This window comes from Dromaius novaehollandiae, chromosome Z (assembly GCF_036370855.1).
Source record: "Dromaius novaehollandiae isolate bDroNov1 chromosome Z, bDroNov1.hap1, whole genome shotgun sequence".
Classification (NCBI taxonomy): domain Eukaryota; kingdom Metazoa; phylum Chordata; class Aves; order Casuariiformes; family Dromaiidae; genus Dromaius; species Dromaius novaehollandiae.
In genome coordinates, this window is record NC_088132.1 from 16,566,370 (window position 1) to 16,710,548 (window position 144,179).

General features: G+C 41.0%; 4 protein-coding genes and 2 long non-coding RNA genes across 10 annotated transcripts; 2 read left to right on the top strand and 4 right to left on the bottom strand.

Moving 5' to 3' along the window:
* Positions 1-4,726: 4,726 nt before the first annotated feature.
* On the bottom strand, positions 4,727-15,386 carry LOC112994870 (uncharacterized). The gene is made up of 3 exons (XR_003262046.2): positions 15,181-15,386; positions 6,755-6,869; positions 4,727-5,009 (listed from the first exon to the last, which is right to left on the bottom strand). It is a non-coding gene; the product is annotated as an uncharacterized LOC112994870 (long non-coding RNA).
* A 181-nt stretch (positions 15,387-15,567) lies between these two features.
* SLC1A1 (solute carrier family 1 member 1) lies at positions 15,568-68,527 on the top strand. Its single transcript, XM_026119488.2, has 12 exons — positions 15,568-15,750; positions 29,851-29,991; positions 46,778-46,870; positions 48,457-48,571; positions 51,020-51,062; positions 52,339-52,446; positions 53,839-54,023; positions 55,893-56,000; positions 60,703-60,825; positions 61,373-61,567; positions 62,171-62,305; positions 66,363-68,527. The coding sequence occupies exons 1-12, from the start codon at positions 15,660-15,662 to the stop codon at positions 66,604-66,606; spliced, it is 1,581 nt and encodes a 526-aa protein (XP_025975273.1). The 5' UTR covers positions 15,568-15,659; the 3' UTR covers positions 66,607-68,527.
* Positions 60,087-66,405, bottom strand: LOC135325066 (uncharacterized). The gene is made up of 2 exons (XR_010386285.1): positions 66,336-66,405; positions 60,087-65,733 (listed from the first exon to the last, which is right to left on the bottom strand). It is a non-coding gene; the product is annotated as an uncharacterized LOC135325066 (long non-coding RNA).
* Positions 68,528-88,061: 19,534 nt separating the features above from the next.
* On the bottom strand, positions 88,062-119,366 carry SPATA6L (spermatogenesis associated 6 like). 5 transcript variants are annotated; one of them, XM_064501534.1, is made up of 13 exons: positions 119,085-119,366; positions 117,459-117,596; positions 115,491-115,539; positions 114,497-114,538; positions 111,654-111,778; positions 107,049-107,126; positions 105,620-105,889; positions 101,941-102,049; positions 101,038-101,081; positions 98,222-98,415; positions 93,225-93,321; positions 90,662-90,778; positions 88,062-88,548 (listed from the first exon to the last, which is right to left on the bottom strand). In XM_064501534.1, the coding sequence occupies exons 2-12, from the start codon at positions 117,471-117,473 to the stop codon at positions 90,680-90,682; spliced, it is 1,122 nt and encodes a 373-aa protein (XP_064357604.1). In that variant the 5' UTR covers positions 117,474-117,596; positions 119,085-119,366; the 3' UTR covers positions 88,062-88,548; positions 90,662-90,679. The 5 variants fall into 5 exon arrangements, with proteins under 5 accessions (XP_064357604.1, XP_064357603.1, XP_064357602.1 ...); XM_064501533.1 differs by having other exon boundaries at positions 111,654-111,775; positions 118,861-119,366; XM_064501532.1 differs by having other exon boundaries at positions 93,225-93,318; positions 118,861-119,366.
* A 3-nt stretch (positions 119,367-119,369) lies between these two features.
* Positions 119,370-126,620, top strand: CDC37L1 (cell division cycle 37 like 1, HSP90 cochaperone). Its single transcript, XM_026097490.2, has 7 exons — positions 119,370-119,594; positions 120,818-121,099; positions 121,856-121,946; positions 124,020-124,135; positions 124,489-124,611; positions 125,492-125,647; positions 126,470-126,620. The coding sequence occupies exons 1-7, from the start codon at positions 119,490-119,492 to the stop codon at positions 126,569-126,571; spliced, it is 975 nt and encodes a 324-aa protein (XP_025953275.1). The 5' UTR covers positions 119,370-119,489; the 3' UTR covers positions 126,572-126,620.
* Positions 126,621-129,834: 3,214 nt separating this feature from the next.
* Positions 129,835-140,793, bottom strand: AK3 (adenylate kinase 3). The gene is made up of 5 exons (XM_064501536.1): positions 140,574-140,793; positions 137,224-137,343; positions 134,070-134,242; positions 131,568-131,686; positions 129,835-130,185 (listed from the first exon to the last, which is right to left on the bottom strand). The coding sequence occupies exons 1-5, from the start codon at positions 140,722-140,724 to the stop codon at positions 130,062-130,064; spliced, it is 687 nt and encodes a 228-aa protein (XP_064357606.1). The 5' UTR covers positions 140,725-140,793; the 3' UTR covers positions 129,835-130,061.
* Between the last annotated feature and the right edge of the window lie 3,386 nt (positions 140,794-144,179).

Below are 144,179 nucleotides of genomic sequence, written 5' to 3' on the forward strand. Positions count from 1 at the left end.
CCTCAGATTATCTAATTGATCACAGGATGAGCCTGTTATACTAAATCCTGTTTGTGAGGAATCCCATCTGTATAGCCAGCTATTTAACGGTGTCCTGTAAGAGGATTTGCACTCATCAGGTCCTGACTGCACCATCATTACTTGCTAAACATTGGCTGCAGTTACAGCTTGGTTTCCACAGCACAGTGATTGAGGCACCTCTGTGAAGTCAAATTCTCCACTGGACCACAGCGTTCTTAAAAACTTGAGGTTGCAATTTACTCACAGATAATCAAGAGTTTACATGTTTTGCTCCCTTCTGTTGCATCTGCCTAGCAATATGTTTTGGTGCCTTAGGATTCACAGTTATCATTTAATTACCAATTTACTGTGTCCTTCATGTGTTTTTCTTTTAAATGTCTTCATTCTTTCCCTTTATGCAGCTCTACTTTGCTACAATGACGGGGAAGAAAGAATGATTATTACTTTTCTGCAGCAAAAACAAAGCTATTTAGAGCACTGCTAATATCATTGCCAAGCAAACACTTCCTTCTCTCCACAACAAGCACTTGATGTATTCAGAAAACGTCTTGGATTACAGTTCATATATATTAGTAGACAGCATGAAGAAACTCTGCCACAAGTTTCTTTAATGGCTGTTCTCTTCTCTTTTCCTGCCCACTGGCCCAACATAGGCCAGTTGCTTTAACATCTGTCAGTGTATTTCTCCAGGCAATGCTGAAGTGAAAATAGAAAAGGCACTGAACAAAGACAACTTTTCTGATCATAACCTACCTTTCATTATAGCTCTTGCACATTTGTTTTGAGTGTGTCTGTTGACTTCTCCAAGCAATGAATAGCAAGTGTTTGGCTTTATTTGTTTTCATAAATACAAGTTAGTGAAAGTATACTCAGGAACCCATAATTTTTTTTATCTCTTGTGTACTTGGATCTCAACAAATAGTTATATCAAAAGGAAAAATACAGATGTGAAGTGTTCTGGCTAAGCCACAGGAGGGAGTTGTTGAGTAGGCTGACAAAAAAAGCACTTATCACTGCTTCTGCAAAGCTGTGTTTCTTTGTGCTGTTTGCACACAAAAATCATTCTTTTCCTTTTCAAGCAAATTGCCTAAAATTCCTGAGCAGGCCAAAAACCAGCGGTTGCATATCCACTCACAACATCTGGCCTGCCCTACTCTGAGGACATGCATCACTATCTCTGAATAGACCTTCGGGGGAAAAAGTAATTAGAGAGGACTGCAGAGTCAGAGTAAGATAACTAGCACTTCTTCTGAAAATAACCACCTTGGACTGAATCAGATGTCTCTCACCATGTGGAGTAATGTAGGAATGAAAACCTAGAGGAGACAAAGAGCATCCTTTTTCTTAATTGTCTGCTGTATATGTCCATGAGGAGTTTCTGAAATGAGGAAATAGGTTTCTAATAGATGGTATATAGAAGATGGTACAATGAGCACCCTTGAAACACATACAGCTATAAATATAGTAATGACTTTGCAGTCAATGTCAGCCTCATTGTCAAGGTCTTGGAAGAAACCTGACAGTTCGTATATCTGACAATAGTAGCCTGGCTGGCTCGTCAGTCACAGCAGTATTCCTTCCCATTCCTCCTCTTCCTTCATTGCTGGAGCATGTAAAAACATGCTGGACTTCCACCAAAATGCTATCCTCAAATACTTAGTAACTGAACCCCAGGATAATCTACAGTCAGATTCTCCTCTGTCTTTCCAAAGCAATGTGGACCAAGCATGAATAAGAAGAATAATTTCAGCAAGAAAGCATAATCTTGAGAAAATAAACTCCTATTCATGTATTGTATTTAAGTTTTTCGGTAAGGCCCTGCCCTGCCTCCTGTATGCTACCCCATCACCTTAGGCAAACTGATAGACAGCTCGTAATGCAGAGGCATACAGGAGGCACTGAAGACTTCTGGGACCTTAGAAATATGAACTTCTCTCCATCAGACACATAAAGAGATCACAACACCCGTAACATCAGAGCACAATCCACCTCGCTGAAGTCAGAGACGTCTAAGGGTGCATGGCAAAAATAACAGTAGCACAGTCTTCTCTCTAAGTCATTCAGAAAAAAATATCTCTTTCTCACTCTTTTTGTTTAAGTCAAATGCCTATGCAATTATTTGTTTGAACAGCTTTGGTATTGTGACTGCTTGCATTAGCTTTGTTGCACTGCAGTGAGGTGAAACAAGTGCTTCATGGTACAAAGACACCTTCACCGAGCACGAGGAGAGAGCGGGGCAGACAAAACCGTTATGGGCTGCCTCCAGATCTGACCACACAAAGCAGCGCATGCTGAAAACCTACCACACATACAAATACAAGCAACATAGGGAAGCACAATGAACATGCATGGTGGGATAAAGCAGGAGAATACAGCTTGAAAAGTTATCCTGACTGTTTCCAGGAGGAAACTGAGAAGTAAGGAAAAGGGTAACATTTTCAAACTAAGAAGGTATGTGGAGCAACCAGCTGGAGACAGCTGAAGCCCAGTTTTCAAAGTGCTGAAGATGGACAAGTCTAAGGACTTGCAGGCATAGCACCACACAAAATAAGCCAAAATATAGCTGAGAAAATAAAATTGAAGCAATTTTGGACACATTTCTAGTTGTGTCACTATTTTCCAACTACTTATAATTCCCAGGAATTGAATTATTATTAGAGTCAGCAATAAGGAACCTATTAAATAATACAGAATAACATAAGCAATCAGAAGCAGTCCCTTATTTCAACATGAAATCTCCCAAGGAAAATGACAACACAAATCCCACTCTTCCATAAAGGCACTGGATTTCTTGCAGTAGTTACTATTATTATTATTACTAGTAATATTATTATTATTATATGACAATTTCAGCAGAAAGAAACTATACAAGCAAAATAGTGCTATGTAAATAAAGAGAAATAAGCAGGGAAAAAATAACTACTTTAGAGCTTTTGTCGTTGCCTGTGTAGTCTTTTGTTATGCTGGCTTAAATCTGAACTATGAAAAACACTGGATCAACTCTACACTAAGCAGAAATTTCTCTAGTACAATTCCAGTAATTCCACTGAAAGCAATGAGATTACTCCTTTGATAGAAAGTAGGAAGTCAGACCTATAGGATTGGTCTCCAAGCACACACAAACAGAAACAAAGAAAATACAATAGAACTAAATAGATTCTAATATATATTCATGCACGCCTTGTAAAAACACATGATAACAATGCATAGGTAATCAATCTTATTGAATGTATGTATGTTCAGTGAGTCTGTCCTCTCACTGAAAAAACAATGAAGGAAAAAGCAACCGTAGTTTGCCTGCAGCCCAGGAAAAAATATTTTTTTCTCTTTTAGTCTTCCTGTTTAAGCTTGGTGTCCTTTTTAAACTTTCCTCTTCCTCAGCAGACTCCCTATTGGTCTTTATCACCACCTGTTTAAGGACCACCTTGCTTTTTTGAAGCCTAGTAGATGCACGAAAGGGGCAAATGTGCAAAAGGCACTAAGATCGTGCCACACATGATGGCAGGATGCCAGCTGAACGCAAAGCCTGGAAGCACAGAAGTGCTGCCAAACCCTCCCCGCGCTGTGCTGACAGCTGTTCACAGCTCCAGCTCTGAAATGGACTTGTCAGTCTGCAGCAGACCTGCAAAACTCAGAAAAAGTTTACTGATATGGTGCTCTACACACTGCCCAGCTAAGGATTTTTCATAATGCCTGCACTATTGCTGTCACCCATAACACAGCTTCAAACAAAAATTATAAATTCAATTATACGCAACAGCTTCACAAGAAAAACAGTGACACTGGCATGTTTTTAGATTTTCAGTCTGCTACATTAGGATATCCAAAATGGTTCCTCATTCCACTGGTAGATAACAGAAAATTTCAAATAGAGAAAAGTCATGCTTTACATATAAATACCAAAAACAGACAGTGTCATTTGTCAAGGCCTTTTTACACAGAAGAAATGAGCAGACCAGGTTGAAGGAGGCTGCAGTTTTTCTAAATAGCATTTTCGGGAATTTCTGCAGGGTTATAACCAGTCAGTCTAGAGAAGATCTCTTCAGAACAAGTCTTCTAGCCTATTCTATTAAGTCTACGCCACAGTGAATCCCTGGTCATCCAGATGTGATTTCCCAAGATTTGAGGAAATCAGCACCATGCATTCCAACTCCACTTCACTTCTCATTATAAGCGTCCCTTGCACATTTTCCCTATTTCCAGCTATACACTATGGCAAGCATTTGTAGGAACTTGCAATTTTCCTCTGGCTTCATCTCCCACCACAGAAGATCCTATTGCCCATCCTCTTTCTCCCTTGACATATTTCCCACCCAAAACATTTATCTTGCCTTCTGCATGTAGTGAAGGAATAGCCTAGCTCGATGTCACTCATTGGGCTGCCATGGACCAGTCTTCCTGTGTTTTGGATGATACATGCACACTGTGTGCTCCCAAGCCCCAGCTGCCACCATAGCTGTTTGATTCACAGGAATGCATCAGTTTGCCCCAATTCTCTCTGTTATATGGTTAGACCCTTTCTCTTCCAGAATTCCAAAAAACTGCAATAGCAAACTTCCAGAATCATACTCACAGCTAGTGCCACCTATAACAGCAGTCAGAAAAACTCTTCAGACACTGCATTTCAAACCTCCTTGCCAAACAATGGCATCTGCTGGATATTTACTGGTTGTATTTTTCAAAGCAAGAAAAACACAGGGAACTAAAAGAGAAAAAAATTGTGCTGTTTACTTCATTCAAGTTAATGTCAAAATTTCATTAAGAGAAGAGTTCTTCAAAACTGCCACGATAGGATTATTTCAGTAATAATAGCGGCATACAGGTCTTCAGAGCTTAACCAATTCTTTTAGATCAACATCTTCAACCATTTTCCCAGGATATGCATTCAGAAGCCCCATGTTCTGAGATCTTCTGCCTAGTTTTCTCATTTGAGTTCTTTGCTGTTTCTTGCAGCTTGTAATCTCTTGCAGTGCCTCCGGATCTGTAAACTAAGTGACCAGTGCACTGGTGAAAGACATTTTACCGAACAATCTCTTCCCACATCTATCCGAGTATCTTCATTACCTTCCTGTGAAATAATGAGGTGACATAACAAGCCAGTAGAAAAGAATTATCAGCCCCAGATTATGCACATATTCATTCACCACGAAAGAAGCTGTTAGATGATAATCCTCAACATACAGCCTCTTTCCTCCTCTTCCAAATAAAGCTGCACACATCCTTCATTGGCTTGTCATTGGGATGGTGTCACATCTCAGAGGTGATAAGCTCTATTTCAAGATCTTACTGGTGACCTTCACATTCACAAAATCCCATAGGCATTTCAGTGCTACAACAGTCACCATCCCCAACATTCAATTTTTATTTGCAGTGTAGAATATACTTTTAGTTAAAAGAAACCAGGTGGTCTCAATTTGAAAATGACAACCATGAAGGGTAACCAGGATTTCTTCAAATTTGTGCAACTGGACTATCCTTCAGACACATTAGATGAGAAAGATTTCTCCCACACCAGCTTACCTTTGGAAGCAATATACAACAATAACATTCCTGCAGTGTGACTCCTGCTTTGACAAAGGACGTGTTTTAGTCCTTCCTGGTACTGGATCACATGAGAATATGAGAGCCTGCTGCAGTGGTCACATCTTCATGTGGCTACCAGATCCAGGCAACCAAGGTCTGTGAGCTGGACACTCTCTCTTATCTCTATGTGCTCTGCAAAAACTCTAAATCAAACTTAAAACTGAATCTGTTGGCTCAGAATATAATAGTCTATTACACACTTGCTTCCAGGTCCTTCTCTGCTCTTTAGCAGCTGAAAAGAGGCCAAAAGTAGGGGGAAGCACTGGCACAGAGATGTCCTCACAAACCTGGTGGGGGGCACAGAGATGTCCTCACAAACCTGGTGGGGGGCAGAGTTCAATGTCCCCTGGAGCCTATACATTTATATAAATTTATATATATGTAAAGGCAAATTAGGAGACCGCTAGAAGCCTAGCAGGAGTGAGCTGGTTTGTGGGCAATTCCCAACATGCTGCTGCCCCAGGAAGAGGCTGCCTCAGCCCCTGCAAGCTTCTGAACTGGCCCCACTGACACTGAGCAGAGGTGTGGGGTCACTTTCACACAGTGCTTTTTCTGGCACAGGACAAAATCAACTGCTCACTTTTTAAAATGCTTTTGCATTTCAGTCAGTTGAAAACCTTACCATGCAAATTTGCTGTACTGCAGCAAGTCCTGATGCATGCAGGGACTTTATGTCCTCTTGGATGATAAAGAACCTCATGCTGCTACTTCTCAGAAGTGTTTTGTCTCTATAAAGGCTATTTTCAGAAAGATTTGTTTGCTCTGACAGGACAGTTCTGTCAGGACTGTGAAAATATGCTTAACCTGCAATGAATAAACTTAATTATAAACCTTGCCGAACACACAGGTTGAAGTCCTACTTGCTGCTGGTGAGCACAAGTTTCTGTTCATCTGCAAAAGTCAGTTGCTTCCAGCCCAGGAGTGTTTCCATGACAACATGGTGTTACAGAACTCATATTTTAACCCCTCAGCATATGAAAAGGTCATTTCTTATGTTTTCTTTCTTTCTGCTTCATATCTCATATTTTAATGATCTCTAGCTAAAGCATTTCCCAGAAGTTAATTACCAAGTGGACTAAGGCCCTGAGGCAAAGCCTGAAGACTTCTCCTTTGGCCATAAATACATAACTAATAAACTAGAAATCCTTACCTCCTGTATAGCACTGCTCCCTTGCTGGTGTTTGAGGGACCACCGGTGAGGAGTGAGCACCACCATCACCATTTCACAGGTCTAAGAACAGAAGCACTGGGAGGCACAGACAGAACTGCAATAGTCACGAGATAGAAAACAAGACACTAGCAATGACAGTAAGTCCCACGTGTCATGTGAAATAATAAAAACAACAACCTCTACATGATATACTGAAACAATGACCATATCACTGTGAAACTCCTTGCATAATTTGCACTAAAATATACTCTCCTGTATGCTAACAGCTGTGTGTAAGATTTACTTGCCACATTAACCAAGGACTCGCCTGGCTGCTCTGTGCTGCACTGCCTTTATTTCTGCTCCTTGCTCCTAGCAGACTTTTTCTGCAGCTACTGTGTGGTCACTAAAAGCAGTATGGGTCACATTTGTCTTCCATCAGAAATCCTTCATAGCTTTGGGAGAGTGGATGCACAAGACTCTATTATGCCTTAAAAGTAATCGGAGGAGGGCAGAAGTCTTTCTCTAAGACAGAGAAGTTGATCTGCTTCTGCTTTTCATCAGCCTCCCTTGTTTCTGCCACATGTGGTTCCCAATCACTTCCAGAGCCATAGCTTTGTTGTGGAGCCCCAGTGCCAGTGTAATGCTGGCTGAACAGCAATCATAAGAAAATAAATGGTCACAAGAATATCTTTCATCAGGAAACGTCAAAGCAAAAGAAATCTGCTTCAGATCCCTGACTGTGTTTTTCCCAGTAGCAAAAGAAGAGAAAACAAGTCTCTTCCTTTTGCACTCTTGCAGCTCTATTATGTAGGGAGGCTATTGTTAATTCCTCTCCGACCAGAACTGCCAGGGAACACTTTAAACTTTTGCACTGTTTTACTAATTCTTCTAGGCATACTGTATTTCCCAGTTTTTTTGAAAAAGGTAAATAAGTATGACTGAAAGGCACAATTCCTATGTAACATTTTGTAGTCTGCCTATGCTCATCCTCAGTTTCAAAGATCCATCTTATCTCTGGCATCAAGCACATCACTGAATGCACTGCAGAACCTACCTGTCAGAGTCAATTGCATGCCTATTCCCAAATCTCCTAATTTTCTATCAGTTGCAACTGGGCCATTTCAAGTGTGTGTTGTCCCAGACAACAGAAATAAATCTGTGCATTGAACTGCAACGTGATTTTGCAGTACAGTCTAAAATCCTGATAATCCCAGAGGAGTTCAGCATCATTTTTCTCCTGCTGCTCCACACATTTTCTCAAAATCCACCTTTATGTTCTGATTTCTTACCTCTGCCATTAGTCAATATTTGTTTGTCCCAACAGCAATGCAAGCTGCATATTTTCCTCCAGCATGGCAGCCCATACTCCCTGACAGAAAATCACGTTATCACCTCCTTCAGATACCCAACAGCCAGCCTTGGTCACAGAAAAAAATGAAAGTTTTGTCTTCACATCTGCTGCCCCTGAGAACCATTAGCAACAAATAAACCCTGCCAAATCATTTCAGGGTTTCTTATCCTCCCAATTTCATATGCTGGTAACTTCAAAAGGGTAGGGTAGTTGGGGCACAGAGGCCACTGCAGATTGCCTTCCCATTATTATTGCTTAGAGATTGATGTTATTTTTATTATGTAGGTGCTGAACGTGCCCCCAGGCTCAGCTGTGGAGCAGGACTCTGTTAGAATAAGCAGTACTTAAATACAGTACAAAGTGATGTCACTGTCCCAAAGACTTTACAGTCTACAAAATAAGACTGTCAGGAATGCATATAATTCCCCAGATGTGTATGCGACAGGACTGCCAACCAAAAGTATTAGAAAGTCATGAGTCAGTGCCTAGGAAACGATGAAGCTGGCGTAAACATCCAGAGATTTTAAACAATTATAATAGGTGAGTTCTACTTGCCTCCTGAACTTTCGGGGGTATTAGTGCTACATTTTAAAACTTTTTCTTCACACTCTTTTGGGCTAGAAACTTACTTTACAATCGGAAGCTAACATTCTAATGTGTTCAGGCACCTGAAAAAGCTGAGGCTTAGACGCAGCCAGCAGATCTTCAGAGTCTTGCGATAAAGCTCCTGGTAACAAATTGGCAATGCAGTGATTGCTTAGCCCTGGCTAGAAAGGATGGCAAGGGCACCAAGCATTTTCAAGTGCTCAAAGTAAACAAAAGGAGAGGTCGTGTGTCGGTAACTCATTTTGGAGTGCTATGCAACAGCAATTCTGAGCGCCTTCCTTCACTTCACCTTCCGGATCTTTGGGTGCGTAAGTTAACCCATTTCCTCAAACCCACTTAACATTCTCCAGATTAGTGTTCACCCACTCACCCATTTCAATGTGTTACCAAGAGACTTGAGCTTAAAAATCATTTTGTCATTTTCTATCATTATCTTCCACCAAAAAGGCATTCTGCTTCATTATATCTTCATTAAAATAAGTCTTCAAATAGCATGTGGGTGAATAGAACCCTCCAATTCCTTCTGTGCCATTTGTGAAGAGTTATAAAGAGCAACTGTCTGCCAGAATCAATAATTGTATAATTACATATGTATTAAAGTAGCTATACGTATGATGTATCACAAAATGAGTCATTCTACAGAGTTGCTGGAGCAGCACCAGAATATTATCCTGTACTTTGCCCTTTGTTCACTGTCACCATATATTAATGCATACTCATGTTGTGCACTGTAGAAATAAAACAACATTACTCCAACATGGCTAGGTAATATTATCATCTTAGTCTGGGGAACAATTTATTATTCTGCTAGCAAAATGATATTTGCTTAACAGACTTGTATTTCTCAGCTCTTCCAGACGATAAGAACTGAGTGCCAGTACAACAGGGGTCCAGCCTTCTCACATTGTCCTGGAGGTCAGGCACCAGCACAGCTGTGAAGCAACTCGTGCTCTGAGCTGAAGCTGCCTCGTAGGTAATGCTGTGCCAAAGAGCAATATTATATACCTTTATTCCCTTTTGGACAGCCTGTGGCAAGTCATGTCACGAAACAATAATGTGTGAACCATTGCCGAAACGTCCTGAAAACCACCACTAGGCTCAGTTCAAATCCTCTCAGTCACTTGCCCCAAGCAGCCTTCATTTCTGAGTCAGCAGATGGGAAGTTATGGCAGAAATCAAATGGTCAGTCTGCACTCCAGACTGCAGACGTATTTATCTCTGTGCCTATCTGGTCCTATCTTACTCACATCTAAACCTATCCAGCAGCCGAGGACAACACTTTACGAATTTCTATGAACATTTAAAAACTGATTACTGAATACAAGTTTGCCCATGAGGAGATCTCCATCACACACAAACCTCATCCCTACTAGTGCTGACTTTTTTAAAATCAAGGCCAGGGTTTTTAAATGCTTTGGAGAAACAGAAAAATGTTTAATCAACATGAAAATTAATTCCTCTTTTACTGCTGCCAGAACTCCTTCTCACACGAGGCTAAAGCAGGGTGCTGTGGGAAATATATATTGTTGACACCCACCCTTGACTTTCTGTGTAACTAGGAAGGGAAACTGCAGTTCTGTCAGTCTAGCTCTTCTCATGGGCACTTAATTGACAGAATAACTGAGAAAAGGAAAGACTTTTCAGAACCACGCTATTTAGAACCATTATTATGACAACATGTACCTGGATTTACACAGCTGCTGGCTCATGATCACTTCACAGCTCTTTCGTAATACTTTCCAGTCAAGTGAGAACTGCTGGACTTCATAAAACTTATCTGCACTTGATGACTTGCTGAGTACGGCTTTCCTTCAAACTTTTGTAAATAGTACATATCTATCACTTAAATCTGAATGTGAAATACATTTTTATGCCACATGCCCACTCTGCCTGCCTGCTTTCTTACAGTGTGAAAGGCCTGCAGCCAGGCAAACATGCAGGCACATATGAAGTGTTTACACTACTTAAAACAAGAAAGAAAAAATTCAGAACCTTTCCCACTGATGGGAAGTCTTTTCATTATTACACAGGGCAGGGTCTGCGCCAGCTTTCAGCAGAATCTGTGATACTATTCACACTAACCTTTGTGAGAACAGGAACACAACTAGTAAAAAATAGAAGTGATCTAGAACACATCTAACAGGTGTTTTAAGGTGTAACAGGTTCACCATCATCAAGCAATTTTAGCATGCATTCATCATTATTCTTGTCTGTCAGCCGGGCAGAGGTAAGTTCTTCTGTGACAGCTCACAGTGAAAAGTGGCTGATAAAGCAGTAACATTCAGTTGAGATGGAAGCAAACTTGGTTTTTGAAGAGAAAGCATTCAGCATTCAATGGCTATGTATGGGCAATTAAAAACCCCATCTTCAGTAGAGTCAAATTCTTCCCCTCTACAATCTCACTGGCTCCAACAAAGTTGAACAAGAAAGGATTTAGCTTTAGTTTTAGCTTAGTTTTTTTAACATTTTATTAGCATGCCACAAATTTGGCACATGCTTTTATTAAAAAAGCAAAGCAAATCCTCTTATTCTTGTTGATTTCAGGCCAAATCTGGACCATTTAACCTATACTGAACATATTTTGACCAATAACAATTCTGAACGAACTCAGCTGTGGAAAATACAGAGAGGAATGACCAAACTGATAAAGTTTAGAGTGTCTTTGGTAACACAGTAGAAAAGCCTATGCAAACAGAAGATAAAGTAGGTACTGGCAATCTTACTGGAAGTTTTAAGTATATAAAAGTATATAATAGTATATTATATGTGTGTGTGTGTGTGTGTGTGTGTGTATATACACATAAAAATAGTATATGATAGTATATAATAAGAATCCTCTGTGCATTCAGAAGCAGCTTCTTCCATGAACATGGATTTGCCTTTACAATTCAAAGAGTGGATTGGTTAAATATACTGAGAGGAAGCCTGGTACTGCAACCTGGCTTGTATTGGCTAAAACAGGAACTCTGGGCAGAGCTGTTACGGCCATGAAACCTGTATTCCCAACAACACCAACAACAGCAAAAAAGCAGTAATATCCATCAGCTCTGCCCCGAGGACAGTCAAAACATCCATCAAAAAGGTCTTGTTTCTTCATTTATTTTACAATAAATTCAGCCAGCTGAATCACAGGGCTTATAGGGCAGTTAAACCTTGAGACCAGGCATCGGGAGACAGCAGGTCCCAGGCCATAAGGAAAGGCAGGACCCCTGCAATTTTGGGTGCTGAGTTACAGGAGAGTATTTTTACATGTGTAAGAGAGCTTCATGCATTTCCTTAAGCCTCATTTGGCCTTTCCTGAACTGCATCCAGGATCAAACTTTTCATTTCCATCCCTCATTTCAGCATTTATGTATGGCTAGAAAGCTCAAGAGTGGAACAAAAGCAAGGCAACTTTGCTAATAGCCTAATTCTGTAACTTGGAGATAAAAATGTTGTGGTTATTAGCTCATGCTTAGTTAACTCCATAAAGATTATACTCTCCAGCTTATCGTATTCCAAAACCAAAAGAATTTCAGTTACTCTAATGATAAAAGTAGGCAGTGCAGCAAGCTGGTTCACTGCCAAAAGATGACACCTAGAAATGTTTACACTACTTACAAACACCATCATTTTTATTGGATTATTTTCTCCTGAAAATGAGATCTATTTGACAGGAGACAATTACTCTCTGTCTTCAAATTTCCTGTATGCTACCTGGCTTAATGGTATGAAAAAACAGTTGAACTCAAACTCAAACAAATAAAAGAAAGCAGATTCAGTTATTCTGCCTGCAGTCTAGGTAGAATATTAGAACCTAGTCTTTGAGATCTTTTCCAAATCCTTTTGTTGCATCAATGCATTTCAAGAAATTCAATACCCACAATGAAAGAATTCCCCTTGAATTCAGCATTTCCCTGGGACAAACTTCCATACCTATAGTCATCAGAAACTAGCAGGGAGAGGAATTTCACTAGCTTTCGATGAATCGAGTCAGTTGTTACCAAAGCTTATGTGGGTGATAATAACTGGATGACCTGTCAACGAAAGTTGAGGGACTGAGACTCAGTGGCTTCTTCTCTCTTAATTACAATCTCTGAAGGCATTTTTAAGGAGGAGGAGGAGGCAAGCTTCCACTGTGCAGCATCTGACAGCTCTGAACTAATGAGCTTACAGTGTTATTAAGACAGCTGTACAGATTGGGAACATGTTGAGACAAAGGGCTAAATACACTTTAAATCTCCATGCAATAATAACCTATCAGTATAACCGTTACTTATATATGATCCTAGGCCTACAACAAGGTAACCTGGATTAGTTTAGCCTTCAAGGGAAGAATCATACAGAGTGTGTATGACAGAGCTAAAAAATGAGTGTGTGTCACTTTTGCACGCAAGTGTTGCCAATTTCAGGAGTGACTCCTCTGCACCTTTAATATGCATTACAAATATTTTTCAGACCCCGTCACAAAAAAAAATTGTCATTTATACAATCTTGCCCATTATATATCTAAGAACTTTTTAACAGTGAGCAATATAGCTAGAGAATATGTCCCTATCATCTGCACCCATGAAGTGTACTGCCATTTCTTCACAGATGCATCCTATTTATTTCTTCATGATTCCAGGATGTCTTGAGATCACACAGTGCTAAAAAACATGCTGTTTAAATAAAATTCAGACTTTAGTTTGCTCAGCAAATGTGTTTGGTACCTATATCGGCTGCTAGCCTCCCAAAGTATTAGTTCTTTTGGTGTTTTTCCACAGCTGTGTTCATTTTTAAAATACCTTCAACATCTCAAGAGTGATCCATGGGCTTGGGGTATCTTTAATTCTTTTCCATTTTAATGGGACACTTTTATTATAGATTTTTTTTTTTTAGGTCCCCATACAGAAACTGCCAGCTTGAACCTACTTCCAGGAGCAAAGCCAATGTCTGTCATTCTATAATAGGGAGATCAGATTAAAAAGAGCTTGCTCATCAGAATGCTTAAAAGATCTCTATTTCACCTGCCTAAGTCTTTTTTTAAAATGCTTCTTTAATCTTCTAGGGATGTCGTAAGCTATCAACTTCACTTTTTCAGGTTCGTGTCCCTGGAATTACAGTTGATTAAGTGAAAAGATACATTATTAAGAAAAGAGCTTAGAATTTTGGCATCTTTTCTTTCTGAATGATGTTAGACAAAACTAACAGAAAAGAACAGAAAACAGTGTACTATGATGGTAAACAAAAAGCACATACACGTCTTCATCACGATTCAGTATGTATTGTTCTACTATCCCCAAATTTGGGAATAAGGTAGGTAGGGAGCATAACTTCACTTTTTTCCTAAGGTTTCACAACTCTAAGATGTTGCTACCCCAAAAAGGCAAATATCAGCCATAAGCACACACCCATGTACATGTAGCCAGGAGGCTTGTCATGCTTTTAGTACTGTATTTAACTCTAGCTCTTACAAAAAAACCTACTGTTAAATCCTCAACATGAAAAGAAAAGGACATTTAAAGCATTTAGAGAAACACGCAGACCACAGAAACTTCATGAGGAAGAAGTAAACTCTAAGTAAATTTATCTTGTTTTTCAGAGCCATTGGATTGCAGCTGTCCTCCAGCTCACCACGACAGTCCAAAAGCAAAGCAGAGTAGATTTTAAGAGGGGATACATGAGAAAGTAAGCAGAAAGAAAAAAGGAGGCAGGCCTGAGCTCTCCCTGTCTTGCAACTGATGCTGCTGCTACTGTGCAGAAAGGCAGCAACTCCCCCGACAAGTCAGACCTTTTATTCACACCAGGGTGGTGTCCGGGATGCCCGCTGCACAGGGAAAAAAGGTGTTACCCTCCGTGGCAGCTCCTCTGCTACGGGTAGGCCCCATCTTGCTCACCCTGAAACCCCAGGAGCATTTTCTCTTCCCACCCGCCAAGGCTGCTCGCACTTTACTGCATTTCCATGCCAAACTCTGGAAGGAGCCATGATGTTTCCTGGCTGCTTCTTGGCATCACTTATTTTTGTTTTGCTCTTTCCTTGGCTTCCTAACAGCATAATATGCCAGCTTTCCTTGTAAGTGGTCTACAACTCTTTATGATTTAATTAAACTAAAGTGATACTTACTCATCTGCTTCCTTTTTACCACTAGGCTTCCATTTATTTTTTAAATTAAATTTGCCTGATGGCAACAGAAGCAGGTACTCAACACATTTGAGACATAAGGCCACTTTTATTTAGGAGCCTCTCTATAGACACGTTTACACAGCGAACTGCGGGCCTGGGCACTGAGGAGAGCTGATGGCTCTGGCTCCTCACGCCGGTGGTCTCAGTGCTGGTGACCGTCTCTGCACGGCACGCTGGAGAGGACCCAAATGCAGTTAAACAAGATAGACCCGGCCTGCGGGACACGGCCCTGTCCACTCGCCTTCCCCTTGCCAGCCCGCCTAACACCCAGCGCGACACCACCAGCCCCGATTTAATTTTATTTTTTTGCCTCGCATTTACCAGATGACCTGAAAGTCTGAAAACCGGAGCCCGCACGCTTACACGCAGGTCCCGAAAACGCCGCCGCAGCGCGCAGGGAAGGGGCCACGACGCCATGTGCCGCCACCTCACGCTTCTGGCGTTTAACCCGAGCCGGAGGGGAAAAAAAGAAAAAAAAACACACAGGAAAAAAACAGCGGTGAAACCCGCAGGCCCCTCGCTGCCCCCCGCCCGCTCTCCGCCGGGGAACCGGCCGCGGCACCGGGTGGCGGCGGCGGCGGGGGCCGGGCCGGGGTGGCGCCGCCGTTGTCAGGGGCGCCGCCGCCGCCGCCCGCCCCCGGCCCGCCCTCTCCCCCGCCTCCGCCCCTAAGTGAGCGCGCTGCAGCGCGCAGCGCACACAGCCGGCGCGGAGCCGAGCCGAGCCGAGCCGAGCCGAGCCGAGCCGAGCCGAGCCGAGCCGAGCCGAGCCGAGCCGAGCGCTGGTCCCGCCGCCGCCCGCCATGGCGAAGGTGGGCAGGAAGGGATGGGTCTGCCCGGCCGGCGTGAAGAACAACTGCCTGCTGCTCAGCACGGTGACCGCCATGGTGCTGGGTGAGTGCGGCCGCGACCCCCCACCCCCGTCCCCGCCGCCCCCGCGGCCACCGCCGCCCCGCGCCGCCCCTCCCCCGCGCGCAGCCGCCCTGCGAGAGACGTTGAGGCGCCCTAACGGCCGGCGGGGCGGGGCGGGGGCAGCGGGGCTGCGGCAGCCCGGCCCGAAGCGGGGTGTCGGGGGTGATCGGCGATCCCCGCCGCCGCGCCGCACCCGCGGGCTGGCAGAGAGCGGCGGGGGCTGCGCGGCTGGTCCGGCCGCCGCCCCTGACTGATCGTCGGTGGCGTGGAAATGGCCAGCGGGGCGTTTCGGGCCGTGTGCGGGTCGGGGGCGCCGGGCGCCGCGGGTGGGAGCGTCTGGCGGTGCCGCCCCGCCGCCGCGGCGGTTTCCCGGGGTCCCGGTGCCGCGGCAGGTGGCTCCTGCTGCGGCTGCTGGAAGGGCCTGAGCACCGCCCGGTTACGAGCGGGTGGGCGAAGGGCCGGCGGGAGCTGCGAGCGACGTGACGGACGCGACGTGTCCCTCGAGTGCATCGCTGGTTTGGAGGCTGAGCAAGGAGAGCATCCTTCGCGTGGCCGCCCCTGCAGGGTGTCGCCCCTGCAGAGAGCTGCCACCATAACTGCTTCATCAGCAGCCTTTGCTGTTTAGTCCTTTTGTTTCCAACGACTTACCTGCTGCTTTGCGTTTTGGGTGGGTTGTATCCATTTCAGTGCATGTCTGTTCAGCAGAGAATTAGTCTTCTCTTGGGAGTCCCCTACAGCTGTTGATCAGTGGTGTCCACGGGTGCGCACATGTGTGTGCGTGTGCTGTCCTCCAAACGTTCGGTGTTCAAAGGAGCTCGGTTCCTTGCTCAGTAAGTGGAGAGATTTTTGAGAGTTCAGGATCCCAAGTGCTAAGGCCTTTCTTTGAACATCTGCCCAGAACAGCTGAAGGTGCTGAATGCCAGCCTCTCGTGAAAATCTGATCATCCAGGACACTACATGTGCATTTACATCTGCACAAGGACTTTTTCAAGTGTTGCCTTCAGGTACACTTTTATGAGCGGTATACTTACTTCCCAATGACAGAGGTGGACAAAAACTATCCGCTTCCCATGGGCTTCAGCGCGTGCAGGTAGAACTGCAGTGTGGGATGTGATCCTGCAAGCTTGTAATTCTGAAATGAGATTTCCCTCAGTCCCACAGAGCCTGGCAAAGTGGGAACTGCAGGCTGGATTTGCCAGTGTGCTAGGACCTAACTGCCATTGTCCTGCAGAGAGGGACGGGCACCCAAATACCTGCGGTGTCTTTGAGCTTCTCTGCCTGCTGCGCTGTCATCAACAGTCCAGCACTCAGGGAAGCTCTGTGAAAGGCAGAGGAAGTCTTTAGAAGGACTCCCTGCGTTTTGGACCAAATTCAGTTTTGCAAGAAGCTCTGGGTCTGTCACATTTTCGGTATTTCCAGGAGGTGAAAGAACTGAAGCCCTTGTAAAAATGGCTTAGTTGCGCTGCATGTCATCATAAAATGCCCTTTCCTTAATATAGCCTGAGGAACGTTTGCAACAGACCAGCAGTCCACAAACCCTCTGTCATTGGGCTTACACATTTATTCTTTCTTAACGACCCCTGGGAAATTACTTTTTGGCTTCTTAATTAACTTAGTTTGGAGGAGGAATATCACGTTCATGAATAAAGGAGAGTATCACCATTTTGAAGGCAGAAATACATTGGGACTTTTCAGAAGAGTGTGCGTGAGTGGAACTAATTAATGCAGAAAGTTATAGAGTTAAACAGCCTTCACAATACATTTCTACTGGAAAGGGCTGGAGTACCAAACCTGGTCATATGGAATCCTGATTATTGCTATTAGACATTTGCTCAGAAATGCAAAAGAGTGAAACGTTTATTTGCTTCCCCTGCTCCGTTTTCCCTGATCAAGATGCAAAGTAAATTCAGCTTTGGCCTAAAACACCTCAGAGCATTGCAAGTGCATCGCAATCAGAGCCGTGTTCAGCATTCTGAGATGGTATGTTTATCTTTACTTATAGCCTTACTATGCTGAAAAGTTTTAGTGGTTACTGGTTACACCTGTGTCTGCAAAGAAAGGAGACAGAAACTGAAACCCCTCCAAGTCTGGAACACTTCCTTCTTCCAAAGAAACTGCTTCTCCTGGTGTATTTGGAGCATTCCGTTATTTGTCTGTCATTCACATTTTCCAAAATATTGGCATTTCTTTTAAAAGAGTCTGAGGAAAAAAATCTGATTCAGAATCTGTACAGAAAATATCTTAGTAACATCTTTCTGCTGCAAACACCCATATCTGCATTAGTCAAAGGAAATAACACTTGGAAAAATGTTTTAGACGCAGAGTTATTTCTCTTGCCGTAATCAAGGTTCTGATTCAGACCACCAAACCGATTCGGAGAGATACTCAGATCCGGAGTGTGAGATTCACTGGATTTCAGATTTAGGGCTAATTCTGAGACTTGTTGTGGGTCTGATTTCAGGGCGAGATTTGCCTGAATCGTGGGCCTCAGGAGTAAGTTCCTTGTTCCCTAGTTCTCAGTGCATTGCTTAAGGCATTTGAAGAAATGGCAGGCCTCATACTTCATTCCGTAAATGGTGAGAACTGTCTGAAAAGCTTTCCTCTAACCCGTATTGCAAGTGCTCTTTGGACTGTAAACTATCAGAGGGAGGTGGAGGGGAGGGAATAATCAATGAACTGCCTGGAAAACATGTAGACAGGGTGGACTGCATCCACACAAGTCAGCGTGAATAGTGGCCTCGTGCCACTGTGTTATGCCGAGAGCACAACAGCGATGGTACTGTAGTGGAGGATCCAGCCTGGCTGTGTGTTTCCCTTGCACTGCAAGGAAGCAATGAGTGCCTTGGCTTTCCCAGATGACTTCTTCCCTGGACTTGCCTGGATCACCTGTAGGAGGCAGAGGTAAGGCAGGAGGAGAGTAGTTAGTCCCAGGTTGATAGCTTGACCTGCAAAAGAAGGGATGTCTTGCATCTCTGTCCCCTGCTGGCCTTACTGAGCCCAAAGCAGCTGAGCTACCCAAAGCAATTTACAAGTCAGCTTACTTCAGGTGGCTCTTCTGCCTTTAATAAAGAAGTCAAAAGAAACCCAAAATTTCTCTGAAATAGACTCATCCTGAAACAGCTGTCCAGCATAGCTGGTACAAAGCACCATTGCAAAGGGAGAGCTTAACTGACACTTTGTAAGATTCTTGGCTTCTCTTTTTTATCGTCACATTGTGTCTCAGGGGTCACTGCTGCAAAGCCACCAAAGCAGTGATGAAGATCGAAGGCTGAAGAGAGGTAAATACATATTCATTCATGAAGCTGTGGGTCCTAGCCTAATACCACATTTTCCTGGAGGACTTGTCATCAGAACAGCTCTTTTCTTATGGGGAAAATAAAAGTGTAAATCTTTGGAGTACCTAATAGTATCAGACATTGAGTTGCAGGACCACACTATTCTGGAGCAGAGTTGTTTTCATACTCGGCTCATATACAAGTAGATCACAGTTCCTTTAAATACCTGTAATTTTCACACCTATTAGACAAATATCCTTTTCAAATAGTTGTCTGGTTGGACAACATGCTTCTGAGGGATTCAGCCTGCATAAATTTTCACGTCACTGGTGCTTTCTGTCCCTTCATGGGGTGCATGTCAGTCAGTTCTGATACAACTTTGAACTTCAGGTGTCTCTGAGGCTTCCTGTGGCTCTGCAGTTTCATCTCAGCACTGCATGCATGGGACGCTGCTGTTGTTCAAATAGTTGCTTTCCTTTTTCAGCACATGATGTTAATAGAAGGGGTATAAAAGCTATTTCTGTGTGAGGCAGGGGAAGACATCCTTACATGCTGCCATGAACTCCCTCCTTCCTTCTCCTCTTCGTGGTTATCCATGGCTGCCAGCCCTCGTACTACGTGCTTTGGGTCCTAAAAGCGGGACTTTCTGGTGATGGATCGCCCCGTGGAGGGAGATACGCAGCGCTGCTCGGGAAGAAGCAGGAAGGGGAGCTGGGAGAAGCTGGGGAGGGAGCCGGGAGCTGTCCAAGGTGTCCAGCGCTGCAGGAGCCAGCGAGGCGCACAGCTGCTGGCGCCCTGGGAGAGGAAGGCGGTGAGTGAGCATCCCGCCTCTCCGGCTTCTGCAGCGTGCCCGAGCGCCTGCTTTTGCATCTTGGAAATCAAGACATTTGGTCAGCCTGTTGCAGGATCAGATACCCAACTTGTCCCATTCCCTTGTTGGAAGATAGTCACTAGCATCACAGCTCCTTTTCTGCCTACTTTCTTCAGAGAGTGATTATGTTACACATAGTTCCTATCTGTATCAGGAGCATTGCAGAAACTTTGAATCACGGAGTTGTAGCTTATTTTCAGGGTCCAATGAGTGCAGCAGCCACTGGGCCATCTCTTCTGCGTTTTATGGTGTCATTCCAGTAGTCCATATGCCAAAAGTTCACTCTTTTTGCTTTTAACAAAAATGATTATTTTATATGATCTTAGAATACTGAGTAGTAATATCTCTGCATAATAATATATTTTCTACACCTGCCTCTGATTTTAAAGAAAACAAATGGTTAGATGTATTCAAGAGCTGCTAAGTGTAGCTAGGAAGGCTAGGCTCCCTCTGTGATCAGAGAGGAGGAGATCGAACAGCTGCTTTTAAAAGCACAAGTGCCTGTAAAATTCATCCATGTCAGAGCAGTGTTCACACATGGCAGCATTGCTGGAAGCCCAACAGTGCCTTCCTGCAAGAATGGATTGGATGTTTCACAGGCAGAAGGCAGCAGCAGCAGAGGAGTTAATAACATGTCCTGCAATTGAGGGCTTCTTGCCACCTGGAAGACCACGCCCAAGCACACTGGGAAGGTTCACGTGCAAAGGTAGCCTGGAACCGCTGAACCATGTAGCCCTGTAAGATCTTTCAGTGTCTCACAGTAAGGTGTTTAGATTTCTGGTAGGCGTGAGTTAAAAATGAAAAGCTTACTGTGCCAACAGAGTAAGGCTTCATTGTTCTTCGTTTCCATTTCCTCATACCTTTACTAAGAGGTGGCCTATTAGCTTAGTTCAGGCTGTCTTCTTCTGGGCCAATTCTCTTTGCTTACACAATGCAGTGTGAAGGTGAAGGAGTGAAGAAAATTAATCACCCCAGGAAATACACTAGCAAAACCAGAGCTGTTCTCTTCCTATCAGGGAAAAAAAATAAAGGGAAAATAGTAAAGCAAGTGAATTCTTGCCCAGTAGGTTTCTGAGAAGCACAGTTGTACAGCAAGCATCTGATTCCGTTCTTGAGTTCTGAAACGTAACCTTTTCTTAACTTGGAAGATATACGAAATGCAGACCAGACATGCTGAATCGATTGTGATCACTTGGAAATGTAACAGAAGACTCTGGTGTCTTCCTGCTGTGATTTGGAGCAGCACAGATGATACCTGTGACTTTTTATGCCTTTCCAAGCCGTTGTGGTGCTTCTCTGCCTGTTCTTCTCCATCACACCCCGTACAACTGGATGCAGGTCAGAACCTGTCCAGAAAGCTATGAAACACAGCAATTGTGAAAGGGTCTCTGATTGTTTTTATAGACGAAAAGTACAGTGCAGATGGCCAGCATTTTCATTTGAGAGTCTCATATCTTGTTGAAGCTCAGAAGTGCCTTGAGATCAGAAAACTGGCTAATGAGCAAAAAGAGAGAAAATTGAAGTTAAGCACAGTGCCTCTTTGCTTCTCTGTCACATGAAGTATTTCCCTCTTCTCCATGAAATTTGTGTTCTGTTTTGACATAAACCTTGAATTTCACTTCATTTGTACCGATCACATCCATGTGACTAAAAGCTGAAAGAAGAGATCAAGACTACTTTACAAACTTTTTGTTTCTTTTTCTTTTTTTCTTTCTTTTAACAAAGGGGGCTTTGGAGGAATGACCCTCAGGTCTGTTTGCACTTTATAAAGCCCCAAAGCTAGAAAAGCTACTGAAGTCAGTGAAACATTCCTGTGCCTTGGAACTAATAAGCCCAGTGAAAACACAACAACAGTATTTCCTATTTCCCAGTTTTATTTAAGGGAAGAACATAAAATAGTCTTTGTTTTGTTTTTACAACTTATAAAAGCATAAAGACGATTTGCCTTTACAGACATCAGGATTCAGATAATGCTCAGGTGACGCTATTCAAAGGGACAGTTGCACTATTCGCAAATCTACCTATTTCTTTTACAAGAACACTGTGAGATTTGTGAGCATGTTTACCAACTTGTCTGTAATGTTTACACGTGTCTCGGAATATTCCATGTGACACATGGTGACAGTTTCCATGGATTATAAATGATCTAACCCTAAATATTTTCACAGAATCTTGCAAAACAGCCATTTCTCATTCCTTGAATGCTTTTGGAACCACAGACAACCTGGCCTTGCTTAATCTGACTGAGTTTTCTAGGTCATCGCTCTGATTTCTCAACACTTTGATGTCTTCATTAGTTTCAGAAGAATGGTCTTGCTGCAGGTCACTATCAGCCTGTCTTTGGTTTCCACTGAATTGCCTTTCCAGCTGCTTATCTCAATTTATTACGGTCAGAATCATTTCTGGTCCAGGAGGGGGATGGCTAGAACAGTCTGTGCTGCTTACTGTGCCTTCCTCTCATCTCCATTTAAGACCAAAGGTATGGCAGGGGTCACAGTCTGACAAATATAGCCAGTTGCTATCCTTTCACCTCTCTCATGTCCTTGCCAGCCATTTTGTTTCCTGTATGTTTCCAGGATCTGAAATGAAGACGTACATTTCCAGAAGTGCGCTATTGAGCTAGCGTTTCTTGGGCTAGACAAGATGCCAAAGGCACTCAGAGGGCTTTGGGAGAGCAGGCAATTGTTGTGGAAAGAGAGCAGAATATTGGTGGGTCTTTACAAGAAGGAGCAAGGAGCTTTAACTTCTTGGGCGGCACTGGAAGGGTGCCGTTGGGAGGACAATATGATAGGCCACATGAGCAAAGTGTTTAGGTTTTTAGCAAGTGTCCCAGCAGCCAGGAACACCAGAACTAGAGACATGGCAGTATCTCAGGTGGGTGACAGAAGGGGTCCAAGTGCAGTATGTAGCACTCTTAGTTAAAACAGGGTGGACTTGGAGATATGGAGGAAGAACCAAGATGTGTACGTGCCTAGGTGACTGCAGAGAAGAGAGGCTTCCAAATGGCCGACGGGTGGGGTGGAGAATGGTAGCGTTTTTAGAAGTGACAGATAAAAATGGCCCTGGGGAAAGTTTGCCAAAGAAGAAGAGCAAGTGAGCGTTGTCACCTTACATTTCAATTTTATGGTGAACACAGGAATGTGAGATGGAAAGGTACCTGCAGGGTTATCACATCTGTCGTATTGCTGCTTCAGACTACACCATTTTGTATCTGTTTCTATAATGTATCATGTTTCACCTTTAAAACCAAGGAGGGTTTCTGTGGTGCATGTCCTGCTAGAGAGCTCTATTCATCAGTCAGCTGTCTGATGGTTGAGAACCTTCTTACAATTTCCAGCCTAAATGGTTCAGGTCCAATACGCACCAATTTGTTCTCAAATCATATAATGTTACTCAATATGGTATTCAGCCATCTTCTGTATTTTTAGAGAACCCTCCTCTGCGCTGAGCTAGCCAAGGTCTTAATCTCCTTTCAGAAGGCAGACTCTTCATTGCCTTCATCCTGCTCTAGTCCTTCTTTGCATATGTTCCAGTTTGAGTTCACTCTTCATGAAGCCTCACTGAGTTTCACAGTTTTTCCCATCGGGACAGTTGCCTTCACTAGGATACATCCAAACTTATAAGGGAATGTTAGTTGTAGAACTGCTGGGAAGCAATTGTCCTTTTCCTAGATTATTCAGTTTATGATATCATCTTTATAATATGGTGTTTATTATTTTGAGGTTATAAATATTAACTTCATGGATCTAATGAGTCATCAGTTTTGTTGAAAAGCCATGAAGGAGCCAAATTGTATATTTGTATAACTTCATTTATCTTAACAGAGTTAAGGAGTAACCAATGAATTGATTTGGTTCTTCACAATAACTCTGAATTTTTCTGTATATTGATGGACTATTTCTATATGTAGATTCTATGGGACAGCTCTCAGCAGCGTACTGAAGTGAGTGTAATGGAAGATATAGATAAAGCACCGTCATAACTTTTTTTTTCCTTCAGTGTACAGTGACTGTCCAACTATATTCTTTTATCATGACATCCTCAGCCAGAAATTACATCTGTATTCTGAAAATATTTAGTAGTTGCATGGACATGAAATACACCTACAGCATATTCAGATAAATGGAATAAAGCTGAGACTAGGGCTAACATACTGCTTTGCTGTTTGGAAAGTGCAATTTTAGGAGAACAGTGGTTCTGCAGAATATTTGTTGCTCATAATTGCAGGAGACTACCTATTATTTTCCCTTTCCTGGGTGAACGACATATCCTCTTAAAATAAGCACTCTTGGTTTGACTCAGGATGGCGTGGCTCACATGCAGGGCTGTGTTGTGGAGAGTCTGCTCTGTGGAATCAGTGACTCTGCTACAGGCTCTGGCGGCACAGAAAGCTGCAGGAATTAGGCGGCTCTGCCAGTGACAGAGGCCTTCCTGCCTGCTGTGAGAAGCTGGTTTTTGCTCTCTGGCCAGTACTGCACCTTTCCCTCATTTCCAAAGGCACATTTTAGGGAGCCACTGTCCACTGAAGCTTTCCTCACACTACACAATCAGATGATGGCATCATTTGTGTGAAGGAATTTACAACTGCTGCACCCACAGCGGGCTTATCAGAGCGAGAACACAGGAGGTCTCACCACGACTAGGGAATAAACACACCTTCCTCCAATACATTCTTACAGAGTGTTTTCCAGAAGACTGAGATCTGACTTTGAGCTCTTTTTCTACAACATTTCTCAGAGGACTTTTCTTTGCAAATCTTTGTAAGCAAACTGGTAACCTGGAGAACACCAGCATCCAGAGAATTAAGATCTGTTGCCCTGTAATTAAATGCTAGTGAGTCTAAATCATAACTCTGCAGTTGCATGCAGTTTTCTAACAATCTTGGTTTTTAATTAGCATAGGTATGTTTATCAGAAAGAATGCTAGCTTACAAGTAACATATAAAACAGCAAAATGCATAAAATTATGAAAAGTTAAAAGTAATCTAAACAGAGCTGAATTACTTAGTTTAACAATTTCTTCTACGCCCTCCATTTTAGCATTGTGTAGTTGACACTCCTTTGTAGTTAAGAGGCAGCAAAAATATTATACAACCTCTAGACAGAGCAGAAACAAAATGGATTTTATACAGTATTGCTAAAGGACTCAGGCTATATCATAGAGTGTAAAAATATTGCCTGTCTGTGTTTGTTGCAGTCTGACATAGTGAATGTTTTATGCTTTATTTCAAATCAAGTCAGTGAACTTTGTCTTCCAGCTTTTTCAATCCCATTAATCGTCTGCTATAAAAATAATCCAAATAATACCCACCAGTATGACAGAAGTAATTGCATTTATTTGGTCTGTCATGTGCACTACATGGCATACAACAATATGAAAAAATTAATTACTTTGTTGATACCATAGTCCGTGTTACTACAGTACAATAAAGAATATCAGCCTTGAACCATGAGACTTGTCTACATTTTTTCTTCTTTCAGTGCCATATCAAAGAAAAATTCCTGGAATATCTCCATTTTCTATCAATATCAGCCAGAATCACTAATTCTGCTCTGTAAAAAGAGAGTTTTTACATTCTGGAATTACATTAAACCAAGAAAAATGAGTTCCTTTTTTTTTTGTTTTGTTTTTTTTTTGTTTCCCCTCCTAGGGATATGGTGTAATTTAGAACACATCATTTTACAAAACTGATGAATTGCCTCCAGAAATATACACTGGATTTCTTTTCTCATCTTTATAGTTCGCTGTAAGAGTCCTTCCCATAATGAAGTCAGTGGGTAGACTGGTTTTGCCACCTTCTTATAGACAGCACATGTCTCCCAGACCCTGCAAAGCCTCAGGCTTCACAGGTGTGATGGACTGAGTGCTACATGCAGTGCAGCCCTTTGCAGTCCTTCCCTTTCCCCGAGGAAGACAACAGAAGAAATGGGTCATCCCGTGAAAGGGAATCATGTATTCTCTCTAGCTTTTTGTGCTGGAACACCTGGGATTGCCTGGAAGATGGGTGCTGACAGATTTCACTTGATATGCTCATTCTCAGCATTTTTCTCTGGCTCTGTTTTTCCTCTCATGTTCCTCTTCCCCCACCCCTTCCTTCTCTTAGTCTGCATTTATGGCCTTCTTTGAAGGACTTGTAGAAAGACTACGTGCTACCCAGGGTAGTAATGCCAGGTAGTCAAGATGTATGTTGTTGCATATGGGATCAGATGGGAGAAATGTCCTTCTATGGCCTGCTTCATGACCTGCAGCCCCATGCATCCGATGGCACCTTTGGCTTTCTGTGTCAGGAGCTGCTGGGAGAGCCAGTGTTGAAGAGAACACCATAATGTACACCACGTTCTCATACGGTTGCAAGGAGATATGCACCTTAGAAAATTAAAGACATGGCTGTGCTGGATTTTCACCTTCATCTTTCCCTCCTGCCCAGTACTACAAAATAAGTCTGGACCCTATGTGGTACATGCCACCAAGAAATAAGTAGAGGATTGCTCTTACAGTAAAAATATTAGCTGACTTAGCCATGTGACAGAAAGGGGAAACAAGGAGAAAAGCTGGGAAAGAAGGAAAACAATTTAGAATGGGGAAAAAGGAGGAGTGAGTGAAACTGAGAAATGAGGAAGAGGGCAAGAGGGAAAAGGGATGCTATGCTGTCTTTTAAAAAGCAAAAATAAAGCATGCTATAAATGAAAGAAGAAATGAAGAGAAAGGAAAAACTCAAATAACAGAGGCCCTGCCTGCTGTAGAGAGCTTTGTGGCTGTTGGAAATAATTCCGTGTCAGAGTGAGCTCCACAGATGGTGGAGTATGGTTCATGTAGACAAATTAACATTTTATAACACTGTCTTCTACACTTGTTCAGAGCTAATTTAATCAAAGTAATGTTAAAAGCACTGGTGACCATGTGACATGTGTTCATGCTGGACCACACTTCTTTCTGTGTGTTAGAATTTCCAGGAACAAAATTCCAGTGATTTGGTTATTGAGACTAGGATGAAAAAGTTCTATATTTGTCCAGTTCCAGTATTAAAGTAAATACTTTCTGCATGCTAACCCTTTCCTGTTACTGTTGCAAAATCAATTTTCTTCTTATATTTCAGTGCTAAATTCTAGCACCAGATGGTAGATTTAGAAGGTAGCCAGCCGTATTTTACTAAATTTTGTCATACTGAACAAGTTAATACAAATGTAATTGCCACATTCTGGTAAAGGAATAACACAAATAAGGAAGTGAGAGCAACAATGTCATTTCAAAAGATTGTTGGAATGAGGAAGTATGTTCTATGTTAGTGCCTCTAGATAGATAACATCCTCTCCAAAAACTAAGCAAATACATATATTTAAGTGAAAAAGTGTAAGGGAAACCTTGTAAAAATGTTGAGAGAGCTTGGAAAATGCTCATAGTGAAATCCAAGGAAACAGAAAAGAGAATTCTGAGGAATAAAAATGAGGGTGAATCATCCTACCTGCTTGTGATCCTGCTGAATGTAAAAGGAGCAAGAGAAGAAAACTTGCCAGCTGTGCAAACATGAGAGTCATCACCTGGAATGAAAGGCACATGGTTAGAAAATGTCCTAGTCACACCTGCTGAACATAACACCCCTGACTGACAGAAGGAAACAAAGTATGTGTTGCCCTTTTCAACTTCTTTGCAAAGTGCAGCGGATCACAAGTCATCCTCTTCCTTCTTTCCTGTCCAGAAAACACCTGGGCTCTCGCCTGAGCACACGCTACAGTAGGAGTCATCTTAGTTGTCCCTACACATCTTCCATGCATGCACCTGCGCTGTGCTGGTCATGCTGCACTTGTAGCCTTCCTCTGTGGGTGCCAACGCTCCCTTCTAGGCCATGGTTTTTCTGAGTACTTTTGGGTAAGATTTGCCTTTTTCTGTCGGGGATAATGCATTTTGGATGTCCATCTTTATTAAGACTCTTGAGGAATTGGGGTTCAAGGGCTACTTGCACCGTTATCTTCACAGGATCAGAGCAGGAGTGGGTAGGACTTTGATGTGAAAAGGAGCTTACTACAGGTATATGTCTGTGATCTTGTAATGTGGGGATACTCTCCAGTTTGTGTCAAGGCATGTAAAAGAGGAAAATCTCTTCCACCATGTGATAAAATGGAGCAGAGAGCTGCACTAGGAAAAGGCACATACTTCCTCACCATTGTAAACATCTTGCATGCTTCAGAAACACAGGAGCAGCTGCATGGCAAGCTGACAGCTGTATCTAGTATGTGAAGTTTAATACCCTGTATTCTATCGTAAAATGGCATTGCACCACTTGAAGTAAACATACAGTCTAGTCTTGCAGCAGTTTAAGCATATGCCTACCCTTAGGCATGTGAATAGTCTGAAGACATGGAGAGTACTTGTATGCTTAAGTTCAACTATCTATACTGGCATTTGCAAGATCAAAGCCTTATCAATTTGCCTTGATATATGTAGCCATTTTACAAGTAGAGGTTTATCTTCCCCAGGCTTATCTCAAAGTGCAGCCTAATTCCTTTCAACACGTTTGGTTTAGCCACTAGATTAAAAGTAGAGGTCTTTGTGTCTCTCCTTCCACTGATTAAGGGCATTTACATAATATTGCAAATATTTTCAAGGCTATTAAGATTCAAGGTGTTGCAAGGAGGTTAAACTGTCTGTTCACTGGCACAGACGACAAACTAATCAGATATCTTCTTTGTTGCTTAGAACAGGCTATTTGCCTGAAAGGTTACCTTGTTCATTTTCCATCTTCTTGTTAACAGTAAAGACTAGGTAGGAGTTTATAATTTGCCTCTCTATGCCTTCCTCTTGTTTCTTCAATTGCAGGGAGAGTGCGGAAAAGATGATTCATTGTCTTTTTGTGCTGTCAGACCTGAGAAAGAGATTCTGTTAAAGTAGCTAGTCATTTACATTTCTGTATCAACTAACATCCAGATGGCATACTGACTAGTATACACTACAGCAGAGGTGAATGTTTTGGGAGGATTTTTGCAGAAAATCTTTACTTTCTAGAAGTAAAGATCAGTGAGTTTCTTCTCTAGGAAGAATTGGGTGCGGGATCCCCATCTATTCCCTCCAGTATCAAGAGTACAAACCTGTCGTGTGTGGCTTTGTCTAATCTCTTTTTGAACCTGCTGGTGCTGTCTGCCCCCACAACCTCAATCAATTAGAATAAGGGGCTATCCTGTAAGCCTATTTAATTAAACTATACAGCAGCTTCTTGGGCAACATTTCTATTGTAGGTGTTTTCACTGAGCATCCCTTTGCAGAGCTCAGTCTCTTATTATACAGCTAGTCTGGTAGTTTGTATATATAGTGGAATAATACGAGTGTGAAATATGCAAAAATGTGTTTTCCTTGATGATATTTAATGATTGCAATCACAGTCCTTTTTCTAATTTTGTAGAGTGGCAATTACTGAATGTGTTGCTGCTGGTATTATATATGTATATGTACCTATACCTATATACCAATATCTATATAGAGACATATATTTTAGCCAATATGGATCATCAAAAATGCTTCTAGCATATCACTTTGTTTCTTTAATGTGTGGTAGTGTTCATATAATATGTTCATTTCTTAATGGCTGTTATGAATCAGCTAGAGCTGGTAAAAGTGGGTTAGTAAAAAGATTCTGCCAGACTGGACTGATAATCAGAGGATTAAAACAGAATTTTCCCCTAAAGATACACCTAAAGAAGTCCTCCCAGTTCAGGATTATATGTATTGTTCATTATTTTTATTATCATCAATACACAGGAGAGAAAGCAAAGGAAACATCTCATTACTAATTTGCTTTGGAAGTCATGCCACAGCTGTAAAAATGTGTCTGTTGCTCACTATTTTTGTTTTATTGATCTTCTACTTTTCTTCCCTCTTCCCCATGTCTCTCCTATAAATTACTGCTGAGTCTCTAAACGCATCACATTTTTATGTGCTTTTCAGGTATTGGAGTTGGTGTGCTGGTACGGGAGTATGGCAAGCTCTCTAACCTGGATAAGTTCTACTTTGCTTTTCCCGGGGAGGTGCTGATGAGAATGCTCAAACTCATCATTCTGCCGTTAATCATATCAAGCATGATCACAGGTATGCCTGGAAATGCGCTGTTTGCTGATGGGAATAACACCATTTTGCCTTTCCTTCCTAGCAGAAAAAACCTTCAAAAACTTTTAGGGAACTCTTTAATAAAAGTATAGATTGCATACATTTATCTTTTCTGTGGAAAACAATGCTTCCAAAAAGCTGCAAGATAAAAAAAATTCCATGTTTGTAGATTCTTGTATCTCTTTCTCCTTGTTTTCAGGAGTAGATTAAACAGTTGCAAATTGCAAGCCCAAGGCTGCAACTGCATGTTCTTAGGTGCAGCATTAAGTATTATGAGCAGTCTCATACTGCCGTTTCACAAGACAGGGAGAGACTGTCTCATAGCTTCCTGTCACAAAAGGAGGAGATTCCTCACCTGCCTTTCCTTGGTATCAGCAAACTCCCATGAAGTACTTTGTATGAACTCTGGCATTTGCTGAATCCATCTGTAAGCCCATTCAACTCACTGACCTGGCAGAAAACTATAAATTAGCAAAAAAAAAAAAAGGAAAAAAAAAAAGGAAAAGAAAAAGAAAAAAAGATAATCTCTTTCTGTTTGATCTGTTTGATTCAAAGGAGGTTTTTGGAAGTGCATGCGAGTGGGGAGACTGCATAGCCAAGGACAGGGTTATGGAAAGGAGAGCAAAACTTCCCCCTTTTGGCAGAAGCAAGCAAGCCATCAGCTGGACTCCCAGCCTTGGCATGCTAGCATTTGCAACCAGTTCTCACAGTAGGAGAGATCTGAGAAGATTTGCAGGAGTAAGCCCAACATGAAGTGAAGGAACTGGCTGTCAAATAGGCTTTTCTCAAAGTAAAGAAAACCAAACAAGTCTTTATTCTTTAAGCTTTTGTTCAGGGAGCAAGAGTTTGTTTGCCTTCTACAGTAAGTCAGGGCACATTTGTCAGTGTGCTCTCCCTTTTCATCTCTACAAAGCCTCTATTTTGGGACTACATTCATGTCCACATATTTGTTAATGGTTGGGTGGTCATGAAAAAATATCAGACATTTGACTACAGAGAAGGAGAACACACTGTGGTCAGAAAATGAAAGGGGAATTGTGAGTGTGCTGTGAAAGTGCTTTGAAGGAGGAAAGAACACAGAAGATAAACTTCCAAACTCCTTGAAGTTCATGGCAAAGATATCACTAATGTCAGTAGTGCACCCCAAGGTTGGCCTTTAACAGGAAGAGCCTTAGTGAAGCTACCCAGTTCTTGGGAGCACAGAAATAATGGAGGAGTGGCAGGAAGCCGGCGATGGGATTAAAATGGAGAGTGGCCAGATGGACAGCCAGCCAGAGAGGAAAAGCTGCAAGAGGTAGGGTGAGTACTGGCAGCAGAAGACAGTCAAGACCTCTGCCCAGAGGACCAACGAGGGACGAAATGGTCTGCTAATCATTAGTATGTAAAGGAGAGAAGAGCAGAGAGAGGAATAAAAGGGCTTGATGTTTTACTTAATGGAGAGGACAGGGGCATTTTTAAATAGAGGAGGAGACGAGACAAAGAGCAAAGGAAAACAGCTCTATTTTTATCATATTGAACTTGAGTCTGTGACAGGAGACCCAGGAAAAGCTGTCAAGAGAAAATTAATCTATTTCTCTTTTCAAACAAGCTTTGATTTGTAGTTTGGGCCTATGTCTTTAGAAATAAGTGATATAATCAAGATAGTTATGCAGGCTTCTTAAAAGGCAAATGAATTATTTATGAAATATTTCCCTGTCTGGCACTTCAAAAAGGAAAAAAACAATAGCAATGTTAAAAACCTATTGTGCTGCTATTTAATAATTCACTTTCAAAGTTCGAGTAAACTGCATGTGTGTGTGGAGACACAAAAACATTTTCCTCAAAAAAATTGTATCAGGGACTTCAGAAAAAGAAAATAGCTGGAGAAGTGATGCTTTCCTCTCTTATTCAATTACCTTATCCTAATTGCCTAAACATGGGACACGTGAGGACAGCACCACCACCTGCATGCTGGATGTCCTTGGTGGGGCCAGATGTGTTCTCGGTACATCCACCTCTTCAGGACCCCCACATTATGCAGACAGGAGAGTGCCAGTTTTTGGACGCCTGGAGGGTTTATATCTGACAGTCTGGGCTGTCAGACCTATGTACATGTTGACATGCTCAGTGGCAGTCATCTAGAGTCCTAACATGTAATCATGTTACTGCAGCAAAATTAGTGACAACGCATCAGCTGAGCCTGAATGACCATCTTCTGTGCCTGCATTTTTGAGTTACACACTGTGGGATGCCATGTAGTTCCCTGTGAAAGAAGGTTAAACATTAAGTCATGTTGGTATGCTTTTGCTGCAGGCTAAGAGTGCACACAGAGACAATTGCAGTGACTTATTTGGTGCATATTTTTAACTAGATCATGGGTCTGGATCCAAAGACATCTAGAAAGTTTTGATGCCTACAAAACTAGGTGGGTATTTCCTGATTTGAAGTCATGTCAAAATTCTAGATTAGGTGACTGGTAACATTTTTGCACAGGAATCACCAAGATGTTTCTGAAAATATAATCAATAGTTTTCTTTTTTAAAATCGGAATGTCTTACTCAGGTAAAGTCACATCCTAGAAAGCATCAACATACACATATGCTTTTGAGACAAAGAGCTATGTACAAATGTATGTCCCATGACCAGATCGCTGTCCATGTAGATATAATGGCATAAATCAAGCCCACAGAAAAGCCTACAATAGTAGGAATCCCTCCTTCATGAAATTCCAGGAGTTTTTGCAAAATATAAACTAGTGGTAGTTTTGACTTGTTGTAGGATTCCTAGTAGAAAAACTCTCACTGCCTTTTTCAGTTGGAGCAAGAACACTCTCAGTCTATTTTCAAGTTAAAGAAGCAAAATTCTCCCTCTTGTGGTTAGGTGGAGGACTTTGCAGACTGTGCTTTTCCTTTGCAAACTCAGTTTCTCAGACTGTAAAAGAGGGTGGGCATTATTTGTTTACTTATTTTACATACCGTAAAGGTAAAAATTTGTGGAATTTTTCAACCCAATTTCTGGAAGCTGAATTGCAGCCTAATACAAAACTAATGTAAGCATTTATTTTTGTAGAAAAAATTGAGAAGAATGATTATTAGATTATTCAACAGAGTACTTTGGGGACAGAAGAAACTGAGTAGCGCTATGGTCTTTTAAATTATTCTTGGTCTACCTCAGAGACCAGCTTGCAATTGTAATTGTAATCTTCTTCTCATAATTATTTTAATGGATGTCAGATGTAAATTTAATTGACTTTGACCCATGAGCCCACTACTGATAATTTGGCCCAAAATATCTAGCTCTTTTGAAATTTCCATCTCTCAAACTAGCTAATAATCAAGTAATGCCTCATTCATGTGAAGAAATTATTTGTATTTTCTGTTTCCTGCTATAGTGGCATGGGAAAATTGAAAATGAAAATTGGAAACCTACAGTGTTATTCAAGAATTATTCAAGATGATTGTATGACCTATAGGACTATCCTGCACTGAATGTAATACTACACATCCTAAATCTCCTTCTTTGAAGTACTTCTCCAAAAGAAGAAATCATTTGGCAAATATAAAAAACAAATTATTTTCAGCTTCCCAGTAGGAGGGAAGAATTGGGGGAAAATGTCTTGTGTAGTTACTGGGAACTAGAGGGCTTAAATCTGATCATTCTGTAATATTTAAAAGCCTGTAAAACATCTTCAAAAAATCTAGGAAGCTCTCAGATTGAATTGCAATCAGAGAATGATAATTTTCTAGAATTGTGCAGGATATCTCATCACACGTCTGCTTACAGAACAGACTAGGCCCCTTCAATCACTTTTAGTCTTCATTCTCCATAGACTGAGATTCGCTGCATGGCTGTTCCCCTGTGTAACAGCAGTAAAAATATTTACAAATCTGTTTTTTTGCCTGGATCGCAGCTGGACTTAGGCTGGAGATAAATGTCCAGTTTCCTGGACTGTTCTGTGCCTGTGCTTGGGCTTCCCTCCCTTTCCTGCCCAGCCTGGAGCTATCTAGTCAATATAAGACTCCTGTTTTCTTGCACCTAAGTCCCATGCTGGTAGGCAGAGTTAGGAGATCAGGATCTTATTCAGCTGCCTCAGCCCTGCAGGTAGTCCTGAGAAACCACGGCCCTGCTTCCCACCTCTTTTCCACCAGTCTTTTTCATCCAGGGGTATTTCAGCCTGCCTTTCCCACTGATCTCCAAAGTATAAGCAGTGCACTGTGATGTGGAGGTCTTTCCGCAGGGCTGGCTTGTTTTCTGCCAACAGTGTCTCCTATGAGATGGAATCATATCCGATAAATGAAGTGTCTTCGGTGATATTTTCAGGGTCATCCATAAATGCCAGAAATCTCAGCTCTGTAGTGATTGTGTGTGTTCTGTTTTGGACTTCAGGCTTTGGTTTAAAAGATGCAACATATAAAACAGCAGGTGCATGTTTCAGATCTCCGTATTGATGAAATGCTTTTATCAGCTATCCAACATCTCTGTTTTAATTCCTGGCAATAACTTCTCCCTCATTTCTTATATTTTTTCCCCAGTGAAACTTTATCTTTCTTCTTTTACTCTCCTTGCCCTTCCAGTCTCCACAGTCAGCTCCAAAGAGGCTTGGACGGTGAATGGAAGTTTCCTGGCTCCCAGGCTTGTACAAGGTCACCTGTGGGGAAAGCTAAAATTCCTGGAGGCCTAAGGCAATTGATGTCATATTTATAGGTCACACAGAGCTGGCCTCAGAAATGGTGAAGAAAACAGTATCTCTTGCCTTTCTGAGGACAGCTGTGAGTGACCTGTAAATACAGTATCTGCCTTGCAATAGGTCTGCCTAGGCACACTCCAACCACAAGCTTTCCATGATTACAGAAATAAACTCTTCTCCAGGAGCTGCTTTGATTGTTGCTGCAGTACAGTAAGAAGCATCCTGTCTTCCACCTTTTCCAGTACCAAATGTCATGTTGTTGTCTCCGTGCTCCTAACTCGTAGTAGAAAGATGATTGTTCTACCTCAGATCTGGCTCAGTCTAGCTGGCAATGACCCATTACAACTGTCTGAATAAGGAAGGTGGCCTACTGAAGTACCCAGACATGTTCCCAAATGCAGAGACCGTAGCTTGTCCTGTGGGATTTGTTGAATTGTGGCTGATGGAAGGGGATCTTGAACAGGTTGTTTGTTCTTGTCCATTGCTCAAAACTGGAGAGTCAGTTTCTTACCTTGGATCCATATTTGTGAAATTGCCAGTTTGCTTTATCACAATGCCATTGAGTTTGGTAAAGGAAAACAGGAGAGAGAACTGGAATAAATGAGAAAAATCAAAGTAGAATATCAGTTAGACTGTTCTTAGTTCTCATGTTTTACTTTGAAAGTCAAAAGAGTTCAGATTTAAACAACTTTTTTGTCCACTATATTAGTAACTGACATTAAAACACATAGTTAAGCATGCTGGGGCCATAGACCTGCTTGTTCTGTTAATGATCAAAAGACAGTATCACTGTGTCTGCGGTTAAACCCTGACGGTAAAATATGCATTGACCAGCTGGGAGAACAACTGTATTTTGTTTCCCATAATGCAAGACTTCTAAATTATTTTTGCTTTGGTATCACCATCCCTGGGGTGCCAGCTGCCTCAGCAGTTCCCCTTCCTGCAAGTTGAAGAAGCGCAGCTCTTGAGAGATGCTCAATTTTTGAAGTATCATTTGCAGTCCCTGTTCAGCAGCAGCAGAATACAAGTTTCCAGCCTTGGAGAAGCAGTGATCTAGCCTGAGTGTCCCTAGAGTAACTCTTGAGATGTCTGTGTGGAGTCTAATGGCCTTTCTGGGTCTGCAGAAACAAGAACTTCTGAGAAAGCCATTGTACTGTATGACTAAACTAATTATCTGGGCTCAGGGAATTCACCTTGTTCCTTGGTATCACGTACATTGTGCAAAGGGCAAAGATATTACACTGCCGTTGTGAGTTTTGCTTACAGCAGTACTGAAGGATACTGGAGATCCTGTCCTCCCATCCATGTGTAGTTGCTGAGGCAGGGAGGACTGCAGAGTCATGGGCTATTGACAGGCAAGGTTTTGTGCCCATCCCCTTCAAATTACTCCTGTCATAATCATCTACTCCTTTCCCATCAAAGCAATTGACCTCATGCAACTGAGACAGCCTCTACATTATTTAACATTTTAAATTACAGTAATAAAACTTTGAAGTACACTTCTGGTTTCTGGTGCATGATCACCACCAGCTCTCAAGGATAGTGAGCCCCAGCGGAGTGGATGGATCTGTGGCATCAGCAGCCACTGCCTCTGTCCCAGCTGTATCCCCAAAGGCTGCTGGTGGCACCGCTGTGAATGAGTCTGAAGCAACTCAGTGTCTTCTGCTCTTCTGAGCTGGAGCTGAGGATGTAAAACTATAGTTTTGCTACATAAAACAAGCTGCAGTCACTTTTTTACTCTTTCCCTATATGTGATGACATGAACTTCATGACCAATGAAAAATTCACATGCTTTCAGTACTCAAACTTTGCTCTATTCACTCCATATTTCACCTGCAATCTGAATCTGATCTATGCCATGAATTCTGCTAGCCTGTCTAGCTTGGCAAAGGGATGTGTCATCCTCCCTTCTTCCAGGCTTTGATTATGTTCCACCCAAAGAAAATTTTATCTCCAGAGCTTGAATAGGCATTAACTTGAGGGTATGGGAAGAGCCTTCTAGAGGAAAATTAAAATTTTCCTACAAGTGATACTGGTTGCAAATAGAGATAAATGGAAAGAAGTATCAGTACCTTCCTTCCATGCGTGTAGTCCAATAAGCTCTCTAGGCAAAGATCATACCTAATACTGCAATAGTAATTGTGCCAGCTGCCCAGAGTGCAGCACAGCAGTCTGTTAGCAAACTGACATTTGGGGTCAGAAATTTTTGTGGATGTCTTACCCGAACTGTTCCTTTTTCTGGCCATTTCATCCCTTTAAGTGCCGTAGATTATTCATCTCCCATTCATTTCTCCATTTCTGTCTCATATTTAGAAAGAGATCATGATATGTCTACTTTTGCAACCCCTAAATCATCCAGGGCATCACCTTTCAGTATTAGGGTATTCTTTATAACTATTATTGCATTCTATGCTTTAGTCTGTTTCTCTGTTTTATCAGTGCCTTTTCAAAGTTAGAAGACCAAAATTTATCCTGCTAATCCAGTGGTACTTTCTTTAGATTATGTAAGTAGGGATTAAGACTTTTCTGATCTTACATGTTTCTGTGGTATGTACGTTGCACTAACAGATGCTTATTCATTACTGTGCCTTCCTATAGGAATTATATTTCCTCACCCCTTAGGTTCTTTCTTATAGCAAGGAACATTTCACCAACACACAAACACTTAATGTGCTAGCCTTTCTTCAGCTCATTTGTAAGACCTTCATCGGCTGCATTTACATGACACCACTAATAAAAGAACAATCATTTTCTCCAAAGTAAAGGAGAAAATTAATTAACTTTCTATCAGGCTGATTGAAAAGCTAATTGCTACAAGCTGTCATAGAAATCCTTTTCCTTTGAAGTAAGTACCAGAGAAATTTAAATAGACAAGAAAGCTTCAGTTGTAGAAGGACTGATAGAATAGGAATGGAAGGATTCTGTAACAAACGTTAAAAATAGAGCATGTGGACCACCAAAAATATCCTTTGAGAAATTGCATACCACAACATTTTTTGGGCTTCCATTTGCCATAGCTGCTTCATTATCTGATCTCCTCAGCCAACATCTGGATCAGAACTGCCCTGCTAATGGGACTCAGCTATATATGTCATTCAGTTAACTAATGGAAGGCTTGGTACAAAAGAGAATTCAGAGCCCCATGACACCGTAAACAGGAGAAAGAAATTAAATCATATCAGATGCATATCAAGTGAAAGATTGTTGAGAATGATGGACAAGGAATATCAGATACCAGCATCTGAGTCCTGTGTGTTGGTTGAATGCTGAAGCAGTGGATAGAATTGAAGACTGAAGTCCCTTATATGGGCAGTATTTGAGTAGATAGCTGTGAGCTATCTACTACTAGTCTGCACAGCCTCCATCAGCTGCAGAACATGTGGTACTGCATTTACTAGAGAATCCCACAGGACAGACACAAAGAACAAAAGACATACTGTGCAGTCCTGAGAAGACATCAGTAATTCCTATTTAACCTCATTTATAAACTTACAATTCAGGGAGAATGGGGAGAAGGTGATCTTTAGATTAAAGTGAGAGTAAACTTGTATTACAAAATCATTCCAGCTCAAAGGGCTGAATGGGAGCAAAAAGGCTCCTAGTCAGAGATGGGAAGATGGAAAAGTGCCAGGCAAGTCAGTGACAGCTTCAGTGAAATATGGGCTCTAATTCGCTGAGGTTATGGTGATTTCCCCTGCAGCTATTATTGTCTTACGTTTATGTCAGCCTGCCATTGCCTACAAAAGCTTAGTATGTGAAATACTGGGCCAAGGACAAAAGGACTGAGGACAGCTGGCTTTGACACCCCTTTCTTGGGTTTTGGAAGCCTGAGAGGGGCCACCTTTGCTCAGGAAGGGGATAGGTGGTACGCAGTACTGCCCTGCAGAAGCTGACCAACAAAGTGAATCTAGCCACATCACCAAGGGAACTGATGGACTGAAAAAAATCAGGTTAGCTTGCATATTTAGCATGTAGTCTATTCACACCCCTTCTCAGTCTTAGGGTGAGTGACTCCAACATGTTTCCTTGTTTAGGAAGAGTTACTATGGCCTGCTTAGTCACAGAGGAGATTGCATCATAGTGCCAGGCAAACTGGACACAGAAGTCTCTTCAGACCTGACTTCATCTTCGTGAATTTTCCCCAATTCACCGAACAATAGAGAAGACCCTTCTTTCCCTGTTGTGAGAAGGAACCTTTCTCCCCTGTATTCCTCACACAACTATCAAATAACAACAGAATTTACACTGAAATAGGATGGAATCTAATACTGCATATGTCAAATGCTTTCCTTTGCTAGAATGTGCAGTATTTGTTGCTGCTAATTAGAGCTAGCAGTAGCTCATGGAAGAGGAATGCAAATTTGGAATCTCTTAGCCATGTAGAGGAATAAGAAAATGTGCAATAAGCTTGCTACAGAAGTCAGTGCTGGAGCTAGAGTTTGGTATTCAGTTCTTCAAGCAAAAATCATTTGTCACTTCTGAAAATATAGGCCAAATATGGTTTATATTAGCAGTGTTTCCCACTGTAAGCAGAAGAAAAGGAAGACAACTAGTTGAAAATGGTCATTGGTCCATTGGTAAATGAACACCTCTAAAAAGGATTGCTGTTATGACTTGACCACAAGCTCTGTGATGATCACAGAATTAAATGAGAATAGTCAGCAGGAGGTAAGGGACAATGTAAAAAAAAAAAGTCAGAGCAGGGACATGCTGCCACACAGTCAGGACCAGTTGAAATTTTGATGCTATTCATGTCTTAAGTTAGAAACATTCCCAGCTCCATCTTTTAAAGCCAAGCAACGTTACACGTTTCAGACAGTTATCTGGCTATCCAGTTATCAAGAAGTGCACTGTTTCTGCACTTTTTTCTTCTTTTCTTATTCTTTTCCCTGTATTTTTCTAAGAGTAATTTTTATATTTTTGCAACAGCACATAACTTAGCGCAGTCCTAGCAATAAAACAATACTGCTGTTTTTATATAGAACTCTGTGGTTCCTTTAGAAGGATTGCTTAGTGAAGTGCTCAACATGCATTTTAAGATTCTCCTGTGTTTTTCTCCTTTCATATGTCTGTTGCAATGTTCTTTAAACAATTTTTAAATGGGCTTGATGATGCTGGATGCTTTAGTATCATTTCTGTGACCTAGTGCATGCGCCAAAATGCCAAAGTGCAGCCAAAATAGCCAAATCGGGGTGAGGGAGAGGGGAGGTGTTAAAAACTTCAAAACGTGAGAAGCTGGAAATTGGATTAATTGAAAATTAATTGAAAATTTAATGGTCCTCTAGCTGCTGCAGAAATTTCTCAGTTAAAGCAATAAGGCTGAACCAATTTGGCGCAGTTTTTGAACTGCGTTTTATTCCTTGGTCAGCTCCTTAATCATAGATGAATAGGTGTATCTACTCTTTAGGAACCTTTGTTGCTATATGATATTTGTTAGAATACTGGAATAGATATCAGAACTCCTAAGAGATTTGTGCACAGTGGATGTACGCCAGAGAATGTAAATATCAAGGAGGAAGCCATGATGTGGTTGGCAGTCGCTCAGACATGGAAGGCCCCTTAGCCAGATGCTTTCCTCTGGCATTGCCTGTGCTGGGAGCTGGCCCGGTAACAGTGATCTTTGTGCAGAGAGAATTCATGTCTTTATCATCAAATGTAGCACTGTTGGCAAAAGGAGTTAAACAGCTCAGTCTTTTGTTGATTATATTTAATGATCAATTTGCTGTGCAGATTAAGTGAGGTGGTGGAAGGAGTGGATCCTGTCAGCTTCCGCTGATGTTGATTTCTTCTGGCCTTCCTAGAAACTTTGAGAACAACTGAGAAATACTGCAGAGATGCACTAGTGATGACTTCCAGCATTTGTGGAGCAGCCATTAAATATGCTGAAGTGTGATTCTTGCTGCTGGACAAGGACAATCACAGCACCAGATTATAAATGTAGACTCTTAAAATCCATGGGAAAAAAAAAAAAACTTGGAAGCTTAAACCCTTGTGCTTGGTTAGGACAACTACTATGACAACTCCCAGCATGTAGGCATTATACCCTGGGGAGCTGATAGATAAGATGATAATCACTGGAAGTGAGAAGAGCCCTGTAGTTATTTCTAGTCCTTAATTCTAATATTTTCACTCCAGGATCTCTCAGGATCACAGGATTAACAAAGCCCAATGAACAATTCCAGAATGGCAGTATTATGCCTAATGCCAAAGCCATGTGGACATTTGTTCATTTCACATAGCCATCCAAAGTAAACACAACACAGTGTAACATCATTTTGTACAGAGAGCAGTTTTGTTTGGTTGACTTGTAAGCATGCTAGGCACTGTTTTGCTTGTTTTTGTTTAAAATAGTTGCCCCTACTCTACAGATCCCAGAGAAAAAAAAAATCTGTAATTCATGGATCCCACAGTTACAGTTTTTGACCCTTTTTGGTAGCTCTGGTACAGAGCAAATGCTCTGCCCCAGCCTGCGTAGATCTCTCAAACCTTCGTAATTTTTCTGTGGTAGCAACTGTAGTCAATAACTTGGCTGTCACATCTGCATATATCACCCCAACGCTCTACAAACATGTAGTTTAATGACAAATCTTACTGTGAATTTCCAAATGTTGATGCCAGCATAAAATTTCCATTCTATATGGGAAATGTAGGTCACTCCAACAAGCAGGAAGCAGGTAGGAGGAGGTATAGGAGGGTGGGATAACAACCTTTCAACATCTTTGAAGATTTCATTAATGCACCATATGTTGTTCCCTCTCCTGCACTCCATTTTTCTTCCAACTGAACAAATAAAATGAAAAGAGGAATATTAATGACTACTTGATGTGTTTGCCTGACTTTGTAGGTTGCTGCTCAGGAATTGTCATCAGCTCTTAAGTCTGTCATAATGACCAGGTTCAGAGGAGGATAAAAGTGCTTTATAATATCCAGATGCAACATAACTTCACCTCACAAGAGTTTCAGTTTGGCCCAATAGTCAGATATTGGTAAACTGAAACTACTGGCTTCTGTCTCTTTCATACTGTATTAACTACTGTGATTTTGGATGTTTTTATAACCTCTGTAGAGATATACAGGTTCAATACCTCTGGCTGTTCTTAGCTCTTGGCCTCAGCCATGCTCAAAGACAACACATGCCACATCTAATTACAGAAGCAGTGGAAGGTATGTGCTTTACCTAGTTTGTAATTGCCACATACAAGTTCTGTGGAACATTGCCCTGTTCTGGAGTCAGGAGGGAAAGAGAACAGGAATTCCCCATCTTCCCGTGGAAAGGATCTGAGTAAAAGAAGACATTATTAAGGTGATCAGTCTTGGTTGTTTTGCTCACACTTCATGTGAGAGGTTCTCCATGTCTCACCTCATCTTGGCCAACCCGCCCCAGAGTCTCTTTGTTCTGAAATACTTTCCTGGAGGTGTTTTATCTAGACTTCTCTACCTGTTTAAACAAATGAAACAAAAAAGTTACTGTAGTTTCAAGAAGTCTAGGAACACAGATACTCAGTCTCTGGGTTTGTCAAATTTCAGGGAGCATTTGGGAGTGACAGGTAAGACTGCTTTGTCCTTCAGCCATATGAATTTGTCTCAGTAATCTACCTGGTTCTGACACTTCCAGAGTTCTTGGTTGGTTTCTTTTACTTGAAACATTAAGCTTTATTTTTAAAACATTAAGCTTAATTTTTAAAAGCTTTAAGTAAAGCTGAGTAGCTTTTTTGAAAGGGAAGTGTAGAAGTCATTGAGAATCTTGTTATATTTACTAGCAAACATTAGCAAAGCTATAGACCGACCTAGGAGTAGCAAAAAGAGGTTGAGTCTGTTGATAGTTGGACAGAGGCACTCTGATATTTAGTGAGGGGCAAAGGTTTGTCGTCAGCTGCAGAAAAGAGAACAGAGCAAAATGAAAATCAAAAAAACAGTTTGCATTTAGAACATTCCAAACAGCCTTCTGAAATAGCATGGAGAAGAAAGACTTCTTTTTTTTTTATTGTTTATTTTTTTAATCACAGAAAGTCTAGAAAATCAATTTCCTGATTCTGAAAGAGTCTTTGAACACTGTCATCACTATTGAAACATACATTTCAGTGATATTTTAAGCCTTTGTTATAGCCTTTCCAGCAGCCTCTGAATTTTAGCTTCATTTACGAACATTCTCTGTTCTTCTATGATATCAAAAATAGTAAAAACAAATGACTGAGATTTTGTCAGAGACAAAATAGCCATGTAAATATTTGCCTTCCAGAAGCAGCAACCTTATGTTATACTAGCATGTCACTTTCCCTAAGTGTCTTAGGAACTGAAAGAATGATTTGCATGTAAGTCAATGTCTACTAATGAAAATTTCAGGAGAGCTTGTTTCATATTTATACCCAGTTTTGTTTAAATCAGAATATTCCTTTGCATAAAGGGTCCTTATACAATAGCATGTAGCAAAGCAGCTCTAAATATGTGCAATGAAACAAGATTGTGAAGGAAATTTAAGAGGGACTTTAGAGATTGCAGATGACTCACGTTGTTATCATCCAGTCTTACTACGACTCCTCCTCTGAGGCTTTTAACCAAGGAAACAGGGTTTCTAAAGTAAGAGTCAGGGAATCTATGTATCTTTTCTCTTACTTTAGCAACACAGTGTGTTCCAAATGTAAAAATCAGTAGCTGAATATAACACAGGAAGAAAACCATCATTTATAATCTTGTGTAATAATTCAGTTTTGCTGCTCTTGGTTTTTTTGAGCCTTTTACAGTATTCTGGTCTTTTTTGTTTGTTTTTAAAGAGGAAGGTCCTGGGAATCCTCTAGTAATAAGGCAAAAACGTCAGCTATAAAAATAAAGGAAAACTAAATTGGCAGAAACATTTAAAAGGTTGAAATAAAAAAAGACTGGATGCATGCAAAAAAAAGTTCTGGTAATGTGAGTAATGGCTGGCTGACTTCTCTTTTTCTTCCTAACATTTAAAATGGGAGGTCCACATATTTTACCCAAATCTACGTGCCTCTTCTGTTCTGTTGAGGTTCCTATACCATTCTCTTCCATGTTGTGTTTTGGTGCCTTTTATACTCATGATTAAGATGATTTGTTAAGTTAACATGATTTTGTCTGTTAACATCAGACATATATTGCTTATTCTCCCACACTTTCCTTAGGAAGAGGGGCATATGCAGTGCAGCATTTCACGTTAGTTGGGCCCTGAGGTCCTGGGACAAGAAAGAGAAGATGTGAGAGGTTTCATTTCACTGTTTGTTTCCTTGTTTTATTCTTTTACAAGTACATATGTTGCAAAGTAGAGAAAACAGGGCAGAAGGAGAAAAGCCGTACAAAGAACTTTGAGTTGGAAACTGTAACAAAAAAACGTGAAAGTCAAAGTGCAGAAAACTGGCAATTGATTCACAAATTTGGCTCCAGATGTTGAAGCCTTGACTCTGTTCTGGTAAAATAACAGGAATAAAGAGCTGGATAAATTTATAGATTTTAACACCAGTTGGTGGCCTTTATGGTCATCTCCCTGAAGCTAATGAACTGATATCACCTAGTGTTAGTTTTATGTTTTGTTTCACAAAGCTTCTGTGAATTCTTTCAGTTATTGCCACAGAAACTATAATACTATGGTGTTATTTCAAAGGAAATGGTATTTCTAGTTGGTCTGGGGAAGAAGCCCAGCAGCTCTCAGTATAACCTATTATCAGGTGCTTGCTAATGACAGTGGCTATATCTGGGAGGAAAACTATCTTTATGCATTGTTTTCTCATGAGTAACAAGCTAACATTAAAAAAAAAAGCAACTCAGCAGAATGAAGGACCCAGTGCATACCTGTGTAGCAGTTATGATGAATGTGACTTCATTCTTTAAATGGAAGTATAATTCTGAATCCAGTTTTGTTTCTGAGTACAGCTGCTTTCCAGAAAGAACATACCTGTGAGAGGTGTTCCTGTTGCTTACTCAGTCATGCCTGCCTGACTGGTTTACATTGCTTTTAAAGCTACTACAAAAGCATGAATAACATGGCAGCGATAGCACAAGCTAGATTCTAGCATGGCTTACTCTCTAACAGGATCGTTATCTAATTTTAAAATGCAGGGCCAAACATTGTCCTTAATTATCCCTCTGTAACTGCATGGAATATAGTAGTTTGCAAAGGGGCTTCATTTGGAGCCAGCAGAATTGCTATCACAGGAATTTGATGTATTGCTAATTGTGAAGTCTTTATAACTGACTACCGTGGGGAAATAACCTTGCATAATTACTAGGCTAGGTTGAGTCAGCAAGACTGTCAGGCAAAAAAATCTTAAAATGAGCTTTGTGAAGAACTCCATCCTGTGAGAAGATTATTGTCTTACCTCTGCTGGCTACCTAGCCACTATTGACAGCCCATGTAACAAGTTTTAGTATAAAATTCAGAGATTTCTAATCTTCATGGATTTTTCCTGTAGAGGAACAGAACTTGTACTGGTTTGCAGGTGCAAAAGGTACAACATTGACAGCCTTAGAAACCAACTCTTCTGTTATCCACAGAATAAGCATAAAGCCTGTTATTGGTTATTAGCTATTCTTAAGAGTTCTTACTGCCATAAATGCCACAGCTTAGCCTGCAGCAATGCAAGCATCTTCCGTCCACCTGGTTTTACCCAATTCCCAGGTGAGAAACAAGAATGATAGCCCAGCCTCTGTGTCCATTCTGTTTTTTTTCTCAGACAAGACTGGACAGTGCTGACAGCCTCCCGTAATGGCTGTGGTGCTGGGTTTTTTTTTCTGTGCACTGGTGTGTACTCCGTTGCCATATAAATAGATTTTTTGTTATTATTTACTTTGCATGTGGGATGGTCTTTATGTCATCGTTTCTCCTCATATATGTAGTTCATCTATACTCACCCTGATGATAGACTATCCCATGGAAGACCCCAAAGTAATCAGATAGATGATGAAATAAAGTAACCTTCATTCTTCCCTCTCACTGCTGTTTGCATTTTGAATAACAATTAACAGAACAAGTAAGGCATTATATGACTGCTCTAGGCACACGTCGTTGCTGCTAATACACATTCTGGAAAAGATGTCAACATGCGGTTATAGTTGCTAAGATCCCTTCTGAGCTCAAAGATCAATAAGCTACATTTATGTCAGAAGGATCTTTGATTTGTCTTACTTAGTTTGTGAAACATCACTGTCCTGACGAGTCGTGCTTCTGAGGTTAAATACCATCCTGGTATTTTTGCTGTCCTATGCAAGGAAATCTGTACAGCCTTGGAACATAGGACTCAATAAACATAAAAATGTAAACGGATCACAAATGTATAATAAATAGATATCTGTGAATAATTAACTAGTGTGGTTATAGACTGTTAAGTTTTATAATCACAATGCTCATTTTACCCTTGTTACCAAATTGTAAGCATGGAGATAAAATTGTAAATCTTTTAAACAGTTAAAAAATACTTCATGAGCAGCTTGATACAATACTGTTGTCAGAAGTTAAGTTGACTTCAGTGCAATCCCTGTATCAGCACTTCTCCACCGCCACTAACAAAAGCTGCCCTCAAGTGCTGGCAATGACAGATTCAGACAGAGAACTGGGAACAGCCCAGACTTGAGAAAAGGTAAAGCTTTAGTCAAAAAAAGAAAAAAAAGGAAATCTATTAACACAAGCAGCCTGCCATGAATGAAACAGTTCCTTACCAATCTTGTGTGTGCCTTCAAGCAGCCTGGGATAACAGCCCTGAGCAGCATAGATGCTCCCTTCCCCAGTCCGTACTTTTAAAGCCAAAATGTTATACGTTTGAAGAAAGGAAAAGGGTTAAGTGAGTATGGTAACAGCTGGGAACGTGCTTTCATTAGACCCAGGAAATCTAATTCATGGTCAACCTCAGGGTGTCAGAAATAATTAACTAACTTTTTCCTAGTTAAAATCCAGAGAAACCAGTGCAAAAAAAGTGTCAGCAACAAATGTGTTGTACTGCTACAGAACTTTTCCAGAGGTGCAATGGGCAATTAGGTATTCAGAAATATCTAGAGTAAGGAAATATTTCCTGTATAGATATAAGCCACTGCAAAAATAACAAGTTTCTTCTGTAAGACTGTTTCCTAGTGTTTTGTTTGTGGTTCTTTTTGCAGGTGTTGCTGCTTTGGATTCCAGCGTTTCTGGGAAGATTGGTTTGCGGGCAATTATATATTATTTCTGCACTACTGTCATTGCCGTAATTCTAGGTACTCTGTGATAGTGGTACTGTGATACTGTAATGGTTAACCTCCTCAGCACTGCCTAATTACAAGTGTACAGTACTGTGACAATGATTTCCCAAAACAGCATGGGGAGGGGAGGCAAGAATCATATAAAACATCATGGCATACTTGTAGCAGAGAGAAGGTGGTCTTGCTATTCACAGCTGGGCTGTGTTCATTTCCACTATAAAGCCACAGGAATTGTGACTTTTATCCCCTCTGGTTTTTATCCCCTCTGTCACTGCCAGGCTCCACTCTCACCTCTCTGAAGCCCACCCCTCCCCATGCAGGAAGTTCATTCCCTACAACTAACTTTGAAATCTTCCAGATTTGCTTGAACAGATGTCTTCAGGCTGTTTTCATAAACAGGAAGGAAAATTAACCCCTCCTCTGTCAAGTCTTTCATAGTTATAAGGCCCATCTTTGCATTTTGTTGCCTGAATGAATACTGTTCCCAGGTATCACCCACTAAAAAGAAACTGTTGTGTAATTATTTGAAGGACAAAATGCATACCATGTGTGGCCTACTTGTAAGACAAAGCGCTATTTAACAGAAGAAAAAGGATCACATGCAGACATACAAGGCCAGTTTCATTCCCAGCGGTTGCGTCATTAAGGTTGCACCGTTTAGGATAGTATCTCACCTGTCTGGGAATTTTCTGTGGATATGTAGTGAGGCAGACTTGGTAAAAAGTGACATTCTATATATGGACCTAACTTCGAAATTGGCCCTGCCCTGAGTGATGGTTTGAACCATCAACCTCCAAAGGACCCTGCCAAACTAAGTTGTTCTATGATACTGGTGTCCGTATGCAAAGTTACACAAATTCAGTTTTGCTGTTATTCACCAGTTGTCCTAAAAAAGCACTCTTCTTGGGGGATTGAAGGGTCATGCAGGTGCTCCTTTCTCTCCATAGAGAGATTTAGTTGTCTGATATGTTTTAGGTTAGCCTGGGTTTTGGAAAAAAAATGCGTACACTTGGAAAGGCTTAGTTTTTCAGATATTAGAAAGAATGCATATAATGAAGCCCACTAAATTCAATAGAAAATTTGTCACTGATTCAGCATTCACAAGGTAGTACTTAGTATATGTTGCACAAAAAATATTTATTTCACTCTGTTTCTGAAGCTCTTCTCTTATGTAACTTTGTTGATATAGACTAACTTTAACAAAACATACTGTGGTATAGTGGGGTCACAGGGCAATACAACTGTATTCAGACCTGAAAGCTAGTAATGAAATGGCAATTCAAAATATCACTGTGCAAAATTTGCAGAACACTTCAGCTGAAGCCCAGCTGAAGTAATTTGCCCTTCTCGGTGAGCAGTAGTGATTTGGTAGCACAGAAGCAAAAATAAGGCTAGAATGTCCAAGTCCAGTCTGCTGCAAGTTGCTCCTGTTTTGGAAGAAGCCACCCATTTAAGGATGCTAGCTGTGGACTTCTCTTTCTGAATTACGCTGTGAGTGCACCTGGGAACAGCATTTGGTGATGAGAGTTTAGTCACACAAAGTACACTAAGGTTTGCCTCAGTTTGCACTGCGAATTTTTTTCCTGGTTCTCCTTCTATAGGGATTGTATTAGTTGTGATCTTTAAACCTGGAGCGTCTCAAACGGCAGAAGAGATAGAGAGGGTGGGCAGTACCCCTGAAGTCACTACTGTTGATACCTTGCTGGATCTGATCAGGTGAGAGGTTTTATCATTTCAATACCTGTGTTGCAGAGGCCTAAATAATAAATGCATGTACAGTTGTAATGTGTAATACAATATAAATGCTCTCCAGTATTGTTTGGAGAATTAAGCGCAGAGTGTAAGTTGTATTCTAACAGGTTAGATGAAAGAGTGCTCATTTTAGAATGGATTCAAAGGAGTTTGTTAAAAAAAAAAGGCACTCTACTCGCACTATAACCTTTGATTAATGAGCCAGTCACCACAAAAAATCCCTCCTCCACAGAAATTGACATGTGTGCTTTACCTAGTATGAGGAAAACATTCAGAAAAGATTCAGTGGTGGACTGGTTACTACCTAGCGGCTTCTGTGTCATCCAGCATAGAAGACCACCTAGAATTGCTGTGTTGTGTGTCCCCTTCTCCAGGAAGAATGCAGAGTAACAGATGCAATGTATGGACATTTCTTACAGTTTCACAGTTAACAGGTTTGCTGCATCACCAGTTTTTAAGGCAGCCTTATTGTGAGTCTTTCCCTACCAGCATGATAGACAGACAGACAGACAGACAGATAAAAAAATGATAGATAATTATAGCAGTTAGAAAAAAAACAGCCCCTAGAAATATTTGCAAAAGACTTGAGCTATGTGCCTTGCTAGCACAGGTTTTTAGAACTGGTAGGAACTGAATAAATTTTAACGTGTAAGAAGTTATGCAAAACTGACAAAAAAAGAGCTGCATTTACAGTAATGGTGAGTAGTAACAAAAAAATGTTTCTGTGGATTTTTTTCCTCCAGCCACAATTAGTGCCTGATCTGTATCACTATTGCTACTCTTTTTTCTTTTTTGATAGAATTTCTGCTTAATTTGTCCTCTAAAAATCAGCTGCCAAATATCTAAAATCAGCTTTTTCAGCATTTTTAATTTCAGGAGATCTGAAATGTCACTGACATTTGCAGATGCCGCTCTCAGCCCACATTCTTTGACATTTGTGTGTACATATACGTGTGTGTGTGTATACATATATACATATATACACACACACACATATATACATATATGTATACATATACACATATATATACACACATATATATGTGTGTATATATATATATACACCTATATACACACACACACATATATATATGTATACACACACATATGTATGTATCTGCCTTGACAGAGTCACCCATCATATTTGACAGCAAATGCCCATTGTCATCTGGGACATCTCTGCCCCAGACAGATCAAGGTAGACCTCTTTGGCATCTCCCGGCCTCAACCTTGCAGCCACATGTTTGACACTCCATTACCATTCCCAACATCTGTCCCCGCCTGCCTGTTCAGGGCCAGAGTAGCAGCTCCTTAGAGAGCTCCTCTTACTCCTCACGGACACTTGCCCCAGGAATCAGCAGTGGGGCACTGTGTAGGCTGTTGCCAGTCGTTTCCACATGAATCCACACATGTTCACAGTGCTGATACAACTCCAAGCACAAAGAAGTCTGTACGGAATAAGCAGCAGCAGGTGAACTATAATTTAGAGTATTTGGTGATTTGGAGTACAATTTATGGCTCCACTTACAGCAGAGACCTAAAATTCTCTTGTAAAGGAATTATAGTTACTTTTCTACATATTTATATTCATCAGATTTAAGAGCCATATCCAGATCAACTTGTAAAGATTAAGCTAAATCACTAGTTTGTACAAACTATTCTTGCCTTCAAAGGAATTTAGCATAAAAACTTGTAAAGAAAAGTCAGGATTTTGTGAGAGATCCAGAAGGGAGATAAAAACTCCTGCTTCAATATGTAGATTGTCATCTTCTGCACTGGGCCAGGCATTCCATAATTACCTATGTACTTCTGCTTTCTGCAGTCTTCCTTTACATCTTGAATTGGCCATTGGAAAGGAGGAGGCAAGCAACTGTACTGCAGTGTTTCTAAGCTAATTTCCTAGCTGTTCAGTGCATGAAATGGTTCTTGACCCTGGAATAACACATGGGAATCTTCCATTAGCCAAGGTTAATTTCAAAAGTACAGTATAGCACGCCAAATATCTATTTCTTTTAAATCTAAACCTATTTCAGCATAGTGCTAATAGGGGCTATTCTTTTTCTTTCTATCTTATACATGATAAATCCTATAAAAATGACTTTAGACTGTCTCTTGTATTCCTTGTGTAATTGATGGAGAAGTCAGTGGGTTCAGCAGCTGGCCAAGGGAAATGTCAAATACCAAAAAATGAGTCTAAGAATTCCACAGTAGGAAAACAATCACCTGATCATTGGAAATCCTGAACCTTTGTCTCTGCTGGACTTCAGATGTGAAAGTGCTAAATACACTGCTTTCTGGATAAGGCAACACACTCTAATCTGTCTTTCAACACGATATAATATCATTTTATTTAGATAAACAGGTTGTTCATAGTATGCTATAATGTTGAAGTGCCTCTAATTTCCCTAACAGAAATATGTTCCCAGAAAACCTTGTCCAAGCCTGTTTTCAACAGGTAAGTTTGAACATCCCTGTTTGTTTTCATTGCTAACTACAAATTCTTCTTAATTAATGTCCCCCCCAAAACATGTCATGTTTCCCTTTGTAAAAGTCTGTAAGAATTATTTGTGAGAAGTCCAGAAGGCTCTTGAGCTCCCATAGAAAGCCTTCTTTTAGGAATCTTCTTTTCCTTCCTATTTTGATTAATACTGTTCTCAGTTCATAAACCCTTGATCATCCCTTGCAAAAAGACACTGTTTAGAAGCTGGATGCAGAAACCAGGCAGAGTTATAAGAACCGTGTCATGGGGATCTGTGGCCTCATTCCTAAAAGCCCTCAGTGTTTGATGAAATTTGCATAACTCAGCCCTCACCCTGATGTTTCTCACGTCTAATGTCCATTGCTAGACCTGCTGATTCATCTGATGAAGAGGTAGCCAGATGTTAGAATCTGTCTGAGACATCTCTTTTGAGAAACACTGAGATTTGGAAGAGGAAAGAGGGAACTGCTATCCATGTAGCAAGCAATCTTACTTCAGATTCAGTCACATTTATCCATAAATAAATCAATTTTTGTGGTGCTCGCTGCTTCCCTTTTTTCTCTTCTGCAGCAGTTGCCTCTCAGTTATGCTGAAATTTGTACGGGAGATAGCTAACCTTTCCCCGGAAATGGTGTTAACTGTCTTCTGTGTGCAGCACTGAGTGTTTTTGCAGTTTACAAAACTTCTTTATGCAGTTTTTTTGCATGTTGATTACTTCAAGGGCAAATCTTCTGCCTCGCTGAGGTACAGAATCCTGTCCTAAACTTCTCTGAAAGACCGAAGCTGGAAAAGTCCCTCTTTTCAGAGGCCACATAAAAACAATGTTGCTGTAATTATCTTTAAAGCAGGATGCTACAGCATCCCCTGCAGGCAATGAGGGCAGTACACCTTCTCTGCCAACGCAGCAGGTGTAGGCAGCCTGGCTCTGCACTGCGGACCTCACCAAGAGCCATTCCCTCCAACTGCTTCTTCCAGCAGAAAATGCCCTTGTCATTGTTAGGAGCTGCATCTCATCCCCCAAAGGACTGTGCCAGGTCTACAGGGCATGCAGGAGCCTCAGGAGCACAATTTATAATGTATTTTCTCTATATCACTTGTTTCATCTAGTGTCTTAAGTAGAGAACCGTGATGGCTCACATTGAGTCCAGTTGGTTCGTCTTTCCCTTATTTTTATTGGACAACTCTTTCTGTATCCACTCTTCAATTTCCTCGCATTTCTAAATAACTCTTTTATTTTTTGAAAAACTTTCAGTATAAAACCAAACGTGAAAAAGTGGATGTTACAAGTGACGCGGAAAAAAATAGCTCCACATCTAGTGAAGAACTTGTGACGATTGTCATGACGGCAGAGGTTTCAGAGGTGCGACCTTTATTGTTTGTTATATTCCATTGCAATATATAAAAGTAGAATTAGACTGAAATTTGGTTTAGTTGACATGTTAGTTAGTGACTCAGAAAAGAAAGGAAATGGCACGTAGATAAATCTTATCAAGGGAATAAAACTTGCTAAGTAAATGCTGAAGGTGGTTATGAGGCTCTTCAGTTAGATTTCAGAAAATCAGAGGACTCCACTGTGAGTTAAACAGGACAAAGATAATAGAAGATATGAGAAGATAATCCATTCATATACTCCATTACAGGTATAAGCTGATGCACTGTAAAGTTGCTGAGAAATTAAAGAAAACAGTCATTGTGGGAAGGCTGGGTATATATTATCAGTTGTTTAACTCTGGGTTTATATTATCAGAAGATATTTAAGCAGCAGTGAGGTAACCATGGGCATTGCAGAAAATCATACAAAAAATATTTGAAATGGAAAGCAAAACAATGGAAAGCATGTTGTTAATTAATAGCTTGATTGTTGCTATGCAAGAAAAAAGCATAAAGAGACAGAAGTAAAGAGGTGGTGTAACAAGCCTATTTAGAGACCTGGAAAGCTTACGTGTGTTGACAGCTTGTAAAGCCTAGGATTACACTGTAGAAGAGTAAGAAGAAATTCAATAGCATTATGAACACAGAACTATGTACAATACAAATTTCATCTCGTAATAATGAGAGAATGGGAACATGAGCTAAATGAAACGATACTAGTTAAATCCCAAAGCAGGATGCAGTAGAGAATCGCACCCTCAGTGAATAATTTTCCTTCATGTATTCGTACTGCATGAACACAGAAGACTATGTGAATACTTAGTAGGATTTTTATGTGATATGTTTCATTCTGCTGTTAATCATCCAATTTCATTGATTTCAGCTAACAATAGATGTTTAGCTGGGGGCAAAATTGGACACCATTGTCCTAGTTCTCACACAATGGACAATTTTTCTTAAGTCTGACCACAAACCCTCGTGCTGCACAGAAATGACTACAAGGTTTCTACATCAGCTGGTTTCGTTCTCCACAGTGGGGAATAGCTCTTGTATATATTGAAGGTATGACTGAGGATGCCTAGATTTTGCCATTCTCTGTGTCAGAAGTCCTTTGAAAGGGCAACATAAATTAAGTGCGCTTTATCCTGTGCTAGGATTTGGTCAGGTCCTTGCATAATTTAAAATACAAAGATTGTAAAGGCAATTTAACTACCTTCATGTGCCCACTCTGCACTGTCAGAATTAGAATAGACTGCCTAGGGAGAAGATCTCCATATCTTTTCATAGAGAAATCTAAATGTGTTTTTGTTTTAGGACTCTTTAAAGTAAACTCAGTGTTTTCAGGTAGCAACTTTTCTTTTCTCTTCAATCCAATCTACAGAACAAAACCCAGGAATACAAAGTTGTGGGCATGTATTCCGATGGCATCAATGTGCTGGGCTTGATCGTCTTTTGTCTTGTTTTTGGAGTTGTTATTGGGAAGATGGGAGAGAAAGGACAAGTGCTGGTGGATTTCTTCAATGCACTAAATGAAGCTACTATGAGAATAGTTCAGATAATCATGTGGTAAGTTCAAAGACATACTAACATTTTCTAACACCTCTTTAAGTGGATTTTGTTATTGAAACTGTAGGAGCAGACTCCTTTACATTTTCTTTTGTATAGTGCTTTACAACAAGCAGCTTTGGAAGAAAAGGTGGCAAGCAGTTTTCTCTGTACAGAATTTGATCCTTTTGAGGAAACTGGAGATAAGGTTCCCACTTACTATATTAGAGAAATGATCCCATTTGCACACAGGAAACTTCAGTTATTCAGACATTCTCATTAGGAGTTTACATCAAACCGGTATATCTGTATGTGGTTTGAGGACTGTAGAAGCATCACTGGCTACATTCCCTTCTCGATCTTGAACACAATTCCATGAAAAAGCTTCTGACAAATAGCCATTAAATTCACACATTAGCTGTCCTTGGAGCTGAGTTGCTTTAGAAATATAAATAATACAAGCCACAGCACAGACCACAACTTAGTATTTACCTGTGCTAATAGGTTTTGTGAGATGGCACTGCTTATTTCTGAGACAGCAACTCATCTGGCAATGCTTGGCTGGACCTCACAACTATTTGCAGAGCTTCTTTCTGTGGAGCAGGGATTGTGCAGATCACATTATAGGATCAGGTTTATAAGCACACCCAATCCTTTTCAGAGTTTGATCCTACAAGTAGGGTGTGTTGTGTCATTTACTGTGATAATCTACTTGTATCCACATGCTTCATGCTAGTAGTAACTTACTAGATCCAGCCCTTTTGTGAATTTTCTTTCCATCCTAGCATACCCTGAAGTCCTGTAAAACAGTATCCCTGTCCAGAGCTAGCTATAGGCTTTTACTGCCTTTAGAGAGATGTAAATTAGTCTCTGCAACTTGTCCTGTGCTAGACAGTGCTCCTGTCCTCAGCTGAGCTGCAGCCCTGTGGAGCAGGCTACCTCACGCTGCAACAAATCACCACGAACGGCACCCTGGCGTGGTCCCCTGCCACAGATGCAGGATCCCACCCATAAGCTGACTGTCCCTGGTCTTGAACCTGCAGAAAGCTGTGGCTCCCACCTCCCCCTGTGTTTCTGGAGAGGTGGGAGCTGTTGCCTGGCCTGAGGTGAGGTTGGCCATGGGCAGTTCAGCTTTCACCAGGTGCAGGGCTCAGCAGGAGCAGGGAGCCTTGCTCTGCACAGGGGCAAAGTACTGCTCATCAACTGAGAAGTGGTAACTTGCCCCTGTGCCAGCCTGCCCCACGGTGCCAAAAGGAATGCAGCAGAGATGTGCTAGCCGAAGTCATGATTTTTGCCTTGAAATTGTCTGCTCTAGGCAGTAGCCAATGCTGTTCATTCCTGCTAGACATGGCTCTGTCTTATTTACTGTGGTTTTTTACTCCATCAAGCAACAATTAATAAATTTACTATCCCACCGTGTTAAAAACTCCATTTTTCTGTGCAAGTGATCCACCTATAGCCCCCAGTGCTGCTGGGTAGTTCCTGTAAGGACAGGAGACCTTTCCCTCTGTTTGTGATTGCAGAATGCACAGATTTAGGTCTCAACCCCACAAATACTTCCACCCCCAAGTAAGGGTGTAGACATCCATAAACGTTTGCTGCAATGGGGCAAAGCATGCACGCTCCCTCCCAAATTCTCTATGGTCTGTGACTCCAAGTCATGCAGTATTTGTAAAACTATGCACAGGGATAAATTTATTCTGATTTTTCTAATTTCTTTTCATCACCACTGTTGTAATCTTGCTGTAAGTGAATAAATTCCAGTTTGTAATAGGATACCAAAGAAAATTCTTCCTCTTCTTTTAAAACTTTTACTCTGCAGGAAGTATATTGATGAGCATGCAACTTTTCTAAGAATGCATTTTTAATTGCTTTACTTTTGTTTTCTAGGTATATGCCAGTTGGTATCTTGTTTTTAATTGCTGGGAAGATAATAGAAGTTGACGACTGGGAGATCTTTCGTAAACTGGGTCTTTATATGGCTACAGTATTAAGTGGGTATGTCATTTCCTAAAGACGAAATTAAATGTAGGTCATTTTTGGAGCTCAGTTTTTTACAGATTAATTATCCACAAAAAACAGCCTCTTCCAATTCAGAGACAAAAATTGCTGTTAGTCAACATCCTGTGAGGCTGTTTCGAATGCATTTTTTGTTTTAGAAAGTCAGTGCCTTGCATTCTAAAAAAAAAAGTCTGTTCTTGTAGTCATTATTTCATCTTCCTCTCAGCATGATGCTGAAACAGATAAGATTATTGTATTTTCAAGAATGGTAATGCTTCTTTTAGATTCTAGAAGAAGTTGGAAAAGGGTGAGGAGGTGGGCTATAGCCTGTATGGGGTTGCTAGCCCATTGAAAATACTGTAATATATGGCTGAAATTCAGAATCTCCGTGGGTACTGTGGGCCCAAGAGGTACCAGCATAGGCCCAGGCTCACTGCAGAGCACAAATGCACAATGAAGGCATTGCACATTAAATGGTGCCAAAAAAGAAACTGAGCCCCCTTCACCTCAACACAGAGCAGCTAAAACCCAGAGAGCTCCTCAGAACTGCTATGTAGTCATCCTCCTTTGAGGCAAAGGTACCTGGTGAAGCTCCAAAAGCAGTATGTGCTATCGGCATAGCATAACCAAGCACCGAAACAGGTTTTATATCCTGTCTCTAGGGCTGTGAGAGTGTAGAACAGTCTGGAGCAGCTGGAAGGGCCCATGCTTTTACACCTGCACAAACCCTTTCACAGATGTGGACCTTATGGACAGGAAGGGGCAACTTAACTGCTGCAGGCTATATAGCTTGTAATACTAGATCATTATACAGCGGTGGATAAATATCCTACAAACGACCCTTTCAAAAGATAAATGGATATTACAGTCCCAATAAGTTAAATGCATTTAGATTTCTATTTCCAATTCAGTGAAGCGTAGCTTCTGGGCTGCCTTGGTTCATTGCCTTAGCATCTACCCCTGTAATTCTTTCAGCATACTTAAGATTTATTCATGTTTTGTCTACAGGCTAGATCCAAAGTTGTTGAAGAGCTTCTTCCCTCACCACCAGCACTTAATACATATGCATGCTATCTTTTGAAAGTAATTCACAGGCTTTTTGACAATCAAGCAAAGAGAAGAATAATACAATGGTTTTAAAAGCAAATTTCCCTATAAATAGTCAAGAAGGAGCTGGGGAGGGGCTGAATCTTTGCTGTTTATTTTTTTGGTATTTATTTCAAAGTTGTTGTTTTGCTTTATGCATAAGCCAGTATGTTTGGACTAGCTGTTCAAGAATCATTTGAGAAGTAATGACTTTCTAAGTAGAAATTACAGCTTCAGAAATAGCACTGAATCATGATTCTTTCAAAATACTACAAGTGGAAGTTATATTTGTCTAATTCATAATGCTTTTTTGTATAAGTTTCCATTTTAGTCTTGGAAAAGAAATCTAGCTTTTAAAGGAAACAAAAATTGGTATTTAACAATAGTCAAAAGACTAATACTTTACATATAGGTTGCAGATGAGACTATGACCACAAATGAGGTAGATACAACTTACAGAATGATACTATATAACTTTGGCAGGTTTTGTATGTTGCAACTACAAGAAGGAATACTTTAGACAGATTATTGCTGCACTTTGACTTCAGTTTCAGATCAGACAGCAAGTTTTATGATAGTTTACCTAGTAACGGTTACTATTTGCCCTGTGACAGGACATGTATGAAGACACAGTCGCTTCTCCAGAGTACTTACATTGCAAAGTCAAGTCCTACCACATATGGTCTCCCATTTAGCTGGTAACCATGTGCTTGACAGGTACAATGTATTCTGGGTAGGTGCCACCATAGAATTAGCTATGGTAAGAGTGCCCAGCTTTACATCCTGAGAGTGAAGTGGCCTCTGTTCTGCAAAACCCCATTACATATGCAACGGTTTTCCCTGAAGGCTGCTTGGGTAGAGGTCTGCAGCCTTTCCATCTCTTACGGGAGAGCCTACAGAGTGCAACGCTCAATGAGCTGTGGAGAAGGGCGAACAGCAGCATTTTTTCTGCACGGCTGCCCCGCAGGGAGGACATGTTATACCCAGCTCACAGAAATGAAGACAGCAGTGTATATGCAAGGTGGCAGAGGAAAGGTGCCTGTTCTGCATTCCCAGCCTGCAGGAACGCCCTTTCTGTTAGTGTGCAAGGGAAGATGCTGTCTTACTCTGTATTGGGTTCCTGCCCTCACCTGTTCCCACCACTTTCCTCACTCTTCTTCGTCCTTATTGCTTGACCACCTCTGCTGCAGTGGTTCTTTTTATCAGCATCTTCTGCAGCTGTCCGCCCCCCCCCCCCCCCCCCCTTTACGCATGGTCCTGAGAAGTACAGGATCTTACACATTTTTCTAGTATTCCCTGGCAAGAAAGATAGTTGAGAGCATAGGGGTTTGGGTGCCTCATCCTCCCTTTCGTTTCCCAGCCTTCCCAACTTCATTATTCACCATCTTTTGCATCTGCAACCCATCCAGCTCTCACCCCAGTGTCTGCAAAATGTCTCAGCCCTTATGTCTCATTAGGTCACCAGGAGGGAACAGTCATTCCCCCACCATGCCTTTCCTCCACTTGGCCACTAAATATCTTAAGCCTCTCACTATCACTGCTGGCAATGCCAGGACAGAGACATGCTAGTAGTCAGAGAGGAGAGAAATCGAGCAGGAGGCCTAGAACAAATGTCAGAGAAGTCACAGCTTCAGGAGAAAAAGGAACGCTGCAGTGAGCAGTCGCTCTCTTATGTTCTCTTTTGCCTCTTTTGAAAGCAGCAAGGAAACTGAATCTCTGCATACTATAAAAACTGCCAGCTTGGGATTTTGAAGGACAATATCCTTCCTATCTTAGATGGAATGCTGTAAGAATTTCTGTTTTCAGTTGCAGATTATAATTTTTCCTACAAAAATTTCTCTTGCTTGCTGGGAGTTGTATTTCATGCATGCAAATGAATATTACTTCTAATTCATTTTGTGAAAAATAGTATTAGCAAAACAGATAGGCACAGATACATTTATTTTGTGTAATATCACATTCTTGCTGACAGTAATAAAGTACAGAACTAAGATTTTAAAAATAACATTATTTGAAAGTCCTTGGGCTTCTAAATCATGTAGACATACTTGAAAATTTTAGTCTATATATTTTGTTAAGACACACAATATACATACCATTATTTACAGTTTTCTTTATCTGCTCTGGAGAATTCAGTTTGCTCCCACACACCACTATATAGAAGTGTTCGATTTATTTTTAGATTTCTTTTACAAAATTTTATTGATAGATGGTGCAAGCTTTCATTTACAGTCCACTTAATAGATCATTTGTTCACATACAGAATGAAAATGTTAACGGCCATTGCTTTTTAAAAAGACTGTTTTTGCAAGGAAACAAATATCTAGGTTTTGCGGTGTTTTTTTTTTTTTTTGTTCTGTTGTAAATTTCTGTACTGTAGGTGGCTACTGCTGTCTTAGTTGCCTGGGTTTGGCAGAACAAACGGTACTATGATTTATCAATATCTTTATCAGTTGCTTTGAAATAATAAAGCACTATTACAACACAGTAATGTTCCCAAGAACATCTTGTGAGGACAGAATAAAAATCCCAAGGTTGTGTATGCACAATTCTGGGCTTTGTGTTTCCAGGCTATGACAATTTCTTTTTGCAAGAAGCTGATGTTGCTATAATTGCCTGTGACCTTGGAACACAGGAAATATTTCACAGACCTTTCACACACATTTTATTTCAAATACTCTCACAGCAGGCTATGTGCCTCTAATCTTAATGCCCACAAAGCACTACAGTATATGTAGACTCAGGGTCTTTATGTTCAAAATTACAGCACAGTTTTAAGGATGAATTTGTCCTTGAGACACACCCAAAGTCCCAGTAATATATTAGAGCAGATAAAGCTGAGAGGACAATTTGATCTTTTGCATGTTAACACACTTAATTCAAATAAAAGGTGATATTTTAAAAGACAGTATTTCAGCACCTTACAACATGAAAGATAAGACTACATATATCTCATTTGTACAGTCTGAAATACATCAGTTGTTTTTAGTATGTAGAATGTAAAAGAAATGTATTTGAATCATAGACCTAAACTTACACAATTTTCCACAACATAAAAGTGTGGAGGGTTTTGTATGATTTTCTTTGAAGCTTCTACAGAAAGATGTGGGATTCATCTGTCCCTAACTGGAGACTACATTTACCTTTAATTCCAAAATGTGTTCTATAGTAAAGGCAGATAAACTTAGAAAAATGATTTGGCTTGTTTCTCTGATTTGTTTCTAGTATGAATTGTAAGGATTTGACAGGAGAGTGGGGTGTTGAAACGTACTTCAAAATGGCCTCTATGTATCAGTTTAAATATTACTCTTTTTTTTTTTTTTCGCTTTTTTCATCTTTATCAGTGTATTTCCAATATATTAATCCCATTTCTTCTTTTATTTTGGAAGCAGAGGCAAGTAACAATCTCTCCCTCTCCTCTGACAGAATAAATATAAGAGCATTAGTCTGTAGTCTTTTTAGGCAGTATATTCTCTGTAGTTTGAACTTTATTATTTTATCTTTAAAGTCACAGGAATTTTCACACGTGGATCTGATGCCAGCTATCACCATCTTATTAAAACTATGCAGTGAGATGGATCCAACTGTTTAAATAGTCCATTTTCTTCTACAGGCTTGCAATCCACTCCATTGTAATTCTGCCACTGATCTACTTAATAATAGTGAGGAAAAATCCTTTTCGGTTTGCCATGGGGATGGCTCAAGCACTTCTGACAGCCCTCATGGTTTCTTCCAGGTAAATAGAAGAAACATGTATTTTCTATAATGTTCTTAGTAGTAATTGCATTGTTTGTTCTCTGATTTTACTGCTACTTTTTTACCTACCTTGACTTCACCTGGACAATTATAAATCCCCTGGATGTTGAAATATTACTTTCAGCATTATTTTTGGAGCACGTAAGAGGGCACTATAGATTGCAATGGAGCTACAGTGGCCTTACACCAGACTTGTGACAGCCCTTCCCAGTATAAATTTAGGACATCATAGTTTTTTTTCCATTCATTTCCTTACAGTCTCTCTGGAGTGTAAGCTCTTTTAGTGTTTCTATGACTATACACATCATGAAGCTTTTACTATGTAGAGGATAACTAAGTCTTTGTTATTCCTTCCCATAATTAGATGATAGCAAATGTTACTTAGCTTTAAGAGTGAACTCTTCACTTCATAGTGCAGCCTTCCTGCCTGTCTTAGATCTCCATTTGAGTCTTAGAGCAGACCAGGCTGATGAAGGGAATGGTATGTTCTTGCCTGTGCTTATTTTGTCTCTTCATCTGGGTTTCAGTTCAGCAACTTTGCCTGTCACCTTTCGCTGTGCAGAAGAAAAAAACTGTGTCGACAAAAGAATTACCAGGTTTGTTCTTCCAGTTGGAGCTACCATCAACATGGATGGCACAGCTCTCTATGAAGCAGTGGCAGCTATATTTATTGCACAGCTGAATGACTTAGAACTGGATATTGGCCAAATAATTACGATAAGGTGAGACTAAAGCCATCACACAAATTTTCTTGGTATTTTTTTAATGAATGGTACATTTGCTTTAGATACCCCATCGAAAAATTGAAAGTGTCACTCACAGCACAGGAAATAACAGAAATATTCTCAGTTCTTGTTCCAAGGCCTTGTCTACGCAACCTGATGAGGAGGTGGTGTTGGCCAGGGCAGGCAGTTGGTATACAACCAAGTTATTCTGGAAATTGCCCCCATTCTCTTACAGCAAACACTTGCAAATCCAACTCAGTCTCTTCCACTGATATGCCCAGTTTGCATGTCAGAAGTACATTTACCTATTTACTCTGCAGTATAAGCATGACACCTCTGTTTTCCTGGCCAGCAAGCAACAGAATCTACTCTAAATGTTATAAATTACCGTATCTGTAAAGGCACTGATTAAAAGTATCTATACATGACTTGTCCCATAAATTTTTCTCCAGACTTTCTGTAGATACTATTCAGGAGGAAAACTGGCATGTTTGTATATCTTTCTTGCAGTAAGAATAAGTCTATGTGTGTGAGAAAATACAGCTTCTGTGAGTAACATGTTTTCTGAATTCCTTTTTCTGGCTTTATTTGGGTTTTTAGTGTCACAGCTACAGCAGCCAGCATTGGAGCTGCAGGCGTCCCCCAAGCTGGACTTGTCACTATGGTGATTGTACTGAGCGCTGTTGGCCTGCCAGCTGAAGATGTTACCCTGATCATTGCAGTTGACTGGCTTCTGTAAGTTTAAGGCACTTGATATTTAATCCTTTTTTGTTTGTTTGCAATGTTTACAGAACTTGCGTGGGAATATCTGGGTCTGTGAAGGAAGGCAACAAAATTGGTTAGGACTGCTGCCAGAATTAGACAAAGATTCTTGTTATGGCCAGACTTGTTCAGTATAGAGTTGGATGCAATAGTGTCTTTAACCCTGAAAGAAGTTCTGTTGCATGGGATTACGTTGAATGACCTCACATCCAGAGGCACTATCAACCTTAAAACACTGGCCACAGCGTTATTAAATCATTAGCATCATTAGTAAAGACAGTACTAAGGAGTACATCTGGGGCGTCTCAGCTCCCTCCATATTATGCTAAATACATACACCATTCGCAAAAATCAAATGCAAACCACAAGCAGAACATCTCAGCTGATTTCCTCAAAGCACATAAAATACACATACCAATGAAGAGGGAGTGGAGAGCAATATGCAGGAAGCAGAGCTGGAACGTGCACACACATGGCAGGCCCATGCACGGCTTTGTTCTGCTGGCATCAGCATGCCGGGGCTGTTCTTCACTGAGACACTCCTTTGAGGACCCAGCCCATGACCAACAAGCACACACACATGCAAATGTAGAAGGCACTCCTCGGGCCCCTGATCCCAACCACTTCACCTCAGAGCACACCACAATGCTTCAGTCCCATTAAAACAGCTCTTTTCCAGAGAGAAGCATTGATCTCCTGGGACATTGTCACATTCTTTTAAAATTTGCCTATCTTTAGAGATCAGCTTACATTCTTCTTCTTGGAAAAGGCTTTGGAAGCTTTTGTTTTGTCCATATGGATATTTTAGGGCTCCCTTATTGGCTCCAGCTGATCAACAAAATGAGACAGAAGTGCTTTATTTGATATGATAAACCCCCAAGGCCCTCAGCAGAGAACTGTGATGTGGTACTGTCAGTGTGGAAGTCCAAAGTCTGGGTCAAGTTTATCACTGCATGAAGGACTTGCAGCATTGCTTGGAGTGGTTTGTCTCTTTCCAGCCTTAATGCTTCTCCCTGCTGCATGGGGCTTTGAAAATGAATGACAGTGATTTTTGCTTAGTCCAACGCAGGAAACAGATGCAGGCAGCACATTCACATTCACATCAGTTTCAGCAGTGATTTCTATGTCCTATGCATACAAGCTACATCATCTACTGGTCATGATGAATATCTCTGTTCCTGGTTTCCCAGAATATCATGAAAAGCTTTTCTAGCCCCCACTGCCACATTAACTTTTCCCTAGACCAAATGCTGTTCCAGTATCTAGAGTGGGCTAATAGATGGGAAACCATATCATCCTTTTGCTGAATGCTGTCTAGACCTTGTAAATATTATTATCTACAAAAGCAAATGTTTTCCTCGATCTTGACCCAGGCTGGTCTGAGTCCTGGAAATAGTGTTCATGTTCAGATTCACTGCTTCATTCTAAGACTTTAGATTAACTTTAAAGAGTTTCTCTAAGCCCTCCTCTTGCAGGGCTAGCATTTTTCACAGAGTTCTTCATGTCATCCATATCTCACTTCCAGAACATCATGATCCAGGGATCATGTCTCAGTTTTCACCAGTCTTTTTTGTTCAACTTACTTACCCTAAGAAAATTTTTTGCCTAGCTTCTACAACAACCCAGAGAATCATGCATTGTTTTCTGGAGGTCAGAAGGGCATCAGTTACCACTTCTGTCCCATGACTCACTGTGAAAGAATTGTAGGATTCCTGGATTAAGGAATATAACTTTAGGTTATAATGCAGTTTTTATCTGCCTTCTAAACTGTGCAAACTATAGTGCTCAGACCAAGGTCTTGCTCACCTGCATTAACTCAGCACTGAAGGTATTCTGTTGGAGTCAATGCAGAGGCCCTAGTAACCTCATAGTTGCTGCATTACATTTTCTTAGGCTTCTATTTACACTCAAGATAGGTTCATTCCTTTTCCTCCCCCACCTTTTTCAATCATTTTCTTGAAGGATTTCTTGGCAGCATCCTCTGTATTTCACAGATATATTTAATTTCTTTGATTATATAACTCAATTTTGCAAACTGTTTTGAAATACTGTTGGTTTCCAGAAAACCAAGGTTGTTGAATGGATCCAAAAATGAACTCACTTTCTGTATAAAAGCACAATTGCTCCAAACAAAACAGCTCCAACAGGAAATACATTCTCCCCATCAGCTGTCTGCAACGGTGTCCCATGGATTTGTCTGTTTTGCTCCACAATCATTTTGTTTTCCCCAGTCCTCTTTGTTTCAGGGAGGGCATTTGGTTTTGTTAAGGATGGGGAAGATCAGTACAAACCACTGGTCCATAGTAGGGATCTAAAAGAGGGTGCCAGAACAGGACAAACAAACAGTGACACTTCTCCCAAATTACTCTCCTAGCCTCCAGCAAGTTACAGCTCGAAGAGTTCCTGGGCTAGAGGTGGTTTTCATGTTAACAGGCTCAATAGATTTCTTCTTCCATGAATGAACCTTCTTGCTTTTTGGACCTACATAAAGTTTTAGCATCTACACATCCTGTGGAGAGGAATTCCACAGTCTAAAGATGTTTTGCAAAGACATATATCATTTTGTTTTAATCTGCCTCCCAATCACTTTATTTGATGCCCTCTAGTTCTTTCACAGGCAAAAGAGAGAGAGAGAGAGAAAGAGAACAGTCATTCCCTATTCCCATTGTAATCACAATTTTATAGACCCAATCTCTTCTCCACATTGAAAAAATCCATAATTTGTGTGATTCTTAGGCATGACAGGAATACATAGAAGCTACCCATTCCATCATGAAAAAGACAAAGAATTCAAGCTACCTCCAGTTCTGATCCAGATATTTTTCCAGTGAAGGTGTCTTGCTGTGTAAAGCAAATTAAAGATTAATTTCATGTACCAGGGGTCATTGCCAGGGCATCTTGCACCTCAGCAGATGCAATGCACACTATGATACCACGTAGATTATTAACATTCTTGCCTTTTGTACTTATTGTCTAAAATGTATTATTGTACAGCCTCAGTGTCTCATTAACAATCCTTGGTTAATTCTGAACTTACCAAGGTTTTATTACATAGGCTTGTACAATTCTTCTGTGTTTTTAATGAAGACACAGAATAGAAGTATTTTATGAAAGACAAGTTTCCACTACTGTGGATTTCCTCACTTGTCACACTGATTCTACCAGAATTTTACTTCAGGTTTCCTTCTTCCCTCCCCCCACAGATATTCCCCTCCCACTTGGGGAATACACAGGCAGTTTTTAGCACAGGAGCTCCACAACCATAGTGGAATAGTATGTACCTGGGAAACACTGATTCACTGAAGTATTGTTTTTGCAGTCCCTTCTATTTGTGAACATGTCCAGCATCCACATCTCTGCATAGCCACAGTGGCACTTTCAGTCATAAAGCCCCTGCTGTGCTGTGTCAAGGGAAGGAAGAACAGGGAAACATGAGCCTTCACAGTCCTTACCTCATTTCCTTGCCAATTTTCAAACTTTGCTACATTGCACAGTTTTGTTGTTCCTCTGCCAAGCAGTGGCAGATTTTTAAGGGCTGCAAGTCACATTCCTGTTGGGAGAAAGATCAACAGTACAGAAGTGTCATATTCCTTAAGGTGACTTGTTTAATATAACTTTGTACCTCAACCCTTTAAGCAGGAGAGTCAAACAGCACATGGGCACTTTTCCATTTCAGGGGTTTGGGCTAGAACACTGAAGATCCATGGCTAAGCACTCCTCTGGTTGAGGAAATGACTGTTAGAGACAAAAAGCACAAATCAAACTTTCCTGCTAACAGAACAGTGATGTGACTTGCAGTTTTACACATCGTTTACAAAGTCATTTATCACAGCAGTGACTCCAAGTTTCTTCAAATACATGGAAAGTTCTGTTCTTCACTCTACAGCATTTTTTTTAATACCAGAATTACCCAGGATCTTTACTAGGAAAAGACTGGAGCTGAGCATTTCCTACAGTAGCTTACTTTTACTAAAAGGACTTTCAAAGTAACATACAGAATTACCTGTCTGACAACATTTTTATTCCATAGGGATCGATTCAGAACAATGGTGAATGTCTTGGGAGATGCCTTTGGTGCTGGGGTAGTGGAGAAATTATCCAAAAAGGAGCTGGAGCAGATGGATGTCGCCTCTGAAGTCAACATAGTCAATCCTTTTGCCTTGGAAACAACGCTCGATAATGATGAAACAGAGACCAAGAAATCCTATGTCAATGGAGGCTTCGCCGTAGATAAGTCTGACACCATATCATTCACGCAGACATCTCAGTTCTAAATCCAGAAGCTTTCAGATGAAACAGGTGCACTAAAGGACATGACCATATGCAAGATCTCAAAAAGCTTAAAGGATAATTGAGAAAGAATTACATCTCAAGTGTATTTGATTTACTGCACAGACTCTGATTCCCCTCACCAGTTCTCCCACCTTCCCATCACCTCTCCCAACAATCTGAACCCACCACTTTTGGTCTTTGCTGATAGGTTGAAGAAAAGAAAAGTTGTAAAATACGTAATTTTTAAAAGAATATCTTAATATTGCTGAGGCTACAAAATGCCTCTTTGGAATCAGCATGTTCATAGATGGATATCGTAGCTGGGGCAGCCAAACGTATTTTTCTCAGGAGTAGTACAGCATTCTACATCTCACCTACATTACAAAACACCAGTGTGTAATCACTTTTAACATCCTTGCCTTCCAAACAAACAGATTGCACTGTACCAAACACCTACTGTAACTTGATCATGTGCCAAAAATGTTCATTTCTGCAGCTGATAGGACACCACATGAGCACAGTTATTCAGAAAGGGACAGACCAGAAAGGCCTTGTAATAAGTATTTTAGTGTGTACAGGGTTTCAGTTTTCTTTAATCATTATAAAGATTGGAAATAATTGGGCATGGCAGAGTTTCCAAAGTTTATGTAGTTAGGTTTCCCCATGCCCTTCATCTGAACACCAGCTGTTGGGAATTGGCCTTCAGATGTGAAACGAATTGCTGTGGGTTTGCTCTTCTTGTACTTGAAGAGTTTTTGTAAAGTGAAACATCACCAATTTAGGTTCACTTTGATGGCCTTCTGGTACATTTCCATCAGAAGCAGGAAAAAAGTCATTTTATTATTGTCCACCTTTGACTCTAGCCAAATATTAATCCACCTCAAGGTAGGCAGAGGTCATGAAGATGAAAATAGACTGTACAGCTAGTCATAGTGCAACTTCTAAACCTTTATTCCTTGGGGAAAAAGAAGACACACTATCAAGAATATAAGGAGGCACGCCTTTTTTTAGAAAGAAGCCACTGTCACTGAGCTTTTTACACAGACTGGTTGGTTTTTTGCTCCTTACTTTAATTCCTCAGTTGAACATGCAAGTTGGTAGCTGCAACACTACTCCAGTGCCAACATACCAGCTGAATCGTATCTCATGAAGTATTCTGGACCTAGAAAGTCATGTGTTCTGGTGGCTTATTACAGGGGATCCACCAAGAACTTCCTCATAAGCAAACTCCATTTCTAAAGCATTTTATACAAGATTTCCATGGTGCAAAAATCACTCTCTCTGCGGAGGAGTCGCTGTAACAAACTAGTTTTTTGCCTTGCACTTTCAAATCTGTTAGCCATTTTACTTGTAAAGTAAACTGAAATTCATATACAGTTATTTCTTTGTAAATAGCTTGCATTAAATCTAAAATTGCACTCACATGCTAACAAAAAAATTGAAGTTCCTGCAGTGTTATATAATCAATTCAACCCTACACTTTTGTATTTAAATAAGCCAGGATATGTGCCAAAGAGAACTGATGAAGAAAAGAAGAAAATAGTTACTGTAGGTTTTGATAAATTGCACCTTAAAAGAAGAAGTCAGTGAGACATAATGCTGTATTTAAATTAAACATTGTAAACTATATGGAAGTGTTAATCTAAGTATTGGTATGTTTATACAAAATAAAGATAATGTACAGATTGAGTAAACCAATCTTTTATCTGTGCAGAAATAGTATGAAAAACTTTATTTGTACAGCTTTGCTTATGAGAGGAAAAAAACCACCAGCTTCTACAACTAGCCTATAATCTATGCTTTGTCCTTTCTTTGCTTTTTTAAATCACCCTTTTATGATCACCCTATTATGTAATCACCTTGTTATGATGTTCTGTGAATAGTGTTCCTAGTGTGATCAAAATAAATAATTTCTCTCTTTCACTCGTTTCACCCTACCATCCTCTCCTCACCTGTAGAATTCTGAGTTTCTCCAGCTATTGCAAGAAAAACAAAAACAGATGAACTGATGATTTATGTTATCTTCAACAGTGACTCAGCTGTAGTTTTGGCAGGAATTAATCTCTTGTTCCACTAAGATATATACATTATCTCTCAAGAGCACAATGCTGAAATTGAAAGAAAACCCTTCTAATTTGGAGGATCTGGGGGGAGAAAAAGATCTTTTTTTAAACACATGCAAAGCAAGGGATTATTTAGCATTTTTAAGGATCACCTGCAACTAACCAGAGGTTAATGGTGCTGTGGCTCCATCCATTTAGTACCAAGGGAACTAACCATATACTGAAAATACTGTTAAATCCAAGAATGCTTTTCCTGACAGAATGTAAGCATGTATCTTCTGCATACATGGAAAAATCCTGTGTGAGCAAAGTACCTTCTTCTACTCCACAGCCTCCCAGCCTGGAAGCTTTGTGGACCAGTAGAGAGGCTTCCAACAGAAAAGCCTCTGCAGCCTCTGACATGCTGTCATATTTAAGCCCACTGCTTCCTGTTTCTTTTTATAAGTGGATAAAGAAACATATTAACAAAATAAACATACCTCTAAGCTACAGCATATATTTAAGTGAAAGGTCCTGAAACTAACTGTATATTTGCAAGGGAATGCCATTACACTTGGTGTACATCAAGGTTACGGTCAGACACAGTGATGAACAGAACTCATCACCAGTAATAACCCAAATTTAAAATATTTAAAAAGTGTACATTACTGGTGAGAGGTACAGGAGTAAGAAGAGAGTCTGGAGCCATTGCTCTGCATCTGCAGGCACAGCTATTTGTTGAAAGGTTTCCTGTACTGTTCATTTTTGTTGAGTACTGCCCATCCAAAATGCCAAACTTGTTGCAAGAGAGGTTGTTTATTCCTCATGTCTATTATTCTTAGCCATTCTCTCAGTCCATTATTCACTGACTATCTGCTGTGCTCAGTCACACTCTAGCATTTATAGCAAGGGACTGGTAGAGCCACATATAATGGTGTTTCATCTGGTTTCAAAGTTTGTTCATTAATAAGTGAATTGGGATCAGCAGTCACATCACAAAGAACATCTAATGAACAACAATGAAGTAGGAATCATCCAAGCTGACTATAACCAAAAAAGGTTCGACATCTAGTCTAAGCTAGTCATCTGAGCTCTTTCCATATGCAGTGGAAAGATGGTGATTCATTCTATCATAAAATCATCATCCAGGGCAGTTGGGGTGTATCATACCCTATCAGTTCTTAACTCTCTTAATTGACTAAAAAGGATGACTAGTGGGAACTGGATGCCTAGCTTTTAGGTGGCTAGTGTTAGGTGAGATGAGTGGCATCTGACATCATACCAGCTGTCAACATTATCAGAGGAGACAGATTAATTTATAAGTAAAGCATATCACATCTCATTACCTGTTCTAGACACTACCTTGTGCCTTCAGCCATTTCAGACGTGCATGTGATGAAGAGCAGATCTGCAAAAGTAGTTATGGAGACATGTTTTCAGATCCTATTTAATGTTACTGCTAATTATGTCACTATTAATTATGCTGCTAATGATGTCTGATATCGAATGTGACATCACTCTTTGAATATCTCCCCTTCCCTCAGGCCACTGATCCAAACTAATCCTGTCACAGAGTGGGCTGCTAATATGTTAATGGCTGCTAATATGCTAATATATTTCTTTTTTCAAGCGGATTGTTTAGTCACAATCTGCTTGGACTCCCACTTGACAAATGCGAAAGTGCAGGTTTTGTACTGACTCCTCTCAAAGCCCTTCTGTGTGACACATCTTTCCTGATTCCCTCCCATTTCCAACGTCAGCCTGACTATTTGAGAGGGATGCTGTGGCGGACAGATGAATGAATTTTTTGCCTTAAACATTTCTTGGGTGCATGGGGTGCAGGCAGGCCATAACCCCGAACAAGCCATCTGTTCCTGGCGGAAACAGGACTGGGCTGCTGCGACCCCCGAGATGGTCTCCCTGCGACCACCCGGAACACACCGAGCCTGCACTGAACGAGACCACAGTCGGGCAGAGACTTTGGGATCCGTTTTTAGCACAACTTCTATAAAACTTGCTTGGCATGAGTGGCTAAATTTGCTGAAGCCTTAGGCCGCACTCCCTAGTTTGATGAGAAAGGGCCCCAGAGCTGGTGCAGGCGGGAACGATAAGGGAGTTACCAGCAATTTGCATTCCTGTGCACTGCTGAAACAGTGCTAATTGCTGGAGTTACCACCTCTTTGTCAAGACCTTGAGAGATGATGGTGGGACCCGAGGAAGGAAGACACACCTATAGGATGGAAGACACACCTGTCGGCAGAAACTGCAACAGAAAAGATAAGGGAGAAAAGAAACAGCCTGCCTAAGAACAACGATGAGATCCAATAAGGAGCAGGAGACCCCAGACTCAAAAATTACTATTGGTCTGAACTACCACGTGGGGGGGTGGGAAACTTAATTTGAAAAAGCTATAATTGCCCAGGGATCTCTTTGTTCAGGGTCCCTCTTTGGAGGTACCCAGCTCGAGCTGTAACCACTGCACGCGTGTCATTCCGAGCTAACCTAGGGTCGGACCCAACTCGAGTTGTAATTACTGCACGCGCACCACCAAAACTTACACCCAGGGTGAAGAGGACCCACCTACCACCAGACGGGAGCCCCCCCCCCCCACTGCCGAGACTCCCAAAGGAAGAGGACCAACAGGACGCCGCTGGATCCACGGGTGGTGATATCTTTCTCTCTCTCTCTCTCTCTCTCTCTCTCTCTCTCTCTCTCTCTCTCTCTCTCTCTTTTCCCCCTCTCTTTTGTTGAATGTTGGTAAGATCTGTTTTTGTCTAGCTAGTTGCAGTATTCGCCATTGAATTATCCTATTTGACCACATGCCTTATCTTTGTGTTAATAAATCTTAAAACTGGTTGGCTGGTGTCGTTTCACCTTAATTCAGTCCAAGGGCATCACGAACTTGGTCGTTTGGCCCCAAGGGGAGGGAGGTCGTCCTGAACGACTCCTTTCGGGCCGCGACAGATGCTCATTAGCCTAATGCAGCAAAATAAAGCTTTCATACATGACAACAGAAGCAGCTTGTTCGTCTGTCCTGTGGCGTCTTACCTCTTACCCCTTTACAGATGAGATGATTCCTGGCTAGAATAATGAGTTTGATTAGCTTTTGTCAGCCACTCATCAGCATGAAAGATTCTGATTATTTTTGTAAATATGGTCACACTTTTAAGGGCTTCCATTTCATTTGCCTCACAGTAGGTCTGCCTACGTTTTGTAAGTTTGGCATTATGAATTTTCAGCTTAACCCTAATATTTCCCTTATTCTTCATTTCAGTAAAACGGATGATGACTTCTACCTTCCTTTCTCTCCCCAGTCTCTTTCTTTCCCCCTTTTCCTATGTTAAATGTCAATTCTAGCTATTGAAATTTGCTTTGTTATTCCCTAGATTATCAGGGAACCAGCTGAACAGGCTACTTCTGAACATGATTCATCATCTCGTGAAACAGATGAACTTTTCGGTTACTCACAGTGTTCTACCAGTCAGAGGCATTTAGCTTTTCACCGTGCAGCTTCATCTCCTACCTCCCAACACCTGAAGTCACCAAGTCCTGCTCGAAGTCCCTTTCCTCTTCAATACAGGTTACAAATTCATAATCAAAATCAATTACTTGAGCAGCATCGTGCTGTGAGAGTACAGGTTGAATGACCAGAAGAATTCACATTCTGTCTTCTTGGGCAAATTGAATTTATGATTCTCAGAAAAATTTAAGTAGAAAAATTGTGGCAATTATTCAGGAAGTGATTACGCTGTATGGCTATATAGAAAAGTTATGGTTCATCTAGCGCAGGTTCCTTCACTGACTAGTACCAGACACTTCAAAAGAAGGTGTGAAAACCTCTGTTAGTTATAATTGGCTTTATGCCCTGAAATGTGAGATTTATGTTCCATGTATATTTTTTTCATCATTTTTTATGAGACCTTTTTGTTGTCACAGAGCAGTTTTCTGCTGTTATCTGATGAGGTCCACAGATGACTGATGCCTCAGGTAGAAAGATACAAGAAATATATTCTTTTCCATGTTTTTGCATTTATTGTTTCTCAATTTTGCAGAGTGCTCTCATGATCCTTATCTGGAGAAGAATTTAGATGCAATTTCCCTTCCCTTTAGCGTGCTTTGGTTTGTGTACCTCTGCCTGAAGAGGACAACCCTTCCCATCAATTTGTGTAGGAGGCGCCCAATGCTTTCTGTTCATCAGTGCTAGTTCAGATAAGGAAGTTTTTGTGCGCTGAGCCTGCAGGGTCAAGATTAGTTTCTTAGCAAGTAGGAGCTAGGTGTTTGGAGGGGTATTCCTTAGCTCTGAATTGAGGAATGTGTAGCATCTGTCCTGTGTTTTGCTTTGGCCTAAGCTCTTGAGTCGAACACAGAGAGTCACTCTGAGCAATCAAATAAAAGACACGCTTGGCCTTCAACTTTGGGAAGGAAAAGTAGGTAGACTTCCACTTCTACACAGTATCACCTTCTTCTCATGTAATCAGGGCAACCTAATTTTCCTATTACTTTGCTGCGTATTTGGAATTTAGTGTGCAGTGGTATGCTGTAGGATGCAAATTTGCACCCATTCCTCTGAAGAGGGACTCAAGTTATTAAGTATCCATCCACTAACGGTGTTACTGAGTGAGAGCTTTTTGCTGTTGCATGTATAGGTATGGTATTTTTGCTGCCTTTGTGCAACGGTATTCTGTTCCTTCCAGGTCAGCACCTGCCATCTACCTCTGTGAAAATTTCATGACTCACATGAAGTTTGTTTGATATAAAATGATTCCCTCTCCCAGGCAAGAAAAAGTAGCCGTGTAGGCAGGTCAAGTTCGAGGCAGATCCCGTAAACCACACTGAAAGCAATCTCACCCCGGTGTATGCAGTGTGAAAAAGTGCTGCAAGAACTGCACCTGTTTGAATCCCTTGCAGTGGTGCTGCTGTGTACAAGAGAGAGTTTTACTGTGCCTTCATTTTAGCAAAGCTTTGGATGGGGAAATCTGTTGTCCAAAATCACAAGACGAATAATTTTTCTAGTCTCCTGGCCCTTCATTGCAGAACAAGTGGTTTGGAGGTTGGAGCAGTTTGCTGATAGCCACACTGTGCATTGCAGATTTTCATGTCTGTTCTCACCCAGGTGGTTTTTAAAGACATGGAAGAGCTCTACACTTTACAGGGATGCAGCAGTCAGAAATGATTTTTATGGTTTGTTTACTCTTAATAAATTTGAGAAGAGCATCTATAATCATTGATGATAGCGAAGCAGGATTATGCTAGGCACCAAGTAACAAAGTTTTGCCCCACACATACTGCCTTTCAGGGGGAGCTTTTGTTTCTATTTAACAGGCCAGGCATATGGCACACTGTGAATTCTTATTTCCATCCACATATTTGCAAGGGAATGCCATTACACTTGGTATACATCAAGGTTACGGTCAGACACAGTGATGAACAGAACTCATCACCTGGTTAGAGCCATGCACATTCTCCACAGCCCTGCTGGCTTTTTCGCCTACATGTCATATGACATGCCCATGTCTTGTTTCCTGGAGGATGTATAGCCTAGGATAAGGATACCAGGGGAGCATTCTTGATTTAACACACTGTCTTTGTGTGCTCACAGAGTGCTCACATGAGCCTTATCTGGACAGGAATTTAGATGCAATTTCCCTTCTCTTTAGCATGCTTTGGTTTGTGTACCTCTGCCCATCATGCACATATCTACAAACGCTCATGTAGGCATACTAGGACAGCGTATTCTGTCTTTCCTTCAAAGCTGCTTTTCATCACTACTCCTTTAGACCTCAGTCCAGCACTGAAACACACGTAATCTCAATTTCATTCCGGTGAAATAACAAGCACACGCATTCGAGTAATTCAAAGAAGTGCTTGTGTGCTTTGCCGGAGCAGTCCCTTTGTGAGGAGTGATTTCTGACTGACCGTTTTCCACATTGGATGCGGAGCGCCTTGGTCATACGTCTTCTCACTTCTGTTTGTAGGCTTGTGTAATAGATACCAAAGGTTTTGTTTTGTTTTTCTTTTTCCTAGGGAAAGGAGGAGCGCTGTTTTTTCTTGAGTTTGTTTCTTTATTTGACTCTCAGCTTCATGCCGTATGAAAATGACGCCGTAGTGAATCATTTTCTCTGCAAAGTGGATTAAAAGAATCACGGGAAAAGCTTCCTAGCCCTGTTAATGCATCTGCTACACGGTTATCAATCTGCGTGGGGCAAATTATTTTGCTGAATGTTGCAGAAGGATGTGTTGATTACACTGACTTACAGAGTTATAAATATGCTACTGAAGGGCGAATTTTTTCTGATCAGGCAAATACAAAAGGCGATTCTTAAGCCTTTAACTATATAATCCAGCAGGTTCTAAAATAGTCAGAACAGTCTTTAACGGTCTCTTATGTGTATTCTGGCCTCCTTTTGAATATGACCAAAACCACCGACTTTTCCCTCTATTGTTTTCTAATGGTTTTCTTGCACGACAAGTGTCTCGGTGCGGTCCCTGTTCCTGGGCTGTCTGCTGCACAGCTGCTTGATCAAAATCCGTGATGGGTATCAGACGTTAGGGTTGATTTGGAATTTAGGAAAACAGTGGCTAAACCTCTTGCGCGGAGAAGCCCCAAGAATAAGTTGTAGCTGGTCAGCTACGTGTTCGAGCTAACCTCAGCATAGCCGTTAGCTGGTGTGCTTTTTATGCCAGTTCCACAAACACTAAGAGAAGCTTTCCGTTAACCCGTAACTTGCACGAGTGAATGCAGAGGAGCAGTAAAAGCTGTTTTTCGTAAAGGGGCTTCATTTTGTAAATGTGATGCCTTTCCTTCAAAATTACGAGTGCTCCTGCTGCTTGTACGTGTTCTGTCTGGATGGATTTTATCTGGACACGGGCTTTCTTGTATCTTTGAGCAAAGGAGCTACTCAGCCAGTTTTCACAACTGGCTTTTTAAGAGTTTTCCTTCTTTAAGCTGTTTTATTGTTGTTGCAAAGTCATACATAGCTTCTTGGGAGCTTACCTTGTTCAGACGGCAGCCAAGAGGGGAAATCTGGTGACATCGTGCTGTACTGCAGGACTGCAACAAGGCGCATTGGACAGTCAGGCTGGTGCTGGAAATACGCCTTGTTCTTAAGGGCCTAAGCTACCTTGTGCGTTTTTATTTCCTGGGGTCCTGCATTTAATCGGTCAGTTTGGGACTTTGCAAATTAGCTTTGTAAGATTGTTTTCTGTTGCTGGAGTTGGAAAGCGCTGATTTGTTGCACATACTGGACGCAAAGGTGCTGAGTGCAGCACTGGTCTGCACTTGGATGCTGTTTTTTCCAGCATCCAGGTCTTGACATTTGCTCTTCACTTGGGCGTTCCCTTGCTTGGACTAAGCCCCACAGTGTTTCCGTGAGGTGGTTGCAGGAGGCATCGTGCCCACCTTAGAAATCAACTGCTGAAGCAGAGGGAAATTCATGACCTTTGCCACAACTGGAGATAGATGAAGGTACTGGCAGAGCCCATGGGAAGCCGGGGGAGGAATTCAGGTACAAAGCACTGGAGCCTGGTGCCCTTGGAGATGCCCTGGGTTACCCTGCATGGGCTCCTGCTGCTCCCTCAGAAGGGCATGGGACTGCTGTAGGTCTTATGCCACATCTGCCTGCTTTGCCTGGGAGTCTGGTTGCTCGGTGATGCCTGAAACGGCAGCAGCTGCCTGTGTTTAGGCCCCAGCATCTTCCCCTCCCAAACAGGGAGATGCTGCAGTTCAGTCGTATTCTGCGTACTCATTTCTTGCCGGGTTTCAGATCAGTACTGACTGCGGAGACAACGAAACTCTTCTGTGGCACGTATGTGCAAACTGCATGGAAGTTCTGGTGACAGCGTTAACTTTGCTTTGAGGTGCCTGGCAGAGTCTTCTGTCTCGTGTCCTTTCAGAGGTGTAGACGGTGCAGTTTGTGCAGGAGGGCAGTGCTGCCGGCAGGGAAAGAGCAGCAGTGCGTGTGGCCCGTGGAGCCTTTGCTTTGGGCAGGGGCAGCAACCGGGAGAAGAGAGAGGATGAGAGGACAGTGTCAAAGGAGAAAGTTTAGACAAAAGGAAGACAGAGGTGTGGGGGAAGAGACTTTATGAACGATGAGGAGAGGCAGAGAGGAGCAGAGGAAAGAATGAGGCCGGGAGCATGGGTGCAGAGAGCGTTTGATGAGATGGAAAACTGAGGAAGTGGTGGGGGCAGTAACGGGAACAGGAGCAGAGGGAAAGGGGGGTGAGCGAGAGAGGCACCAGGCATATGAAGCCTAAAGAAAATGGCAGGAAGAAATAAGTAGCTTGAAGGAGGAAAGGGACAAAACCAAATTTGTCTGTGGGCATCCTGGTTCAGTGACTTGATCTGAGGGGATGAAGGGATCATCACGCTTTGGTGTGGAAAGGGTATGACAAATGAGGCATCAGGTATAGTGTATGCAAAGAAGAGAAAACAAGTCTCACACCAGAGGGGAACTGGGATGTGACCGTTTGATCTCTTCCAGTAGGTTGCATTCCGGTGTGGATTTCAGCTGGGAGAAAATCAACGAGCGGGTGCGGAGTCTCCTCACCTCAGCACAGGCCAAGCAGCGGCTTTCCTCTGTGAGTATTAGTATGACAGTTCGGGAGCCACTGACGCTGATGTGACAGTGTCTCCCAGTTCCAGCATGTCAGGACTGTGGCCCATCCGTCTGCCAGTCCACCCCAGCTGGCCCATAAATGTGCCAGTTTAGTTTTGGGTAGCCAGTTATTTACCTCACAAGGTCTGGCCAAGTCTGGACTAAGGCATGCTCCCTTGCTTCTGAGTGCCACAGACAAAAGGTCAGAAGGGAAGTCTTGGATTCCCGGTCGGGAATGAGCACAGCATGGTGCCTGTGGCACTAGAAGGAGAGGGGTGGGGCACAGGAACACAATTTAGAGCGAAAAAACAAATAGTTTTTGGATTGCCACGCTGTAGTAAATTGGAGGGAGGAACTAACAGCTGAAAAGGGCCTCTGAAACGAGGGCGATAGCTACTGAAGCACAAAAGCTTTGTGGACTGATCCTGCTGTGGCTAATTCTGAATGGCATTGGGGACCTCAGAAATGAGCGACTCAGCAGCTGTTTCTGCAGAGCCCACTAGATACTGACAAAAGAACTGGTGGATGATAGTAATTGCTCTCTCCTTGCTCTCTTTTTCCAGCTAAGGTAATAATAGTTGGTCCGGGAAGACATTTCCTTTCCTTACAAACCACGTGTCTCTCTTGCCCCTGTCTTCCCAAACAGCTACTGCAACACCCCTGCTGCTCCAGCGTGGGCATACACAAGGCTTTTTCACTCTGCCATTGATTTCTGAATCAGTGACAAATCCAAGCCTAAGATCGTTATTTCACACTTACTAAGATACTTAGTTCAAGGGAAGGGCTATAAGTCTGAATCACTGAGGCTCCCTCCCTCTTCTACCCAGCAAATGAGTGGGAATGGCCCGCCCCAAGCAACAGAAGGGACCTTTCCCATTGCAAAGCAGCCTAAACAAAATGACTGCAGTGATCAGGAGCTAGAAGATACAGGATCTTGCATGCGTCAGGCTTTCAGGATAAGGCCCTTCATTTCCCTGAGATAATTTGCAATTGTTTTGCTAATTGGTAGCATCTGCTCAGGGTTTGGAATTATGCAGACATCTGCAATCTCCATTAGCCTTGCACTAACCTGAAGGAGCCACCCTAGAGGAAAGAAAGAAGGGGAACACATGAAAGAGGATGAATTAGTCAGTGTTGCTAGCCCAGTGCAAGGTTCAGAAATGGCATTAACGTTTCCTTTGACTTTCTGGGACTACAGACTACTTATTTAATACATCTGGCAATTGCTGCATAGGCATGTGGCTCCCAGCTCCCTGCCTAGCTACAAGTGAAAGTGTTTGAAGAGATAGGTCAGATGCTTCAGCTGGAGGAAAGTTACACTGTCAAGAAACAGGCTCTCAAGTGATCTTTCCCACAGCTTTTTGTTTCAGCACCTGGAGCGGCACTTGTTAATCTGTTTACCTCTTTAGGTACAGCAGTGGGAAAATTCAATATCCACGCGTAGTGCTTTAGCAAGAATTTGAGGCTGCGAGGAGGTGGGAGACTGCACAGCAGTTAGTTACTTCAGCCATTTTCTGTAGCATGCTGTGCTGGCTGTCATAGACATTTAGCTTCCATTCTCCACTGGTTCTTCACTTAGCAACACTGTGTGCCAATCCTCTTAAGAAAGTAAGAGTTTATTTTCACTCTCAACTGTGAAACGCAAGAGGGACAGCAACAAAAGCTGCCAACCTGTTATTAGAAAAAGGTACCTACAAAAGACAGAGAATAACTCTGCTTTGCACCAGACAAAGCAATTGTTTGTCTCACCATAGCAGTGACAGCAGTTGCAGTTTTCTTGTCTTCCCAGTGTATCTCACTTCAAGCACTGAAGATCAATGTTCCTGATGAAATCAAATAGCTTTTTTTTTCCACCAGCACTGATATTTTCTGACAAGGAAGTCCATTTTTCGCATTCACCCTAAGCAGATTAATACTTTCTTTAGTTTTGTCTAGTTCTGTGGATTTTATATAGGGGTGAATTTGATCCTGAAAATTGCCCTGTCACATATGAAGAACACGGAGGAGGATGTTTCTAGGTTGTCCTCTGTGTTCTGACTCTCAGCTTCCCTTGGGAATGTTGATTTCAACTTAACCTGAGCACCTAAAGCACTTCTCTGATCATAAAAAGTTTGTAATAATAAAGAGTCCCATTATTTTCAATGTAGCTCATTCACTAGTCTAGTTTGTTGTGTATTAGATACTAACTGCTAAAGCTATCTGTCTTCTTCTTGAATGGTAACAGTATTGCTGCTTTACTTCATTACTGAGACAGTAATTTAAAATAAAGTTCTGCTTTCACAAGCAAGATATATGGGAGGCAGCTACTAAATGTAACTTTATTTGTATCTTTAATCTTCATAGGCTCAAAACAAGATAGAGCTGTCAATCATTGTCCTTCAGTTTTTGTGCATAGCGAGGATCTCTGTTTGCTTCTTACTGCAGAGAGATACAAATTCTTTCCCTTTCATGTGTCACTTGCCACAGACTTTAAGTCTAAGGCAATCGTCGTGTTTAAGATGCAAAAGCTACAAAAACAGAGCTAAACTATTTGAAATGCTTTTGAGTATTTATACAAGGAATCTGGGAATAGAGACAAAAAGCTATTTCCCTCTCTGCATATAAGGCATTTTACCCCTTCCAAGGTTAAGTAACACTGTTGATTGAAATGAACTGAAGGCTACAGCCCAGTAGCTGTGCACTGTGGAGTATCGAAGTGGAAATAAAGAATTCTGCTATTATTTTTCATTTCTATAAATCACTTCCCACAAGGTGCTGAGATGGACAGTCATTTAAAATAGCAATTTTTAAGGACTAATACTTCTTCCAGTGCTCAGATGTAACTTTTATAAATGAAAATATTAGGCTATTCCAAGGTGATTGCAAGAGTTTCAAAAGGCCAGAGCCAAGGTTAATCTGATTCTGTCATTTAAAAGAGCTCTGCCTCCCCTCTCCCCCCCAAGTTCTACAGCAGCAGTGAATTAACCAAGGCTCAGCAACTGCCAGCAAGATTTACCTAGGAAACAAGTCTCCCCATTTTTTTCTGATGGCCATTTTAGATTTGAAAGAACAAGAGGGAAAAGGTCTTTGTACGTAAGCTGCCATACTGTTAATGATCCGTTCAAAGGGCCCAAAAGACACAGCTGCAGACGCAAATGACAAACAGGATATTGTTAACACTATATGAGCTGACAGTAAATCCAACCAGTGTCATAGTACGAAGGGAGTAAAAATCCCCCAAAAGGATTTATCATCATATTATACTGAAGATTCAGCAAAGTCCTATATATGCTGTCAAATATTAACCGTTAAAAATTACACGATGGGTAAGCAGATGTTTTCTACTTCATGTTAGCCAGTATTTAATGCTGCCCTGCACTGTTGGGCAATGCTTTTTATTTGCAAGAGCATTTTCTTGCAATTGATGGAAACTTACTTGCAGTCTCTGAGAAGGCAAGACCCTTCCCTGGAGGAAGAAGGATGCTCTAGGTTTTTTAAGACAAGATTCTCACAAACTAACTTAACAAAAAGGAACTTAGAGCTTCAGTCTTGCCAGGACAGTGATCATCAAGGCTCAAGAACATTATGCTTCCAAAATAAGGGAAGGGATCAATAGATAAACTTGATCTCAGGATACTGGGACAACTGGGCTATGAAGTTGGATGGTCAGTTGCAAATACAACTTGGAGAAAAACACATCAGGCATGGTGTATAGGATTACAAACTTAGTAACTATATTAGAGAATTGGGAAAACATTGGACAAAACCAAGGACTTCAATCTGATCTCAATAGGATTCAAGTTTCAGAATAAAGAAATATCAGACGCACAGAAATAAATGGGAAAATGGGATTAAAAGGCATCACCATTGCAAATTAACTTGATTTTTAGATGCAAAATTGTGGTAGATCAAATCTGTCTGGCCTCAAACTGAGACAAGACTGCAGAGCAGGATTACATGAATGATCAGAGAATGAAGAACTTGTCAGAGGAGAGAAGGCTGAAAGAGCTTTGCCTGTTTAGTCTGTAAAAGCAAAGGAAAGAAAATAACTTCCTGTATGTACATCTAGGAGGAAGAACACCATAAATCACAGAGCAATGCTGAAGAAAAAACACATGAAAATCAGTCATCCAAATGTAGTCTGAAAATCAGAGAAAAAGTTTCTCACCAGGAAATAAGTGAAATTCTGAGATAAAACTACACAGATATTCTACCTCTGTAATTCCAAGAGGGACCTTGACTGTTCTACGTCTAGGTTTTTCAGCCATGGTTGCTTGCACAACCAGTGCTGAACTCACTGCCTCAGGAAGTCTCTTCCCACAGGCAGACAGCACTCTGGAATGATCAAAGCAGGGCATGAACCTACTTTAGTGTGCTCTAGGTGGTACCTCAACCGCCATGCACAGGATCATCAGTACAGATGCACTAACTGCAGTAAGTGCCCATCCTCTTCTCCTTACTCAGTCCTCCATGACCTATGTGAGCAAAGTAGTTTTGTCAGCCAGAGCAGAGCTGTCAAGTGTGCAGAAGAAATGCAAAGTTCAGACATTCTTTTGCAGAGCCTGTCATTGGCAAGAGTCATGTTACAAGCGAGTTTGAGCTTTTAACCTGAATGACAGTCTTTTGTTATTTCTACACTAAGATATGAACTATATGTTTTGCGATGCAAAGACACACATATTCTAAGAGCAATGGATTTTGAAGTTATTTTTGCTGGCTCCCAAACACAGACAATGAGGAAGTGGAAGAGAGTGGCCTTTGAAGTTTGTTTTTACAAAGAAAAATGAAAATGTTCTCAAGAGAGAAGAAAAAAAATCTAAGCCATTTGGATTCTTACTGTAGTGATGCTTATGCAGGATTTCAGCTTCGCAAGACATGTAGAAGCCCCATGCTAACTTTCCCAAATGGAACTTATGACAAACTAGGAGCCTGTGAGAATGCAGATAATTTGATTATCATTTTGAGTTCTCCCCATCATTAAAATCTTTCTGAGGAGTGATGAGTGACTGCATATTACTTTCAGGCATGTTCTGAACCAATACCTCAAACAACCTGAGGCAATGAGAAGCTCCAGTGTCCAAAGCAGGGAACCACCAGAAGTGAGCACTCGCTTTAAACCATCCTCCAATAGAACAGCACTGTACTATACTTTTCATTCAAATACTATTCTGAAGACAAGCTGTCATCCTTTTCAGACTGTCCTGAGAAGAGTATCTGTGCAACAATATGTCACGCAGCCTTTTAAATATAAAAACAATGGCTAAAATAGTCTCTACATCATTGTCATTAGTCCAAGCTGGAGTACTGTAATCAGATCAAAAAACAGAGAAATTGTTAAAATGGAGATACAGATATGTATCTCCAACCTGTAGCAACCCAAGCTAAACCATGCCAACAAACAAAGCATTAATGAAAAACAGTCAAAGTGCACATTTATATATGACACCCCTTTTATGCTAAGAAATCTCTGTACAACAGCCTAAGGAAATACTAACAGTATTCCCCTAATACAGTTAGAAATAAGTACTGTGCAAATAGGTAAGTGGTAAGTGGTAACTTCTGTTGTTCTGCCAAACTGATGTCACTGGATCTTCTCAGTCCACCAGTAATCTTCAGGCTCTGTCTCATACATGCAGGACTGGTTGCTGAGGCAGAGAGCATTTTATTACTTACTAAGGTGTGCAACACCTAGCAAAGAGAACCAGTCCTGCACTGATTTTCTCCTGCACTACTCTAACATAAACAGTCAAGGCAGCACATGCTTCAGTGGACTACTCCATGCTCTAACAAAGATAATTGCTGCATTTAGGATACATAATCCTTTCCTCTCATGGAAACAGCATGCAGGTATCTTCTCACTGTATCATAAGTACTTACAGATGTGCAAGTAGAAAGCACACAATTATACAAAGCAGTTCACAGAACAATTCTGACTTCTTTAGCAATCTCTGCAGTGCACAGATGGATAAAAACGCAGTATTCCACTCCATGGAGTTACAGTATGCTAGTGTTACAGTAGCATTTTAAACAGACTTCAAGTATATGTTGGCCCAAAGGTTTTCCTATCTACTTTTATAAGCTCCCAGCCTCAAAGCCAGATCATGAATGAAGCTTTTTATAACTAAGACACAGCTTTAAGTCTTAGTATCTGTGGTATACTTTTGTTAGAGAATTGAAGTAGTCACACATGACTTGTCTTTATGTTTATAGTACTATACAAGTAGCCTCAATGACCTAGCTACAGATGAAGAAGAAAAAGCCCCAGGAAAAAAAAGAAGCTGCTAAAGAGTTAACTCAAAATAGCACCTGTATCACTATACATGATCACTTCTTGGAAAAAAGAAAAGAGCTAGTTCCTGTCACCTCCAACTTCTTGCATAGCAAAATTAATCTTGGAAATTTATGTAGCCACAGAAGGTATTCACCTAGTACTCAAGTATTCAAAAGCATGAGAAGGTTGAAAAACTTACTTTTCAGATGTCATTTTTGTACTGCACAAGAGGATCTTCATGGTCCCAATTTCCCCCCCTCTTCCCTTCCAAAAATACAAGGAAAAAAAGATAAAGCTACTTGACAAGCCAATAGAAGGAGGAAGTCAGGAGTTAACTTTTACGTACTTAGGACAAAGCAGACCAGGTTGGAATTGTGCACAGACAGGCTTCCTTAGCTATAGAAGAAAATCTTTCTGTCTGCAGTGATTTTTCTTTAACTATTACAAAGCTGTTCGGTTCACTGGTACTTTATTAAAATACACCACTTTGCTTAACTTAAAGCAATCCCCCACAACTTGTTTCTGTTCTTTCTCCATTCTCCCCTAGTAACCTCTAAGGGCTTACCATCCAGATAGGACAGGCACCAGTATGGGTTGTTAGACTCGTATAACATGTTTTAAGGTTTAGCAGCACGAGACAGCAGCCCACACACTTGCTAAAAGCATTTCATCAAAGGAAATTTCATTCTTGGGAACAGAACACAGAGTCTTCACTTCTCCCTATTATATGCATATCACTAAGAAAATCCAGAGCATACCTTACTGAGACAGTAATGAAATAGTTATTCCTAAATTAATACCATACAAAACTAATCTCAGAACAGGATTATCATTCCCTTTAAAAAAAAAATTCATTTTTGTAACCTATAATACTTCACATGTCAGAGAGGAGTCATAGAGCCTCAGGGCCATGAAGAATCTTATGGATTAATTCAAAATCCCCTAAGCGATCTGCTTGCTTAAAGGTATATCTTAAAGCAATTCTGTATAAATAGCATTAAGAAGATTCCAAATTCTGCAGGTTGCTCATTCAGTTTTCCAGGAGATGATTATCTTCTCCTGCCTACCAACTCTTCAATGCTATGTGTGACCAGCAAATAAGTTTCAGGAAGACACAGGTTACTTACCTGTCACACTCTTCTGGAGAGGCTTGTGCATCATCCAGTATAGCTTATAGTCCATTACACGTGTGAAGACAAATTGTTTTTCAGAGGAGTAAGGGAAAGCAAACTTGGGCTTTCTATGTGGCTTTCTATAACAAACATTTTTATTATATAGGACACTAAAAATAACCTATTTGTCTTGTCTATTACTACGTAACACTAACGAGACTTGGAGGTAGCAAGTAAGTGTATCTTTATACCCTGCAAAAGGCACTTATGACCTGCTCAAAGACTAAAAATAAATTCTGAAAGAATCAGAATCAAATTGTGTATCACAGACCATATATTGGACAGGATTTCAGCTGTACTGTACATTTGAAAGCATGTTTTCTTGCATAATTTGTGCAAAACTCAAAAGAGAGACATGTATTATACCTATGGACAGAGCAATCAGGACTTCTCTTTACAAAAGGAGATGAAGATATTCAGCAGCCAGAACAGCATCAAAATGCCAGTCTGCTCTGTCCTCACACATGATCAGACCCATATTTAAATTTGGCACATTTGAGAACTGAAGAGGCAAGATGTAAACAACCAAGAACACTGGCACTCAAATCAAGGGGCCAGTTTAGCTCAGAACAAAGTTATGAGGCAAAACAGAACTTAATTTCCGTAAATTTCCTTTAACAACACAAAAAAATGTGAAAAGCTGATCAAAGAGCAGCATTGCCTAAGCCTGCAGAAACAAAGTTGCTAATGTGGGTAATTAGAATACTAACTCAAAGACAATCTTTTAAGGAAGACAAGCACTTTTCCTACAACAGTGCAAACAACACTGACTTTCTTCAGCTTGCTTTCTCAAAAAAAAAAAAACAGTACAATCAGGGGTGATACCAGCTCTCATCTTCCTCACAGTAGTAAAAGGAGTAATGCAGTTTGTAGAGAAGCAGCTAAAAAAGGTCAACAGATTTTACTAATTTGATTCCAAAGAGCTACAGTTGAAACCTCCCAGCAAGTCTGTGGCTTTCTTTAACTGGCATTATGTAGTGGAGATAACACAAGAACAGGTAGCAATGACGGATGTTGTAGAAAGTTCATCTACTTCAAACAGTGGTCAGACAACATCTACTGGCTCACTACGACAGCTTTGTTAGACCACCTTGCCCAAGTCTAACCAGCCTTTCTGACTTAGGAACTGCAAATGAAAATCAGAAACTATAAAATACAATCTGCCTATTCTAGAGAACCAGCAGAAGTCCAGGAGCAACACAGTAGAGAATATGAGCTCCTCAAAATCCTACTGTTCTATTTTTGAATAAAGCTGGTATGACCCTGCAGTTGTATCTAAAGCTGATTAAATCAGCTTCACCCCCCCTACCAACTTATTTCTTGCTACAGCCAGAAAGTTAAATTATGCAACAGCCCCACTGCTCACCTCTTAGATGTTGTAAGATACAAGACCAATATTTCGACTGCCTGCAAACTAGATATGATCTGAAAATTGTAGCTTCCCTGACCTATCTCACATTTCTCCTTGCAGAAGACAGATGTTTCCACTGAAAAAAATTATATTAAAACTATTACATCCCAGTGTTTTAATAAAGTGGTTAAGCTGTGGCTATTACTAGCAATGGCTGTTGTAATCAATTTATTCTGTAAAATTCAAACCATTATTCTAACAGGTGATGAGCTCTAAAAATATCTACTTTGTATATGACAGCCTAAACAAAGTAAATTTTGATGCCCTTGGATGACACATTAGCACTCTGTTACTTCAGCACTTCATAAAATGCATTCAGGAGGCTCTGATGTTTCATTTTTTCACATTACAATGTTGATATTGCATTCATGAGAACTGCATAACAGAGAAACTGATCTGCAAACCCTTATTTGCATGACGAATAAATTATTATTGAGAAAGAACTAATCCAACTTGGACTGACACTGAACTCTCAGTCAGTGGATCTACTGGCTGGAACTCCATTAGAACTCCAGGATGAAACCCCAAGACAAGAGAAACAAATAGAAGCAAACTGAAAAATACAAAGAAAAGCTCTGCTATTTTTGAAAAACTGTAACTGGGGAATGTGACCATCTTTTTTCAGAATAAAACTACACTAGCATCTGACACAAGAAACATGATAATCCATGCTCATTTGTGTATGGGAGTGATTCCTAGAAGAATATTGCTGCTTTATTTCCTTATTTACTTCCATGTTGGCAGAAGGCAGCACTGCAGATTCTTTTAGAGATTAATGGAGAATTGCAAAGGCACTCTTGTTCCATGCTTTTTACTTCTTCTTCTTTTTTTTTTTTTTTTTTTTTTTTTGTCGTTATACTGTAGCAGTTTCCCTTCACTTCCTCCTGGCTTAGCTAGACTCACAGAATTTAATAGTGCTAATAAAGTCAGTAAAGTAAATTCATATATGTGTTACAGTAGTCAAACAAAAAGTCTGTATTCAACCTCTAAGCCTGCAGAAATAAAGTTGTCATTAGATCTATATATTGTGGGTGTGTGTACAGACTCCAAAACAGGCAGAGTTTTGAAACAGACTTTTTTCTTGTAATAAAGTCAGAGGCTTTTAAACCAAAAAGGGCAGGTTTTATCTAAAAAGAAGCTAGAATAATTCATTTTTTCAGATTTGGAAAATTCAAAATGACTAGGTAGAACAGAATGGAAATGAGATAACTTATAAATAGCCCTCCCCTTGAACACTTTGTCCCTCCACAACAAGTCCTTGCTCGCCTGTTTGATTTCTGTCAACTGAATGGCTGCGTTACAGCAGTCCCAGGTCCACAGGAAGTTTATTTCTGTCATTCTGCTTTCTGTTCCTACCAGAAGTCTTTCCCTGTGCCTTAGGCTCCCAGCTCCTTGCTGTGATCCTCCCCAGTCTTTTTAAAGAAACATAACCAAGAAGAATGTCTACATGAAGCAGCTTGGAGGCTCCCTCATATAGAAAACTTTCACCTGAACTAGACCACCACCATGCAGGAAGATTTGAGCTGAGATTTGGAAACACTGTGCCACGGCTATGCCAGTGCAATACCATGCTCACCAGCTATACTGCTTCTCTGTCTAGCATTAGCCTGCCCAGCAGCAGCTTGGGTGTTTCCCACCTGTCCTCTGGTTCAGCATGGCACCAGCTCTTGCAGGACATGCTGGTGTGTTCACATCAACAGGTACCACTCACTGCAAAAGGCTAGACTTTGCCAGACCAAGACCCTGGCAGAGCCACTACTGGTTTCTTTGCTTTCAGCATGAGCTTCCCCTCCAAAGCCCAAGCACTTCTTTGTGGTGTCTGCTTAGGGCATATGTTTGTGTATATTTTCTTTGTGGCAAGCCCCTCTTACTCTGAAAAATCGTTCTTACATGACAGCATAACTGGTGCTTTCCCAGAAAATTTTACATTTAATTAAATTTAAAAGCTACAAGATTTTATTAAATCATTTAAAATAAATTCCTGTATATTTCTCAATTATTCAAAATATTTTATTAAAGGTGCTGTTTCAAGTATACGTATTAAAGATCCATCTCAGCTACCTTTTTTCAAGAAGGCAGAGAAACATATGAGCAAGTAAAGGGCCTTTTCTATTTTTATGAACATACATTGAGAAATGTGACCCTTTCAGATCATCAGTTCCAGCACTGTAAATTTTTAGTGGTAATTCTAAGCGCAAAACCTAGAGAAAGCAGAGATCAGAGACAAGACTCAAAGACTTGCCTTTGTATTAGTAATAAGCTAGTAAGTTCATACATCTGTGAGAGTTATATTTGAGCCCACAGGTAATCATTTAATCAGATATTCTTATACAGTGTCAGACAGCATAGAAGTCTTGCTTTGAGAAAGAGATAACACAATAGCAAAGAAACCAAACCACTGCTCAGCTGGAATAGAAGCATCAGTCTCAGTGTATTCATCGGGATCAGTATCTAGGAGTCACTATGCCGTCCCACCTACAGAAACAAGAATAACTTTACTGCCCAAGAACCAGAGTATCTGCAAGAATGCTTCTGAACTATGGTCTCTGAGAAAACTGTGTTTAAAAACAACCTTTGAGAAACATATTTTTTGTTAAGTTTTAGGACTCCAACATAGATCATCTCAATGTGCTTTTTTAGAGTTACCAGAGACTGTGTTACAAAATAAAGGAAGACAACTCATCCTGTGGCCTTTGTAAAATGACATTCGCACTGAGTTTTAAGTGAGTTTCGCATTAGTGAGGACCCTAGGAAATAGCTCACTGTTTCTTCATACTCTGTGTTACTTCGTGTTGGCCATCTCAACCTGATCATGCAGAGAGGACCCAGCTCAGGACACAGGCCAAACTCTTTATTTCCAAGAAAAGCCATGTGAGGAATTGGCCATGTGGCAAGCATGTTACACATATTATCATGCTATTCAGGACACCACTTAAGCAACTGTGTAAGCAAATGGTCAAGACTGTACTATCTTTCTCTACTATCTCCTTTGTACCTTGGACGACAGCCTTGTAAGGGCAATTCAAGAGGTAATGGCTGGCAGAAAAGCACTGGTAAGCTTTCACTGGAGTCAGGTAAAGTAAAGAGGGCCTTAAAGCCACTAGCTTTTAGATGTTTCATATTCACACAAAACAGGGATTGTAGAGTTTTAGCTTTGAAGGTGCTCTGATTCCTCTCACATAAACATGACCATTAGTCCTGGTGATGTCGCTATATTATTTTTGAACTGTAGTGGAAATCAAAACAGGAAAAAACTCCATTCGACAAAGACTAGATGTATGCTCTACCTCTGGTGCAGTCAGATGTAGAAAAAAGAGGAATTCAATTCACCTGTAATTTGTCTGGGCTGCAAAGGGGTGAGGAGATATAATATGAGTGACTGAGAATAGTAGTGAAAAGCCTTGGGACATAGAAAATTCTGGGCAGTATTATATGAAATCACATATAATACTCCCCTCTCTCTTCTTCCTTCCTTCCATTTACACTGTCTGACTTCCTGAATTAATCCATACCACACTTAGAAGAGTCCCCAAAACTCACTAGTAATTTCCCTTGCATTTCAACTCATTAAAGCAGTTGCTTCTTTTCTGTTTGGAAATTTCCATGGGAATGTTAAACAGCTGCCTCAAGAGTGACAAGCCATAAATAAGCAGCAAATATTAAATAATACTGAGAACATAAAAAGGAACAAAATCTGCCTTCAATTTTTTTGTAATTTTAATAGGAATCTTTAAAAATACCACTCTGAAAGAAGAGTTTGGAACAGAGCTCCTAAAAGGGTCAGAGATGAAACATTAGTCAGAGAGAGCAGGCAACTGGCAGTTCCTAAAAAGTTTAAGAGTGTTCCAGTAGCTGTCAGCTGTCTTGACCTTTTATTTTCCTCAGAACTTGATGAATATTTTAAAATGTTACCATCATCAGATACATCGAGGATGTGTTTGAAAAATAAGAAAGCTAGATCCTTTCATCAGTGTAATGCAATCTGAGGCTGTAAGCCACTCTATTGTTCATTCCTATTGGACTATACAGCCTTTGAATAACTTTATGAACATAAAATACTACATATGCTGCTCCTAATGACTATCAACTAGGTCTTAGTTTGTCAAGCTGTTGACAAGACTCCTCATATAATGTTTTACAATACTGAACTGTCCAATTTTATTTTTAGTTCTGTTTCACTATGAATCTTCCACTGAAGAGCTTTTAAAGCTTGTGGCTGAGATTTTCAAAGGAGACCAAGAAAGACGATGCGGCCAGCCTCTTTTCAGTGGTGCTCAGCCATAGGATGAGAGGCAACAGGCACAAACTGAAACACTAGAAGGTCCATCTGAACATAAGGAAAAACTTCTTTACTGTAGGGGTAACAGAACACTTGCCAGAGAGATTCAGGAGTCTCTGTCCTCACAGATATTCAAAAGCCATCTGGTCATAATCCTGGGCAACGTGCTCTAGGTGACCCTGCTTAAGTATGGGGGGTTGGACTAGATGATCTCCAGAGGTCCCTTCCAACCTCAACCATTCTGTGATTCTGTAATCCTTGATCTAGAATAAATTCAAAACATCAAAAGAAAAAGATTTACGCTCTTACCTTTCTGATAATAACTACTTAGCAATAGCTCCGTTCCCCTGAGTCATTAGGCAGGGAATTCCTCAAAGACACAGACCTTCTTTCAAAGACATCATCAATCTCACTCTCAGTAGCTCCCTATAAAAAGCACCTCAAGTTAACTTCTATGCCAGTGGAGAACTGATAAAAGTATCTAGTCCAATGTAAAACTTTCACTTCTTTCCAAAAGAGTTAAACCAGTTCAGCACAACTGGTTCTGTCCCTTATAATCTTGTCAACAGCTGGAATGCCTTAGTATTAAAATTCATTTAATGCATTTGGCAAGTAATGCCAAAGAAAGGACATTCACTGGAACGCTGTCTCCATCTAAAGGCTGTGACAAAAAGTATCTAATACACAACAAACTAGACTAGTGAATGAGCTACATTGAAAATAATGGGACTCTTTATTATTACAAACTTTTTATGATCAGAGAAGTGCTTTAGGTGCTCAGGTAAGTTGAAATCAACATTCCCAAGGGAAGCTGAGAGTCAGAACACAGAGGACAACCTAGAAACATCCTCCTCCGTGTTCTTCATATGTGACAGGGCAATTTTCAGGATCAAATTCACCCCTATATAAAATCCACAGAACTAGACAAAACTAAAGAAAGTATTAATCTGCTTAGGGTGAATGCGAAAAATGGACTTCCTTGTCAGAAAATATCAGTGCTGGTGGAAAAAAAAAGCTATTTGATTTCATCAGGAACATTGATCTTCAGTGCTTGAAGTGAGATACACTGGGAAGACAAGAAAACTGCAACTGCTGTCACTGCTATGGTGAGACAAACAATTGCTTTGTCTGGTGCAAAGCAGAGTTATTCTCTGTCTTTTGTAGGTACCTTTTTCTAATAACAGGTTGGCAGCTTTTGTTGCTGTCCCTCTTGCGTTTCACAGTTGAGAGTGAAAATAAACTCTTACTTTCTTAAGAGGATTGGCACACAGTGTTGCTAAGTGAAGAACCAGTGGAGAATGGAAGCTAAATGTCTATGACAGCCAGCACAGCATGCTACAGAAAATGGCTGAAGTAACTAACTGCTGTGCAGTCTCCCACCTCCTCGCAGCCTCAAATTCTTGCTAAAGCACTACGCGTGGATATTGAATTTTCCCACTGCTGTACCTAAAGAGGTAAACAGATTAACAAGTGCCGCTCCAGGTGCTGAAACAAAAAGCTGTGGGAAAGATCACTTGAGAGCCTGTTTCTTGACAGTGTAACTTTCCTCCAGCTGAAGCATCTGACCTATCTCTTCAAACACTTTCACTTGTAGCTAGGCAGGGAGCTGGGAGCCACATGCCTATGCAGCAATTGCCAGATGTATTAAATAAGTAGTCTGTAGTCCCAGAAAGTCAAAGGAAACGTTAATGCCATTTCTGAACCTTGCACTGGGCTAGCAACACTGACTAATTCATCCTCTTTCATGTGTTCCCCTTCTTTCTTTCCTCTAGGGTGGCTCCTTCAGGTTAGTGCAAGGCTAATGGAGATTGCAGATGTCTGCATAATTCCAAACCCTGAGCAGATGCTACCAATTAGCAAAACAATTGCAAATTATCTCAGGGAAATGAAGGGCCTTATCCTGAAAGCCTGACGCATGCAAGATCCTGTATCTTCTAGCTCCTGATCACTGCAGTCATTTTGTTTAGGCTGCTTTGCAATGGGAAAGGTCCCTTCTGTTGCTTGGGGCGGGCCATTCCCACTCATTTGCTGGGTAGAAGAGGGAGGGAGCCTCAGTGATTCAGACTTATAGCCCTTCCCTTGAACTAAGTATCTTAGTAAGTGTGAAATAACGATCTTAGGCTTGGATTTGTCACTGATTCAGAAATCAATGGCAGAGTGAAAAAGCCTTGTGTATGCCCACGCTGGAGCAGCAGGGGTGTTGCAGTAGCTGTTTGGGAAGACAGGGGCAAGAGAGACACGTGGTTTGTAAGGAAAGGAAATGTCTTCCCGGACCAACTATTATTACCTTAGCTGGAAAAAGAGAGCAAGGAGAGAGCAATTACTATCATCCACCAGTTCTTTTGTCAGTATCTAGTGGGCTCTGCAGAAACAGCTGCTGAGTCGCTCATTTCTGAGGTCCCCAATGCCATTCAGAATTAGCCACAGCAGGATCAGTCCACAAAGCTTTTGTGCTTCAGTAGCTATCGCCCTCGTTTCAGAGGCCCTTTTCAGCTGTTAGTTCCTCCCTCCAATTTACTACAGCGTGGCAATCCAAAAACTATTTGTTTTTTCGCTCTAAATTGTGTTCCTGTGCCCCACCCCTCTCCTTCTAGTGCCACAGGCACCATGCTGTGCTCATTCCCGACCGGGAATCCAAGACTTCCCTTCTGACCTTTTGTCTGTGGCACTCAGAAGCAAGGGAGCATGCCTTAGTCCAGACTTGGCCAGACCTTGTGAGGTAAATAACTGGCTACCCAAAACTAAACTGGCACATTTATGGGCCAGCTGGGGTGGACTGGCAGACGGATGGGCCACAGTCCTGACATGCTGGAACTGGGAGACACTGTCACATCAGCGTCAGTGGCTCCCGAACTGTCATACTAATACTCACAGAGGAAAGCCGCTGCTTGGCCTGTGCTGAGGTGAGGAGACTCCGCACCCGCTCGTTGATTTTCTCCCAGCTGAAATCCACACCGGAATGCAACCTACTGGAAGAGATCAAACGGTCACATCCCAGTTCCCCTCTGGTGTGAGACTTGTTTTCTCTTCTTTGCATACACTATACCTGATGCCTCATTTGTCATACCCTTTCCACACCAAAGCGTGATGATCCCTTCATCCCCTCAGATCAAGTCACTGAACCAGGATGCCCACAGACAAATTTGGTTTTGTCCCTTTCCTCCTTCAAGCTACTTATTTCTTCCTGCCATTTTCTTTAGGCTTCATATGCCTGGTGCCTCTCTCGCTCACCCCCCTTTCCCTCTGCTCCTGTTCCCGTTACTGCCCCCACCACTTCCTCAGTTTTCCATCTCATCAAACGCTCTCTGCACCCATGCTCCCGGCCTCATTCTTTCCTCTGCTCCTCTCTGCCTCTCCTCATCGTTCATAAAGTCTCTTCCCCCACACCTCTGTCTTCCTTTTGTCTAAACTTTCTCCTTTGACACTGTCCTCTCATCCTCTCTCTTCTCCCGGTTGCTGCCCCTGCCCAAAGCAAAGGCTCCACGGGCCACACGCACTGCTGCTCTTTCCCTGCCGGCAGCACTGCCCTCCTGCACAAACTGCACCGTCTACACCTCTGAAAGGACACGAGACAGAAGACTCTGCCAGGCACCTCAAAGCAAAGTTAACGCTGTCACCAGAACTTCCATGCAGTTTGCACATACGTGCCACAGAAGAGTTTCGTTGTCTCCGCAGTCAGTACTGATCTGAAACCCGGCAAGAAATGAGTACGCAGAATACGACTGAACTGCAGCATCTCCCTGTTTGGGAGGGGAAGATGCTGGGGCCTAAACACAGGCAGCTGCTGCCGTTTCAGGCATCACCGAGCAACCAGACTCCCAGGCAAAGCAGGCAGATGTGGCATAAGACCTACAGCAGTCCCATGCCCTTCTGAGGGAGCAGCAGGAGCCCATGCAGGGTAACCCAGGGCATCTCCAAGGGCACCAGGCTCCAGTGCTTTGTACCTGAATTCCTCCCCCGGCTTCCCATGGGCTCTGCCAGTACCTTCATCTATCTCCAGTTGTGGCAAAGGTCATGAATTTCCCTCTGCTTCAGCAGTTGATTTCTAAGGTGGGCACGATGCCTCCTGCAACCACCTCACGGAAACACTGTGGGGCTTAGTCCAAGCAAGGGAACGCCCAAGTGAAGAGCAAATGTCAAGACCTGGATGCTGGAAAAAACAGCATCCAAGTGCAGACCAGTGCTGCACTCAGCACCTTTGCGTCCAGTATGTGCAACAAATCAGCGCTTTCCAACTCCAGCAACAGAAAACAATCTTACAAAGCTAATTTGCAAAGTCCCAAACTGACCGATTAAATGCAGGACCCCAGGAAATAAAAACGCACAAGGTAGCTTAGGCCCTTAAGAACAAGGCGTATTTCCAGCACCAGCCTGACTGTCCAATGCGCCTTGTTGCAGTCCTGCAGTACAGCACGATGTCACCAGATTTCCCCTCTTGGCTGCCGTCTGAACAAGGTAAGCTCCCAAGAAGCTATGTATGACTTTGCAACAACAATAAAACAGCTTAAAGAAGGAAAACTCTTAAAAAGCCAGTTGTGAAAACTGGCTGAGTAGCTCCTTTGCTCAAAGATACAAGAAAGCCCGTGTCCAGATAAAATCCATCCAGACAGAACACGTACAAGCAGCAGGAGCACTCGTAATTTTGAAGGAAAGGCATCACATTTACAAAATGAAGCCCCTTTACGAAAAACAGCTTTTACTGCTCCTCTGCATTCACTCGTGCAAGTTACGGGTTAACGGAAAGCTTCTCTTAGTGTTTGTGGAACTGGCATAAAAAGCACACCAGCTAACGGCTATGCTGAGGTTAGCTCGAACACGTAGCTGACCAGCTACAACTTATTCTTGGGGCTTCTCCGCGCAAGAGGTTTAGCCACTGTTTTCCTAAATTCCAAATCAACCCTAACGTCTGATACCCATCACGGATTTTGATCAAGCAGCTGTGCAGCAGACAGCCCAGGAACAGGGACCGCACCGAGACACTTGTCGTGCAAGAAAACCATTAGAAAACAATAGAGGGAAAGGTCGGTGGTTTTGGTCATATTCAAAAGGAGGCCAGAATACACATAAGAGACCGTTAAAGACTGTTCTGACTATTTTAGAACCTGCTGGATTATATAGTTAAAGGCTTAAGAATCGCCTTTTGTATTTGCCTGATCAGAAAAAATTCGCCCTTCAGTAGCATATTTATAACTCTGTAAGTCAGTGTAATCAACACATCCTTCTGCAACATTCAGCAAAATAATTTGCCCCACGCAGATTGATAACCGTGTAGCAGATGCATTAACAGGGCTAGGAAGCTTTTCCCGTGATTCTTTTAATCCACTTTGCAGAGAAAATGATTCACTACGGCGTCATTTTCATACGGCATGAAGCTGAGAGTCAAATAAAGAAACAAACTCAAGAAAAAACAGCGCTCCTCCTTTCCCTAGGAAAAAGAAAAACAAAACAAAACCTTTGGTATCTATTACACAAGCCTACAAACAGAAGTGAGAAGACGTATGACCAAGGCGCTCCGCATCCAATGTGGAAAACGGTCAGTCAGAAATCACTCCTCACAAAGGGACTGCTCCGGCAAAGCACACAAGCACTTCTTTGAATTACTCGAATGCGTGTGCTTGTTATTTCACCGGAATGAAATTGAGATTACGTGTGTTTCAGTGCTGGACTGAGGTCTAAAGGAGTAGTGATGAAAAGCAGCTTTGAAGGAAAGACAGAATACGCTGTCCTAGTATGCCTACATGAGCGTTTGTAGATATGTGCATGATGGGCAGAGGTACACAAACCAAAGCATGCTAAAGAGAAGGGAAATTGCATCTAAATTCCTGTCCAGATAAGGCTCATGTGAGCACTCTGTGAGCACACAAAGACAGTGTGTTAAATCAAGAATGCTCCCCTGGTATCCTTATCCTAGGCTATACATCCTCCAGGAAACAAGACATGGGCATGTCATATGACATGTAGGCGAAAAAGCCAGCAGGGCTGTGGAGAATGTGCATGGCTCTAACCAGGTGATGAGTTCTGTTCATCACTGTGTCTGACCGTAACCTTGATGTATACCAAGTGTAATGGCATTCCCTTGCAAATATGTGGATGGAAATAAGAATTCACAGTGTGCCATATGCCTGGCCTGTTAAATAGAAACAAAAGCTCCCCCTGAAAGGCAGTATGTGTGGGGCAAAACTTTGTTACTTGGTGCCTAGCATAATCCTGCTTCGCTATCATCAATGATTATAGATGCTCTTCTCAAATTTATTAAGAGTAAACAAACCATAAAAATCATTTCTGACTGCTGCATCCCTGTAAAGTGTAGAGCTCTTCCATGTCTTTAAAAACCACCTGGGTGAGAACAGACATGAAAATCTGCAATGCACAGTGTGGCTATCAGCAAACTGCTCCAACCTCCAAACCACTTGTTCTGCAATGAAGGGCCAGGAGACTAGAAAAATTATTCGTCTTGTGATTTTGGACAACAGATTTCCCCATCCAAAGCTTTGCTAAAATGAAGGCACAGTAAAACTCTCTCTTGTACACAGCAGCACCACTGCAAGGGATTCAAACAGGTGCAGTTCTTGCAGCACTTTTTCACACTGCATACACCGGGGTGAGATTGCTTTCAGTGTGGTTTACGGGATCTGCCTCGAACTTGACCTGCCTACACGGCTACTTTTTCTTGCCTGGGAGAGGGAATCATTTTATATCAAACAAACTTCATGTGAGTCATGAAATTTTCACAGAGGTAGATGGCAGGTGCTGACCTGGAAGGAACAGAATACCGTTGCACAAAGGCAGCAAAAATACCATACCTATACATGCAACAGCAAAAAGCTCTCACTCAGTAACACCGTTAGTGGATGGATACTTAATAACTTGAGTCCCTCTTCAGAGGAATGGGTGCAAATTTGCATCCTACAGCATACCACTGCACACTAAATTCCAAATACGCAGCAAAGTAATAGGAAAATTAGGTTGCCCTGATTACATGAGAAGAAGGTGATACTGTGTAGAAGTGGAAGTCTACCTACTTTTCCTTCCCAAAGTTGAAGGCCAAGCGTGTCTTTTATTTGATTGCTCAGAGTGACTCTCTGTGTTCGACTCAAGAGCTTAGGCCAAAGCAAAACACAGGACAGATGCTACACATTCCTCAATTCAGAGCTAAGGAATACCCCTCCAAACACCTAGCTCCTACTTGCTAAGAAACTAATCTTGACCCTGCAGGCTCAGCGCACAAAAACTTCCTTATCTGAACTAGCACTGATGAACAGAAAGCATTGGGCGCCTCCTACACAAATTGATGGGAAGGGTTGTCCTCTTCAGGCAGAGGTACACAAACCAAAGCACGCTAAAGGGAAGGGAAATTGCATCTAAATTCTTCTCCAGATAAGGATCATGAGAGCACTCTGCAAAATTGAGAAACAATAAATGCAAAAACATGGAAAAGAATATATTTCTTGTATCTTTCTACCTGAGGCATCAGTCATCTGTGGACCTCATCAGATAACAGCAGAAAACTGCTCTGTGACAACAAAAAGGTCTCATAAAAAATGATGAAAAAAATATACATGGAACATAAATCTCACATTTCAGGGCATAAAGCCAATTATAACTAACAGAGGTTTTCACACCTTCTTTTGAAGTGTCTGGTACTAGTCAGTGAAGGAACCTGCGCTAGATGAACCATAACTTTTCTATATAGCCATACAGCGTAATCACTTCCTGAATAATTGCCACAATTTTTCTACTTAAATTTTTCTGAGAATCATAAATTCAATTTGCCCAAGAAGACAGAATGTGAATTCTTCTGGTCATTCAACCTGTACTCTCACAGCACGATGCTGCTCAAGTAATTGATTTTGATTATGAATTTGTAACCTGTATTGAAGAGGAAAGGGACTTCGAGCAGGACTTGGTGACTTCAGGTGTTGGGAGGTAGGAGATGAAGCTGCACGGTGAAAAGCTAAATGCCTCTGACTGGTAGAACACTGTGAGTAACCGAAAAGTTCATCTGTTTCACGAGATGATGAATCATGTTCAGAAGTAGCCTGTTCAGCTGGTTCCCTGATAATCTAGGGAATAACAAAGCAAATTTCAATAGCTAGAATTGACATTTAACATAGGAAAAGGGGGAAAGAAAGAGACTGGGGAGAGAAAGGAAGGTAGAAGTCATCATCCGTTTTACTGAAATGAAGAATAAGGGAAATATTAGGGTTAAGCTGAAAATTCATAATGCCAAACTTACAAAACGTAGGCAGACCTACTGTGAGGCAAATGAAATGGAAGCCCTTAAAAGTGTGACCATATTTACAAAAATAATCAGAATCTTTCATGCTGATGAGTGGCTGACAAAAGCTAATCAAACTCATTATTCTAGCCAGGAATCATCTCATCTGTAAAGGGGTAAGAGGTAAGACGCCACAGGACAGACGAACAAGCTGCTTCTGTTGTCATGTATGAAAGCTTTATTTTGCTGCATTAGGCTAATGAGCATCCCTCTCAAATAGTCAGGCTGACGTTGGAAATGGGAGGGAATCAGGAAAGATGTGTCACACAGAAGGGCTTTGAGAGGAGTCAGTACAAAACCTGCACTTTCGCATTTGTCAAGTGGGAGTCCAAGCAGATTGTGACTAAACAATCCGCTTGAAAAAAGAAATATATTAGCATATTAGCAGCCATTAACATATTAGCAGCCCACTCTGTGACAGGATTAGTTTGGATCAGTGGCCTGAGGGAAGGGGAGATATTCAAAGAGCGATGTCACATTCGATATCAGACATCATTAGCAGCATAATTAATAGTGACATAATTAGCAGTAACATTAAATAGGATCTGAAAACATGTCTCCATAACTACTTTTGCAGATCTGCTCTTCATCACATGCACGTCTGAAATGGCTGAAGGCACAAGGTAGTGTCTAGAACAGGTAATGAGATGTGATATGCTTTACTTATAAATTAATCTGTCTCCTCTGATAATGTTGACAGCTGGTATGATGTCAGATGCCACTCATCTCACCTAACACTAGCCACCTAAAAGCTAGGCATCCAGTTCCCACTAGTCATCCTTTTTAGTCAATTAAGAGAGTTAAGAACTGATAGGGTATGATACACCCCAACTGCCCTGGATGATGATTTTATGATAGAATGAATCACCATCTTTCCACTGCATATGGAAAGAGCTCAGATGACTAGCTTAGACTAGATGTCGAACCTTTTTTGGTTATAGTCAGCTTGGATGATTCCTACTTCATTGTTGTTCATTAGATGTTCTTTGTGATGTGACTGCTGATCCCAATTCACTTATTAATGAACAAACTTTGAAACCAGATGAAACACCATTATATGTGGCTCTACCAGTCCCTTGCTACAAATGCTAGAGTGTGACTGAGCACAGCAGATAGTCAGTGAATAATGGACTGAGAGAATGGCTAAGAATAATAGACATGAGGAATAAACAACCTCTCGCAACAAGTTTGGCATTTTGGATGGGCAGTACTCAACAAAAATGAACAGTACAGGAAACCTTTCAACAAATAGCTGTGCCTGCAGATGCAGAGCAATGGCTCCAGACTCTCTTCTTACTCCTGTACCTCTCACCAGTAATGTACACTTTTTAAATATTTTAAATTTGGGTTATTACTGGTGAAGAACATCCATTTTCTTTGTATTACAGAATCAGAAGGCAAACTTCCCAAATCTGTCCCTTCAGCGTGTCTCAGTTCATTTCAGCAGAGACCAAAGTCAGGAGAGACAATTCTATTTCTGGTCATTTTTTGAGCTTTTTATTAATATTGTTAAGGAAGAAACCAGTCAAAACTCAGGCAGAGATTTTTATATGAATCCTTACACAAACAGTGGTTGCTCTCCATTTTCATAGAATCCTCTCCAAAGAGCTGATAGATATTAATTACTTTCTGCTACTGCTAATCTGAGGTAGATTTGAAATAACGACTAAGAGGGAAGTACCCTCATTTACAGCTTTTGTGTGAAAAACCTTTGTACATCTGTCACAGCTACAATTTCTTGGGTATAGTTGTAGTTTAATCAGATTTATTAATGCAGCATATGACAAAATGCTGAACCAGTTTCAAGTCAGTTCAGGTTTTAGTTTGCTAGCAGTGACTTTCAATAGCAGCCGTACAGGGAATCCTGGATCAGAGGTTCCATTTGCACAAGAAATTCCCATTTATGGCCCTACTACATTAGTTTTGCTGCTGTTCATAGTCAAACAAGTTAGACTAGTGCTAACACAGATATATCTACCTGATATGCCTCCAATTGAAATGCAGGCATTGGCAAAGAGCCTTTGGTCTTCTCTATTTTTACGTAGTCTTAGACCACTAACAAGTTAGAATTCTCTACACTTTTTACTAAAATGCCCAGTACAGTTGGGAAGGGAAACTTTCATATAGACTAGCCCTATAACTTTTGCAAAATAAAGGATTTTCAGTGAAAATAACATGACCTGAAGTTTTTTTTTTTAATGTAAGATTGCAAAATTATGCAGGGCTTTCATTTTTCCAGAGCCAAATTATTATGTCCCTCACATTTTTTTCTGTGACAAATAATTAGCCTTACCCATTACCATCTTCAGAACCATCAAATCTCCTCATGGAATTCTTTCTTTAGAATACATCGACTACACTAGTAACAGAAGACATGGAATTCTTCACTTGTTATTTTTTAAATTACCTTAACTGAGGTATTTGATGTTTCATAGTTATCATAAGTTAAAGCTAAAAAAAAAAAAAAAGAGGATTTCAGTGACATTATTAGCAATTAATTTTACATTGGTACTTTCACTTTCAATACATTAGCACTGCAGTAAAAATGAAATCACACAAAATGTTTCCTACAGGGAATGTTCTTTACAAATTCAATTACATTATATGCCTGTACTACAGCGTTTTGATTTGGAGAAATTACCACAGGGAAATTAGGCCTCTATTAGGCAGTAACTTTTAACTTTCTGGGTACTCTAAAGAAACATACATGAGTAAGAAGGATATCTTTGTAGCAAGTTATGTTTCAGAACAGAAACACACAGATTTTCTTGGATTGTATGGCTTTATTGCCATTCCCAATACACAGAATAGATTATGAATATTTTGCATATGACAAGAGGCAGAACAGACGATGCCTAAAAACTGGTAACTTCACAACAAAGGTATTCATCCAAACCCTCTTAAGTATTTCTATTCATGTGAATGGACTTTGAATGAGGACCTTTAAAGGATTCCGTGCTGAAACAACAAATAGCTGGAGAAAGAAAAACAACATTAGTCAGTGAAGAACAAAGAAATCAAGATCCCTTTTCCTGAACTGACTTCAAGATCAGTTTTCTTTAGAGAGATATACTACTCAACAAGGAGAAACCACTTCCTAGAATTTCTGCCTAGTTGGCCCATGACCACCTTTTTCCAGGTATTGCTACCTGTTCATCCTGAGCAGCACCTTCTTTTGTGATCAGTTCTTCTGAACTGCAAACAGCAAAATCTGACATGTATTTTGTAAAAAGGCTTCTTTGAGATACGTAGTAATATCAACAGCGGTATTAGCAACATTTCATTATTGCTAACAGCAAACTGTAAGTACCTCGTTTCACATGAAATTTGGGAGAATCTTTTGCTGATCTCACACTTTTCTTCACATTACAGTAAGGCAATGGTGAGGTTACTTCATTGAATGATTTGGAACTGCCCACCTAAAAATGAAGAAATAACAGTGAGCTGTACTTCTCAACCTACAAAAACTAGGCCTAAGGACACACATTTCCAGCCTTTACCAAAAATAATAAACTCATTCCTCCTCCCTCTCTTATTCTCTTTTTATCCTCCAAAGTACAAAAATACACAACAGCGGAGAAACATGCACAAGGCACAATGCAGGCATTTTTGCAAAATAACCTCCTCTGAAAACACAGTTTGCTCTTTCTTTTTATTTAATTTCAAAACCAGACATTTCCCACACAACAGAAAGTTTCCGGACAAAATGTACAGCAAGAAACATACACAAGTTGTAGGAACATGAAGTGGCAAATTATTTCTTGAAATCAGAAATTTTCTACTCATGGTCTCCTGCACTGATCCTCAACTATCTGCAGTGAAAATAACTCCAAAAGATGATGTCTTCTTTTGTGAGTCAGGAATGCTGCTTATTGTGAAAGGCAGATTCCTTTTTTCTTCCTCAGAGAAACTCGTTCTAGGCTCGCAAATTCTGCTGACTTCATTCCTACCCATCGGGATCTTTAATTTCCCCACTCCAAGCACTGGTTAGATCAGTAGACAGACAGCCCTGTAATGCTGGACTGATTGGTCTGGCAGCCAGTCACTGCATTTTCTCTGCTTTCCATGCTAAAATGTAAATTCTCCCAAATGGCTGGTAGTGTGCCCTTGACTGCACAGCAGTCTAATGCCAGATGTGGGCTGGAGCTTTCGGAGTTCAGAATGAGAACAGTATATAACAGTATGTTATATAATAACATGTGTAAACATGTGCACTTATCAGCATAGATTACTAGGGAACTCCTGATTGAGCTTAAACATGAAAACTAAGTACACAGACAGAGGAGACAAGGTTGGGAGGAATACAGAATCATTGCCTGAGCCTGCAAGGATGGCATTAGAAAAGCCAAAGCTCAGCTGGAGTTAAAAATAACAAAAGGTGTGAAGGACAACATGAAGGGATTCTGTGAATATAACACTAGCAAACTTCAGGCTATGGAAAATATAGACCTGCTGCTCAATGAGGAGGACCATGAAAAGGACACTGAAAAAGCTGAGATACTTAATGCCTTCTCTGCCTCACTTTTCACTGGTAAGGTCTGCTGTCAGGCCTCTCAGGTCCCTGAGCCTACTAGTAGAGTCTGGGGGAGCAAAGCAGTACCCACAGTAGAGGAAGATACAGTTAGAGATCACTTAAGCACACTGGATACCCAGAAGTAGATTGGGTCTGGATGGCATGTAACTAATGGTGCTGAGGGAGCTGACTAAGGTCATTTGCACGGCAGTTCTTCATTGCCTTTGAAAAGCCAAGGCAACTTGGGGAAGAGTCCTACATGAAAAACACAAATGTTATACCTATCTTCAAGAAAGACAAGAAAGAGGATCCAGGGAATTACAGACCAGTCACCTAACCTCAGTCCCTGGAAAGTCTATGGAGCAAATCTTCCTAAAAACCCTGTCCAGACATACAAAGAACTAGAAGGCAATTAGGAATAGTAAACATGGATCTACCAAAAGCAAATTGCATTCTATTACCCTGGTACCCCTCTATGATGAGATGACTCAGTGGATAAGTCAGAGAGCAGTGGATGCCATTTACCTTGACTTTAGCAAGCCTCTGACAGGGTCCATAGTATCCTTATGGACAAATTGGTGAGATATGGACAGGATAAATAGACTGTAAGGTGTGTGGAATGTTGGCTGGACCACCAGGATCAAAGGGTTGTGATCAGCGGTTCAAAGTCCAGCTGGTAGCCAATTACTAGGGGTGTCAGGAGAATAAATAATGTCTAACATCTTCACAAATGATGTAGATGATGGGGCAAAGAGCATTCCCAGCAAGTTCCCAGACTATACCAAATTGGGCAGAGTATTTGATATGCCAAAGGGCAGGGCTTCTCTCCAAATATACTTCAAAATGCTGGATAAATGGACTGACAGAAATACTATGGAATTAAGCAAAGGTAAATGGAAAGTCCTGCATCAGGGATGGAATAACACCACACAGCTGTAGAGGCTGGGTGTCAGCTGGCTCAAAAGCAACCTTGCAGAAAAAACCTCGGCGTCGTGCTGGACAACAGGGCCAGCAATGTGTCCTTGCAGCAAAGAAGCCCAGCCACATCCTGGGCTGTATTAGTTAGACTGGAGCCAGCAGGTCGAGGGAGGTGATCCTTCCCCTCTATTCAGCATTTGTAAGACCACCTCCTGAGTATTGCATAAGCATACTAGATAGTCCAACAGAAATACACCAGAATGGTCAGGGTGCTGAAACATGTGACATATAAGGAGACATTAAGAGGGCTAGATTCATTCAGCCTTAAAGGGGAAGGTTGAAGGGAGATCTTGATGCTGTCTACGACAATCTAATACAAGGATGTAGAGGAGACTGAGAACAGTCCAGCCCTGCGAAGCACAATGGAACAACAAGCAACAGCTCAAGTTCCAGACAGACACAAGGACGACTTTTTTATTTTTTTATTTTTTTTTTAAACCATAAGTGTGGTCAGACAGGTGCCCAGAGAGGCTATGAAATCTCCATCCTCATAAATATTCAAAAACACAACTGCACAATGTCCTGAGCAGCTTAATCTAACTAGACCTGGTTTGAGGGGGGGATTGGACTAGATGACCTCCAGAGGTCCATTTCAAGATAAATGACTCTATGATTCTCATGCAAGGCCAGATTTAAGAAATGTAGCCTGCTACAGATTAAAATAAAGTATTTGTGGAAAGTTTTAAGACTACACATGATTTTAAAAAGTTGGACTGCTAAAAGATATGCGCAAAGAAATAGGATTGTGGAACACAAGACCAGGACCTAAGCAAACACAAGGTACTCTAGATAGCTACCACTTTAGCTTGGAAGTACTGATCACCTGAGAAACTCTCTCCCTCTTTCTCAGCCAGACAAATACTATCAAAATAAATTGACAGAGCAAAATATTGAGATGGGACAGCCCAGTGGCCCAACGCAAAGCTTGATGAAACCCAAGAAACACTTCCGCTGACTTAAGTGACTAATAGAGAACTTTGATGGGTCAAAATAAAATCAAGGGGACTGACAATCACTGTCCCAGACTGACTGATCTGTCAATAAGTACAGTCAGGTCAATTCCAGAGTTTCAGAAGGAGACACATCTCTCAAAAATATGAAATTACCTGCCCACATATACCTTACTAACTACAGAAATGCTCTGATCAGTTTGTGTCCAAAAGCAAAGGGGAGAGGGAAAAATTATTACATTTTTATCTTATCTAAAAGTATCTTTGAATCCTTCGTTGTCAGTATGTCTTTCCTTTCCTGAACGCGGTTAATCCACCATCTTGATTCACACCAGGTGTCAATGAGTTCAACAGGTCAATTACATACCGGACAAAAAAGAATTTCTGCTTGTATTTTCCAGTTTGCTGCTATTAAATTTCTTCAGTCTTCTCTTGATCTAAGTAGCCCAAGATGGGATAAACAAAAATGAGATAGAAAAAGATGGGATAGAAAAAAATTAATACTATTACTATCCTAACAAAAATCCCCCAGAAATTTTAGGACTTACATGTCTAACTACAAATGGTGGCCTGTTCTCATTTTCTGATTTGCTCTCAGCAGACCCCAAGCTCAGTCTGCACAGCTGCTGCTGGTTCTCTGTGGAAAGTTCACAGAAGTGGTCTCTAGCGTTTGGAGAAGGAGCCTGTGATTTTAATGACCTTGCATGTCTTTTGTAGATCTTATCCCTTTTTGCTGATGTCTTGCATTGTGTTAATGACCTGCTCCTTCGTTTGGGTGATGCAGATGCAGATCTTTGACTCCTTCTTCTGTCTTGAGCCTGGCAGATAAAATAACTGTTGCACAATTATCTGAGTAAAAACACATACGAGTCATTTGCAACCTCCCCACAAAGACGACAGTAAGCTCTAAGCAGAATTTAATTCAATGATCTACTGACCATGTGAGAGCAGAATTTGGATCTTTGTACATACAAACTAAAATAGAAGAATCTGTGATTCTCTACTAGAGTACGTCAAAGTCAAAACAGAAAGAAGTTAGCATAGACTTAGACTCATACAACCCATCTCCATCTACTTTATTTCTGTTGTATAACTTCTAATCTAGGACTCAACCCTCAAATATTCTGCACTGGCCTCCACAGAACCCAGAAAAGGGTTGAGATTACCTTAAAAATGCATTTGTGAACTTAGAAAATTGAAAACTTTGGTTAAAATTTTGCAATCCTGACTTCCACAGGAGCTTATTCAGGTGAACCCTGTAAGGATCTCAGGTCAACAGTCAAATTATGTGAACCAAATCCAGCAGCTGTTACCCAAACATAAGAGCTTCACCTTCTGTGAGTGTTTTGTTCCAGCAGGGAAGGCAGAACTTTTTCTTCACAGGATAATTACCTAACAGATAACCTACTAGATGGATAGCCACTAAAGAAAACACTGCAAGAACTGATAGCACTGTCTCAGAGGAGGACTAACTGGAAGCAATTCAATCTAGATCAGAAGCTGTAGGTAAATGGTGGAAACATATTCACTAAGCAAAAACATGCGAAGAGAACCATCTGTAAAATCTAGACACAAACCACTGGTAGCAAAAGACAAGAGGCAGTGAAATGCCATCATATCAAGAGATCATTATCTGCCAAAATATTACCTTTTTTAGAAAACAAGTCAAGGTCTATTTGTTTTTGTTGTCTTTCCCTGGAATAAGTTACTGTGCTCCCACAACATAATAAATAGGATGTAAGAGCAACTGGGATGCAGACAACAAACTAAGAGAGGGGTAACTTTGGTTCACAGTCAATCAGATTTGCTATTCCTATGACAGAATCTAGGACCCCTGTCATGGCCTTAACTCCTATCACCATTGCTGTGTGGGATCTCTAGATACAAAGGTAACAAAGGATACAATGCTGCAACAAGTGGACTCTATCAGAGGTAGTCAATTTTAACCAAGTCTGAATCCTTACTATAACTACTTACATAATCCTTCCCTCTGTACTGAAGTGGAAGCTCTGTAATGGTGGTTCTTGTGGAGAACTCTATTTTTGGTGCTATTCCCTAAAAAATAATAGCAAGGGAAAAGTTTAAAAACATTATCATTGTGTATATGCCCTCCCCCACCCCCAACATTCAGGCAGAACATTTCAAGTTCTTTGTTGCAAACTCACCAGCAAGGAACAGTTTGCTATGTGGTTTGGCTATGAAAAGCAACAATTTGATCTTAACCTGCACATCCAGCCTACTAGTACTGAGCAGTGATGCAACAGACTCTTTTAATAGGCATAAACCTTGCACAAGGGGAAGCATAATGCACAAGGGCAGCAAGATCAAAACATACACTTGAGACACCAGCATAGTCCTGGAACATTTCCTCATAAAGCCAGGACTGTGAGGATATGCGAGCAGAATGCTTTGGACTACACACAAACGTCTCGATGAATCAGGATGTTCCAAAGTACACTTTCCAAACTGGCGTGAAAAGAGAAGTCCAGTTTTCCTTTCAAGGTAAGTAATGCCATGACAAATATTGTGAAAGACAATTATAACCTGTAGCTGAAAAAAATCTGTTCACTTGACATCAACTTTGAAGTGTGCGTTTTAGCAGTTCTTCCTTCTAAAGGAGTGACAGAGATATCACAGTACAGTACCTGCAAAACATATTTGCCCCTACCCTTGTGCAAAGGGGAAGAGAAAACAAAAGCAGTAGGGATGAAGAAGTAAAGAAATGAGCTCTCCATCATTACAGGCTGACTGTCTAACCAAAAAGAATAATGCTTAGACAGAAGGAAGTAGGCAAGGATACTTTCCTGTACAAAACTAAGTATCTTCCAGCCAGTCCTGCTATTCATCTGGTCTGCCAAAAAGCCTGAGTAATGTATTTCCTATCTTTCTCTGTCACCATTTTGTCTTATAAACATGACATATTATCTCTAAGCAATCATCGGCCAGTAAAAAACAGAGCTGTCCTAATTTCCATTTTGGAAAACACAGCTGTGTTTTGTGTCTTGCAATCCATATTGTGCCTTGCACCCATACTGAATTTTTACCTTAGCTAAATGTATTTTGGACAGGTCTGAGCAGTAACAAGAAAAAAAGTTAATGACATAGTAATCAAAGGAGCACAATGGGATGCTTCTTTGACTGTAAAGTACAAGCTGTCACTCTTACCTCCAGGTTCAGTTTCTTTGCAGTGCCAACCTGCTGCCCCCTACCAGTTGAAAGGAGCTCCCAAAGGAATTCTTGGTATTCTGGCCATAATAATACTATAAAATAGACTGACTGCTACACCATTTTACCAATCCTCTACCTAAGTAAGCAAAAGATAGTTTACAGCAGTAGTTACCTTTAAAAAAACAACTAAAAACCATGCAATCCACAACAAAGGGCATATATTTAACTAAGCTTTTAGCACCCAGGCCACCAGCCTTTCAGAACAACTGCTACTGATGCAAACAATTGCTGCTTAATAGCATTTCTGTAGATTTTAAGGTAAGTAAATAAACCTAGATACCAACAGGCAGGAAAGAACATTCCATGGCAGAGTTATCTCCATGTAAAAACCTTCGAGTCATGCCAGGTTCTTCTTCACTGGATTGAACAGGAACAAAAATAGAAAATCTTTCCCAGCAAGTTCCTTAAAAAAAATTCAGCAGAAAGCAGTAAGGAAGGCTTCAGTTCATCTTAAGCACAAACCTAATGAAAAGCCTCAGAGGTCAGTGTATATCTTTCCATTTGCTTCTCACTCTTAATTCTCATCCAGATCTCTAGAAAGCCATATGTACATTTTCCTTAGATACAGTTTGAAAAGACTTACTGAATGGACTTTGCTTTGTTCAAGAAGCTGTATGAACAGTAAAGCCTATAGGAAGATGCTTGCATTAGTTATAAGCTCAGTCATAAGTAAAGCCAAGCCTTATGCATGAAGTGAGCTGAATGAATTCAGTTGACATTATTCCACCTCACTTGAAGAGGTGGAAAAAAGATGTAAAAAATACTGAAATCAACAGATTTACATCAGCAGATGACCCCATGTCAATGGGATATGGGATACAAACTCTTACAAATCTGAACTATATGAAATCTAAAAACACATAAATTGTAAAACTGGATTTTCAGTCAGTAAGAATCACAATACAAAATTTAGCACAGACTTATATGGAACATATGACTTTGTTTTGTCATGGCACAACTGATTTAGTCATCCAGTTTTGTAACTCAGCAAACCATCTTGTCAAAAATGTAAACGAGACTGAGAAGAACCTTACATTAATAGTATGTTATCTGTACAATGCTTAAAATCTATATTACTACAGAAATGCCCTATTTGCAGTATAAATGCAGAATACTCGGCAGGGAATTACAGAGTGTAAGACTGAGCCTAAAAAAACAAGTAACGGCACTGAAAAAATATTACAATGAATTAACAGAAATGATCAGACAGAGCAGACACCACACAAGTACTTAGATAAACCTGAAATATCTCATGGACTATAACAGGAAAAAAAAGAATGACAATTAAAAGAGGCCAATATTATACATGAATACAGCACTGCTTCATAATAACTATCAGGATTCATCTAAGGAAGGCCATATTAAACAAAACATATCTTTCTGTTATCAACTTTGCTTGTATCCATAGAACTCTGCTTTAGCTAATCAGGCATAATGATGCATTCCATTCAAATGAAATTCAAGAATAAAGAAAAGCATAAAACTATTACATTATTTTAATAGATCCAGACCACTAAAAGCCAGTATTTCTTTGTAAACAAAGTTTCAGCTATGCCTTCTATGTTCGTTGAAAATCCTAGAAAGGGTAGGATGCCACATTGTTTACTGGTACCAATTTACAGAGAAAGTGATGACATTCAGAAGGAAAATGTCTTACGTATCAGTAAACACTGTAAGGAGGAATTAGATAACTTAACAGGACAATAAAATGACTAAGTTCATTGCTTGTAAACTTTCTTCTTCCAAAAAAAGTCAGAATGGGCATAACTAGATAGTAGGAAAAAAAGATATTAGATTTGTTTTCCTGTACTGCCCTGGTAAACTAGGTACCAATTCACTCTATTTCTGCAATTACAAATAACTGTAGTAAGAGATAAAGAGCAGAACATCAGGAAGCAAGTGTGCATAGGAATTTTAATTCTCAATCAATGCACTCCATACTTTCTGAAATCCTAAAACTAGGGAATATCAGAAAAATGAACTTAATGAGACCACTCAAGATCTTTTTAACAGAACGTACTGACTGAAGTCAAATAATGGAACAAATTGCTGGGAGAAATTGTAGAATCTCCATCTTTGGAGGTATTCAAGACTCAGCTGGACAGCAACCTCATCAAATTAGATCTGCTTTGAACAGTGCTTGGATTAGATGACCTCTGGAGATCTGCAACCTGAATTATTCTACGGTCACCTTAAGAGCAGGAAATTATTCTCCTCTTCTACTCTAACAGTCTGACAAAGCATCTAGATTTTCAACAGCACATCACACTGCTTAACCTGATCAACTTGAAACAATCTGTCTTCTAAATAACATTATAAATAACTAAATAACATGAAAAACGTGCTTCAGCCTTAGTAATATTCACATCTCATGAAAGGAAATCAGATTAGCTACATATCTGTCTCATAATTTACAGTCACTTTGATATTTCTTAAGGACTAAGTTAAAATTCATACAACATAACATTTGGCTAACTAGAAGATGTATTTCTACATTTCTGTTCCAAATGTATGGTAAGAATGACTGTATTAAGCAGAACTTTCTAATAGTTACTTTTAAAAAGTCCTGTATCTTTTACGCTAGCAATTTATGCAAAAATCACTTTTTCATTTGAAATAATGACATTCCTAGTCTGTACAGTAATCACAAAAACTTTCTGACTATGAATAAATAGAAATTTGAGTCTGCAGGAGGAATGCTCCTCTCTGCTTCTGCTCAGAGCTATTATAAACTGCACTCTAGTGAAATGAATAAAATTCAACTCAAATTTATTGCTGCTTTTGCATAATACAATCCATAGTGCAGTGAGAGGTAAGAAATGTATTTTTTTTAGGCTTCTATTGCTGCTTTAGGAAACCATTCACCCTAGCAAGAAAATGCAGTGGAAGGGTTCACAAAGATATAAATGTGTAAGACTCTCAAGATATGAGTGAAAACAGAGCAAGAGTGATAAAATGAGACCTGTACATGGAGGAAAGAAAATGGACAGAAAGCTGGCATCCTTTTACGCAACCAGTGCAAAGAAACCTGAAAATCTGATAATTGCCTGGTCCCTTCACAGATTCTGAGAACAGAGGTGTGTAAACAAACATCAGATTTTCCTACTGCATCTTCTATCCTGCCTACACAGAGAGATTTTTCTTACTTGTCCATGACTAACATGTAATTGTTAAGCTAATACATGTCTGATACATTCTCTGCGACATTTCCATAGGAAAAAGAGCACCCAAGCATCTCCCTCTGATCAAGAAGACTTGAAGCGTATTCAATCTCCAGTCCTCGCAAAGTTGCTACTAGGTGGCTGCTCTCCCTTCTTCTCCACACATGGTAAATATCACTTACAGGCAACTTACTGGGAAATGAGAAGATGTCTTCATCAATAATTCTCTGTCCACACCAGGATATGCAGGAGTCAGCTTAGGCTCTGGGAACAGAAAGTTTCGAGTATTCTCTTCATAAAATGCAAGGTCATCTCCTACTGGAAGAATTAAAAAAAAAAAAAAAAAAAAAAACACAGAAAAACCATTGCCAGGGTTGTTGTTACAGAACTTTCACGAAGAAATAGATGTGCCATGCAAACTCAGTAATGTATGAATGCACTTGACAGAGTGCTGCTCCTCTTGTGCATAAAAGATACAGTCAGGAATAGGCAGGGGCAAAATGGAGAGAAACCATTTATGCTTTCATTAGTTATGAAAGATTTGGCTTAGCATAGCAACAGTGCATTTTGACGCTATCGTTAACATTCCATCTGTCAGGTGTGCCCCAAACCATTTAGGGGATAGGAACGACTGCAAGGCTTGAGGTAGACTGCCTGGTTATACTGTACAGAATGTCCAAAGCTGTGACCCCAAATTAAAATCTGTTCCTTATTTTACCTACATTACAATCCAACCACGTAAGAGATGAACACCAGCATCTCCTGGTGAGATTAGAAGACGAATGCCCTCTTCAAAATAATTTCTATGGAGTATGTATAATGTATGGGTTTATACACAGCATGCTAAATGTTAGTCCAGCTGGTTTAAGTAGAGGTCTTCTCAGTGCTCTCATTATGACTGGGACTGCCCCCACTGAACAAACAACTAACTACTCAAATCAGATGCCCCCAGGAATAATACAAAAAGATTGATATGAGATTACAACATTCCAATGTTTGTGCAGCAAAAGTGTCATCTTAAACACGGTATTGAAAGACAGTCGCCATTGCTTTTAAAGTGTATTCCCTCCAGAGAGCCAGCTATGTAGTCAGCATCACATAAATGGCTACGCAACCACAGAACATGGGACTTACGGCCCACTGACTGAGGGCGTTAAGTATCCACATACCACACTTGCCTCTAGGCCTTCTCTTCCTTCAGAGCTGCATTACCTGAGCTCCACATGAATGGAGACGAGGAAGGTCAGTTTTGCTCTGCATATGTAGCACAGCCAGGGACAGAAGATACTTTCATAAGCATCCTCTGCAGCAGAATTGTAAGGCACACTCTCAACTGCCCCGCTTAGAAACTAGCAAGAATTTTGGTTTACTGAAATGACCCATTAGGCTGACCCCAATGTTACACTGTAATGTTGTGTTCTGCATACCACCAGGTAAAAGCTGCTACTGCCTTTACGTTGATGCATTCTGCATCTTTACAGAGGCAAGGAGACTTGCTCCCTTCTAATCAGGCTAACCACAAGCCCTGCAATTTGGTGATTTCTAGACAAAACAATGCTAATAAGGAAAGAAATTTTCAGAAAATGGTAATAGAGTAACACTTCTGACCCTATTCCAAGTTTGATCTTTAGTTAGTCACTTTAGTTGTAAGGATTGTCTTTTCTTATCCATTTCAGCTTGTCAATGACCAGAAAGAACTCTTAATATCCTACAAAATGAACATAAGCAAACAGTCAATTTCACTGTATGCAGACTGTCTTAAGATACCAGGAAGGACAGAGGCTGGCACTGATTCCTCTTATAAGAAATACACTCAGACTTTTTTGGAGTAATTTTTGAATTAATAAAGTTGAAAAAAAAGAAACATTTTCCACTGTAAAAAAAGCAAAAACAAGAGAAAAACTCTCAACTGCCTATTTTTTCAGAGGAAAAAAAAAAAAAGAGAAAGCGAAAACACCTGGAGTTTGATTCAGGAAAGACATGTAGGTGCTATCCAGAATAAAGACCTGGTGTCCTGCAAGACCAGAATACGCTGATAAGATCATTAAAACCCTTACCACTTTTTAACGTAGTCTCATCTCTTTTAAAGCAGTGAGAATACTGAATATACTTTCTGTCCTATCAAACACAGAGAAAGCCTGCTACACTCAGGGAACAAAAGCATTATACACTACATGTAGCTACAGGAGGTTCTGATATCCACAAAGCTTGAATGGAAGTAACCCTGTGAGAAGACAATGTTCACAGCCTCTGGACTAAGACAGACCAAAGGTCTTTCGGCCTGGCTTAGGATTTTATATATGATTTATATCATTTGATTCTGTGCATTTCCTTCTCTCTGTATCCATGCATATTTCTTTAAGGTGGAATGACATCACAAATTACCCTTTATTGTATCAGCAACCTTTGAAAACAAAAGTCAAAGCAGAAAGGGAGAGATGAACATTTGAAGCAAAGCATTTTGAAAAATAAATACAAAATGTATAGGTGATATTTATTACACAGGTAACATATAGTATATTTAAAATTTGCCATGATAGAACAATAACCACTTTTTTACAAAGTAAACGCTACCTGCAGTTTTAGAATATATAAAAACACTTCATAATCAGTGACCTTAAAAACAGCACTCATCTGCCACCCAGTGTCCGTTTGCTTTTTTTCCTGCCTTATAAAAAAATAGAATATGAAGTCTGTAAAAGACCAACACTATTATCTACCAAGATGAATTCTATTCATGTTCTGTTTAAACATTGCTGGAAACCTAGAAAACAAGACAAAAGACACTGAAGCAGTATGAGTGACCTTAGCACAGTATTCAATAAGTTTAGTCAGAACAGGGATTTTTTTTCCATCTCAAGTGCACTCCCAGGAATATATATGAGGAAGTGAGGGGGAAGAAGGAAATGGGGTTGGAGGAGCCACTGTAATCTGTGAGCAGAAAAAGTTGGGAGACATGGTATAAAACTAGCATTCACTGATACTCTTTTCATTGTCAAATTACCTAATATGTTAAAACATTTACTTGCATATTACCTGAAGATACAAGCTGAGTTAATTCAAACTTCGTTACATTACCTGGAAGATGAAAAACAAATTATAGCAGTGTGGTTAAGTAATTAGAATAGATTTACTGTTTACTCCTGTGACATAAAAATTGAAAACTAACCTGATAGGAAAAGATGGAAGAAGGACAGTAAAGGAGAAAGGAAAGAGGACAGAAGGTAGGGGAGAAGGGAGACAGACAGATTTAGAGCTAGTCCTTATTTCAACAAGTTCCTGAAGAATTTATTGTAAGAGTATTATTAATACTTTAAAAGAAACAAGTAGAAAAAGAAACAAAGAAGTATCAGCACAAAGTAACCCTCTATGGCTGACACCTGATGGGATTAGAGGATAATGGGGCAGTCACTGCATCAGTGGCTTCTGACTTGACCTTCTGTTGAGCTTACAAGAGTAGCTTGGTCCAGGAGGACAAAAACCTGAGAACAAACACATGCTAACCAGATTAAAACTAAGGAATGCTAACTGTTTAAACTAACAACAGCACCTGCTTCTGTCCGTATGACCAAGGAAGTCTGGCTCCATGGGGCAGGTTACTTGCAGTGAGGAAACAGAATGTTGACAGTACCAAATTTTCCCCCACCCCCCACACTCCAACAATAAATAAAATTTTAGTTTTAAAAGGATTGTCCAGTCACTAAATTCATGACACATTTACAGACTTCAAGAGAAAGCACTGCAGATGGGGGAAAAAAAAAAAGAAAAATAGAAAAAAACAGCCTTGTCAGGTCAGCCTAGTGCTACACAAAAGTATCAGAACACAGCCTGGCCTAAGAATGGAAAATGCCATTCACTCTACAGGAGGTGCAGACTGCCACCTGAATGGGTGATTCCAGAGCAACATGTAAGGGGAACAATGTGTACCTAAGACAGACAAACAAGCAGAGAGACAGACCGTGTGAATACAGGGACCTACTTTGTAATTTTTTAGTTATTCATCTATTCCAAACATTTTAATTATACTTACTTTCAAGCATCTCAGTTACAGCAGCAGGATCTACAGCACTTTCAAAGACCTTCAGGAAAATAATAAATAGTGAACAAAACCATTATAACACTAATTAATTTAACAATCTAGCATTCACAGAAACACTTCAATACATTTTGCCTGTTGTTTGTCATGCTGCCACTAAGCAAAATCAAACTAAACTAATACTATACATCTATTTATGTAAATGGTATATGTTCTAAAATGTCACTTATATTTACATTTTTTTAAGTATGTGGTATTTTGGGAAAATTAATTTAAATATGAAAATGTAATTACATCAACTTCACAACAGTCTGCACTCTACAGGAAAAACCCTCATGCTTGCAGTACCATACGTACAATTCCACTAAAATAGCAGAAGCACAAGTGCAATTAATGCAATTAGATGCAAACACATTTTCCTGTATTTAGTTGTAATGCATTTTACTACAGCAAATTTTGTCCTATTCAAAGATATTCTTCTTACTCCTTGGAATGAAATTCTGATCCTTTTGCAATGAATGAGAATTTTAACACAAATTCCAGCCAGGATTTCACGTTGAATGTTCTGCCTCTCTAAAGAAGCTGCCCTCTGCTATATCTCACCCATTCTATCGTTTTTGGCAGCTTTTCTGTTTCTCATGGAACTTGCCAACATCCTTCTTCCAATAATATTGGTACTTTCAGACAATATTTTATTGACAATCTTTTTGGGTAGGTCTGTGCAAAGCATATGTTTTCCCTGAGAAATAAAATGTGTTGCTTCATGCCAGTTAACACCTACCAATGAAAAACACCAGTTCACAAACACATCACTATGAGGTAAAACAAGCTATGAACTTATCTAGTGTCACCTACTGCATGATAATTACTCTGATTCTTCTCTTCCCACTAGGTGGATGTAAGAGAAACTATCCTTCTGTAAAAGTGGGTATGTTATTTCATTTTTAACTTCATGTCAAAATGTGGAAATGGGCATGTATTGCAGAGGAGCTGAAAGGCTATGTGTTCAGAGCTATGTTCACCCCAAGATGCAGTAAAGTCCGAGTGGAAGTTATTTTGTAGCTTTCGTATGTGTTAACTGCAGCTTTTCACTTGTGTCAACAATAACCTCAAGGGTCAAGGGAAAGTAACCACCTTCTCTCTTCGGCAGAGGAAGGAATGTTAGGAGTGATATGAAAAGAGTTTCAGAGAAGCAGAGACACTCAGTGGTATGAAGAAAGAAGGGCTTCTCAGAATGGAGAAGAGTCAGAAATCAATAAATAAGGAGAAAAAGATGCAGTTGTTCTAAACTTTGTCTATTCCTGTTTTGCACTGGTTTCAGCATGGTTCTGCTTTTCAACAGATAAAGCCATTCTGCCCTAACCCATTTTTCCAAAAAAGTTTTTTTTTTAAAAAAAAAAAGACTCACAACTAATGAGCATACAGTAATACAGTACAGTACACTACAGGAAAATCACCCTGAAAACTTGTGTTCTCACCGATTTCAGATGTTAATATGGCACATAAAAGGGTAGCAAAAGCATTTGACTATTATTTATTTGGATCTTCATTTAAGTCATATGTCTGCTACTATAATAAAAATGTTGAAGAAGTGATAGCCATATTAGAATACAGATACCATTTTGGTCACACACACAAAAAATTTAAAACAGCATAAATTCAGAGCAATTATCCTCATATGCTATTGTCATTTCTGAGATTATACAAGAACTGTCTGCAGGATATGCCCTCCCATAACTACCGCTATCAATAAAACCTCACACTGTAAAATCTTAAAGCAATGTTAAAATCTATTTCTTTTTAGCAATGGGTCTAATACTTCATCACATTATGTTGAAATGCATACAAAACAATAATTACCTACCAGTTGCACAAAAAGTTTGGTTATGCAGGAATTACAGCTTGTACAAGGCACAAGGCACTAGATCTCCTAGCCTAAAGCATGTAACAAGTGAAAGTCACCTTTTCAAACAACATCTTCTCATGAAACAAGAGAGGGAAAACAGGAGGAAGGCATTCTGTCTCTTTGTATTGACCCAAGATGCACACACTGAGATAAATGTCATGTTTCTCTGGCAGGAACACACCAGGACATGTGACCTTGTGAGAGAAAAAAAATACATATTCGCATTATATTCTTAATTTCAGTCTTGCACACATGCATCAGACTCAGTCTGCAGGGTTACCACTCTCCTTCTCAGAAGGGATTCAATAGGCCCTTGGCTTCATTTACACTAGGGGCAGTTACAGATTGGGTCTTCTGCACAGGGGCTTTCTGAAACGCCTGGGAACAGCAAAGCACATATGTCTGTAAAATCTGCATCTCAATTCATGCTAACAAAGCACATAAGCTCTTTTTGAAAACTTCACCCTGGCACCTATTTCAGCCAAAATATTTCTACATTGTTTTAAAAAGTCATCGTATTTTATCATTTTATGTCATTTTATATCACTTTAATGATAATTTATCAGTACTGACATTCCAAAATGTCAGTTTATCCTTAATATTTTACCTGAGAAAGCTACAGACCTGTAAGCTCTTGAAGATACACTCACAAATTAGTATCTATACATTCAAAATAAATACACTTGGCATAAATACATACGCAAATTAGTGGTTTAGCTCTTTAACATCCCTCTTTGAAATTGGTGAGAAATTTAATTTCACTGTTGCAAACACTAGCCATCTTTTTAGCAGCTCTATATTGTTTGCAGGACTCTTCAATGAAATGATACTCATATTGTTTAATTTTGCATTACAGATTTTTCTCATTTTTTCATAACAGATAGGCTAAATTCCCATTAAAAAGGTACAATTTGCAGCTTTACAATCAACCTCCTATTGATACAAAAAACTGCTCTGGTATCATCTAAATACTCTGCAAGGGCTCTGAGATCTACAAAGTTTCCACTATATTTATGTCTTTTACAGTAAAAGTTTTAAAGCATTATGAGTTCTCACATTTTATATCTGGGACTTTTATTTTTTATCAGTTCCCTGCAACAGGGACCGATTTCATTGACCTTAGCATTCCACACACCAGAATATTTGATATCTAAAAGTGGGTGAACTATTAAAAACTATGAACTTTGAAAAAAGAGCCAAAAAGCGTGTGGTTGAGAAACTTGCGACCACGATACATATACAGTGTACATACGATATATACACAGCAAGTACCGGTCCGCACACGCACAGCCGTGTGTCCACCCCGGTGCGGCACCTCCGGGTCCTGGACTAACCGCGGCGACAGGTCTCCACCGCCCCGTCCGCCCCCCACTCCCGTGCCGGCTCCCTGCGACGACCTCCCGCTGCTCCCTCCCTCCCTCCGGCCCCGCAGCCGCGGCGGCGCCGCCGGCCTCTCACCGCGTGAATCCGCAGCTCGACCACCACCTTCAGCGGCATCGCGGCCGCGGGGCTTGGCGGCGCCCGCGGCTCGGCGGCCCGCGCCGCGTTGCCATGGCGACCGCGCCGCCCGCCCCACCCCTAACGAACACCCTAACGGTCGCCTCGCGCGCGCCTGGAGGCCGCGTCACCACCCACCCCCACGGCAACGCCTCGCAGCGCACGCATACGTCTGCAACACATACACATATGTATAAATATACATATATATATATGTATATAACGTGACGGCTTTCTGCGGCAGCCTCCTCCCGCGAGAGGGGCCGCCGCCGCTACGGCTGCGCCGCCGCGCCCGAGCTTCGGGGACGGCCTAGGCGCCAGATAACGCGCGCCGCGGCGGCACGGGGGGGCCCGTCGCGCCCCCGGCCCCGGCAACGGCTCCCCGCCGCGGCCCCCTCCCCCCCCGCCGCGGCGGCTGCCGCAGGCCCCGCCCGGCCGCGCGGCGCGGCGCCGGGGGCGGGGGCTGAGCGGCGAGACCGCGGCGGCCGGGCGATATTGCCGGAAGTGGTGCGCGGCCACACTTCCGGTGAGGTGTGCAACCGCCGGGGGCGGCCGGGGCGGCGATCGGCGGGGGCTCGGCGGCGGCGGGGATGGCGCTGTGGCTCCCGCGCTCCCGGGACTGCGGCCCTCCGCCGGAGGAGGACGAGGGGCGGCGGCCGGCCCCCGCCCCCCGTCAGCGCCTGCCGGAAGTGCAGGTACGCCGCTGTCCGTGCCCCCTCCCCCGCCGCGGGGCGCGGGTAGCCCCCGGCAGGGGAGGCCGCCGGGCGGGCGCCGCCGCAGTGCACGCCGGGAAGGGGGGGCGCTGCCGGCCGGGGGAGGCCGCCGGGCGCCGCCGCCGCGAGCGACGGTTCCGCGTGCGGTCGGGGACGGGGCTCGGCCGCGGCGCTGCCCGAGCATCCTCGGGGCGGCGGGGCAGGGGCGGGTGGCGCCTCCCCCCGCGGGTCGGAGCGGGTTGTAAGTCGCTAAGAAAAGGGCCTCTTCTTCCGAGAAGGTGCCATGGCCTTAGTTCTTGGGCCACCAAAGAGCGAATTCTGGCCTCGTCAAAAAGATCTGCTAAACTGCTGAACCGGAGCTGGCGTGAGAGGGTTGATTTACCTGCGTTAAAGTTTCCTTCACGTAAGGTTTCACAGCTTGTCCTGACCTTCGTGTCCCTCTGCCAGAGGTTATCAGCAGGCAAATTTCAAAATACAGCACCAGAAGGCTGAGGACGTCATGCCTATGTATGGCCTTCCTCCATTCTTGCTGGGAAGGCAGGGCATACGCTTTAGAGGGTTTTTTTCCCCTAACAACTGACTATGAATTCCCAGCATACATCTGCAGGCTATATAAGCACTTGTGGCATAAGCAGTCGCTCTGGTTCCCAGCTGTTAGTGGTGACCTCCTCAAAAGGACAAAAAAATTGACAAAAAGGAGTGCATGCTTATGCTGGGCCTCAGCTTTTTCATAGCTTAAATTCCAGTTGAAGATGGTGGCCATGCATGGAGATAACATTAGTCCATACTGGAATGCAGGCAGTAGTAGTTACTGTCCTGTTATGATCTGGCATCACAGAACTTTCTTCATGGATATATATATTCAAGAGTATCCTTATAGGTGGCTGTTGTTAGCCTTGCAACTCAAAGACAGCCAGAGGTGAGTTGGGGGTCCTTTCATCTGTATCAAAAACATTTCTACACTGTGGAGACCATGATTTTGCAAATACACTTTTACAAAGTTAAGATAGCTTGAAGTAAAAATCTTTTTAATAAAAAGCATTCTGCTGTACAATGCCATGCTTAATCACTGTAGTGAATGTAATATAATTTCTAATGTGCCTTCCATATCAGCATTATCTTTGGGAGTTAAACCTGTTTGCTCCTATACAATTGTAAACTGTCAGTTTTCCCTCCATAAATAACACGTTTTGTTTTCCTCACAGACATATAGCCAAGGTATTGAATTAGCCTGCCAAAAAGAAAAAGAATTTGTGAAGCACTCTGTAGAATGCACGTGGAATCTAGCAGAAGCCCAGCAAAAGCTCGGTAGTTTAGCACTGCATAATTCAGAATCCGTGGATCAGGAATATGCCCAAGCAAAGACTGAAGTTTCAGAATTGAGATGGAGAGAGGAAGAGTGGAGAAGAAAAGAAGAAGCACTAAACCAGAGGGAAGGACAGAATCTATGGAACACAGATCCTGTTAGTAAGGAGGTATTTAATAAGGTATGACCCATATCAGTAGGCAAGAAAACAAATATTAGCCTAATTTTTCATCTCACTTGTTTAATAATCTTGAATGTCTTCTGTGTCTGGTACAGTGCTTAATCACAGGACTGTGTTAAATGGGTATTTTTCTTATTTTGATCCATGAATGGAAGCAAGCTGCATTAGTATTGCAAATCTGGATGACATTTCTTTAAGTGAAGATCAGAACTTGCATTGCTTCTGTATAGCAACTGTTGCCAAAGTGAGGCTGAACGATAATTTCTTCACATAGCCAGTGTACTTTTCAAATGTGCCAAATTCTCAAACATGGAACAGACATACAGTTTGCCTCTAACAACCTGACTGCTATAATACAGCTTATTTAGCACAAATTCTCTTCTGAGTAGAATCCCAGCTTTGTTTTTGGTTTCATGTGAATTTGAGCAGTTAGCGCATCTTTTCTCATAATTCACTGATACGGCTGCAGCAAGGCTGCCATGTAGATGATATTCATTGTTCACAGATCAGTAAGTTCCTACCTGAAGACAGAACTCTGTCAGTGTTTCTTGCTCAGTAGAATATAATAAGAGTTTTTAACTCTATTATAATCAGCTAATGTACCTTTTTAAAAAAAAAAGAAAAAGAAAAAATTTGTCAGGTATATGACATGACCCTAATCTTAGAACACTGCTCTTTAAATAATAATGTAATAAAACATAATATTCCTTCATAGCAAAATAGGTATGTGATAGTTATAACTTTTATCTTCCTTAGAGTTTTATTAATCAAAAAAGAAAAGAAATAGAAGATGAAGATGCATCTGAATCATTTATGCAGAAACATGAACAAAAGATTAAACACTTTGGTGAGTGTGCTCCTTCCAATGCTTTGCAGTTTAACCTTCTACAGAATTTGTGTAGGTTTGCTCCATATTACTGTATGGAGTGAATACTAGCAAATTAAACATCTGGCTATCACACTGTCCAGTTTCTATTTTAACTCATCAGGACAGACAACCATTTTAAAGTGAAACAAGGTATAAACTACAGAAGCCTGTTGGTTCCTATGACCAGTAAGAACTTAACATTTTCTTAAAAGAATGTTCAAATGAGCTTAACTCCTGAAAACTAAAGTTCTAGCAACTTTTTCTGCTGTTCAGTGGAAAAGGACAGAGACATCTATGGAAACAGAAGTTCTGTGTATAAAAGGGCTTGTGATTGTCTGTAGCTGTCTCCTTCTAACACACAGTTTTCTGGTAGATATTAAGCTGTAAGGGGAATGACTGATTAAAGGTAAAAGTTTGTATTAAGAGTATGCATGCATGAAATTCTGCATTTCTTAAAATTATATTCAACTATCCACTAGGTGTCACTTTAGCTCTGTCGTAGTCGAAACAAATTGAGCACAACTCTGATCTTGTAAAGGAAACTGAAATTTTGATGGTTCTGTTAAGTGCTTTCCATTCTTGGTTAGAGAGTGGTTCCAGTCAATGGTGTAGTATAGCCATGTTAGGAATTCCAGAGCAATCAAGAACAGGACTGACCTGACAAAAGTTCCTTGTACAACCACTTTTTAGTAAGCTACTTGGGTTCTAGGGATCTTAAACTGTGCTAAAGAAAAGGTTTTTGGCCCCTTGCAAATACCAAGTGAGGCACAACACTGTCAGAGCACGCAAACAGCAGTGACAGGCACAGATTCTCTCAGATGTCTTAACTGTGAAGTGTAATGACAGTGTAATGAGAAGGCATCTACTGTGTTACGCATTTCAGCAGAAAAATTGGGGTTTGTTATTGGGCTCCCAAGCTAAGAATTGGGTAAAATTACGTTGCTGTCTAAATTGAGATTAAACTGTTACAGAAACGACTCTGTTGCAGGAAGTCATCTTCCCCCTCCCCAACCTCTGAACTTCAAAGCCATGTTGTTGTTTTACCTCCATCATAAAAAGAACCAAACGTTAATGATCTTAATGTCTGCTGCCAAGGGATGGTGTAGACTTTGCTAGCCGTGGAGCCTGCGTTCCATTTCTGAATCCTACTCTGGCTTTCAAGCAGTAAAGCACTCATGCAGACTCCCTCTGACAAAACAGCCAAAAGAAATATTAGCTGGTGCTTCCTCTTTAGGTATTTGTTTGCTAAAATTAAGATTAGCTTAGGTCACTACCACTGAATTATCTTTATCCCAGTTATAATTATACATTGATAGAAGGGTCAAGCTCTATATCTGGTACTTGTTGACAGTAAATGAATCAACTGTTCTAATATATGTATGAACGTCAGTGATACGTGAAGGATAATTTTAAAAAGCTGTCTGTCTGAATATTGAGTTCTGATTTTTAACCTCTAGCTCTTTACATGAATGTAGCTTCGTGCTCTCCCAATTCAGTCTTCTGTTTTACTTTCAAATACTGACATGACTTTGCTCTTTTGACCTGAAATTAATTCTGTGACTACATTCAAATTTCCTAAAAACTTAGCAAACCATTTACATTTAGAAGCGCTTTGTTTCCAACTAATTACACATTCTCTTCATGCTTTTTTGCAAGCTCTTAGTGGTTTTGTTCTTGTCAGAATCACTGAATTTCTACCCATAAACTTTGTGAACTATTTGATAGTATAAATAGCAAATACCTGTAACACTTTTGTGTATGAGAACTGTTTAAAAATAACTTACTTTCAACACTGGTAGAGATGCATTAAAATATAGTTAACTGTTACTGTTAAGATTTACCTTTAGTATCTTTAAAGTCTGATTTTGCCTTATGGAAATGTTCTTTCAGTGTTAGTTGGATGTCTAAATAAAAACTAAAATTAACTGCATGCTGTTATGCTCAGGATAGTGAATTTGGAAGGTGATTCTGTGACAGTGTATCAGTGCAAGTGACTGCTGCATTAAATCACTTATCCATTTTGAAAACCTTAATCTATGTTTCTCCTATTAGGTATGCTGAGCAGATGGGACGATAGTCAAAGATTTTTGTCTGACCACCCGTATCTTGTATGTGAAGAAACATCTAAATATCTTATGTTATGGTGTTTTCATCTAGAAGCTGAACAGGTATGAAGAGGATCAAAAATACACAGCAAGCATATTGATTGAGATATATTGGTTGAAAATATACAGCAAGTATATTTGCACTACAGAAAAGCTGGCCAACTTGATTAGCTGTTTAACTATTCTTCCCGTCCTTTCACTACCTTATTACCTTAGTAAGGAAAACCTCCATTCTGCATTGCTGCACGAGGACTAGTCCCAGCTAATAACTGTCCTTTTACTTCTGCTAGCATCAGCGCTTACCTCTTTAGGAACCAAACAAAAAGGAAGTTATGCTGAATTTTAGATATGTAATTTCTGGAGATAACTTTAAATTTAATCTTTCTAATGTCTTCTTTTTTTCCTTCTTTTCTCAGAAAAGAGCTCTGATGGAACAAGTAGCACACCAAGCAGTTGTAATGCAGTTTATTATAGAAATTGCCAAAAGTTGTAATGTAGATCCAAGAGGCTGTTTTCGCCTTTTTTTCCAAAAAGCCAAAGTAAGTAATTTTCTGCAGTGATGGGAGAAACTCATGATTCTGTGCAAGGATCAGTGTTTAAAGGAGGTTTTCTCCTTACAATAACAGGCTATATATTTTACTGACTGACTCAGGCTTATGGGGAAGTATTTTGTTAGCAGTTCTTTCTCTAGAAAGAATATTTTGGTGTAAATCCAATCCTGAAAATGAATGTTGAGTGGATTTTGTTTATCCCGGTAGTAAAGCAAAATACAGCATGGCGGCAACAGGCGTATTACAGAGATGTAATACCTGAATAGCAGCAGAAAACATGGATCAGTTTAAGCACTGTTTTGGCTAATTAGCCACTCTCTTTTCACAGTTGACCTATGTGTTTCATACGCATTTCACAGTTGGTCCCAAAATATCATCCCTTCCTTGATAATCAACAGGGCAGTCCAGAGCTGTGTGGGAAAAATGTGGGAAGACTGAAACTGTGGTTTGCTGTAGACTGCAGTTAGTTATTCAAGACTCTAATGGGCCTTAATACTGCCTAAAGGAGTTCAGTTAAAGTGGGAATCAAGTTGTGCTTTGCTTTTGAACAGAGCACTACAATGAGCACCTGTTCTACAGGTACTGGCCCTTGAGTTGGAATAAAGGAATAGCTAAAATTAGATGCGTCTTTTACATGTCCTCAGATGAATGAATGACTTCGCTTCTACACAGAAATACTATAAACTGTCTTTAAAAGAAATCTGACGTCAATTTTCCATTTAAGCTGACTAACATTATTGTTGAATTGTTCACAGTATTATTCCCCATAGAGTACAACATGCATCACTAAATGATTTTTTTGCAGTGTGTACGCTTACAACTCAAAAGCAAATGTGGCTGAAGTGAAAATATTTTTTTTTCTTGGCAGACAGGAGAAGGCTATTTTCAAGCTTTTAAAAGTGAACTTGAAGCATTCAAAACAAGAGTGAGAATCTGGTCACAATCACATGGCTTTCAAACTATGTTACAACAGGATCCCAGTGTCTGTCCTGGTTTTGTAGGAGAGCTCGCATCTTTGTCACAGGTAGGCTTATTATTTCCACAAATTAATTTAATTAAAGTAGGGTTAGATTCTGCTTTGGAAATCTCTATCTCCTGAAATTTAAAGAGGATTATTCCTAGAACCGCTACTGCTTGTGGTATCATGTGTGGTATTTTCAGTATGCAAGGCAGATAAAGGCATGCTTTCTACTTCCTGGAATTCAGAAAGCATCAGCATAAGGTCAGAAGCATATGTTGGTTCAGTGCCCTTGAATGCTTTAAGTGCTTTAAAAAAGAAAAGCATCGTAAAGCTGATCATATGCTATAATTATATATACACTCTTTATCACAAGCAGTGAAATGAGCTTTCAGTTTAAAATGACTAATCCTATTAATAGAATCCCACATGTAAGTAAAGTCCAAGGATAATCTTCTGTTATGATAAAAGGAAATTGACGGTACTTTGGTCTTTTGTTTCAGTATTCGTGATGGTCACATCTTTGACTGGGAGCAAGTTTTAAGACTTTTAAAAATCAGATATTAGGGAAGGAGTCACAGTTGAAACTACTTATTTGAAAGAATTTGGTTAAGGTACCTTTTAAGTAAGATGTAACAACAGAATTTTAAGTGAGTGTATAGCAGTGGTACAAATGAAGAGACCCAAGTACAAGCTATGCCAGATTAGATTTAAGGAGCTTCTTGACAAACTGTGATAATACTTTTAAGAACTTATTTTCTTACTATTGCACATTTATCTCACCTTAAGCTGGATAACAGGAAAAGTCTGACTTAAATTAAAAATCTGTCTCTCTCTCTCTCCCCATATATGCACTTATATAATCTGTCAATTTTTCATCTGTTGCAGAATGCAGGTGGTCTACAAGATTCCATAAATACAAATATCTGCAGTTTAAATTCTGTGATACAAAGAGATGAGGAAGAATCCAAAATGATGGACACTGTATAGTACTGTTAAGACTGAGGCCAAGTACTCTTTTTTTTTTTTTTTTTTTTTTTTTGTTAACAAAGAAAAGAACATGGCTATTTTCTTGACATTATTTTTCTGGGTACTGCACTTTATTTTTGGTGTCTGATTTTTTTTGTTTGTTTGGGGGGGGATTTTGAAGGGTGGGTAATCCAGAAACACTTGTAATGTTGTTTGAAAACGTGCTGCTAGGTTTTTGGTTGTCCTTGAAGAGCAGGGTTCTCATATACTGCCGAATGTGAAACTGGATGTGTTTTCTGCTACTAACCTTGCCTTTCATGACTTTAGAAATCAAAGTATGAAAAAGAAAAAAATCTGCACAAATACAATGTTTACAAGAAGTGGTGGATTCTTGGCAGAATCTGCTATTGTCTTATTACAGATGTAGACATGTCTTACTCTATGAATATTGGCGATCACAACTGTATTCATGCTACCTTGCTGACATTATAAGCTCTCAAATCTGGTTATCACTAATAGCAATAAATCAGTATCTGGTATCAGTATTTCAGATCTGGATGGATTAGATTAAAACACTGGCTTTCTACCTCTACTAAGGGGATTTAAATGTTACATTGTGCTTTCATTAAAAAAAAAAAAAGTTTTTGTCCTATAATGCAAGTAACATTTGTCTGTTTATGAGCACTGGGTTTTATGATCTTTGAGAGTCCAACTCTCTTTATTTCTAAAATGAACTTCAGATTTTTTTTTTAAACAAAATCCTATTATAGGGAGACGTATTTGATAAAGGGGACAGGGGAGAACTTGAGGTACAAGGCTTAGGAAAACACTTCACTTGCAACTTGCAAAAGCTTTGTCATGGTCCACATAGGGTTGTCTTACAGGATTTGAAATGTATTTCATATGCTTCTAAAGCTGGTTTCTGAAATTGCCAGCTCAAGCACTTAGAAAGTGATATATCTTTAAAAGCTTTCTGTTTTAGGAGCCTGAAGAACAAATACTGTTTCCAGAGGAGGCCTTCCACGAATCTCTGCAACCCAAAATGCTACCACGCTTTTCTAACTTGCTACTCTTACGGCAGTTCTGTCTATAAAATAAATTCTGCAGCTGGAGTACTCCAGTGAAGAGAGTTTGTATCTCAGATAGTGGAATAGATATACACTCTTGGTCCTTTACTGTACTGCTCTGATTGTGGGCAAGGTCTGGAATGTATCTATATTTCAATAGTTCAGTGACTAACACAGCCTACCTACAGTTGCTGAATCAGGCAAAAGCTATGCTGAGCTCTAGCTATTTTCAGCTGTGGACTGTAGTTGTGATATAACAAAGTCTTAAGCCTGCAGTATACGCCATAGCAACTATTAGTACAAATGCACTAATAGAAATAGGGGCTGCATATCCACTGGTGGAAGTGCCTTTTCTTATTCCTTGCACTTTTGTTCTCCAGCAGTTCCTATATAAACTGAGGATAAAGGAAAGGCAGCAGCTCTGTCAGCTGCAAACTGCAGGTAACTGGCTTCAGTAATAAAGTATATTGTGGTGTTTAACAGACACTCCAGAGAGGAAAATTAAAATTGCAGTCTCCTTAATTATTAACTTTATTAAAGGAAACTAATAACCTAAGGTTGTTCTTTAACTGCATCTCTCCTGTAAGTACTAGGGTAATGAGACCCCTGTAGCACAGTGACTCACAAGTACTACCACTGTTACCAGTACAGTCATGTTGATCTAGCAGCTCTTGATATACTGAAAGTTATTTCTGACGTTTCTAAGGGACTAAAATTGAATGGTTTGTGTGGGAATAAGTCTCAAATCATACAATTTCTCCCCCCCTCCTCTCCCCAGGTTAAGTGAAACTTCTGCAGGCTGGCAACAAAACAAGCATAGCTGCCTTTTGTGGAAATCAAAAGGCATAAATAGAAGTAAGCAGCAGATCAGGGTTTCATGCTGGAATGTGATAGCTAATGGTTTCTAACCTTGACTTTTTGAAATAAGTGTATTTTCTGAATTCACTCAGTCTAAAGCCTTGATGTAGACATTACTGAAGATAAAAGTACAGGTGGTCATTAACAAAGTTTTTGCCAATTTTTCCTTAAAGTGTAAGGAAAGTTGCTTACAGCAATAGTTGCTGCCCATAACTGTTCATTCATAGTAATGGAAAAGCTTTACAAGTTCTATATCATCCATCATACTTACACTGTGACTTAACAGTGATAGCGCTAATATAATTAAAAATCTGTACATCAGTACCACAGGTCTGTGCAGCTGTTTTTAGATAATCAGTGCAAGAGGAGATTGAGACCTGCATTAGCAAAAGCAGCAGCTACCTCAGGCATTACCTAGGTACAGCAAAATTTGAGCACGAAACAACTGACCTTTCTTGAAATTCTCAATTTGATGAGCCTAAAAAAAAAGGCCAGGGGAGTTCACTGAAAATAGCAGTGTATATATTACCTGGACTGTTAAGTGTGGCCTATGGAAATTTGTGATTCCAATTATTCAGTGAATATATAGATATGAGAGCCGGTCAAAAAGATGTGAACTAGTACTATGAACTCATGAAAACAAAACCAAGTGCTACAATGAAACTAACTACAGCAATATGACAAACTAACTAATTTGACTGCTGGAAATCCTGACACTAGTATCTATGAGCCCTTGTTTTTTTCAAAGGTATTAGAAAAGACACTGGTTTGTATAAACCTACTTCTCTTGCATTTGTTGTACCAGTCAAGATTGACTAGCTGCAGACTTACCAGACTACACTTAATCTCTTCAGTGTTTGCTCTCTTTCTGCTAAGGAAGTCTTATGCAGCTGCACAAAGACAGAGGATTTACCAGATATGTTACTCATCTTTGAATCCTCTGTTTTCTCACACCTGCAAGATAGCTATTCTGAGGGGAGAAACATGTATGTAGTAAGGGTAAAGCCAATCATCCAAGCAGGTGTCACAGGTAACTTACACCCAGCAGAATCAACTAACTGATATATGTGTAGGCAAAGCTAAAGAAAGTGACTGTTTTTCACGGTGTCAGCCTGTATCTATGCCAGTTCCTGTCTAGAATGGCTTTTTGCAGAATAGCATTGCCCATAGGTTCTAGCTGGCCCCAATTAATCATGCATTTAAGAAACTTGATTCCATGTCCTTATCATTGCTTCACACAGTAATTCATGAAAGAATAAGTCAAAGTGCTTTGTAATTAGGCTATATTCAGAAGTGTTTCCTACACCATTCAAAATGTCCAGTCATCAGTATTTTCTGATTAAGAGAGACAAGAGCAGCTGCTTTTTTTTGAAGTGTATTATAAAAATTAGGCATATTTTATATAAAAGTACAGAATTAAAGTGGGCACCATAGGAGACTTAAAGTGTTATCACCAGGTAACTTGAGGACAATACTAGATTTTAATTATTAATCGGTCTGGTACACTACTTTGTGAAATGCTTGATTGCTGAATCTCATGTAATCAAGTCTGTGCTATGACAGATGAGCAGAAGTTAGACCTAATTTCACCTGGGGCTGGCAGCATCTTTCTGGCTTACATCTGGCAACTTGGTTTGGAGGAAAGCATAGATATGTGGCCAGATCTTATTGGTTTCTGTTCCAGAGAAGGATCTCAACAACCCTTTTCCCCTGAGGAAGGAAAAAAAAACATTACAGAAGTCAAATCGTCTATTCCTTCCAGGATCTCAACTCACTTTTTAAGGTTGCCCTGGCAGGACTGTGCTGATACAAACATGATTTAGATCTAAGAGCAGTTAAAACATTGGGAACTCAAATGGGGCATGTATTACTCTGTTTCTCATATGGGGACCTAGTGGCCACGTCAGTTCAGGAAACTGACAGCTGTACATGGAGCACTTATTAACAAACTATGAAGGGTAAAAATAAGAAGAGGCAATTCAGTTGCAGAGGACATGCTATACATCCAAATACCTGAATAACCCAGATGCTGTAGAGTTGTTACACCCCAGGGATCAAGGAAGTACAAAGGTAATCAAAATAAACAAGTGAAACAGACCCAGTCAAGTAGTTTTGAATTAGTTCTAGTAGCTAAATTTATCTGTAAAATATGCTATCATCAGTAATGATAGTTTAGCTCTATGTCTTACTATGAGACTTAGAGGCATTTTCACTTCAGAAACCTGCTGAAGTCAGGAAAATCACTGATAACCCCAAATATTCTTTCTCTAAAACTTAACCACTTCAAAGATGGAGCGTCTAGTCTTCTACTCAACATGCTGAACAGGTCTATTGGAGTATAATGAAGGGTGGGGGATCCGAAAACAAAGGAAGATCACTTCAGTATATTGCAAAAAAAAAAAATTTCTGATCTGTTTGTTTGGGTTGGGATAAGCCTCTTCAGACTTCTATATGGTAATCTATTATCCATTTATTACCCATGTGTTATTAACACAGCAGGCCAGCTTTAACATTAAGATAGTAACATTAAGATAGAGTTTGTACAAAATTTTGGCTTCTACAAGGACTGACAATTTGTTACCCTTCCACAACGCAATTAGCACTGTTCTTATATAGCTAGCTAGCTGTGCACAGTATAGTCCTGTTTTTAAAAAAGTCACTTTGAAGCCTCACTAACAATTTTTCTGTGTGTGTGTCACTTTTTGTCCCACTGTCCATTAGGAGGCTTTCTGTTTCTACATCCAGGAAGAGAATATAATCTCAAAGTTTCCAAAAAAGGAACTGTGGCCGTTACCTTATTAAACAGAGGTCTGTTGCTGAAATCATATACGATACATTGAATAATGCACAGCACTCTGTAAAGCTTAATATGGCTGCAATGAAGGGCTCCTCTACTTAGCTGGCTCCTGAAGAGGTTTTATGCAACTAAACAATGGGGAACTTACTCGTTTCATTGTTTATATTTCTTACTGTGTTGATGATATGTATGGCTATTTATGTCACATTCATTGTTGTAATACCTTTGCAATTGAAAAAAATATTTCTTCCTTGGTATGCTAACACAGAAAGAGATACAGTATTTTACTACTTACCGATAATACTCTAGAACAGGTTTTGTTTGTGCATCATAAGCCTGCAGTCTTTTGGTAACCGTCTCTGGCTTATCATCATCACGCTGAACAAGTGGCTCTCCAGTAATATCATCAATGCCCTGATCATGGTTAAAAGCAAACACTGATTTATATTTCTATTTATGTTTTCTGTCACATTCTATTTAAATTATGATCAATTTCCCATTAGTCAAGGAATAGATTTCTGTTTAGGAAGAGAAAGACTACCATCCGTATCTTATATGGAACATTAGATGTCAGTTATAAAGTCCCTCAGTTAGAAATATTTTCTCAGTATTTGCTATGAACATCATGTTATAGTAATACAGTAATTTCACTAATTTGTGCACCAGAACATTTGTTGAATATTGGAAATGTTTAGACAAAACTTTCATATGTAAGGGAAGATCGTTAGGAATTGTTCCAGTGAGTTCATGCACATGAGCAATGAAGCAAGAAACGCTTGGCAACGCTGGAATGGGGAAAAGAGTTAATAGCCATTTAACTGTAAGTCATGCTGTGGAAGAGTTATCATTTATCAACAGCTGTACAACAAATGGCATAAACTTCCACAGAATTTTTTGCAGGACTGAGTAAACAGAGGTAGGGACCTAACGTGCCAGTTATGGCAATTCCTCCATTACTGAACACTTCACTTCCAGTTTCTCAGAAGTGCTTTATGTGATTATTGAGCATGTAAGTCTTAAAGCAGCAATAGCCCAAGAGGTTTTTTTTATTGCTGTCACAGACACTGGGACCCAATGAAGTGGCATAAAATCTTGCTCCTATTTAGGAGCATTAAATCATTGTGCATCAAAGCACAGAATCTGGCCCACCAGAGACATAAGGGATTCTTTGCTCCTTCATACATACTAATTAAAACCGCAAGAATTTTGAGTTTTCCTAAAGACAAATTTAATCTGACATTTGTAGTGGAAGCATTAGTGATCTTGCAAGTACAAAGCCAATTAAACCATAAAAATGTCTTCCTGTCCTGCTTGCATTCTGGCAGTCAGTTTCAGAAAATCAATTACTATCATTGTTCAGTAAGCTTATCTATTCATGAAGGTGTGAAGGATATTTATTCCAGAACATCTGTGTTGTATTAGAGATGCATTTACATGATCAAAGTTGCCTTGTTTATAAAATAAAATGATTTAAAACGCTGAAGAGTTTTTCTGGCACCTGTACTGGCAGTCAGTAGGTACAGGGAAAGCACTATAAGTTATGAGCCTTTAGCTTTGTATTAATTAAAAAGCCATAATCTCTTAGTTTCATTGAGAAGGTAAGCAATTAAGGTTTTTGCAGGTCTACTAGATAACAAAGACAACTGTATTTTAGCTGTTCGGCTCCAATTCATGATTTTACCTGAATATTGCAAACTGCTTTAATATGTTGTGACGTGCATGCTAATGAGTGAAAGGTAGTGTGAAGTGCTCCTTACAAGAAAGCCGCTACAGCTGAAACCCACTCTTCGGTGTATTTGATAATTCTCCATTGTTGCTTGCCTGTCTTCCTCCTTAATTAAAAATAACCATGACTCAAATGCTGTGTTTTAAACTATTCATAAGCTGTATGTATACTGTGCTTCCAGTGCTCACTTCCAGTGCTTACCTATTATTTTAGCTGGCCTCCTATTCTGCAACACTGAAATCACAAAACTTGTTTCAGGTAAGCTCCTCAAAACTTCTTCAGCTTAAACCTGCTATGCTTCTGATGTAACTTAACAGGGCTTCCAGGTGAAAATGTGATGCCTCAACAGGTAAGTTATTTATAGTTAAGGATGAAACAGAACTTAAGCTGATTTCCACTAAGGCTAAGCTAAGTAAAAAATTTTAAAGTAACAATGTACAACTGCTCTCTCTCTCTCTATACTGACTGTTCCTCTTTATGATGTCTAAAGCCAAAATCTTTTTGTTTTGTTGAGAAGCTTCCCTGAGTGACAAACTTCTACATCTAATTTTGCAGTATGACAACTATTCACTTGAAAATACCTGTCCTGGTAAGTATTAACTCAGGGAAAGCATTAAGTGGAATTTCTGACTTACAGTAGTTCCCAACTCAGTATGCTTCCTAGATACAAAGAATGAGTCCTGTGGAAGAAGGAAATCACATTTCAGGCTGTGAGGCTAAAGAACTGGCCCAGCTCTTACGCCAGTGTGCCAGATTGGGAAAGGAAAGCCTTCCAGATCAGTTAACACTGTCAACAACAGCTTACAAAGCAATCAGTGGAGTTGACAGCGTGGTGTTTCATACTGCAGAGAACCAAGTTGCCCATCAGCTAGAGGTCCTACAAGGGCACTATGATACCAGGAGAGAGGGCCTGCTACCAAGGCAGCTTCTGCACTTTTAAGAGATGAAATGAGCCACCTTCTTCTGGGCTACCATGTTTTGCAACAACCTGTGCAAACAATATTTTACTTCAATTAACCAAATGCCATGTGGTATTTCTTTAGCACCGATAGCAATATGTGTATTGCTTACCAGCACTTTGGGAGGACTGAATTCAAGGTTGTAGACTCTGCCACTAGCAGGGTGGATCCAGCGTGCAGTGAGCCGGTACTTTATGGTCTCAAATGGCACGTCTAGGTCAATCACAGTGTCTATTTGACACTGTTTATCCAGAGCTTCTGCCTGAGCAACTGTTCTAGGGAAACCTGTAAAGCAAACATAACCCCGTAAAAATCCAAAGGCAGGGTTACAATAAGAATTAACTGGATTAAATTTATTAGAGAAACTAGCGGTCAGGCAATCGAGAGTAAAAACTGCATCGTCATGCTGTAAAGGTTGAAGACACATCAGATTTTCAGGGTTTTTTTTATTTTCCGAGCATCACCGCATTCTAATTTGTTAACCTCCTCCCAGCTTCCTGTCTTCATTTCACTTAACCACCTCCCCAAAAGTGTAACAAATACAAGCAAAAAGACACCATGCTTGAATGTGCTACATACCAATTAGCTATTCTGAACAAGAATATTGGATACACATTTTGAACAATAAAAGCTACAGGCAGTTCATTGTGAGAGATCTGAACAATCAAGAAACATCTGTGACAATTTTCATTTCCATTGTTATGTACAAGTTTGAATTAGGTAGGTGACCATAACAAACCTGTTTCATTCAGTTGTAGTAAACCCAGTGTATCTACCAGAGGCAGTCCAGGATGAATTCTGCATCGAAGAGTAGCATTAGGAAGAGCTTAAGAATATCTAGTGTATCAATCGATCTTGTAGGACAATGACAGTGAGAACACTCAGGCTGCACAGAAATCTCTTTCTAAACATACAAGACGATGCATTTTGCCCCATGAACTCTATGGCTCCAATGGAGTGTTTTTAATGGCACATATTGTTAGCAAATAAACCTAATGCAACTTAAGAAGGAAGAAGAAAATTAAGAACAAGAAAATGAAGATCATCATAAAGAATTTAAGATAATAATTGACCACAACTTTAACAGTCAAAGCTACTGCAGAACGTGCTACTGCATGGTAAGTTAACTGGAAGAACTCGTCTACCCTCAAACCTCTTGCATAAAGCCTCACGCTCTTCAAAAGCTTGGGATTTTTACTGTACTATGCAAGTAAACATCTCCATAAAGACAAGTTCTGATAGGTTAAAAACTGAGCAAAGTCTTCCTTGCATAATATTGATTGAGGATTACACCACCTGAGTAAGGAACTAGCCAAAATAGTCTTACAACAGAAGAAATAGTGAAGAATAACACCTTAAGGGTACTATGTCCTGCTTAGCACATCCCACAAAGCAAAGAATTGATTCACTGAAGCCAAGTCCTTGCTTGTGCATTAAATCTAATGGATCTGGTTTGCATCACAGTCATGAACTGCCCTCATCCTCTTTCTCTTGTGTTCATATAATCTTGTGGAAGTGCTTCTAAATGACAAAAGAAGACGGTGAGCCAAGACTTAAGCACTGCTGTTTTTTCTTACTATTGGCAGGCTATTTGGTCACCATACACCTCAGTTACACAGCTGGAAAATGGGTTTGCTTTGAGACTTAATAAAGTGAAACTTTCTCAACAAAAGAAAGTGTCTTTAGAGAAACAAGTCATTGAAACTTATACCAGGGGCTGCTGCATACAGTGTTTTCTTGATACACAGAATACTGTTTACAAGACTTGATGAATTATGACGAGTCTAGAAACACAGAGAAAAGTGTCCTAATTATACAGCAAGTAAATCTAAGCAGCTCGTATACATATATGCACAACTCAGATTGCTACATTTGCTGTGACTCTAGAAGACACCAAGCTATCTTTAAGCAGTCGAAATGTGTATTTTGCTAAGTAAGCATACAAGCAGCTTAGTAACTCCATTTAGTCTGACCCAGCTGACCTCAGCTGTTTGTGCAAAGTTGTGGTTATCAAACTAAAGATTTTCTGGTTAACTTATTTCAACAGAGCAATATTGTTTCTATAGAGCTGATTACGCCAGAGCTATCCCTAGTGTAATTCTCTGAGTCTCTGTGAACATTGGCACAGAAGAAATTTCTCTTTCAAAAGTGTACAGTAGAAGGCACATTAACACACAGGAGGAAAGGATTTCTTCCCTTACACTCTCCACACCATCCTCCTGTTCAAAGAGCTACTAGTGTGCTTAGCTGTTGCTTCTGCACAACCAGATCCACAAGGTTAGAGGTACACCTACTTAGGACTCAAAACTAAAGGGAAACATCTGCAGCTCTTTGGTTTATTGATTAGGTTTCATTGTGCTGTGCACTAAAGGGGTTAAGCCTTTGTCCTCACTGTGTAAGAACATAATGGGAAAAAAAAAGCAAACAGAACAGATCACTGTATGAGAAGTAATTACAATGAAGTGCAAAGGGACAGGGAACACTGTGGATTTTTCGCTTCCTTTAAATAAAAAGCCACACCAACAACTTTCTAGTTTTATCTAGTGAGACAGATTGTCACTAGGATCTGAAAAGCCAGTACACTATCTTTGTGTCACACATCCAACTGTACTCCTCCATGGGCTGGGGTTGTGCGGACCACTCATGTCCATTGAGACTTGGGCAAAGGCATTTTCTCTCTACTGTGAAGGCTGGCACAATTCCATAACAATTCACTCCAGAGAACAGAACCGAAAAGGAAGTGAAAGAGACCCTTCAGAACACTTAATTAATGACTTTTGTTACTGATTTTCTGTACACTCCACTGTTGCAGGACTCCCTTTCCATACTTACCTCGTCACCACATACCTTCCTTCCTAGCCACATAATTCAACTCCTTTCTTTTAAAGTGTTCCATTCTCCAAGGGCTTTGAAAAGAAAAGGCTTTAAAAAAGAAACTTCCCAATGCATATTTTGAAGGAAGTCTTTGTTCTTAAAGGGAGAAAAAAGCACAGGAATTATCAGACTTGCTACTTTCAAAATTTTACTGTAGTGTTCAACTATGGGGCTTTTCAACATGAATTAGACATCACTGTATCACTCTGAAGGCAGGATGCACACCATGCCTTTTACAGCCAAAGGGGCAGACTGAATATCGAATGTTTCACAAGCTGGCCACAAGTATTGCCCAGTTACCAGGACTGCAGGACAGCTACTGGAGTGTGACGACCCCTAAGTGACCAAAGCAGTCCAAGCTTTCTAGTGCAGATTTTCTGTCTCTAACTCACCATCCAACAGCCAGTTGTACCGCTCCAGACCTTTGAGCTCGCTCAGCACCAGTCGTGTCATGATATCATCTGGAATAAGCCGCCCTTGATCAATGTAAGACTTGGCAAGGATTCCAACTTCTGTGAAAGTAAGGGAAGTCACGTTACAGTATCTATGACCTCCAGCAAGCTAAAAAAAAACAAAAAAGGCCACAATGCTGCAAACAATTTGTTTTGATCAAGATGACACAACATGGTAAAGTGATAAACCAGACAGACAGACAGACAGATGCCACTGACTGCAATTCAAAAACAAATGATTGGTCAGAATCTGATCTTGCAAATACTTATCAGATTAATGTAATTGATTGGTAGTTCTGCTGATGGCAACAGGGCAATTAGCACACTTTCTCTATCCCCCACACCCTCCAAATAATTTTACTGGTAAGTATTTGAAATACGAGCTTCCAAAACTAGGAACAGGAGAGGCCATTAGGTAAGACTCTTTAAAAGACGAAACAGAACAATCCAAGTTCTTTAAGATGTCAGCCTCAGACTTCCTGCTGAGAAAGTTTATGTTCTCAGTAAAGTACAGTGCCTGGTTATCATCCTATGACTTCACTAGGAAATGAAACCCCTTTGGTATTTAGGAAAGCAATACGCGGTGGGACACGCTTGCCAGAGAAGTATTTTTACAATTACTAGAATTACAAGAGGATGTTTATAAATGTTGTAAACTATTTATGGGAGCGTACAGACACTTCTATTTTCCCATGGAACTGACTAACCTTTAGTAGCAGTCATTTAGCCCCCTGGCTTGCTAAAATGCCATCCATACATCCCAGTTCTAGATACGACACCATGCCCCTGCGTGACAGCACAAGTGTGCTGTAGTCCACACACGTTAAGGGTACACCATAGCTGTGAAGGGATTCATCTGTCTGGGCTGTGTTTTGAGCACAGCCTCCACAGCCTTAATCTACAAAACCAGACCTAACTCCCTAAGTCACCCAGAATAGCAGCTAGATTGGTTTTAATTTTGGATATGCAGAAATGTTTACTTTTGGCCAATTCAGACCTAGTTCCCATACGTCAAAGAAGAGAGAGAATGGGATGGACCACATTACCAATAAAAGACATGACTGCTTTCAGCAGAAAGCAACGACAGTCCCACCTGAGCCACTGCTGGAAATGCAGTAGTAGACCGGCCCTTCTTCAGACATGGCAAGTGGAAAGCAATAGATGCACTCAAGTAATGCAGAAAGTAGCTTTGGTGTTAAAGAAAAGAAAGTACTAAGAGGACTAGAATGTGGCAACACCTAAGGCATGCAAGCCCTATTATTAGACCAACAGGGATAAAAACACACTGCATCTCTCTACAGCCTCAGGCCATTTACGGAGTCAGCTATTAAAACAGAAAAAAATAGTCAGGACTCCACCCAAAATAGTTACATTGCAACAAAAAGTTTATTTACTAGACTTTAGCTTTCTTCTGTTGTGTGTGTGTGTGGGGGGGATTTAGTGTGGTTTTGATTTTGTTTTGTTTTTTATAGGCGGGTCTGAAACCAGTATAGGCCTTGGCATGGCAATCTTTGTACTTAAAGGCAATGCAGTTCTCTTTTCTGTCTGGGTGATAAAAGGTATCTCTATTTACAGCTTTTGCAAAAGATTAACATGTCCTAACTGCACAGAGCAAACGGGCTCTGGCCGTGTTTGGACAGTGGTCCGGACTTGCTTAGCGCCAAGGGGAGCTTGTGACAGCAGGTCCTCTCTCCAGAGCAGCAGAGCGTGGCAACACGGGCAAATCGCTAAGGACTCTCACACGTTCGACAGCACTTTTCGACAGACAAAGTCCATTTTCACAAGACGGCAAAGGCCACAAATGGCACCCTCAAACTACTGTAATTATACGTAATTTTCCAAGTGTTTCATCTGACCAATTTAGACTAACAGTCGCTAAAGCACTGGGAACTGTGGGCCTCTTCCATCGTTACCAGAACTGATTCCCTCTTTCCCTGGACTAAAGCTTTCCACACGGCTCCTTCCCCCCCTCCAGAGTCTTTATCTGCTCCCAGACCCAGGATTCACCGCACCCTCTGGACACCACTCCTGCAACCAGTGACCACTTCCAGTAAAACTAAGCCAGCCTCATCTGGGCTAATTAGCAAACGAGGAACTCCACAGCAGATCCCCTTAACTCCGGAGCTAGCTATACCGCAGCAAGCTTGGCCGTCTCCGACACCCTCCACTGCCTTCTCTCCTCACAGCCAGGTTTTTACCACTCCAGAGGTATTTTGTAAATAACATACTCCCTTCACCTTCTGGGTTGTCTTCACTTCTCACTAGGTTTTATTTATATGGCTATTTTGGGGGTTTTTTGAACTTTTTTGTCTCTATGAACGACAACTTATACTGGTGCAAACAAACAAGAAAAAAGTGTGAATGTATGTCAGCATGGCTGGTGCCCTTAGCCAATATTTAACCTGTAGATACCAACTATAGTAGTGTCAACCTGCTAAGCCAATGTCATTGTTCTTATAGAGCAAACACAGTTTGTGCAAAAAGAGATGTGGAAATCAAAAACAACTAACTCATTTCACAATACAGATAAACTTTCACCTTCAAACAAGCTCATAAGCTTTCAAACCCAAGACTATCAGCAACCAAACTGTGATAACGCAGTAATAGCTACGAGCGAACGAAGCTGTTCACGGTTTTAAAGCGCTGCAAATCAACAGCGCGCGTTTCAGGCTGCGACGAGGTATGGCTCTCGGGAGGATGTTCAAGGCTGTCGTGAGGAAAAAGCAGAAGCGCAAGCCAGAAGCAGCCCTTCGCACATTGCAAAAAATAAAAACAAAATAAAAATCAGCAGGCAGAGGGGGCTGTGGGGTGTCACGGGGAGCCACCGGCCATGACTGCAAACGGCATCGCGGCCCGGTACCCGCGATGCTGTACGCAAGCACGAGCCGCGCGGAAACCGAAGCATGACACGAGCGTGTTTATAATTTAAAAAAAAAAAAAAAAAGTTTGAGTTTGAAAATTCTGCCCGCTGTTTCGGGAGGTTTTCTCGTTGTTTTCGTTTGTTTGTGAAGCACGGCCGCAGTCCGCAAACAGGGCTTCCCTCCCCGCGCCGGGGCGGAGGTGCCCGCAGGTGCCTGGGCGCGGGGCCCTGCGCGGGCCGCGGGGAAGCCGCCGCGCCGCGCCGGGCCGGGCCGGGCCGGGCAGGGCCGGGCCGGGCGGAGGGGGCGGCGGGGCCCGGGCCGCGGCGGGGCAGCGCGGCAAGGCCCGGCGCGAGGGGCCGCGGGCGGCGGGAGGGCGCTGGGGAGGTGCGGGCGGCGCGGCCCCCCGCGCGGCGCGGCGCGGCGCGTCACCTGTGCGGCGCTGGATGTTGTCGCGCAGCAGGTCGCCGCTGGAGAGGTGCTTGAGGGCGAAGTGCGTGACGATGCGGGCGGAGATGGTGCCCTTGCCCGAGCCCGGCGGCCCCGTGATGACGGCGCGCAGCAGCGGCGGCGGCACCGCCATGCTGCAGCCGCCCGGGCCGCGCCGCGCCGCGCCGCCCCACGGCCGCCGCCGCGTCCCGCCGCGCCGCGCCGCGCCGGGCGGGGCCTGCCCGCGCCCCGCCGCGCCCGGGGGGCGCCGCCGCCGAGCGCGGAGCGGCCGCGGGCCGCGCGCCCGAACGAGGCCGCCGGGCGCCGCGGGGAGGAGCCGCGCAGGCCGCCGCCGCCGAGCCGGGCGCAGGGGGCGCGGGACCGGCGCCGCGCCGCAGCGGCGGGAGCGGGCGTCCTGCCGGAGAGCCCAGAGCTGGTGGTGCTGGTGGAGGTGGTGCCAGTGGTGCTGGTGGAGGTGGTACTGGTGCTGGTGCTGGTGATGGAGGTGGAGGTGGTGCTGGTGCTGGTGCTGCTGGTGGTGGAGGTAGTGCTGGCGGTGGTGCCAGTGGTGCTGGTGGAGGTGCTGGTGCTGGTGGTGGTGGTACTGGGGGAGGTGCTGGTGGAGATAGTGCTGGTGGTGGTGCTGCTGGAGGTGGTGCTGGTGGTGGAGGTGGTGGTGCTGGTGGAGGTGGTGCTGGTGCTGGAGGTGATGCTGGAAGTGGTGCTGGAGGTGCTGGTGGCGGTGGTGCTGGTGGCGGTGGTGGTGGAGGTGGTGCTGGTGGGGGGCTGGAAGGGCCACAGGGAAAAGTGACTGCGCAGAAGGCAGAGCTTAAACCCAAAAAGAACATATATGAAATGCAGCTTTCCTGCTTATAACTCTCTTCAGTCTCCGTGGTTTCAGAGGTGATTCGCAACAGCAACAGGAAAACATGCTTGAAGGGACTTGTGGTAGGCGATTACAATATGAAAATGTGAATAGAGCCCAAAAACTGTTCAGTTAGACAAGATGAACAGCATTAACAACCACATATGAAAACACTGGCTCAGCACAGAAATCTTAGTATCAGCATAAATCATCATAAACTGAGTAACGTGAACTCCTGTAACTGAACCATAGTAACACCCTTCTTTATTTTAGAATACAGAAGGAGTGAAACATTCAGGGCTATATGACTGTCTCCTGGGAAACATCTGTTTGCCAAAGCACCATTTGCATTCACAGACTTGAACAAAATTAGGCCATAAAAGGCATTTAAATGTTAAAAACCATGGTGTTCATTCTCAGCTTGGAACTTCATATTAGCATTTGAAAGCTGGAAATCCACAAAATGTGCAGACAACACCTAACTGTTTCTAAAGCAAATCTGTGGAAAAAAGGAAATGTATTATATGGAATAAATATGCAACAAATACCAGATTTTTCAGAGAGCTCAGTAACCCTTATCTCCAAGCACACTATATACAAAAAAAAACAGAAATAATTTATCTACATGTTAAAACAGAAACTCGATGGTCTGCCCCTTTACAGGTACTATTGAGCCACTCAGAAAAACTTCAGAGGGCAGCTAAGATAATTGCACTGTCAAATGCTGCTTAGAAACCTGTCTGGACTTAATGCAGGACAGGCAAGGAGTGGATGATGGTGGCTAGAGGGGCAACACACACACGCACCTGCACATGCACACGTATGCGCGCACATACACACACACACACACACACACGGCCTTTGCAGCATAAAATGTGGGTTACTTAGGTTGTAAAAATTACGTAGTAAAAGAAATGATTGCTCCCTCCTCCTTGATTGTCTTTGCCAGATTCCAGCCTTCCTAGTGGTTTCACGCAATAGTTGTCACAGATCCAGCAGTAGAAAAAGGGGATAATAGGAGGATCTGTAGCACTGAAATAGATCATTAGTTCATTAGTTCTTAAATGGTGTTTTACACAGTTATGCCATATTTAAAAATGTGCATTTGGTGTTTTCTGTAGCCATCAGTTTAATGCTTGGAAGATGAAATTTGATTATCTTCATTCAGATTTAATTACTCATATCTTAGCACACTAACACCAATTATTAATTAATACAGTTTGGACTGTATTCTGAATTTACCTTCTTACGTTTATGGCCCAGATGCCTTATTCACATGTGTAGCCTATCTGTGTAAGTTAAAATCCTGGCTCCTGCTAGGTAAGTTTATTGAAGTAGCCCTTTGATTTCAGAATGGCTGAGTAAAAGTTGAAATCTTGTTTCAAACAAGTCCAGATATTCTTTCCAACAGAGAGTTTTTCAGATTTCTCAATAACCTTTCAATCATAAGTAATTCTGTGAAGGAGCTTGCTAAGACCCCAACAGTCAAAAGCGTTCTTGAATTGTCTTCTTGGAGATATCTTTTGAGTTTGATAAAGAATTCTTTAAGCAGTGTCAAGTAACCAGTTCCTAGCTGTTCTATTCTATACAGAAACTTTGTTTACATAAGGAGCAAGTTATAATCCTATACTAACCTTAACAAGGCTTCTGATGTGGTCTTCCAAATCATTTTAATCCCCATCCAAGCTGGGATGTTTTGTTCTAAATGGGTGGACAATTAGATGGGTGAAAAACTGGCTGCAATCAAGCTCAAAGTGTAGTGCGTAATGTTTTGTACCCTATCTGGAGGCTAGTTAACAAGTCTAGTTTGTCAGGTTTAATATCTAGCAGTAACTAGGCAGGAGGAGACAGAGCGCACCCTCATCAACTTTGCAGATGAACCAAACCATGAGATCTTAGCAGATACACTCAAGGGCAGCGCTGCACTTCAGTGGGAGCTAGACAGGCTGCAAAATGGGCCAACAGGAACTTGATGGAATTAAATAAGGACAAATGCAAAGTCCTGTGCCTAGGATGCACTATCTGCAACAGTACAGGCTGGGGACTGACCCACTAGGCAGCAGCTCTGCCAGAAAGCCCAGGGGGGGCAGTGGTGGACAGCAAACCAAACGGCCAGCAGTATGGCCTGACAGAAAAGAAGGCCAGTAGCATCCTGGGCTGTACTAACAGGAGCATAACCATAGATCAAGAGAAGTGATTATCCCCCCACCATTAGGCACTCCTTAGACCACATCTCTATACTGTAGCCAGTTTTGCCTCCCTTCTTCTCCCCCCCACCCTGGTACAAGAAAGACTTTGCTTAACTAGGGCAAGTTCAGCAGAGAACCCCCAAGGTGGATGGACGCAGGTGTACTGTCCCTATGACAGTCTGAGGGAACTGGGCTTTTTCAGCCGGAGGAGAGAAGGGGACCTAAACCAGCCTTCTAATACTTAGGAGGAGGTTACTGAGAAGGCAGAGCTGGGCTCTTCACTGAAGTGCATAGCAGGAGACCAAGAGACAACAGACATAAACTGAAATGAAAGGTTCACGCTGGATATAAGGAAATACACCATGAGCACTGTCAGGCAGTGGAGCCAGGGCCCAGAGACATTGTGCTGTCTCCAACCTTGGAAGTTTTTAAGACCCAACTGGATAAAGCTATGAGCAAGCCATTCTAGCCCTGTTTTGGTCACGAGATTGGAATGGACACACATGTCTCTAGGAATAAGTCCAACCTGAATTATTCTGTGGTACCATACCTTTG

What these genes read in the sequence shown, in the direction of transcription:
- SLC1A1 (XM_026119488.2), top strand. Translation starts at nt 15,660, where the DNA reads ATGGCGAAGGTGGGCAGGAAGGGATGGGTCTGCCCGGCCGGCGTGAAG. An exon ending in TCCAAGCCTGTTTTCAACAG is followed by an intron (nt 51,063 to 52,338) that starts GTAAGTTTGAAC and finishes AAAAACTTTCAG; the next exon opens with TATAAAACCAAACGTGAAAA. An exon ending in TGACGGCAGAGGTTTCAGAG is followed by an intron (nt 52,447 to 53,838) that starts GTGCGACCTTTA and finishes TCCAATCTACAG; the next exon opens with AACAAAACCCAGGAATACAA.
- SPATA6L (XM_064501531.1), bottom strand. Translation starts at nt 118,899, where the DNA reads ATGCCGCTGAAGGTGGTGGTCGAGCTGCGGATTCACGCG. An exon ending in CACCATTTGTAGTTAGACAT is followed by an intron (nt 102,050 to 105,619) that starts GTAAGTCCTAAA and finishes CTTCATTTTTAG; the next exon opens with GTGGGCAGTTCCAAATCATT. An exon ending in CAAATTTCATGTGAAACGAG is followed by an intron (nt 101,082 to 101,940) that starts GTACTTACAGTT and finishes TTTTTTTTTTAG; the next exon opens with CTTTAACTTATGATAACTAT.
- CDC37L1 (XM_026097490.2), top strand. Translation starts at nt 119,490, where the DNA reads ATGGCGCTGTGGCTCCCGCGCTCCCGGGACTGCGGCCCTCCGCCGGAG. An exon ending in ACAAAAGATTAAACACTTTG is followed by an intron (nt 121,947 to 124,019) that starts GTGAGTGTGCTC and finishes TTCTCCTATTAG; the next exon opens with GTATGCTGAGCAGATGGGAC. An exon ending in TTCATCTAGAAGCTGAACAG is followed by an intron (nt 124,136 to 124,488) that starts GTATGAAGAGGA and finishes TTCTTTTCTCAG; the next exon opens with AAAAGAGCTCTGATGGAACA.
- AK3 (XM_064501536.1), bottom strand. Translation starts at nt 140,724, where the DNA reads ATGGCGGTGCCGCCGCCGCTGCTGCGCGCCGTCATCACGGGGCCGCCG. An exon ending in CAACATCCAGCGCCGCACAG is followed by an intron (nt 137,344 to 140,573) that starts GTGACGCGCCGC and finishes TTACTTTCACAG; the next exon opens with AAGTTGGAATCCTTGCCAAG. An exon ending in CCTGTTCTAGAGTATTATCG is followed by an intron (nt 130,186 to 131,567) that starts GTAAGTAGTAAA and finishes TTCCTTCCTCAG; the next exon opens with GGGAAAAGGGTTGTTGAGAT.